Source organism: Schistocerca americana, chromosome 1 (genome assembly GCF_021461395.2).
Source record: "Schistocerca americana isolate TAMUIC-IGC-003095 chromosome 1, iqSchAmer2.1, whole genome shotgun sequence".
Classification (NCBI taxonomy): domain Eukaryota; kingdom Metazoa; phylum Arthropoda; class Insecta; order Orthoptera; family Acrididae; genus Schistocerca; species Schistocerca americana.
The window spans coordinates 349,946,731-350,090,909 of record NC_060119.1 but is presented as its reverse complement, the minus strand read 5'-3'; the positions used below and the strand labels follow the sequence as shown (position 1 = coordinate 350,090,909).

Below are 144,179 nucleotides of genomic sequence, written 5' to 3'. Positions count from 1 at the left end.
TGACCATCATAAACATTGTGCTGTTGCATGGCTGTTTTCTCAAGAGTTACGCCAAACTACTGGGTGTAACGCAGAGGATAACTGAGAAATGAGGGAACCTTATCGCTGCAGAGAGTAATGGCTGGCGATGAAACACCACGTACGTGCCGTTATCAGATGCTTTTGAGAACACGAAAGCGCCACAGGTCATGGATCTAAACAAACGCTGCACGCCCGTGCAGAATCATATGGCTAGCTGCAGGGCGATTTTCATGCTTTATGCGTCCTCACTAACACAGCATGAAACATACAAACAGTCGCGAAAACCTATTCACTCACCGAGTAAACTTTTCCACACACACACACACACACACACACACACACACACACACACACCACACTCATTTAGATTTGTTCTGAGCACATATATAATTAATAAGACATATAGTGGTTGGCTGTCAACTTGGTTAAAATCCTCTTGATTATAATTTCATGCCACAGTATTAGAGTAACGTACTGGTCGGAAACGTGAAGCAGTCAACCGTCTAAATCGGAGCGACCATGCAGCTGTTTTTCTGAAAGCCTGGTTCTGAACTAACAGGGTGGCACAGATTTATCGCACAAGTCCTTCACCTCGCAAACACGCCCACCACGGACGCATCCTTTGGCGGGACTAGCCCCCATTCTACGCCCAATACTTTCCAATCATACCTGCCCATGTTAGGCTAAATTTTTCTGCCTGACTCATGTAGTACTGTCACCGTCAGAGGGTGGTACGGGACTACAAGTCCCACCGCCACACCTCTAAAGTGAATTGCAGTGACACAGTCACTGCCCTGTGGAAATTTACTGCCTCACCAACACAGTTAGACCGTAATAGACCGGTGATGCTATATTGTAACATATCACCAAAAAAAAAAAAAAAAAAAAAAAAAAAAAAAACCCTCGCAAACAGTGCGTCCGAGCGTTTTTCAGAACACTATGCTTCGAGAAAACCTTCACGTATGATGTGTATGACCAATTTCATATTGCCCGGTGTATGCTGTAAAAATTAGGTATGGGAAACTTGAAAATTTCAAACGGAAAGGTTGTACAAAATTAATATGGGTGAACTGACATCTCAAAATTGGTGATACTGAATAGCGCTTTAAATACTGAATATTCTACGTGTGGGAATTTTTCTGCCATGTTGTCGATTCGATTACATTGTTAAAACAGACTGACACCAGAGAGTTGAAATGGAGCTGTCTTGTTTGCCATGACGATTTTCAGGAAGTTTTGGCCGTAAATGTGAAAGAAGTTGCTAATTTGATAAATGTACCCAGCCTCTGTAATATCGATGTAATCACAGTCTTTGTTCGAGACCACAGATGTTGGTCAGAGAGCTTAGCTTTGCTTTGTCAGAGTAAGTCAGAGACTGGCAGTAGCAGAATGTGTTGGACAGTCTTGCATTGTACTTGATTTAATAAGGATGAAAGCTGGCCTGCTATGTAGTGGAGGCAGCGTTATTTAAAAAGGATTTTGTAGTTTTGAAGAAAGTTATTGAACAAATAAGATTATATTAATGGAAGAATGATAAAAGCCAACTTTTAAGGTAATACAGTTTTTTGTTTTTGTATTTGTAACTGTGCAGCTGCTCATTGTTAGAACATTGCGTTTAGTCGAAGTTTGCCGTAGAAATTTTGCAAGGGAGGCAGTTGTACACAGGAGAGTTATTAAGAAACAGGCTGCTAAGTTGTCTAGGCATGCGAACTTTATGAAAAGGTGTATTATTGTTGTCGTGTAGTGAAGCACAGTTAAACTTGGTGACTCTCTTCCCATTTATCAGTCATTAAGATTAGTTCCCCATTTTCGTTTACGTTCATCACTATGTTTGCACACTCGCATTGAACATCATGAGTTGTGTACTGAGAAGCGTTTATGAAAACTGATAATTTACCGTCTTGCGTTGCACATCGCAAGTACAAGAAATGAAATTTGATTTTTGACAGTCAGATCATTAATCCTAACAGGGACAAGATGTAGAGCAGACGAGGAATCCGTGCGCACAGGTAAGCCAATAAATTTAATTGCCATCAAAGTTCATGTCCACTGAAAGGCACAGTGATTGGCAGAATGTATTTGTGAAAATAATATCAGAATCATTTTAGTTGCTTAATACCAGTAAAGGATGTCAGTAGAGTGCTATCTTGTGAATTTTAAGCAGTTTTCTGAGAAAGTCAGATGCATTAATATTTGTATTCATTTGCTGTGGAATTACAGTAACAGTTCTCGTACAGTGACTGTTTGCAAAACTAAAGATTAAGATTAGCAGTATTCAGAAGCAAGATTTTAAACTGAGTCATTTTGTTTTGGAGACATATGGGTCATGTAAATCTCATTGGAAGCGGATTCCTTTCTCGCAGACGAATTGCTTGACGTACCCTCTAGTCTGGATTTGCATCGCTTAGCGTGAGTCCACATACTTTTCTGTTCAAAAATAAACTTTTACATAGTTCTGTTGCCCTGCACAGAGGCTTACATATTTCGATATCAAAAATAAGCTTTCTTGACGCTTACGAAAAAGAGTTGAAAGTCAGAAGAAACTCTAAGAGTTAAACAAGCCTTGAATTTAAAAAAAAAAAAGCTTTTTTTAAGAAATTAAGTGGTTTTTAGCATTGGAGCTAGAAAAATTTACTTTGCTTTTCCTACTCTAAATAAAGAACCTTTTTCGATGTTCATAGTAAAAAATTATAACTGTTAGCTTCTGCCCCCTTATCTGAGTGGTCAGCGTGTGTAAGTGTCATGCAGCGGTCCCAGGTTCGATTCCAGGCCGGGTTAGAGACTTTTTCTGCTCGGGTACTGGATGTTGTGTTTTCCTCTTCATCATTTCATCATCATCGACACGCACGTCGCCCAGTGTAGCGTCAACTGAAAGGACCTGCAACTCGGCGACCGAACTTCCATAAGTGGGAACTCTCGGCCATGAAAGACATACTGTCATTCCATTTCCTCTTTTTTTGTTTAATTGTTTCCTACAAATTTTGTAAGTGTTTAACAAATAAAACACAAACCCCTTTTACTGTGTAAGTTCTCACAATGCTTAAGATACCGAGTTATATTACGGGGGGGGCAGGATTCAAAACTCCGTCTGGATATCTAGAGCAAGATTTCCGGAGCGTCACTCAATCATTTAAGGCGCGTGCGGAGATGATTCATCTGAAAGTGTGCCGTTGGTTCCATACGCCATCCTGGCCCAACCGTACATTGTCTCCCATTACTGGTGTGATTGACCCATTTCCTTAATGACCAAGAATACTTTCAGTGAAAACATTTTGTAATCAACGAACTCGGTGGGGGCTGCGGAGGATGGGAGACAGACTTTTACGAAGCTCCACAGTTTATTTATTTACTGTTTTGTTGACTGAGCAAAAGTAGACGAAATGACGAACTGAATTCAAGTACCGCTTTCAGGTGCACTGAAAGTTCATGGTACAAGAAGCATTAGGAGACACAATGAATAAATCGATGACGATAGGAAAAAGACTTTACATGAACTTATGTGCTTTCCTTTCATGATTCACTCAGTTTCAGTTGCTTTTATTGAAGAGTAGATATGTATGTGTATGCAGCTAGACAAAGTTTTTAGCGTCACTCCTCTTCATTGATGAAGACTCGTTTGATGGGTGTGGCATAAACTATGTACAGAGTTTTCACCTGTGCTCTGGAATACCAACTTTTCGCAGACTTTGTATCGCGGCGTCGGCAGTGATTGAATGTCAGTAATTTGACAGGCCTTATAGAAGACAATGCAGTGGAACGTAGTTTTCTTTCAGGACACCTGAACGTACAAACTAGATTGAACTTCCAGCAGAACACACAGTTTGTCGTGTTTGAGGGCGTGCATTTGGCAGTTCAATGAGTCATCTGGAAGATGCTTGACTGAATGGAAGTTTACTTGAGGTAGCTTCCCTTGAATTAAACTTGTGGGTGCATCTGAAATGTTCGGCGAATAGTGAGGCAGTTTCAGATAAGCATAATATACCGTTATATCGCACCGTTTACTTATAGAAACGAATACTTAATAAGATATGAAATATATCGCTCGAAATGTGTTCGTTTTACCGGCTCTCTTAGAGTATACACCAGAGTTCAATAAAAGCTACCCAAAACAATAATTTGCACAAGCAAATATATAGTGACATTGTAATGACTGATTAACCATTAGGTGCAATTAGTTATAAGTTCCTTGTTAGAAACTCAGTCACCTTAAATTTGCGTTACATATTCACAGAAGATGAAAAAATGAAATTTCGTCTGCCTAGGGTCTCCAGGAGGCCTTCTCGTGGCGTTTAGGCAGGACGTCGTCTCAGATTTTTCTTGTAAGCTGATTGTACATAGCTATTGCTTGGTGGTGAGCACAACAATCCTGGAGGTACATAGTGCTGCCCGACGATCACCTGAGCTCCTGAAGAAAGAGATACTAGGATTTAACATCCAGTTGACCTTGATGTCATTAGAGTCGAATGACAAGTTCGGTTTGGGGCAGAAAATCAGCCACGTTCTTTTCAAAGGCAGTGTCCTAGTATTTTCCTCAGTTGCCGATTTAATGAACCACAGAAAATTGACACCTGGATGGCGAGACAGAGGTTTGAGCGACAGTCCCCCCCGAATGTGAGTCCAGTGTCTTACTATTACGCCTCTTCGCTCGGTTTGCACTTTAAGCTGGATTCCAGGCCTTCTTTAAACCTCGACCTATGATTCTGAGAATTCTTAACGGTACGAAAGCTGGCATGTTGCATTAGATATTCTCATTAAATCAAAGATGACCTAGATACGGTTTTGGAGAACCCACAGCCACACGGTTTCTAAGCGGATCTATGAAGTAACAAAAGTTATCGGGAGGGCAGTAACGAGTCAGTTGTCTGCCACGAGAAACTTGTTACGCGAACTTTTACGCCAGTAAAGCAGACATATCCGTCATTATTCAAAGAAGAACCTCTCCGCCCCATGTGAGGGGCATTGGTTTTCAGAAATATGGTATGTGGAAGTTCCTGAAACAGGGGCAGCACCAGAACTTTAAAGCTTCCTTGATATTATGGTTGCTGTTCATATTGGGCTGAATAAGTAGAAGCCAAGATCATCGTAGTTGCTGCTTGTTCTCAGTGCGACTCAACAGTATGCGTTGGTAAACTGCGATCACCGAAGGAGTGTATGTGGCCCTCACTTTAGGCAGAAAATGGAACTAATGCAAAGACATTGCAATTTGACCGTAACGACATTAACGTGTTCCTTGCAAGTTGAGGCGCTCGTCATTCCTGGTCAACTAACACAGGCACGTGTCACCATGTGTCCCTAGTCCCACTAGCCGCATACATAGTCAATCCAGCGACGCAGACAACTTGTAATGTGATTACGAAGAGGAAAGCAGCAAAGAATTTCTCTGCTTACACAATGACATGCCTCATGCCTCTCCCACCGTAATTGTACTCTTACTTGTGAGAGAGATCGCATACGCGTTGTTTGCTTTGCAGGACGGGGAAATGTACACTGGAGAAGTCACAAAGCTCATTGTTGAGCCTTAAAACGTTATAACACAAAGGAACACCGAGTACACGGAATCTCCAGAGAGATATTCGATAACTAAGCATTACTCTAAAATGTTTTTAGAGGTAACACTTAAACCAAGGGAGTGTATCATCTGGTAAAGTACCTCAGTAAAAGTGCCGATATTCTGTCTCTCAAAATTCATTAATGTTTTATCGCCGTGGAAAGTAGCCATGAGATTATCAGTACCAGAGTACACATGCTGGTTTCAGTATTTATTTGTGATAGACGGGTGCTACTTATTTCGGATTAAACGGTTCACACTGAGATATTAAGTGATTTTGAGTAGAATTTACATCAGTTTGGATAAATTGGATAATTCATGTGGTTATAAAAATAGTAATAGCGTCTGTAAGAATGTCGATGCGTGTTTAATAAATCGTTCACGCTGGAGTATCGCACAAACATGCACAGACCGGAGGACGTAGTAGTAGGCATCCCTGGCGTAGAGAAGCAACTAAAAACTAAACTCCTCCCGCACAGGCCATGAATGCCCAAAGGTACCGACCGACCGCCGCGTCATCAGTCCACAGGCGTCACTGGATGCGGATATGGATGGGCTTGTGGACAGCACGCCGCTCTCCCAGCCGTATTCCAGTTTCCGAGACCGGAGCCGCTACTTCTCAATCAAGTAACTCCGCAGTTTTGCTTCACAAGGGCTGAGTGCATCTCGCTTGCCAACAGCGCTCGGCAGACCGAATGGTCACCCATCCAAGTGCTAGCCCAGCCCAACAGCGCTTAACTTCGGTGATCTGACGGGAAACGGTGTTACCACTGCGGCAAGGCCGTTAGTACAGAGAAGCAACTGAAAGAGTTGAAAACAAATAGATCGTCAGGTATGCATGGAACACCAGTTAGGCTTTACAGAGAGTAAGCTGCAGCACTGGCCACTTACTTAACTTAGATTTATCGCGAATCTCTCGCCCAGCTCAAAGTCTCAAACAAATGAAAAAAACCTAGGTGGCTCTAGTATATCGGAAAGGTAAAAGAACAGACCCTCATAATTACATAATATTTTTAACATCTGTTTGTTCCAGAATACTTCAACACATTCTTAGTTCGAATATTATAAATTTCCTTGAGACATAATATCTTGTGTCCACAGATCGTCAGTATTTAGAAAGCCTCGCTCGTGCGAAACTCAGCTTGTCCTTTTCTCAGATGACATCCTGTGAACCACGTGAGTAGGGCAACAGGTAGTTCCATATTCCTAGATTGCCGGAAAGTATTTGACTTTGTGCCCCGACGCAAACTGTTAACGAGGGTACAAACGTATGGAATAGGCTCCCTGATATGTGAGTGGCTCGAATACTTTTCAAGGGATAGAATCCAGTAAGTAGTTCTCGACGGCAGGTGTTCATCAAAGATAAGGGCATCGTCAGGAGTGCTCAAGGATGTGTGACAGGGCCGTTCTTATTGACGTCGCAGTCGGCGACTGTTTGCTGATGATGCTGTGGTCTACGGGATATGGAACTACCTGTTGCCCTACTTGCGTGGTTCACAGGATGTCATCTGAGAAAAGGAAAAGCTGAGTTTCGCACGAGCGAGGCTTTCTAAATCCTGACGATCTGTGGACACAAGATTTTATGTCTCAAGGAAATTTATAATATTCGAACTAAGAATGTGTTGAAGTATTCTGGAACAAACAGATGTTAAAAATATTATGTAATTGTGAGGGTCTGTTCTTGTCGTTGAGTGACTGTAGAAAGATACCAGATGCCTTAGTTAAAATTTCTAATTGGTGTAATAAATGGTAGCTTGCTCTGAATGTAGAAAAATGTAAATTAATACAGACGAGTAGGAAAAACAATCCTGTAATGTTCGAATACAGCATTAGTAGTGTGTTTCTTGATACAGTCGCGTCAATTAAATATCTAGACGTGACGTTGCAAAGCGGTATGAAATGGATAGAGTACGCATGGACGGTGGTAGGGAAGGCAAGTGATCGACGTCGGTTTGTTGGAAGAATTCTAGGAAAGTATAGCTCATCTATAAATGAGATAGCCTATAGAACACTAGTGTCACCCATTCTTGAGTACTGCTACAGCGTGTGTAATCCCCATCAGATCGGATTAAAGGAAGACATTGAAAGAATTCAAAGGCATGCTGCTAGATTTGTTAACGGTAGGTTCGATCAGCACACGAGTATTATGGAGATGCTTCGTGAACTCAAATGGGAATTGCTGAAGGCATGACGGCTTTCTTTTCGCGAGGATCTATTGCGAAACGGCATTTGAGACTGACTGCAGAACGATTCTACTGTCACCAATGTCAATTTCGCGTAACTACCACGGAGATAAGATAAGAGAAATTAAGGCTCGTACGGAGGTATATAGAAGGTCATTTTTCCCTTACTTCATTTGCGAGTGGAACAGGAAACGAAATGGCTAATACCGGTACGAGGTACCATCCGCCATGCACTTCAAATGGCTCTGAGCACTATGGGACTTAACTTCTGAGGTCATCAGTCCCCTAGAACTTAGAACTACTTAAACCTAAGTAACCTAAGGACATCACACACATCCATGCCCGAGGCAGGATTCGAACCTGCGACCGTAGCGGTCGGGTGGTTCCAGACTTTAGCGCCTAGAACCGCTCGGCCACTCCCGCCATGCACTACACGGTGGCTTGCAGAGTATGTATGTAGAGGTAGATGTATATGACATCTTCTTACACTTTCCAGTCGTTTAACGGCTCTTGACAGACTAAACTTATCATCACACTGAGCTTTCCATTCATGCATCGTAAGATCTCACATGCTTTCAGCATTCAGTCGTGTACAGATATTACATTCGCAAAGTTTCTTTCATAAAATAACAAGTAATAATTCAGCGATTAACCTCAGCCTGAGCTAATGTTAGCCACAGATAAGATAGTGTGCACATCGCTATCTACCTTCTTATTTTCTTCCTTCGATAAGGGAAGAGAAAATTTATGAATAATCAGTCTTGCATTGTCTGTCTTGATTAATAGTCCGTAGAGTGTATGACATGAGTACTGATCCACTGTCAGCAGAAACATGCGCAAATGAACGTGAGATGCTATTATGTAACTTATTTACAGAGCGGTTTCTTTGGCTATTATAATAAGATAAAAGGGTTATCATACCGTATTGTAAAGGTGTATTTAGTAATGTATCATTATTTCTTGCCAAACACTAATACATTTAAAGTAGAGATCCCAAACGATGCATCCTGCCTCGACTCCACAGTCCAAACAAAATATATATGAGGGAAGAATTCAACAGGAAACAGAAGACCACTTCGAAAATAATCCGTAGAGAAAAAAGAGGTTATCAGAACAACAGACTGAAAGAGATAGAAAAGGATTTCAACAAAAACAACTCTAGAAGTTTTTACAGAACATTTAAAGGAAATATCACAGGATATCAATCACCGAGTTTATGCTTCAAAAGATAAGACGGAACACTGGAGACAACCCGAAAAATAACTGTGAAACATTAGCGCAATACTTTGACACACTACTGAACTGCGATAAACCGTTGCAGATCCTACAGTTCGAGAAGCCGGAACCCAGTCTCGATTCCAAACCGCCAACACAAGAGGGAATCGTGAAAATAATAAAATCACTGAAAAATGACAGAGCACCTGGAGAAGACAGACTGATTGCGGAAATCTGGAAATTAGACCACGAACGCATCACATCCAAAATACACAGAACAATCAAAAACATCTGGGAAACAGAAAACGTTCCAGAGGAATGGAAGTCAGCGATAATAAACCCCCTCCACAAGAAAGGAGATAAAACAGACCCTAATAACTACAGAGGAAGTTCACAACTGCCTGTAACGTACAAAAGTCTATCAAAACCCCTGTTAAATCGACTAGAGCCTCAAACAGATCCACAGACAGGAGAATGCCAAGAAGGGTGCAGAAAGGAAGATCATGCAGTGAACTTATCTGATGCCTGAGTACTGTATCGACAACAAGAAAGTCCAGGAACACCACAATAATATTCGTCGACTTCAAAAAAGTCTACGTCTCCACAGACAGAGAAACACTCTTCACCATATTGGAAGAAATTAAGATGGACAGCAAAACCAGAAAGCTAATCCAGGAAACATTAACAAATACAACATCCAAAGTGAATTTGTGGAAGAGATCTCGGAACCATTCGAAATCAAGACAGGAGTGAGGCAGAAAGATGGACTGTCACCCATTCTATTTAACCCGATTCGGGACAAAGGAGTCAATGGGATAAGGATGGAGAGACACAAGGATAGAACCGTAAAAATAAAATGTCCGGCCTTTGTCGGTGATATGACCATTATAACAAATAATAGAAAAGAATCCAAGGAAGCTCTAGAGGCGCTAAAGGAAATCTCAGCCAAAACAGGACTACAAACCTCAGATGAAAAAACGCAATACATGGACACAAAATCCATAGACAGACACCCACCGGTAACAAAGTATGGAAAGGTAACGCAAGTAGATAGTTTCAAATACCTGGGAGAGATTATACAAAAAGCAGAACTAAACGCAACGTCCAACGAAGAAAGGGTCACAAAACTACAAAAAGCATACAAATGTACATGGAACCATTACAAAAAAAGAAGTATTTCCATCAATGCCAAATTAAGACACTGCAGTACAGTAGTTTTACCAGAGACCTTGTAATGTCTCAGAAACAACAGTAATCGATGGAAGAACGAAAATTAACGAGGTGGAAAAACAAAGAGAGGAAAATACTGAGAATGGTCTACGGAGCAGTTCAGAAAGAAGGGATCTGGATAAAGAGACCAACAAAAGAACTATGCGAATAAACAGAGACCATTACAAACAACATCAGGGAAAGAAAGGAAAAGGTCTACAGACACATACAGAGGAGGAACGAAAATAGGTTGACCAAGAAAATTTTTAACTTAGTGATAACTACTACAGTGAAAACCAACTGGGTAAAGGAAATCATGGAAGACCTCAACGAAACGAATATCTCCACAGAAGACATGACAGACAAGGAAAAATACGGAGAAAAAAAATAAAAAAGAAATTTCAGCAAACGCTCAAAGAGAAGAAAACAGGAAAGAAATGGACAGAAGAGAGGAAAAAGACACACAAGTGAATATATGAGAGGTTTTTGGGAAGAAAAAAGAAAGACAAAAAAATGCCATGAAAATTGGTTGTTCAAAAAATGGCTCTGAGCACTATGGGACTTAACATCTGGGATCATCAGTCCCCTAGACTTAGAACTACTTAAGAAAATTGGTTGTGTTTCAGCGCTCTCCTTAACAGATAATTAACGTTAACAATATACGATTTGCCTCTCCCGGGGCGCCCAGGTCGTAACTAAAACAGCTATGGTGGGTCTGCGCGTCTAAGGGTAAGGGATCTCAGGTGTCTCTCTGCAACCTTAACCACTTTCTGTTATTACGGTGTTCTACACATTCCACTTTCGTGTTTTTATTCTGGTCGTTGCTTCCGGGTGTTGCTACTTTCACAAATTTCTCTGCGGAAACTGAGTATATGTTCTCGTATGGTAATAAATGTTGGACAATATAACATCCACAAAGGGTGTGGTTGGAGGGAATGAAAATATGATTGAGAAAAAAAATGCATTGAGCCTCTTCGTCAAATAGGGAAAGGAACGGGGTGTCAGAAGAAATTAGTGAAGACAGATCGTTGCTAGAGCTGATGGAAGAGATGAAATTTACATGTTTTGACACTGACCAGATACGTAATCGCTTTTAAAGGAAATATTTTACTCTTCGTAGAGGACAAAACGTGTTCAACATTTGTGACAAAATTAAAAGTATTTACTGGCCTGGAACTCGGTCAGGATATCTACGTTGGCAACAGTACTCTTCCGACTGAGCCATATGAACGTACGTGACGGACTGATTCAAAGTTTAGCTGTTACTGAGGCTGTGGACAAGAGACACTGTCCGCAGTATCCGTTCTTCAGGATGTGCTGGTCACTTCACATCGCGGAAAAATCTCTGTGTGGTTTAGAAGGAGTGGAAGGCAGGCTGTGGTTGCCAGAAGCTGTCAGTGAGCGTCAGATAATATGGATTCATCTATGATTAAAACACAGAATTGTAATACGTCGCGGATACACAGCAGTTTCACAGAAGACATATTAAAGAGACAGTATGGCGACCCTGTCTCACTCCCTTCCCAACCACTGCTTCCCTTTCATGCCCCTCGACTCTTATAACTGCCATTTGTACAGAAAGCAGAGGGGCATGAGGGGCATGAAAGGGAAGCAGTGGTTGGGAAGGGAGTGAGACAGGGTTGTAGCCTATCCCAGATGTTATTCAATCTGTATATTGAGCAAGCAGTGAAGGAAACAAAAGAAAAATTCGGAGTAGGAATTAAAATCTACGGAGAAGAAATCAAAACATTGTAATTCTATCAGAGACAGCAAAGGACCTGGAAGAGCAGCTGAACGGAATGGACAGTGTCTTGAAAGGATGATATAAGATGAACATCAACAAAAGCAAAACGAGGATAATGGAATGTAGTCGAATTAAGTCGGGTGATGCTGAGGGAATTAGATTAGGAAATGAGACACTTAAAGTAGCAGAGGAGTTTTCTACATCTACATCTACATGATTACTCTGCAATTCACATTTAAGTGCTTGGCAGAGGGTTCATCGAACCACAATTATACTATCTCTCTACCATTCCTCTACCATTACACTCCCGAACAGCGCGCGGGGAAAACGAACACCTAAACCTTTCTGTTCGTGCACTGATTTCTCTTATTTTATTTTGATGATCATTCCTACCTATGTAGGTTGGGCTCAACAAAATATTTTCGCATTCGGAAGAGAAAGTTGGTGACTGAAATTTCGTAAATAGATCTCGCCGCGACGAAAAACGTCTTTGCTTTAATGACTTCCATCCCAACTCGCGTATCATATCTGCCACACTTTCCCCCCTATTACGTAATAACCCAAAACGAGCTGCCCTTTTTTGCACCCTTTCGATGTCCTTCGTCAATCCCACCTGGTAAGGATCCCACACTGCGCAGCAATTTTCTAACAGAGGACGAACGAGTGTAATGTAAGCTGTCTCTTTAGTGGACTTGTTGCATCTTCTAAGTGTCCTGCCAATGAAACGCATCCTTTGGCTCGCCTTCCCCACAATATTATCTATGTGGTCTTTCCAACTGAAGTTGTTCGTAATTTTAACACCCAGGTACTTAGTTGAATTGACAGCCATGAGAATTGTACTATTTATCGAGTAATCGAATTCCAACGGATTTCTCTTGGAACTCATGTGGATCACCTCACACTTTTCGTTATTTAGCGTCAACTGCCACCTGCCACACCATACAGCAATCTTTTCTAAATCGCTTTGCAACTGATATTGGTCTTCGGATGACCTTACTAGACGCTAAATTACAGCATCATCTGCGAAAAACCTAAGAGAACTGCTCTGATTGTCACCCAGGTCATTTATATAGATCAGGAAGAGCAGAGGTCCCAGGACGCTTCCCTGGGGAACACCTGATATCACTTCAGTTTTACTCGATTATTTGCCGCCTATTACTACGAACTGCGACCTTCCTGACAGGAAATCACGAATCCAGTCGCACAACTGAGACGATACCCCATAGGCCCGCAGCTTGATTAAAAGTCGCTTGTGAGGAACGGTGTCAAAAGCTTTCCGGAAATCTAGGAATACGGAATCAACTTGAGATCCCCTGTCGATAGCGGCCATTACTTCGTGCGAATAAAGAACGATGTTTTCTGAAACCATGCTGATTACGTATCAATAGATCGTTCCCTTCGAGGTGATCCTTAATGTTTGAATACAGTATATGCTCCAAAACCCTACCGCAAACCGTCGTCAATGATATAGGTCTGTAGTTCGATGGATTACTCCTAATACCCTTCGTAAACACTGGTGCGACCTGCGCAATTTTCCAATCTGTAGGTACAGATCTATCGGTGAGCGAGCGGTTGTGTATGATTGATAAGTAGGGAGCTATTGTATCAGCGTAAACTGAAAGGAATCTAATCGGTATACAATCTGGACCTGAAGACTTGCCCGTATCAAGCGATTTGAGTTGCTTCGCAACCCCTCAGGTATCTACTTCGAAGAAACTCATGATAGCAGCTGTTCGTGTTTCAAATTCTGGAATATTCCATTCGTCTTCCCTGGTGAAGGAATTTCGGAAAACTGCGTTCAATAACTCCGCTTTAGCGGCACAGTCGTCGGTAACAGTACCATCGGCACTGCGCAGCGAAGGTATTGACTGCGTCTTGCCGCTTGTGTACTTTACATACGACCAGAAGTTCTTCGGATTTTCTACCAAATTTTGAGACAATGTTTCGTTGTGGAACCTATTAAAGGCCTCTCGCATTGAAGTCCGTGCCAAATTTCGCGTGTCTGTAAATTTTAGCCAATCTTCTGTATTTCGCGTTCTTCTGAACTTCGCATGCTTTTTCCGTTGCCTCTGCAACAGCGTTCGGACCTGTTTTGTGTACCATGGGGGATCAGTTCCATTTCTTATCAATTTATGAGGTATGAATTTCTCAATTGCTGTTGCTACTATATCTTTGAATTTGAGCCACATCTCGTCTACATTTGCATGATCAGTTCGGAAGGAATGGAGATTGTCTCTTAGGAAGGCTTCTAGTGACACTTTATCCGCTTTTTTAAATAAAATTATTTTGCTATTTGGGGAGCAAAATAACTGATGGTGGTCGAAGTAGAGAGGATATAAAATGTAGACTGGCAATGGCAAGGAAAGCCTTTCTGAAGAAGAGAAATTTGTTAACATCGAGTATAGATTTAAGTGTTAGGAAGTCGTTTCTGAAAGTATTTGTATGGAGTGTAGCTATGTATGGAAGTGAAACGTGGACGATAAATAGTTTGGACAAGAAGAGAATAGAAGCTTTCGAAATGTGGTGTTACAGCAGAATGCTGAAGGTTAGATGGGTAGATCACATAACTAATGAGGAGGTATTGAATAGAATTGGGGAGAAGAGAAATTTGTGGTACAACTTGACTAGAAGAAGGGATCGCTTGGTAGGACATGTTCTGAGGGATCATCAATTTTGTATTGGAGGACAGCGCGGAGGGTAAAAATCGTACAGGGAGACCAAGAGATGACTACACTAAACAGATTCAGAAGGATGTAGGTTGCAGTAGGTACTGGGAGATGAAGAAGCTTGCGCAGGATAGAGTAGCATGGAGAGCTGCATCAAACCAGTCTCTGGACTGAAGACCACAACAACAACAACAACAACAGCAACACGGCGAAAGAACACTCACGGAAAAGCCTCGTGTCAGAGCGTCATCGACTCTCACTGAACGTGGAGCAGCTTCATATAATTGCGGCGAAGAGGGAAACATGGCTGTGACATAAAGGAATTGTTTTTATACATTCATGATGCGTAATTACGAATGGTGGTTGAACACGAGAGATGAATTTATTTATAAAAATATTGAGTCCCTTCGAAGTTGTCTCCAAATATCGCGTCCTTTTTTATTTTTTGTGGCTATACACGTGTTTTCCCGGGGCGCCGTAAGCCAGCAGATAGGCAGCTCTTGACCTTGGCCTGTATCACGAGTTCCGGTTCACCGTCCCAGCAGCTGCAGGGGCGTAGTGCGCACTTCCGCAGCAGCCGAGCGCTGACAGAGAGTCGAGCCGGCGGTAGCCGCAGCCCGCAGCCCCCAGCCCGCAACCCACATCCCGCCTCTAATCGCCAGACCTTCAGCCGTCCAAGGTCCTCTCTCACACAGAGCCTTTCCTGTTACCACTGACGCATTCGGCGAGAAGTGCAGCGGCTCTGTTTCCTGTGAGATACACGCCTTCAAATCACGTTTCCTTAGAGTAAACATTCAAAGAAAGAAAGAAGACTTTTTTTCTTCAGGAAACATTAGTGATAGTGCAGAAAACTTCTCCCACGATATTTACGAGACTAAGCGATAACTATTAACCGTTGCTTCACGTTCTGCCCTAGGCATATGTAAATGCACGTCCTCAGGTTATTTCTACACCTCCCGGCCGTTAATGTAAGCTTTCTAAACTAAAACCACTAATTTTTCCACAATATGTCTTGATAAGACTAAGTTGATCCAATCCAATACTCTCATAAGGATATATCCTTAAGGGTGCAGCGAATCGAACTTGGGCCGTTCACAAAGAATACTGACCGGCCAGCTAATGGAGTTACGATTATCAAATAATAGATCAACCTATGAGTTCGTGACTTTTCTATGTGATTCGCTAAGAACTTCTCAGACAAATTAAGCAGTCTCTACAACTTTTTACTTCAGTTGCACATGTCTTTCTGACCTCGACCATTTGCCAGTCTTTCACCACTGTATTGTACGACACAAACGTTATAGGTAATCGGGTTTACATGTCCAAACTCTGCCTGCTGATACATTTATTGTCTCTACTATTTTTTTCCTTGCCAAGTTAATTAAATAACCTGCCGGTTTTTTTCGGGATGACTTTTTCATATACTTCCTTCCAAAAAATGTCGTCCATGAGGTTTAGCAGTAGTGTTTCTCTTGTTCGTATTTATTTAATTTAGACATTTTTCTCAGTTTTTATAGCTTATTCGACTTAGAGGTTAGATAACAACGACAATAACCTTTAATCCTACTTACAATTCCTCTCCGTCTTGCATTATTCACGTTTATTACTCCCGTTTCAGTTTTATAAAAATATTTAAAATTATAGAAGGATGAATCTAACTCTAGAAATACTACAAATGAATATGTTTTCTGGGTTACCAAGCACATTTTTAATACTGATACTCCGTCATCTCTACTTTTCCTTAATACAAATCGATCTTCATGCATATTATCATACTTGAACCGGTGTTAACCGTAGCAATACCAAGGCATTTTCCATAACGTATCCAACTATGGAAGGTGTGCTGTTCCTGTGACCACCACAAAAAATTAAAAAACACAAACGTCGTTAAATGTTGTTGACTGTTATTCATAACACACTTTTTAAAGACATAGATGTGTGTAAGAAGGGTCCTGAACCTGAAAATATAATACGACATTTGTTGTGTAAAGTCACTTTCACTATTAAGACTTAAATTTTTGAGTCGAGTTTTACAAAAAAAATTAAATCAGCTACGGAATGAGATCTAAGAAATAACTAAAAATAATGATTTTTTTCAAAATTTTAGAATATAAATCACGTGGCTCGACGGCGGTACTTTCAAAGAGTACTGCGAAGGTTAATGCACAGAAATCTTTTACTGGTTTATCGTACGCTGACCTACCAGTCGCACGTGGTATCGTTAATAATATTGAACTTATTGCATCAATCTTTCTTGGTTTGTCGAAAGTGTGAAAAATTACTTCAAAATCAGCATTTCCCGTGCGGACAGGTTCGGGTGATACAGTAGAGTCAGTAATGGATCTATACGAATCTAGTCTTATGAACTTTACCATGTTCAAATTTACCAGAATCTCCAGGCTCTTCCACTACGCATCAGAAACAGTTATGATACATCCTACCTGGCACTATCGTCATAAAAACGGCTCTAATAATTCTAAACTCGTACAAAAACTGTAATCATCGACCAACACTAAAAACAACGCTGTGCATCGCAATTAATAAAGCACAGCCGTACTGTTGGCATTGATAGTCTGGCATCAGTCAAAGCTGGTGACCTCCTTCCTTCCTTCAAGACCAGTGGTTCCTAACTCACGGGTAATTACCCCCTGAGGGGTAAAATGTAATTTTCTGAGTAGTAAAAACTAAACGATTCGACTATATGAGTCACGAAACTAAATTATTTTCGAAAGATCATTACTATTATCACTATTCTGTTAGATTCTGATACTGATATATAAGTTATCAATAATTACTTTTTCTCAATTAGTAGCATTAATGCGGTGGAGGTTACAGGTTTCTCACAATGTCCACCCACTACACACATTTGTTATGCTTTGTCCCATACCGCTGATGATGAAAGTGAGACACACACGTAACAAATGCTAAATACCTCAAGAAAATGTCTTCTCCAAGTTGCAGATAATACCTGCAGTAGTCCAGAAATTGCTTCATTATTCGCTTCGAAACAGATGAGTGAATTAATTGACAGCATGACACAGCATTAACTACTTGATGGCTACTATAGTGTTGTACACAGTAATATTATTATTATCATTATTACTATTGCTATTAGTGGCTGTGGTCAGATACAAATCATTGACATCCTGAGTCTTGCAATTTCTGCCAGTTCAGAAGTAAGAAGTGCAGCAATAAGGTGATTTATGAACACTAAGTATAGTGCACACATTTAAAGCTGGTTGATTTTAGATGAGGTTGCAGTGTGCAGGTCAAGCAAGTGCCGCAGTGTACAGCGGTTATGCAGGGAAGAATGTTTTGTAACTACTGTCAAAGCTCGCTGTGGATAGTTAGCTTCCTTATCTGAGAATCAGTTGCCCCCCCCCCCCCTCCCACACACACACACACACACACACATACACATACACAGCCATACAAACTAAATACTAAATATCTTTTATCTCTTAGCTAGGTGCTAAAGTTGTTGATAATGTGGGGAACGGGGGATGGGGCAACAGATGACAGGTGGGAGGGAGGGGGGGGGGGGAGGTACTAACTAATGTCTAATTGTACTCAGGGATGCTGGTCTAAGAAAGGTTGGGGGAGCCACTGTTTTAGGCCAGGCGCACATCGGGACGCAGGCTCGCAATGTAGGGCAACGCATCGTTTGTTTGTGTGACTCACAAGTTTGTTTCCAGAATGCAGCAGCGCGAGTTAACGGCGCAGGGCGGGATAGCACGGAACTGCGCCTGCTTCCGCCTGGCCACAGTATCTCCTCCCCAGCCAGCCTCCTCCTCCTCCCCATCCCTAGGGATGTGAGCCAAGGGATGAAACGGATTTTTATTTTTTTTTTTACTATTTATAGGTACAAAACATAAAGAAACTAAAGGCGCACTCAACACATCCAAACGTAAAACGGTTGCCAACGCCGTCTAGATTCAACAAATTCGCTAACAAAATATACGGATCCTGGAACTGCCCAATTGGTGCGTATCCAAGTTAGCTTCTCGCTAACTTAAAAATAACATATTGTCCGCTGATCACATCAGGCATGAACATTAGTACCTGAAGCATGATCAGTCTTCTCCTCACTCCCGGAACACACCAGCTAGCCGAAGGATGCGTGAATAACGAACCCAAATTATTGACAAGACATTTCTGTAGTTCACGTGTCGTCGCTAGATCATATGTTGCTCATGAAGTATGTGCCGGAAGTCTAAGACGTCCTTGTCATCGACGCGATACAGGTAACACGTCGCCATGCCTTTTATCCAGTTTAAGGCGTTTGTGCTCGCGGTGGGAAAGTGTAATTTGTCGAGAAGAGCAGGTCGGCACCTTCAATCGCCCTTTGCGACGTAATAAAAGGGTCAACATTTTCTTCGTCAGAAGCCAGCATTCAGTTGCCGTGCCACAAACCAAACGATGCTCGTTGGAGTCGACGACCGCGCAGGAGGAAGGGGGGGGGGGGGGGGGAGGGGGCATATAGATGTGTCCACGAGGTGAGTAGAGTGCAGTTGTTGACGATTCGGAAATTCGCAGTTCACCAAACGTGCCACAAAGCACGTACGTCCGTTGGAAGAGAACGTAGATGAACTGCTGTTCATATTCTCTGTCACTGTATTGCCAGGTACTTTTGTTGGACCACATTGCGAGGGTGTTGTTGAAGGAAGCCTCGATATACGACTTTCGTTGGTAGCAGACTAGTCTCCGGCCAGCAGACCAGAGTGTAACTGCAATCGACGGCCGGCCGGAATGGCCGAGCGGTTCTAGGCGCTACAGCTGGAACCGCGCGACCGCTACGGTCGCAGGTTCGAATCCTGCCTCGGGCATGGATGGGTGTTATGTCCTTAGGTTAGTTAGGTTTAAGTAGTCGTAAGTTCTAGGGGACTGATGACCTCAGCAGTTAAGTCCCACAGTGCTCAGAGCCATGTCAACCATTTGTAATCGACGAAGAAGTCCCGAAGGTGAGCGAGCGGTGCCATAATGCGACCAACAGTGACTGGTGGAAGGAGCGAACTGGAGGCCACTTCGTCGAATACAGTGCCAGTTAAAGTGACGTGGTTTGTTCTCCAAAAGTTCTGCATAGTACTAAGAAATAACTCACGTGCTGCTCCTCACGTTTACGGCTCCGATGCCGCCTCCTTTCTGTTGCAGCGGATTTTAAAGAGGAGATGAGCATTCACATGTCCGAAGTCCGAAGGCTGACTGTAACCTTGACGAGACAGCGGCGGGCGACGGTAGTACATGCATCGAACGACCACTGTGCACATACTGTGCACACTGGAACATATCTGGTGGACGCAGTGCGTGTTCTACTCATGCGCGCATCCGCCGCAGTAGACGACGATAACTGTCCGTCGCTGTACTTCGTATGTTTCCACGGAACATCAATCTGAAACACTTGACGGGGGCACCATAGTAATGGGCACTGCTGTCCCTGGTGACAGCCCTCTGTCGTCTTCCATACATCGGTCTTTCGTAGATTAGTAACACTACTCACAACCGTTCCATACTGCTGAAGCCATTCCAGCACCACCTGTATCTCGTCTCCTGGTTGACCAAAAGAACGACGTTGTCAGCCTATGCGCCGCATTGAAAGGATACGGTCTGTACTTGGACGCCTTCAATGCGTCGTCAGAGGCCGTGTACTAAAGGTTCAAGAGCAACTGAAAACAAGATGGCCGAAAGGGGGCATCCTTGCAGCACTGAGCGGTGGATCGTCATAGGTTCTGAGCTAGGACCGTTCACCAACACTGTCGAGTGCGCGCCGAGAATCAACCGAAATGTTCAAATGTCCAAATGTGTGTGAATTCCTAAGGGACCAAACTGCTAAGGTCATCGGTCCCTAGACTTACACACTACTTAAAGTAACTTATCCTAATGACAACACACTCACACACACACACACACACACACACACACACACACACACACACCCATGCCCGAGGGAGGACTCGAACCTCCGGTGGTAGTCGCCGGGCAATCAGTGAGATGGCGCCCTAAACAGCGCGGCCACTCCGCGCGGCTAATCTACAGAAAGATCGTGCCCGCAAACATAAGGGGGATTCCCATCCGTTTCATGACCTCACGTAGAAACACATGGTTCACCCGGCGGCCGAAAGCAAGGTCGAAATCCTCTGGTACGGTGCTCCTCGTATCCCACATGACGATCTCAGTGCAGTGACATCCCTGCATGCCCCTAGCGCCGTGTTCATGTTGCTCTTCCCACCTAGACACGTTTATTCTAAATGTATTTTGTCTTTTATTGACACTTGAAGGCGTTCACGAAGGATATGTGCAAAGATTTTGTAGCCTGCGTTCAGTAATGTCAAAGGCCTTTAGTCTTTTGGTCTACGACCGCCACTTGGTTTTGGAATGGGTATCATAATACCCTCTGTAAACTCGGTACGGACATGTAAGGTACGTGTTGAGAGATCGTTGTACATCTGTATCCACGTCGGTCCCATGAGAACAGGAAAGATGAAGTGGAACTCAAGAGGGAATCCGTCCGGTCCAGGAAATTTGTTTACAGCACCACGCTTTAGGGCAGTGTCCAGATCGTCTATGGTAATTTCAGCCGTAAGATCGTCCATTTCAGGGGAATGCTCGGCCGCTGGCTCTACTCGAAGCACGCCTGCGAATCCTGCTCGGTCCAGTCGGTCCTCCGCATACAAACTGCGATGGTGATGAGTGAAAGTACGTGTAATGTCCTTCTGTAACGTGGCCCGCAATCCATTGGCCATTTAGACGTTCCGTATAAGTGTACGTCGCCTCTGGCTCCTTTCTCTCACCATATAGTCTAATGAGGTCGTTCGTTGCTTAATTCATCGAGCATCCTCGCATGTACTTTAACTCCTGCCATCTTCACCGCCTGAAAACGCAGTAGCTGTGCTTTGATATTTTGATCCTCCCGCTGACGATCGTTTGCATTGTCAGATCGCGTAGGGCTGTGAAATAAAATTTGGAAGTCGTCCGTTGCCATCGTGACTTATTTTGGCCATACCATGTGAAAGCTTTGCGTAAAGCCGGTTTGATACAACAGAGTCACCATTTAAACGTTGGAAGGTACGTATGTTGACGCCGTTGACATTGACGCAATGTGTCTTCGACTTCCAGGAAACCGTTCTCATCACGCAGGTGGGTAACGTCGAGTTTCCAGAAACCCCTGCTGCACCATGTCTTTTCTGTTGGCAGAGCCATGGTGCATATGTAAGCCTCGTGATCTGTAAAGGCCGTAGGCCACACCTCAGCGGCAATCGACGCCGTGCGTAGCCCACGTGACACATACATCCTGCCTAGTCGACTAGCTGAACGGTTTGTAAGGTATGTATATCCGTGACTGTCGTCCTGCTTCATTTCCCAAGTGTCATGAAGCGCAAAGTCGCCGACCAGCCGGGCAGGGGGACAGTGTGGGTTGGTCCTCGCGCAGCAGAACGCAGTTAAAGTCACCGCCGACATTGTAATTCGCTTGGCGTCCTCAAAAGAGTGGTGACACTTCCTCTGCGTACAAAGTTGTGCGCTCGGTCTCTTCGCCGAGCCAGAAGGCGCATAAACATTCACTAAGCGGACATCCCCTACAGTCAGGGCTACGCCACGGATCGATCGTAAATATTCCTCTTCTGTCAATATTCCTCCTCGTGACAGTATGGTTGTGCCACAGCTAGCGTCGGCACCTGTTAAACGATAGACGTCGTAACCGTAAAACTCCGTTGTGGTACCGTTTCGATCTCCTACAAAAAAACTACGTCGACGTCAGTTGCCCGAAGCATAAAGGGACTTCAAAAATGGTTCAAAGGGCTCTGAGCACTATGGGACTTAACTTCTGAGGTCATCAGTCCCCTCGAGCTTAGAACTACTTAAACCTAACTAACCTACGGACACCACACACATCCATGCCCGAGGCAGGATTCGAACCTGAGACCGTAACGGTCTCGCGACTCCAAACTGTAGCGCCTAGAGCCGCACGAAAGGGACTTCGAATGGAAGTTCGGATATACGTATCGTTCTATCTCCGAGACCAGCATTGTCAAAAGAAACCACACCCACTTTCCCGTCGGCGTGGCAAAAACGGTAACCGTCGTTGGATCGACGATTGAGTCTGTCGCACGCTGCCTCGTCTATAACTTTGACGTATACAACGCTGGACACTAAGGACAAGTGGAGTCCCGTGGCTTCATCACATTGCATATGAGACTTATTTTTGTGAGCTTGTTGTATATTGTATGTCGAACGTGAACTTGATTCTCACCTTGCGGTAGGAAAGAGCTATAGGTAGCCTTATTTATGCAAACAAAGCCCGCACTACACAAACACGGCTGGAGTGCTAGGAACGTCCGACCCGCTACAACGCCCAAGGTGCACTGTATTCGGCTATCTGAGTACGCTTTCCATCCGACCCCAATTCCCTACGTGTCGCCGGCCGCGGTGGGCGTGCGGTTCTGGCGCTGCAGTCCGGAACCGCGAGGCTGCTACGGTCGCAGGTTCGAATCCTGCCTCGGGCATGGGTGTGTGTGATGTCCTTAGGTTAGTTAGGTTTAAGTAGTTCTAATTTCTAGGGGACTTATGACCTAAGATGTTGAGTCCCATAGTGCTCAGAGCCATTTGAACCATTTTTGAACCCTACTTGTCGCACACTGCTTACGTACCGCCCCCAGTCCACCATACTCATTGCTCGCCGCATGACGCTGGATTCGCGCAAGAGTTCAGGAGAGAGAGTGCATCCGCAATGATCGTAATGGTTGTCAAGCCCTAGGCCTATACAATAAAAGTACAGGTACGAGTGTGCAATTACTTAGAAGGGTAAGCCATAAACTAAAATGGCAAGAGGTATTCTTTCATTCAGAATCTGTGCTCAAAGTTGTTCTATTTTCCTTTGCTTTTTGCAGTGACAGATGACAAGTTTACCATTAACTTTACACTGACACATCTCGGTGACGTATAGGCGAATATCAAAATTTCGTTGTTTCCTAGCAATCTTCAAAAAGGAAAATATTGTGTATTGTTAGCTAGCACACTGAGATGTGAAACAGAAAATCAACTACTGAAACTAACATGTACAACAGATAAATCTCCCCCTTTTTTTTCGAGTAACACGTGCGTCATTAGTTAAAGATGTGCAGAGATTTCTTAAAACACTTTGAAAATTAACGACGACAACATTATATTATGTCCATTATCCGGGCTGTTATGCCGTGGTCGGTTGATGAATTCTGTGTCAATTCCCAACGTTTCGTCCCCGTCTGCGGAGGACATTTTCAAGGGGGTCTGTAGCTCGATGGAAGGTCCAACACACCCACTAGCTCGCTACTGACTGTCAGCGAGCCAGTGGGTGTGTTGGACCTTCCATCGAGCTACAGACCCCCTTGAAAATGTCCTCCGCAGACGGGGACGAAACGTTGGGAATTGACACAGAATTCATCAACCGACCACGGCATAACAGCCCGGATAATTGTAATGGACATGACATTTCCGGCCGTGAAAGTCTACGTTTTAGTAACATTGTATTAGTGAACCTTCTCCCCACGAAGTACATTTTTATTTCCAGAACGACGCGTTGCCATACCAGTGTGAAGATACAATCTCACGACTCATTTCTCTGTTACTTGCAGTGGTACGCTGTTCCCGCAATGACTCGTTCACTTAACACAGTTAATATGGTCCGTTTTTTTATTCTCGTATCTACGGAAATGGTGCGCTCTGATCAATAAAAGTAAGGCACTGTCTACCAGTCTTGCAGACAGACGACCGACGTAATTGTCTTTGCTCACAAAACGACAACGCCTGCAGCGCCTCTCCTGGCTCCATATCGGTTGGACCTCGGACTAATGGAAAACCCTGGCCTGGTCATAGGAATCCCGATTTCAGTTGGTAAAAGCTGTTGGTAGGGTTCGAGTGTGGCGCAGACCCCACCAAGCCAACGACCCAAGTTGTCAATAAGGCACTGTGTAAGCAGGTGGTGGCTCCATAATGGTGTGGGCCGTGTTCACATGGAATGGACTGGGTCATCTGGTCCAACTGAACCGATCATTGACCGAAAATGGTTAATTCGGCTACTTGAAGATCATTTGCAGCCATTCATGGATTTCATGTTCCCAAAAAACGATGTAATTTTTACGGTTGAGAGTGCGCCATTTTACTGGGCCACAATTGTTCGCGATTAATTTGAAAAAAATTTTGGCCAATTCGAGAGAATGATTTGGGCACCCATATCGCTCGACATGAATCCTGTCGAACATTTATGGGACATAACCGAGAGGTCAGTTCGTGCACAAAATTTTGCGCTTCCACCACTTTCGCACTTATGGACGGCTATGAAGGCAGCATGGCTCTATATTTCTGCAGGGGACTACCAATAACCTGTTGCCTCCATGCCACGGCAAGTTACTGCACTAGCCGGGCAAATGAGGCTGACACGATATTCGGAGGTATTCGATGAGTTTTGCCACCTCAGTGTAACCGGATTGCATCTGACTGAATTATATCCTTGCTGTTCTATTCCCAATGTACATGTTATGCTAGGTAAATGTTAAAGCTGCTGTGCAGTTGTAAAACGTGTTCGTGAAGTAGTGAGAGGATCATGATACATTATAAATCAGTATTGTAACCAAGCAACCTGCTATGAGTCGATGTTATCCCCTGCACTTAACCACTTTCTTGTCCCCATGATGAAATCGAATCATGAAAGAGAAAAGTAATTGTCTTGGGCTGCACTGGAACTGATAAATATAACAAATATTGAACCCCAAGCTCGTATCTAGTATTTGCACTTTTTACGGCGTTATCTTCCAGTCGGGCCTGTACGACTATCGCGTTTCCACTCAGTCTTTAAAGTCGTTTTGCGTTCACCACAGAGATTTTTTCGATCATTTTGTTGGCTTGCCTATGCTAAGTATTGCAGCTTTATCTTGTCCGTTAGGCATAGAATGACGAAAGAGCGCGTGCTTGAACCAGGTCTGGCTACAACAGCAACGCTTAGCCATCACCTACATGTAAGGAGTGACATGGCGTTAATTTTCCATCTACATAAAGAACTCACACAAGAGGGGAGTCTTTGAATGTGTTGCACTGAAGAGCGAATATGTAGAGGAACTCTAACCCTATCGTGAAGTTTCATGGTCGCATCTTGAGTTTTTCGAGTTGATAATTAAAGCTTTGTCAGTACCCTTTGGAGAATGGAACTTAGTCTTGTATGTGACAATCGACAGAAAAGCTTCCTACTATGGTGACTGTATTATTTCAAAATTAATACGGCGCTGCCCTTTATCAATAGGTCGTCAAGTTATATTTGAAGGAAATATTTGAATGATAGACCATAACGTCAAAAGAATGGACCACATCGCCTGAAAGGTGAGATAATCAAAGTGAATCTGGTAGTAACAGCTGGCGCTGAGGAGGCGGCACTGAAGAACCCATTAGTGTTCGTGGAAACTTCAACGTCAATAAGGTTATGTATGATCAAACTGAACTGTATGCCTCAGATTAGTTACTTGACAACACAGAAATGATTGCCACTACAGAATGAACAAGTTCTCCAACTTCGAGAATTGTAGATTGCGTGAAGCTCCTCATTTGATACGTTTTAACTTTCTAAGAATTGTAGATGGACTCAACCAAGGCCGGAATATTTTCTGGGGAATCGCCCTTCACACTGTGTGTATACGAGTCAAAAAAGTATGAGTAATAGTTGCTTTAGTCGAAACTACATTGTAGCCATCCCGTCCACTGGTCAGATCGTGTGATTTAGTAGCCACTCGTAGCTGCATACGACTCCCTTACGTCTAAAACTGATACTGAAGCAATCCAATACGCGTGTTGTTTATACTTCTTCACGGGTTCCGCTTAACACCACTTTTAGACCAAGGTGTAGTGCAGTGATAGCTTTGGCAGCAATGAATAAGTAACACTTTCCCTTAGGTGTGATATCCAAGACTTTGGGTACGGATGTGGAGAGGCAATGTGACACCAGGTAGTAATCCTCACGATAACTTCAGACACGTGGTCTAATAGTCGGATCGCTTAGGACGTCAGAAAGGGTGTCTATCATTGCCGCCAAGACTCGCGATCCTTCGAGACGATCACGTGGACCAACTAATGCGCAGCGTACGGACTACATTCTTCGCAACGCTCACTTAACTTGAATAAACCACAAAAATCCATACTTATCACAACACACACAAATTTAGTACAGCGAATGAACGAGAAACTTGTGGCGAACTGAATAACGCGTTTGATTTTCGCTAAGACGAGTGTTTTATTTTTAAACAACGTTGTAAAGATAATTCTGATGGTGAAGGCATGTACAGTCGAGGACCAAACGAGCGAGACCCCTCGCCTTTTCGCTGATCCGCACAGCTTTAAAGTCTGCTACACAGCATAACAGGCAAGGCGACCAAGTGCTACCAACATACTATGCACAGGCGTGAAATTGAAAAACTATCCGATATTTGTCAGACTGTTTTCAATCATGTGTAAGACTTTATTAATGCTGATTAGTGTGTTAACCATAACAGCTAAATATAAGATATAAATGAAAGAAGAAACGCTAATTAGTATGAACTCTACTAATGAAAATGAATTTCAGCTTATCGAGATAACATAACTGTTTTAGTAAGACAAAGTACCCCAGATCGTTACGAATTAGCAAAATATTATGCGCATTCGGCCGCGAAATGGTCTGTGTCACCGTTCAGACCAGTCATACTGGATTACCGTTGCTGACCTACCACGAAAGTGTGCAAATTTAGCATGCGTGAAGATTCATAACGAAATTCAGTTTATCGAAATAAAAAAAAACTGTTATTAACGAGTAAATTTAGTAGGATAATTCTGCACCATCCCAGGAAATAAACGCGACGTAGCTGCCAAACGTATTTTACAATGTTTCGGATTCTCCATTAGACGTGCCACAGCCAGAAAACGTTCGTTAGCCGAAGTGCTCCTTAAGGTAGCTAGCAATGGGAATGCTCGCACATCTAAAACACGGTGGCATTAATAGTGGGATCTGAATTACCACGTGTTTAGGCAAATGGATTTTATTTGCGTTCTTGTAGACGTGATTTGGATCGAAAGCGTAGCTACGATTAATATGCTGATGTATCGACTGCAACTGGAACATTTCGAATAAAGAGTAGGGGAAATTATTATGCGGCCCTCATCTTCAGTAACCGTGGTAGCTATTTTCGTTGTTAGGATTTCGTCACGTAATCGATAAAAATGGAATCCTACTAGTCTCACATTCTTGACAGTCTATCTGTCTACCCAACCCTTAAAACCCGTTTACTTCGAGTACAGGTGGAAATAATAAGCGGAAATGTATCGCACTTCCTGCGATATACGGTTCCTTGGTGGTGTAAAAAAGTGAGCTGTCAACGCAATCTAAAGATGTAGCCGTTTATGTAAAGAAAATTTACGCGAAAGGTCAAAAAATGGCTCTAAGAACTATGCCACCAAACTGCTTAGGTCATCAGTCCCCTAGATCTTGAACTACTTCAACCTACCTAACCTAACACCCATCCACGCCTGGGGAAGGATTCGAACTGACGGCGCGAGGAGCCGCGCGGTCCGCGATATGACGCCGTTGAGCGCACGGCTAAGCCGCGCCGGCAAGCTGTTAGTATCATCTGGTGTTACTAAAAAGTTACTCACTTCTGGTGAATGATTTTCTGCGCAGTTCATTTAAGAAAGAATAACTAAAATATATTTGATGTTACGGAAGAGGAAGGACGCCTAATTCATTTCCCCTTGTCTTTATTCATGATGTTAGATCCGCAATCTGAGCATACGTACTATCCATAACCACACTTTAGATCCAAGTCATAGTCACAGATATGCGAACACAACACATTGGCTTGTACTTGAGGTATTTCGTTTCCCACGAAGTGGTGGCCGACGATGCTGTGGCGTCTTCGAAGTGCGAGTTTCTCCAGTGCTAGCTATCTCAGCACATCAGCTGAGCGAACTTGCATAGTATGTTGGTAGCACTTCGTCGCCTTACCTGTTATGCTGTGTAGCAGACTTTAAAGCTGTGCGGATCAGCATAACGAAAAGGCGAGGGGTCTCGCTCGTTTTGTCCACGACTGTACCTCCGTATGGGTAAAGCTTAGTGTATTTGCTTGTAGTGAGTGGTTGAGCCGCCATTTTAACTATCCAGTTTAACACAAGCACGACCTCGAATACACTACGAATGAAACCATTTTGTTTCAACATTATAATCACAGTCATTTCCCATCCATTTACGGATAAAGACCTCTTCCAGACTTCTGATGCTTTACAGTCCTGTACAATACGCAGCCTTGCCCTTGTGATATGGTGTATTATTTTATATATTTTTCCAATGTCATCAACCAATCTCCCATTATCTCTTCCTGAAACTCTCTTTAACAGTAAGGAGTTCGAGACACTGGTCAGGAGGAGGAGGAGGAAATTAGTGTTTAACGTCCCGTCGACAACGAGGTCATTAGAGACGGAGCACAAGCTCGGATTAGGGAAGGATGGGGAGGGAAATCGGCCGTTCCCTTTCAAAGGAACCATCCCGGCATTTGCCTGAAGTGATGAAGGGAAATCACGGAAAACCTAAATCAGGATGGCCGGACCCTGGTCACAGACCGTATCAAAACCGCCGTGACGTTAGATAAAAGCAGTCATGTGGCGTTTTGAATAATTTATGACTAAGAAGAGTTCTCAGAGTGAGAGTTGTTTTTAAAAATTGCCACAACATGATGATCACCTACCTAACAGCCGGTACGTCCACCTTTGGCACGGATAACAGCGTCGAGGTGTCGTGGCATAGACGTAGTGAGGCCTCGGTAGGTCGCTGGAGGGAGTTGGCACCACAAGTCACCTATTCCTCGTAAATTCTGCGGAGGGAAGGGATGAGCTCTGACTCCACGTTCAATCACATGCCAGATGTGTCGGATCTGGTTCAGATCTGGTGAGTTGAGGGCCAGCACATCAATTTGAACTCGCCACTGTGTTCCTCGAACCACTCCAACACACTCCTGGCCTTGCGATATGGTGCATCATCTTGCTGAAAAATGCCAATGCCATCGGGAAACATGAACGCCTTGAAAGGGTGTACATGGAGTGCAAATAGTGTACGATCTCCTTGGCCGTCATGATGTCTTGCATAAGCTCCAGTGGGGTCCTGGATGCCCAGGTAAATGTTCACCGGAGCGTAATGGCGCCACCAGCAGCTTGTCTCCGTCCTGCAGTAAAGATGCCAAGGAGCTGTTCCCATGGAAGACGACTGATTCATTCACTCCCATCGGCATGGCGAAGAAAATATCGGGATTTATCAGACTAGGCAACACTCTGCCTCTGCGCCAACGTCCAGTGCCAGTGGCCACGTGCCCATTTCAGCCGAAGTTGCCAATTTGTGGTGTTAGCATTGGCGTATGCATGGGTCGTCGACTGCGGAGGCCCATCGCTAGGAGTGTGCGGTGCACTGTGCGTGTTCAGACACATTTGTACTCTGTTCAGATTTAAAGTCTGATGTTAGTTCCACTAGAATTCGCCACCTGTGCTGTTATATCAGTGTGCCCAGCCTACGACGTCCGACGTCTGTAATGAGGAGTGCCCGTCAAACCCAACGACGTCTGGGCGGGGCTTCACCTTGGTTTCGTTACATGTTGAAGATACTCACTAAAGCAATGGTCGAACACGCGACAACTCGTGCAGTTTCCAAAATGCTCGTTTCCAAACTCTGGGCCATCACAATCTGACGTCGGTCAAACTCAGATAGATCGCGCGCCTTCCCCATTCTTACACACGGGCAGCACGCTTATAGACACTACATGTACCGTGGGTGTGTCTGACCGGGAGTCATTATTGGCCAAGTGACGCTGTTATCGTCTGGACAGGTTTATATCGATAGTAGGTCGATGGTCATAGCGTACTGGCTGATCAGCGTAAGAGTTAAATTACGCTTCAATGCTGCTTCATCTACTAAAACGAAACCCGTAACGCACTGCCATGAGAATCATTTATACCACATGTTGTCTCTCGAACCTCAAATTCTCAGTTCGGAATCAATGATTTGATGGTCAATGTACTCGTCATACATAGGCCTCCAAAAAGTTCCAAGACTGATTTTTATTCCTGTGGTACAAGCGACGTCAGCGCAGTAAACACAGTGACAGCTCGAACCAACAGCTGTAAACAACAAATGTGCTTTCGTCAGTGATTTGTGAGCTAGCAGTGTTAAGTACTGGACGTCCGACGGTGGCGTGTGGTTTTGTGACAAATGGCAATGGAACAACTTCTCTACATCAATACGCTGTCCTAAATGTCTCGAAGAAGAGAAAAGTGTGTGCAAAGTTTCTCCCGCACAGCAACTTGACTGAAATGTAAAACGTAAAGAGTTCTTTTCTGGAAAAAAATCATCGTCATCAGTACAAACATATAACAAAACCACAAAGTGCAGTAATTCACATAAAGGGTCACCGCTTGGACGACGTAACCGACATTCAAGTAGATGTGACACGCAAGTTGAACAACATCCCAAAGAAGGACTTTCCCGACAGTTTCTCGTGGTTTTATAAACGTTCTCTGCATTGTACTCAACTGGCGGGAGACTGCGTAGAACACCTGAAGCGTAAAAACCACCACCTTAATGTTGCTCTGTTTTTTATTAATCCATCCTAGAAGGTTTTTGGACTGACGAGGCATGCAGCGACAAAACTAGAACACAGCAGCTGAGGCGCGTGTCCCCTGCGCCGTTTCCTGGGAGCGCAGTTTATTAACAGGTGGGAAAAAAATGAACAAGCGTAAGAGAAAAGGGAGAAGATGTAAGAGAAGTTGGAGAATGGAAGAAGAAGGAAAAAAAGAAAGAAGAGATAACATTGAAGGGCTCTAAAATGAGAAGGAAGCTGAATTGAATGAAAGGAAATAATGAGGAAATTCGTATTGCAGTATGTTGAGCAAGAGTTCCATAAGATCTACCTACCCTGACACCACGACGACTGTGTCTTGTTTTCAGTGGGAGGCGCTCTCTTTATGTAAAATCCGCTTACGTAACCAAAGTGTAGCGGGTGTATTTTATGGTGTTTGTTACGGCTTTTCATTGATCGGCGATGAAACACTGAAGAGGAATCGCCTTATTGTTTAATTTAGTGCCTTTTTGAACTGTTTATTTTCTGTGTTTTGAATTTGCTATTGAAATGCTAACCCTTTATTTCATTTTAAAATAGTGTTGATTTCAACAAACGAATAAACAGAATAACAACCGAAGATAGGGAGGAGGAGGGAGAGGGGAGGGTAAAAGTCGATTTTTGCCTTGGGTGCTTTACGCTCCACGATCGCGGCATAATGATGGTCTGCCGAGGGGCCAGCATATAATCAGTGTTCGTGGCTGCACCTGCTCTGCTACTTCTATTTCGAATTAACTTCTGATTTCTTCTTACGAGGCTGACTGCGCCCTGTTAAAACTGCCTTGTAGTATCGGGGGTCAACGCCACGTCCAACAAGTTCCAATCCAATAATTGTGAAGGTGGTTCGATGGACCCTCTGCCAGGCACTTAAATGTGATTTGCAGAGTATCCATGTAGATGCAGATGTAGAAACTAACTGATCACTCAGCCACAGGGATATGACATTGTAGAATTGTGAAAAATTCTCTGTGTGTCAATGAATCTTGGTAAGGTTGAATGAAAAAAGAGGTACTGTGAAATCGATGTCAGTTTCGTAAATATAGCTTTTACATCAACCTTAAAATTAATATAGGTTGTAGAAAACGTTTCGTACATTGTATTCATTGTCACCTTCACGAGGCATAATCTGTATGACTCTGAAGAAATTTAGACTGAAGCAGGATGGAGACAGACTTGATAGCAGGGGCAGAGAATGGGACAAGTTGCACATATTTACGATGGACGCGAATGCAAAGTCAGTCTGGACGTTGTCAGTTGTTTTGCCAACTTTTACGCGCGTTATAGTCGGCAGCAGTATTCTGCTGTAATATCTGTGTAATCGCTGTTGTGCTACACACGTTTATCTTAACTAAGGTCTCTGAGACAATCGGAATTCATCCAATTACACTGCAAAGCGGCTGTAGAGACAGTGTGGCCAGCAATTTTGAAGTCACGCAGTACATTTCACGTTCGTTCTGGCTGCTTCTGTTCTGTGGTATGATAAAAATGAGGCTGCCTTCAAATATATTGAAAACGAAATAGAGTGGTGTATAACTGCAGCCAGGGTTTGTGTCATTGATAATAATAAGAAAATGGAGAACCACTTTTTCTCTGCAGACGAGCTACATAAACCAGGTGACGTTGCAGCAGTTTGTGAGATTGGCGAGCTATGTTTTCAAACGTATTGTTCTTGTTCGAATCGAGCCTTAACGACTGATAGCGTGGAACTAGAAGCTCTCAATTCAAGCGGGTCAGTGTCGTGTTTCCTATAGGGTACCAGAAATGAGTAGAGAAATTCTCATTCATCTAGCATTTTCTTGTTTTATAATGGTTTCAAGAATAATTTGCAAACGAAGACTTCGTCTGATAGTGACATAAGCACCATGTGTTTCATATGATACTAATTCTGATGTTACATGTAAGCCAACTGTATTCTTTGGACTTCAATAATCAGAAATTAACATTAAATTTTCACTCTTTCTTTATACTCCATTCCCTCATCAAATTAAATCAAATTATATATATACATTAATGCTCCGTACAGTAGTGGCAAAGGATACTGCTATGTCCGCGGACCTAACCGAATCACGCGCGCCCTGCCGTCGCTCAGCCCGGCCGCACATGCGCGGTGGTCGGCCTTAGCTTCACGTCGCGGCCGCCGGGGGTTCCTGGCGTTATCTCCGGCTGAAGACGCATTGAGTAAATATCTCTGGAGTGAGCATTCACATGCGCAGAACATATTTTGTTGTCAACATACATTGCCTGGTCACGTGTTCTCGGGACGTCATGTGTTTGTCCGTATAGTACCCTGTATATTTAGAATGTCACTATACCCCTAGTACAGACGGATTCTTTTCGTACGTGTCGTGGATTATTTATATATGTTGTGCAGACATTTTAACAGTATCCATTTGATACCGGGAATAAACGAGCTACGTAACTTTTAAGGGAAAGTGATATTGCATTCTGCTTCTTTGCGGTAGGTGTCACAGTTTAGAAGCACTCGAGTTTTGGTAGTTTTCGGTATGATACCGCACTTTATAGTATTACAGAGCCTGACGTACATTTTTGCAGTGATAGTCTTGAAAACGACTTGACAGTACGCTATTACTTTTGCAAGTGTCCGAAAAACACCGAATTTGCCACACATTATCGATTATGTCCCTGCTAACTCGTTCTTTTTTTCTGCTATTTCTGCGTATTTATTTTCTCGTTTTTGCGACCTGAAGCACAATTTTTCTCACTGGTGACACTTTGAAGTATTTATTTAATGCATTTTACGTACTTGCTCCCAGTTTATTAAATAAATAGTAGACTGAGTAATCTATATACATAATCGACAAGTCACTGATAAATGCATGGAGAATAGTATTTGCTGAAACAACTAACCATTCCCTTTCCTCTTCCACTAGCAAATTTACGAGAGGAAGCGATTGTTTGTAAGCTTTTTTACGAGCCGTAATATCTATTATATAGTCATAAAATCGTAGAAAAATAGGTCTACAGAATCAAGCCTTAATAATAATGCGTCTCGAAATTTTTAAACATGTACAGTGTCTCTTACTAATATGATAACTACAATTAGAGCTACATGGTATGTACCTCATGAAAAGTTACGATCCCTCTTTTCACATATTTTTCTTTGCATCCGTAGCAACAACAGTAATTCACCACCGCTATTACACTATCAACAAACGGTGAAACACTACAAAAACTCTTGATATAATAAACTTCAAACGCTGCGGAAAGCACACACGCACAGCGAAGTCCCGAAAACACGTGACAATCCTGGTTTAATGTTGACAACATGCGCAGAACGCAATGCTCACTCCAGAGATATTTACTCTATGTGAAGACGTCGCGCCATTCAATAGTTCTTGCCTGCAGCTCCCTCTATGGCCACAAGATATAACGGGAGCACAGACCTGACGCTACGGCCACTCGCTCTTGCTCGCTAGCTGTGTTAATATCGAAGTGTTATTGTAATGATCTTATATGACAACCTTGGGCTTAGAAGTTAGTTACGATTTGGATTGCACTGTGGATTTGTGAATTGTATTGTGAACTTCATTACGTAGCTACTTGCTATGAGAGCAATAGACGGTGCCTGTTTCAGAGTGGAGAATAAAGATAAGTATCCTGATCGCTGGCGCCTTGCTTTGAGACTGATCTTTTCTCGGCCATTAGATCTTGCGTCACACCCCGGTCACGTCCTGCTACCAATTCCAACTTATGTTTATCACTCCAGGCAGACATAAAAGATACATTTGTCATGTTAACAAATAGTTATGAAAGAACCAAATCATTTGCATTATTCAAATATATTGTTTTCAGGTTCCGGAAGGTAAGTTTGCCTCGAGAACTTCGGACCAGCAGTTGTTAGGCTATGTATCCATACAACGTTCTGAGGAAATGTTGTATGATCAGTTCTCTACATTAAGGCGTTCAGAATTATGGTCGACAGCACAGTCGTATCGCAGGTTTCGTCTATCAGGCGTAACCTAGAAAATGTTCGTGGAATCGAATGTCAGATTCAGTGATGGGGAGTTCCTTATTAAACAATAGTAAATTATTTCATATGTCAAAATACATTGACGAAACAAAATGTCAAGGCCAAAAGGTAACTAGTGTAGGGCAATCTTCGGGAAAACATTTGTCTAGGTAATATATCTAAGTGATTAACGTTGAAAGCTCACAGTTTAATGTGAGAGCGAGATAAGCCATTGCAAATGTGAAATCCTGGACATTAATAAGAAGTGTAACTGCCAGAATGTTCAATGAAAATGCGCAGACATGCGTACATTGGGTTTTACAGGTGCCGAATGTCAGTTTGTGGGACGGCCTTCCATGTCTGTTGCACTTGGTCTGTCAATGCAGGGACGATTACGCTGTTTGTAGATGACGCTGGAATTGTCCTCCTATGATGTTCCGTATGTGCTCGGTTGGAGACTGGTTTGGTGATCGAGCAGGCCAACACGACATGTAGAGCATGTTGGGTTACATGTAGAGCATGTTGGGTTACGATAACAGTATGTGGCCGAGCGTTATCCTGTTGGAAAACACTGTCTGGAATGCTGTTAATGAATGGCAGCATAAAGGTCGAATAACCAGACTTAAGTAAAAATTTGCAGTCTTGTTGCATGGCACATCCACAAGAGTGCTCCTCCTGTCATACGAAACCGCATCCCCAATCATAACTCCAGGTGCAGGTCCAGTGTGTGTAGCACGCAGGCTGGTTGGGTACAGGCCCTCAAGTAGCCTCCTCCTGACCAACACAAGGCCATCACTGGCACTGCGGCAGATCCCGCTTCCACCAGAAAACACAACAGATCTGAACCCTGCCCTCCAGTGAGCTCTCGCTTGACACCACTGAAGTCGCAAATGGTGGTGGACTGGGGTCAGTGGAATGCACGCTACAGAACGACAGGCTCGGAGCTCTCCTTGAAGTAACCGATTTCTAAAAGTTGGTTGTGTCACTGCGGTGCCAACTGCTGCTCAAACTGCTGCTGCAGATGCAGTACGATGCACCAGAGCCATGCGCCGAACACGGAGGACTTCCCTCTCGCTAGTGCCATGAGGTCCTCTGGACCCCAGTGTTCTTGAGACCCTACATTCTTGTGGCAACCGCTGCCAAGATTCGTATACAGTGGCTACATTCTTTTCACCTCTTTCTGCAACATCTCAGAAGCAACATTCATCAAAATGGTTCAAATGGCTCTGAGCACTATGGGACTTAACTTCTGAGGTCATCAGTCCCCTAGAACTCAGAACTACTTAAACCTAACTAACCTAAGGTCATCACACACATCCATGCCCGAGGCAGGATTCGAACCTGCGACCGTAGCGGTCGCGCGGTTCCAGACTGTAGCGCCTAGAACCGCTCGGCCACCACGGCCGGCCCAATATTCATCTTTTCATAGTCCATTACTCTACCTCATGCAGTCTCACGGAGGTGTTGATAATGGCATCTTTGGCATCTTAAAACCATTCTTGGCTAGCATCAAATCACCACGTCCAATCTCAAAGATAATTAACGCTCACACCGTTACAGCGTGTTCTTAAAACAAACCTGATTTGCATCCTCATAGAGGCCCTACTAACGCCACTCTAACTGGCGCGAAATTTTAGTAGACATCATCTTTCAGATGTTCAAATACACCTGCCAAATTTTGTTGAAACCTTCCCGTCGAATAAATAAAAGAAATACTGATTGAACTTAATGCTCTTAGACGATAACCTTCTCGTCTAGAATAAAATAATTTAGCTTACTTTCCGTCTAATGAAAAAAGAAAGAGAATTGAACTTTTTGTGCCTTGCAGCTTTCCTGTCTGGACTTACTTTTGACAACGTGTCTGATCTGAAGGTCTTTAGCGCACACAATGTCGTACACCTTGTGCCTTTATTGGTAACAATATTAATGTGAATGATCAAAAGAAGATTATTTCGACGTGATCACTTAAGCTTATGCCGTGGCCTTTACTACTGGCTGTATATGCAGTCAACCTGAAAACATACATACATATTTTCCTTACCTTTTGTTTTACTGGGTCGCCTCTGGATAATGTCATCTGACTGCATGTCTGAATATACTCACTCTGATCTATTGTTGATAACTATTTGGGTTGGCATTCATTTACTAGGATTGAAAATATGTTAACTAAAACTGTACTTATTATTCATTTGCTTTTTTGGATTGAAGTTACTGGCGCAAAATTCAATGTCATTATTAAACTTAAAAAAATTGAGAAAACTCAGCTAAAGTTAAATCTTGTGGTTACTAGGTTCAATGAAAAATACTGCGATATTGACTAAGATAAACTGATCTATCCTGAAAATGACTGAATATAAATATTTAACTCTTTATAATGATTCAATTTATAAAACTTTAGTTTGGGGATCGTTTACATAAAACAGATTAAAAATGTAACAACGAACTTACAATATGCGGTTAACGCTCAAATACCTTTGTTGTCTTCATGACGTCGATTTTTAGTAATTCATAAATAATTACGAATTATATAATTGTAGTATTCTTCAAGTAATATATAGCTGGTGGCGAAGAGGCACACCGCTTTGTCTCTACACACAACTTCACTGCACAAAGGTTGACTCAAGAGTATTCTATCGACAATGATGCGCACTTCTCGCCGCGCTCCCTATATATCAATGCGCGGGCTCTCCCGCCAACAAATATCTTGGTGCGGATACTTCACTGTCACCATCGATATGCAAAGAATTTAAATAAATTTTACAAAACATTTTTCTTAATATTTTTCGTACATACTATAATTGTTATGTACATATTTCTTAGCTTATAAATATTTTTCATCCATTTATTACTTTGATTTAGCACCAGCATTGTGAAGCCTAATGCAGGATTGGCGCAGGTGACTTTTAACATAGGGGGGTTATGTAGGGATTTTACAAAAGAGGATCAGGTAGTGATCGTGGGTGGGGCTGGTAATAGTATTGATAGGGATGGGGAGTATGACATAGATGGTGACCTGGAAAAGATAGCCACTCAGACTGGCAACACGAATGTGCATTTCGTGGAACTGTTTCAGCGTCACGATCGGCCTCATCTTAATACAGCCGTCAGGCGTAATAACATGAGACTTGGGGGTGCGCTAATGACAGAAGGCATGAGTCACATTTCAGTGGTGTCGGTGGAGTTCATCTGCAGGACGGGTTTCACTAGACATGGTCTGCACCTCAACAGGTATGGAAAGAGGAGGTTGGCAAAGCTTATAGGTGACAGCATAGGTGGGGGTGGTGGGATCACTCATGGGAAAATTCCGGTAGTTATGGGTGTTAGAGCTGCACCTTTTTTAGATTGAAGCCAGCTGACAGGTATTCCTGCTTAAGGGAAGTCTCTCTAACAAAGAAACCACTTTCGACAAAGCTTAGGTATCCGATTAATTAGGGAATTAGTATATTTCATCAAAACATACAAGGCATTAGAGTTAGTGAACTACTTATACATGTTGACTCTGAAATTATTGGTATATCTGAACACTTCTTAAATAAGGAGATAATTCAGAGGCTTCCTTTACCAGGATACAGATTGGCGGGCAGCTTTTCTAGGAGCTCTTTGCGGTGTGGGGGAGTAGCCATGTATGTGAAAAACGGTATCCCATTTGAGTCAATTGATGTTTCAAAGTACTGCACTGAAAAGGTGTATGAATGTTGTGCAGGTGTGGTTAAATTTAGTGGAGCTAAACTTCTTACTGTTGTTATTTATAGATCCCCAGACTCCGATTTCACAACATTTTTGCTAAAGCTAGAGGAGGTTCTTGGTTCACTTTATAGGAAATACAAAAAGTTAGTTATATGTGGTGACTTCAATATAAATTGTATAAGTGATTGTGCAAGGAAAAGGATGCTGGTAGACCTCCTTAATTCATATAATCTTATGCAAACCGTATTCTTTCCAACGAGAGTGCAAGGGAACAGTAGAACAACCATAGACAATATTTTTGTTCATTCGTCATTACTAGAAGGGCATTCTGTTAGCAAAATGGTGAATGGCCTTTCAGATCATGATGCACAAATTTTAAGTCTAAAAGATTTTTGTGCTGCAACACATGTTAAATATAGTTACCAACTTTTTAGGAAAGCTGATCCAGTTGCTGTAGAGACTTTTGTAAGCCTTATCAAGGAACAAGAGTGGCAAGATGTTTATAGTGCTGATACAGTAGACGATAAATATAATGCTTTCCTCAAGACTTTTCTCGTGCTCTTTGAAAGTTGCTTTCCGTTAGAACGTTCAAAACGGGGTACTAGCACAAACAGGCAGCCTGGGTGGCTGACTAAAGGTATAAGAATATCTTTTAGAACAAAGCGGCAATTATATCAAAACGTTAGAAACACTCACAATCTAAATGCAGTAGCCCATTACAAACAGTATTGTAAGGTGCTTAAAAAAGTTATTAGGAAGGCAAAAAGTATGTGGTATGCAGATAGAATAGCTAAGTCTCAGGATAAAATTAAAACCATATGGTCAGTCGTAAAGGAAGTGGCTGGTCTGCAGAGACAGGTCGAGGATATACAATCAGTGCGTAGTGGGAATGTCCGTGTTACTGATAAGTCGCATATATATATAGTATTTAATAATCACTTTCTGAATATAGCAGGTGAACTAAATAGAAACCTAGTCCCAACAGGGAATCATATAGCGCTCGTAGAAAAAAGTGTTCCGAGACTGTTACCTGAAATGCTCCTCCATGATACTGACAAGAGGGAGATTGAGTTAATAATTAAATCACTAAATACCAAGAACTCTCATGGATATGACGGGGTATCTAGCAGAATACTGAAGTATTGTTCCATGTATGTTAGCCCAGTACTTAGCCATATCTGTAACTTTTCCTTTAGGAGTGGTCGGTTTCCTGACCGATTAAAGTACTCGGTAGTGAAGCCACGTTATAAAAAGGGAGACAGGGATAATGTTGATAATTATAGACCTATTTCTATGCCATCGGTGTTTGCTAAAGTTATCGAGAGGGTTGTATATACAAGGTTACTGCAGCATTTAAATTCACATAATTTGCTGTCAAATGTACAGTTTGGTTTTAGAAATGGCTTAACAACTGAAAATGCTATAGTCTCTTTTCTCTGTGAGGTTTTGGACGGATTAAATAAAAGGTTGCGAACGTTAGGTGTTTTCTTCGATTTAACGAAGGCTTTTGACTGTGTTGACCACAAAATATTACTGCAGAAGTTGGAACATTATGGAGTAAGGGGAGTAGCTTACAATTGGTTCGCCTCTTACTTTAAGAACAGAAAGCAGAAGGTAATTCTCCGCAATATTGAGAGTGGTAATGATGTTCAGTCCCAATGGGACACTGTTAAATGGGGCGTTCCCCAAGGATCGATGCTGGGGCCACTGCTGTTTCTTATTTATATAAATGATATGCCTTCTAGTATTACAGGTGATTCAAAAATATTTCTGTTTGCTGATGACACCAGCTTGGTAGTGAAGGATCTTGTGTGTAATATTGAAACATTATCAAATAATGTAGTTCATGAAATAAGTTCGTGGCTTGTGGAAAATAATTTGATCCTAAATCACAGTAAGACTCAGTTTTTACAGTTTCTAACTCACAATTCAACAAGAACTGATATTTTAATCAGACAGAATGGGCATGTTATAAGCGAGACGGAGCAGTTCAAGTTCCTAGGCGTACGAATAGATAGTAAGCTGTTGTGGAAAGCCCATGTTCAGGATCTTGTTCAGAAACTAAATGCCGCTTTATTTACCATTAGAACAGTATCTGAAATAAGTGACATTTCAACACGAAAAGTAGTCTACTTCGCATATTTTCATACGCTTATGTCATATGGTATTATTTTTGGGGTAATTCTTCTGATTCAAAAAGGGTATTTTTGGCTCAGAAACGGGCTGTTCGAGCTATGTGTGGTGTAAGTTCGAGAACCTCTTGTCGACCCTTATTCAATAGTCTGCGAATTCTGACATGGCCCTCACAGTATATATTTTCTTTAATGTCGTTTGCTGTTAGCAATATTAGCTTATTCCCAAGAGTTAGCAGCTTTCACTCAGTTAATACTAGGCAGAAATCAAATCTGCATGTGGAATGCACTTCCTTGACTCTTGTGCAGAAAGGAGTGCAGTATTCTCCTGCATCCATTTTCAATAAGCTACCACAAGAACTCAAAAATCTTAGCAGTAGCCCAAACGCTCTTAAGTCTAAACTGAAGAGTTTCCTCATGGCTCACTCCTTCTATTCTGTCGAGGAGCTCCTGGAAGAGCTAAAAAATTAAGCAAATTCCAGTGTTACATTCTTGATTTTCTTTATTTAAACTAACGACGTGTCGCCTGAATATGTTTCTTATATTTCATTTTATCTGTTTCTACAATCGTGTTATAATTTCATGTATTGACTCGTTCCATGACCATGGAGACTTCCCCTTAATGTGGTCCCACGGAACAATACATAAATAAATAAATAAAAAATGTTTTGGCCTGGTTGATTTTCTATTGACATATTTCATTGTTTATATCGCACATCTCGTGCTTTACGCTGCGATTTTCTTTCCGTCAGTGAATATCCGTTCCGCTTAGTAGCCAAATGGTGTGGCCGAGCGGTTCCAGGCGCTTTAGTCTGGATCTGCGCGACCGCTACGGTCACAGATTCGAATCCTGCCTCGGGCATGGATGTGTGTGATGTCCTTAGGTTAGTTAGGTTTAAGTAGTTCTAAGTTCTAGGGGACTGATGATCTTAGATGTCACGTCCCATAGTGCTCAGAGTCATTTGAACCATTTTGCGCTTAGTACGTCTGTCTGCAATCAAGTTATTCCTGAGGAGCAGTCAGATTGCGTCACGAGTTTATTTTTTTGGGCACTGTTCATATATTCAAGTGGGCATCTTTCACCAGGGCGATCTTATGTGGAACTTTTACGTCCACTAGTTTAAATTTTTTACATACAAAGACCACAGAAGAATCTCTCTGGCATGGGAACTGAAATGATGAATTAAATGGAGAGCTTGATTGCGGAAGTAGGCGAACAAGATTCTCGACATACCTGATCAGTGTGGAACGTGTCAGAGTACAGCAGGAGAAGCCACAGTTCTGATTCGTTTTATCTTTCGATCATGAGTCGCGACACACAAAATGACGACGGAGGAGAAAATAAGCCTCAAAACTCTACCAATCGTTAAGAAAACAACTGAAACCAAACGAATCTTAACTCCGCAGTCAGCCAGTCAGAAGTCGACCGACCGCTCCGTCATCCTCGGCTACGTGGCGTCGTGCGGGTATGATATGGAGAGGCTCGGTATTCTGCTCTCCCGGCCGTTGTCGACTTGCCTGGCCTTGGAGCCTGCCTGTCATCCAAGTAGGTCCTCAGTATTATCACGAGGCTGACATGGGAATGGTCCAATCCGACAAGTCGAAACTCGACCTCAAATTTTTCATGCCGAAAGGGTACACCGAAAGAAATCCACTGTCAAAATTTTACTTCCTAAGGCGCACTGCAAGTAAAAAGATGGTAAAGTTACTCATTTTTTTCCGCACGTAGAACCGCTTATAATAGCGGTTTGTACAGCCCTTCCTGGCTGGCCCGCGGATCGGCGAATGACAAGAGAACGGAACGACGTGGGAGTTTAGATTTCTCCAGCCACCTGGCGAGCTATGTATTTGGCAATTTTCATTTTTTTTGAATAGTTGCAGTGAGTCTTAGCAGCTAAAATTTCGACATTGTGTTCCTATCGGTGCATGCTTCCTGTATAAAAAAGAAATTCAGGACAGGTTTCAACATGTCGGATTAGACACTTCCCTTGTGAGTGCTCCCCATTCTAGTTTTCACATGAAGGATAAATCCCGGCAGTAACGATAATTAAACCCGGATCCTCTGCGTGAGAGTCAGGCATGCTGACCACCCGGCTATGGACGCGGGCTTAAGAAAATAAACGATGATAAACGCAGATTTGAAAAACAACAAAAATGGTTCAAATGGCTCTGAGCACTGTGGGACTCAACTGCTGAGGTCATTAGTCCCCTAGAACTTAGAACTAGTTAAACCTAACTAACCTAAGGACATTACAAATATCCATGCCCGAGGCAGGATTCGAACCTGCGACCGTAGCGGTCTTTCGGTTCCAGACTGCAGCGCCTTTAACCGCACGGCCACTTCGGCCGGCGAAAAACAACAGAACACACTTGTACGGGGTTGGGTAATGTGGGTTCTGATGGTGAAGACATTGTCAAGCAGCTAAATTGCAAAGGAAATCTGTACCTAAAAATCAAGTCACATTCACATCAAAATGCCGCTTAGCCTATGTCAACTACAAATGCTACACTCCCAATCAGAAGACTACGATTGCAGGCATTTAGAGAGCAGAAGACGCTGTGGGTGAAGATCGTCAACTAGCTGTTGTTGAAACAGGGTACAGAATAAACTGTTCTTGCAGCGAAATGTAGATAACATCGTGACAGCAGGTCGCTGGGAATCGGCAACATATCTACTGGAATTGTTGACTAGCTAGACACTGAAACCCAATCACAAAATAATCAAAAATTTTTTACAGTATGACCTAAATAAACACGCTAGTGAAGTCGTTTGTAAAGAATAACTAAAGATGAATTTCAAAAAGAGAAAAATCACATCAGATGGTACAGAATGTTTTTAGACCTGCTTCGAGAAGCAGACCCCTGTGTTCAAAAACTGCCTAACACTAGGTCAAATTTCCTTCTGAACGAAGATGGAAGTAAAGTTAGAAACGTAACCTAAGCCATTCAGAGAGATTTTTCTGCAAAACAAGTAGAAGCGATCTTTATCTAGTAGGTTTACAGCCTATCGAGCACTGAAAGTGATACACTAAAATCATTCAGTGCACGTCACTAATATAGCGAAAGGTAGCGAATATAAAATGCATAAGTGGAGTGGTGACTGACGTCTCCGGCGTCTCCGGTAATATGTTGTGGAACTACTTTTCTCGAAACTTTGGGAACTGAAAGCGCCTAACCTCGTCGCTGACTGAACGTTAACTCGTACAGTTTCTTTGAAAGTGCCAAGATTCTTTTTTAACAGTCTGATATATATAGAGTGTTAAAATAAAAGTATTACGTATTTTGAGAGGTGCTAGTATGAACCAAAACAAGACAAAAATGTTTAGTAAACATAGGATGTAAAATGTGTACTTTAAGAGCTATGGGGACTTGTACATTTTCGCCTATTTTCAATTAATGTACAGACAGGAATTATTGGCGATGTACTAATAGGACTGTACATACTACCAAATAGGTTGACAGGTATAATAAATCGTCAGTTTTGTGGCGGCGTTCGTAGCGACAAGCAATTCGCTGTAGAAACGGCTTACGAAGTCACCGCCACACTTTTAATAGCGGGCCGACCGGTCCGCTGGAACTGTGAACAGAAAGATGAAAACCCAAACACTCTGATTAAATAAAAGTCGGTACTTATCTTTATTAACGAAGATACAGAAACACAGAGTGAACTCCGTGTCTACAGAAATCTGTCTAGTTCGAGTCGGAGCGGCTAGGTCAGCGTCGGCTGACGACAAACAACAACTCTGCTGCGATGAACACACAACTGACTAGCAAGTACACAGTTCGGTGGCGAGTATACAACTGAGCGGCGAATACAGAACTGTCCTAGCGCTCGTGACTCCAGCGCTTAAGAACCCAGAAGCCAGCGGTGGCGCGCGCAGACTTGCGGCGATTTCCTGTCTCGCTGGCGCTGCTTACGCGGACGGCGTCCGGACTCTGATGCTGCCAACCTTTTGGCAGCGGGCTCGGGTGGCATTACTGGCTAGGATATAACAGTCAGTATCTTTCAAACGACTTGCCTGTCCTGCTGAAGGAGGTGCCATCCCAACAGCGGCTGGAGATGTGGTCAGTGCATGATGGAGCGCCAGCATATTTTCTCCGAAATATCCCAGAACACCTCACACAGAGAGTTAACGGGCAATATATTGGTGCGGGAGGTCCAGTGCGTCGGCCAGCTACTTTGCTCGAAAGAATTCCTTGGATTTTTGGTTGCGGAGACACTTGAAATCTTTTACAGAAACGCGTCTTCAATGCCTGCTAGCGCCTGTGTGACTAACCTGGAGTTTTCCAAAGAGGAGGATTCCCTAGGACGTTGGAGAGAAGCATGCCTTTATGAATGGACAGCATATTGAACACTTCCTTTAGCTATGGCTCATAAGCCTATGTTCTATGAAATAGCTCGCCTTGTGTCAATAATGGAGTACACAATGGTCAACTTACTGTCAGATTTCTGGGTATAATGATTAAACCACTTCTAGATTCCCTAACAAGGGTACACTCTAGTCCGAGTACTCGCATCCTCTAGCAACGTACTGATGATAACATCTGGCAGGTGAGGACATAGTTTGACCAGAACACAAATAAAGTTCTGGCACATATACAGAGAATAAGCGATGCAAATGAACTTCAGATGTTAGTTAGGAAGACAACGTACTTTTTGCTGGGAGCACTCTTTCTAGAAGCAGAAACCTTTTAAAACTACTTGACATCTCTATTATATACAACGAACTGCATCGATGCTCTGTGGTCTTCTTCGATGAAGGACCATTGTGTAATAGCACATAACCAAAGTACGCGAAAAAGCTTCAAATTCAAGCACAAGGTGGCTAAAATAGTGACTGCTGACTTCTGCTTGTCAATAAATAACATCAAAATAATCGTAGCCATAAGTAATGCGCGAGTGTACCAACTGTGATCAGTTAAGTACGTAAAAACGTACAACAATTTGCAGTGGAGAATCTAAACGTGTATCACTGGATCCTGATAAAAGCATTGCTGATGCTTCCTTATGGCTAAAAACGGAAGAAGCAGCGTAATATTCGTGACGGGAGGGGAACCACAACAAACTCAGGAAATCATCTGGACATTGGAAACAACCAGAAGAGAAATGAATAACAGGATATGAAGTAAATGGTGAAAATATAGCAGAATTGTAAATGAACTGCTGCCAGCATGACAGAAAGGAAGAAGCATCTCGTGGTAACAAATAGATAAGTATCTCTTCCGAGTGATGTATTCAGGATAGTCGGACAAGACGAGAGAAAACGTTAATCTGGAAATGCAGAACTGACAAATGTATGGTTCTGAAATGCAGCTCTCAGCAGCGTCTCATGTAGTGAGAGCACACGGTGTTGGTGATGTGGATCCACCCATCACGTGGGAATTTCATCATTTCGCCTTCCTAACATAACATCAACATCACAAACACGACTTTACATTCCACATGCATTCCACAACAGTAGCGCCAACTAAGAAAAAAATAAATAAATAAATTTTAAAAAATGAAACGTGCTCCCTGAACTAAAATAAATAAAAAAAATGAAACGTGCCCCTGAACAAACGAAAAAGGTTACATACTTGACGTGTGATTAACTGTAAAAAAGCTTGCTCTTGAAACGCTTTGCCTCATCCAGTATTCGCAGTATGTGGAGGTGGTGCAAGCATTCGGTCATACTAACGTAAATCACAGAAAAAGATGCTCAACCCGAGGTCTGATTGTAACATTGGCCGGCCGGTGTGGCCGAACGGTTCTAGGCTACGGTCGCAGGTTCGAATCCTGCCTTGGGTATAGATGTGTGTGATGTCCTTAGGTTAGTTAGGTTTAAGTAGTTCTAAGTTCTATGGAACTGATAACCTCAGATGTTAAGTCCCATAGTGCACAGAGCCATTTGAATCATTTTTTTATTGTAACATTACAGTCTTTTTCCAAGTGTGGTCGTACTCGACATCTCCTTGCCTTTCTCCAATAAGAGGAGCAGCTGTTGACTCGGACTGTTTCAGAACGACTTACAGTTTTACATAAAATCAAAATCACGCCGCAACTTCATCTTTTCGCATAGGAAAAGCATTAGCAGAGAAAAAATATACTATAGCCATCCTATATCAAATTACATAGCCTTGAATTTGTACTCTGGCGTACCCACATACTCATGAATGGATCGTACCAAACATTTCACCACATAATGACCATACAGATCTGTGTCTTAGAACGTCTAGTAGGTAGCCTGTCGTCTTTAGAACGGACACGCATTGACGAAAGGATAGAGATGTGTCACCTCCGCCCCAGTATATTCAACACATTTTTAAAACAGCGATTTCGTAACATGTTTAGTCCTCTGCTAGAGTATTGCTGTGCAGTATGGGGTCCTTACTAGACAAGATTGACGGATGACATAGGGGAGACTGTGTCACGGATATGATAAGCGGAATGGGGTGGCAATCATTAAAACAAAGGTGTTTTCAGTCGCGGCGAGATCTTTTTACGAAATTCCAATCATCAACTTTCTCCTCTGAATGTGAAAATATTTTATTGTCACCAACTTCCCTAGCGAAAAATGATCATAACTATAAAAAATAGAAATCAGAGCCCGTACAGAGATATTTAAGTCGTCATTTTCCCAACGCGCTTTTAGAGAGTGGAATAGTAGAGAAATGGTGTGAAGGTGGTTCGAAGAATCCTCTGCCAGGCACTTAAGTGTGAATTGCAGAGTAGTAACGTAGAGGTAGATTTAGCTGTTAGAGGACACTTATATCTCCTTGTTGTGGTCCCAGAAAAATTTTCCTGGCTGTTGAAACCATGTCCAGCAATTGAAGTTTTAAATTTGGTTATATGCATGTGCAGATATAGATATTATTTCCATGAGCTTGCTTCAAAAAAGAGTGCATTTCATAGTTGTTCATAACCTGTAAGTAAGCCTTTGCAGGATCGAAAAACAATAGCCGCTACTGTCAATGCATATTGGAATTTAAGCAATTTCATCTCGAGCCTCTATCAGAAAAATCGCTTAGATCGTAGCTGTGAAGTGAAATAACTGCTGTCTAAATCCTAACGTTTCTGTGAACGGAGTCTATCATCTGATGTACATATGGTCGAACAACGCCGGTTTTCTGTTTATTTGTTACTATATAGCGTTTCCAGTAATAACCAGTTTTCCGTTAAAATCGATTGCGAAAAACATAATGCTGCAATTCTAGACATCTCGTCTTCTCTACATGGTACGATTTCTGTGAGTTCTCACATGTTGGTAATAGTCCTGTGTAACAATTTGTTCAGTAATTTTCATACGTAAGCAAAATAATTAGTTCATCCGATTCAGTAGAAGGCTATCAAAATGCATATTCCTTTGCTGCAGCTGGGCGTATTTACACGGTCCATACAAATAATGCCGAATGGTACTATTGGAGATTGTTGCTGATTAATGTGAAATGTCCAACTACATTTGCGAATCTGAAAACGATCGATGGCGTAGAATGCCAGACATACAGATAAACTTTCCGAAAACGTAATTTACTCGAAATTGATGAAAATTGGGAAACTAGGTACATTGATGGGCGCATTTTGCACAAGACGGAAAGGCCAAAAATATTACACATCGTAAAGCACTTTTTGCTTCTATTATCGTATATTTCCACTCAAGCCAGGTTCTGCAACGAATTATTAAACCACATGAATGATCTTGTACTCATTTAACTAGTACTGCAACTTTCTTTTATTGGTTGCTTCTGTGCAAACTGATTGGACTTTTCTGGTCCAGGCAGTGACTTCAGTGGTCTCTCTAATCCCATTCAAATGGTTAGAAAAGGATTAATCTTATTCAAGTGTAACGCAATGATGAAGAAATTATTCTTTTATTTATCTTCTACGTGAGTAAGTGTCTGCTTCGTTTGCGTGTATTTACTACCAGTTAATTAAAAAGCAACGGAAAGAGGCATCGCAACGCTTGTCAGGCATTAGCTAGCAATTTGATAAAATTTCTCTCTTATACCGCACTGTGCCTATATTTACACACATTAAAGTGACTGTGATTCACAAATTCACCCAGGGGTACTTCATCGCTTGGTAAACCATATTGTTGATTAGTATCCAGTCAACGAGACCTAACTTGTAATAAGAAACTGAGAAACGATTACTTTGATGAGTTACGTCTACGCGTATATTACTTTTTGCAGCGTGGAGTGACCGCATGCTTTGAGGCACTATGTCACAGTTTGCGCAGCCCCTCCCGCCGGAAGTTTGAGTCCTCCCTCGGGCATGGGTGTGTGTGTTGTGCTTAGCATAAGTTAGTTTAAATAGTTTGGTCGCTTAGAACTTCACACACAAATATGTATATTACTTTTGTTAAGTTTACTTTTAACGCATTTACTCATCTATTAAATTTGTTGCACTATGTCTGAACTTTCCCCCTGCGTACTTCACTACCAGTGCCTCATTACGATCAAAGAATTTCTAGAATTTGTAGGTTGAGTTGCTACCTGAAGAGTATTTTACATTATGGTCGATATAAAACAGAGACCTGAATCATGTACAGGGTGTACCATAATTAATTTCGGAAGTTGAGACGGCGAAAGTGTGTGACAGCAGAAGCTGAACTGTTCGAGTGAACATGGGTCCGCAAATGAACCGTTTGTCGTATAATTAGACGGGACCTTAATTGAGAAGCTTATCATTCCAATACGCTTGTTCTAACTACGATAATATTTCTTTCTGTAGTCAGTGGCGGCTAGCAACCGCAAATTCGTAACTGTCTCGCAAATGCCCCTATGTTAAGTGAAAGGTTTTTGCTTCTATTATCGTACACTTCCACAGTAGCCAGGTTCTGCAACGAATTATTAAACCACATGAATGATCTTGTACTCGTTTAACTAGTACTGGAACTTCCTTTTATTGGTTGCTTCTGTGCAAACTGATTGGACTTTTCTCGTCCAGGCAGCGACTTCAGTGGTCTCTCTCTAATCCCATTCTAATGTTTAGAAAAGGATGCATCTTAGCTACAGACAGGCAATTAAGTATATCGGCAAACTCAAGAAATATCACGAAAAATTCTGGAAGTTTCAGTAAGTCGACTGTACATTTCTTTCGATGTGCAGTAGTATACGTAGGACAAAACAAGAAAACATGAAGTAACGAATATTCCACTAACTTGCTACGGTGTGCTACACGTGGCGTTCAACTGGCCAACGGGCACGGAAAATTTTCTGACACGTTGGTGTAAATCGCTGACACCTGTTCGAAATCAAAATTGTATATTGAAACCAAGGACTAAAATCCTTAGCAAACGTACATACATCGAGCATTCGCGTTATTTAACTAATGAAGTTAAGCAGATGTACATCCTCGTTTCGGGAAAGTTATTCCTGAAAAGAAGTGCCGAACATCTGCTATTAGTTATGACAAACCTGAGCTGCTATGATAAATAAATTATGGTATCACTGATGAAACATTCTCTGGATGTCAACCGAGTGGCAGCGTCGGCCTGTAGTAAGGTCTCAACGAGTTTCCTACTCATCATCCTCAGGTGAAGATGACAGTGGCCTGATATCTTTAGAGTATTTCTTTAATGAAATTCATCGAGAATGTCTTCCCCTCGTAAAGTGGTTTTATGTTTAAGTGTCTATCACAATGCTGTTGGGTGTGAAACTTACGCACACAATTCGCCAGACATCTTCAATGGATTTTGTTCAAATCATTGTGTACCAAAGTAACTGGTTCTATCACAAGAATGGGAGAGAATTTCTGTAAAGAATTCTCAGCTTGAAAGCACACTACAGATAAATCAGGAACCTGGGTGGTTCATGGAACGGCTTAAATTTCAATCGAAAGTTTCTCAACCCACTGTTGGCCAGAAGATTTCTCATTTTTTTTATGTGGGAATACGGCGCTGATGGTACAAAATATCACAGAAAAAATATGATATTCAAGTTAGATATATAAAAGCGCCTATGATGGTTTATTAATCAATTCGTGCACCTATATTTGTAAATTACTAGCCTGTTTCTACCTGTTTCATGTTTAGTTAGTAAGACTCAAGTAGAACTTTTTCTATTATTAATATTTCGTTCTATATGTAAAATTCGTTTGTAATCGTTTATATAGAAAGGACCTAACCCACAAACACAAAACACAAGAACACACTAGTAATGCAGCGGGCAGTAGAGCACAAAAATTGTAGGGAAAGAGATTGGAAAATACAGGGTGTAACAAGAATGAACCGACAATTTTCGAGGGTTGGAAGGGTGTGTCTCGAGAAGGATACTGGCAATAGGAACCCATGTCCGCAAACGTCATCCAGCAGAGCAACGAAGTTACATCGTTACATCTGCCACGTTTGTTGGTTAAATGACTACCAAGCATCGAATGATATACGTTTGCAAGGAATTACAGATCCGAATCATGGCTGTATTTCTATGACAGTCATTTATTTTACACGATCAACTGATTGGCGATGTGGAACGTGATTTGTGTTCGAGTCTACTACGACAGCAGTTGTGTATTTAAATATCATGCGTACAAGGTGACTGCAGAATTAGGTTATGAGCAAGCATCTGAAAATGACACATCGCCGAAATTAGCCAATCTCGTCAAAAGAGTTTTATCCTTATACAGTCAAAATGGAAAGTGGAATTGTGTTTTAATAAATTTGCGGCTGTGGCACTCGATATGAAGAAAACTAATGTAGATTTTGATTTCGACGATGTAAAATATGCAGAAAACTTGAGCTGCAATGGTGACGGACCGCAGAGCGAGCTTCTCGCAGTGACCTGGCAGCATTCAAGACGGTAGATGATGTTTAATGTGTCGTCGACAGCCACAACAATATTGTGGAGACTGCTAAGGGTAGTGACGGCAGGGCGTCAGTGTTACAAATAACGTTTGCACCTCTCATTTTCTTCTTTAATTTCGATGTTCCATAGAGTTGTTGGAGTGCTTTTCTAGATATGGGTTTCTGCCATCTCTTTCTTCCTCGAGATAACCTCAACAACCCTTCGAAGTCTGTCGTTGTACTTTTCTTGCAAAATATATCCGATTTAAATACACTGAGGTGACAAACGTCGGCCGGCCGCTGTGGCCGAGCGGCTCTAGGCGCCTTAGTCTGGAACCGCGCACCTGCTACGGTCGCAGGTTCGAATCCTCTCTCGGGCATCGATGTGTGTGATGTCCTTAGGTTAGTTAGGTTTAAGTAGTTCTAGGTTCTAGGGGACTGATGACCTCAGATATTAAGTCCCATAGTGCTTAGAGCCATTTGAACCATTTTTTGACAAAGTTCACGGGATAGCGATATGCACATATACAGATGGCTGTAGCATCGCGTACACAAGATAATAAAGGGCAGTACATTGTCGAAGATGTCATTTGTACTGACGTGATTCGTGTGATAACGTTTCCTACGTGACGACAGGATTTAACAGTCTTTGATCACTGAACGGTAGTTGTAGCTAGACGTGTGGGACATTCTATTTCGGAAATCGTGAGGAACTTCAATATTCCGAGATCCACAATCTCAAAAGTGTGCCGAGAATACAAATTTTAGGTATTACCTCTCACAATGAACAAAGCAGTGGTTGGCGGCCTTCGCTTAACGACCGAGAGCAGCGGAGTTTGCGTAGAGTTGTCAGTGCTAACAGACAAGCAACACTGCGTGAAGGAATCCCAAAAATCAATGTTGGACGTGCAATGAATGTATCCGTTAGGAAAGTGTGGCATGATTTGGTGTTAGTGGGCTATGGCAGCAGACGACCGATGCGAGTGCCTTAGCTAACAGCGCGACGTCTCCTGCAACGCGTCTCCTGGGCTCGTGACCATATCGGTTGGATCCTAGACGACTGGAAAACCGTCGCCTGGTCACACGAGTCCTGATTTCAGTTGATAAGACCTGATGGTAGCGTTCGAGTGTGGCGCAGACCCAACGAAACCATGGACCCAAGTTGTCAACAAGTTAAGGAGACCACACCTTGCCTATCTAACCCATGTTAATTTAGGTAAGTATCTGATCCATTTCTGAAAAAAAACTATTTGATGTAGGACCTTAATATTATTACTGTATGTTACATGATGCTAATAGAGCTGACTGTACTAAAATCTACCTTATCTATTTTATAGTTTTTAAGAAATACTTTTTAAATTTATTAACAAAAGATATTAAGTTTCTTCTGCAGAAAATATTTTTTGTAAACTTCCTAATGGGGGTGTATTAAGGAACGTAGTACTACAGGTGGCTCTTTGTGTTATTCAGAGTCTCTGAAAATTTCATTCATTTATCTATGATAGTTTCTGAAATAATGGGGCATATACACTGAAAATTTTAGTTTGCGGGAAATTGACTTTAAAGAGAAAACCTTCGCAATTTGTTACTTACAGTTAATTAAAACTGTCCGGCTTCATATGATGGCCTTCTTTGGCCTCTACCAGGTCTTCCAGCTTCTTTTTCACTTTCCTGGATGTTTGACTTGCTTTCTTGGACACATTAGATGCAGACCTGTCTGCATCGGCTATCCTCATTTCATCGCAATGTTGCAGCCCAGTGATCATATTTTCACCAGTTTTTTCAGTACCCAAAACATTCCAATATTACGACAACCGAATGTAATAACAGCATCATGAACACATAGTTTCATTGTATGCATGCCTACAAATACAGTTATAGGAAGGCTGTTCCAAATTATGCTGTCGAAACATTCATTTGGATTCCGTGTCTGCCCATGCAGACATCTCCTTAGAAGGTCAGGATGAGCCAAGTTTCTAAAAATAGGTTCAATTGCTGTAATAACAGCAGCAGGAAGAGAATGCTGGTGAGAATAAGATTCTCGAGTTGCCTGAGCCCTATTGTCTTTGCACCACGAATTTTCTCCTGATGGACACAATCCATGACATGGCTTATCACGAGTAGAGGACTTATGGAAGAATATGGCCCCAACATCTCTCTTCATTGCCCCCAGATTTTCTTAATTTCTACTAATTTTCTGCCCATAGTATACTTTCAAGTTTTCTATAACAACTACTCGCAATCACACTTCAACAAAACTAACCGCGTGTTTGAAAGCGTGTTGTTTACAAACAGCAGAAACAAAAGAATGCCGACCGTTGCATTTCAAGGATAGCCAAGGATAGGGAGTAAAAAAAATCCCTAACGTGCAATGAAGGGGATATAAAGAACTAAAATATATGCAGAAAAGTGGGTGACAGAAAAGTGAGCAAGGCACATAAACACACGTGGCGGGAAAATGTTCTTTAATTTTTTCAGCAAAATCGTTTTCAGAGTACTTACCAGTTTTCTCCTCCGATTGAGAATACATTTTGTTGGCACCCACCTACATAGGGAGAAATGATCATCACGATAAAATAAGAGAAATCAGGGTTCGCACGGAAAAAATTAAATGCTCGTTTTTCCCGCGTGCAGTTCGAGTGTGGAACGGTAGAGAGACAGCAGGAAGGTGGTTCATTGAACTCTCTGCCAGGCACTTTATTGTGAATCGCAGAGTAATCACGTAGATGTAGATGTAGATGTAGGTGGGAAAAAGGGAGTCCGACGTGATGTTAAGCCATATCCCACGATTTTTGTCACCTGAGTGTAATTCGTATGCAACAAATAAAAATACTCCGATACAAAGAGCACGTCACAGGAAAGGAAAATTGTGGCGAGCGGCAGCAAACCGATCAGAAGACTGTGGGCAGAAAAAAAGTGAGGGGCGAGAGACAAAAATGCAAGCCACGTTGACGGAAGGGGGAGACGGGTTAATACTCACTGGAGTCAGGGGGCTTCTTCTTGCGTATGTGCTGGCGGTAGTGTCTGTGCATGGGCCGGTCTATCCAGGAGCGCGGCATTGCGTAGATGCGCCACGGCAGGACGCCGGCGTACGGTACTTGCGCAGCCGCCACCAGGGCCGCCGCCACCAACACGGCCACCAGCAGCAGGGTCCGAGGCGCCGCCATCACTGCCGCCGCGACGCAAGCTGCGGCCGCGGCTGCACTCGTCCCACATACCGCTCTTACGCAATGCACCTCACCCCACACCAGAAGCCGCCAGACATCAGTACAACGACACGTAGCGCGAGAATTTGCTAACGATGCAGCCGATAAACGTACTGCCGTAACACTGTGTATCGGTATGCATGCGACAGCGCACCCTACCTAATTAGTTCCAAAACCACGCTCATAAGGACGGGATTTTCCGGTGCTCCTGCCTCGGGTCCTGTTCGTGATAGACAGGTAGGGTGAAGTGTTGCGGTTCCGCAGCTCGTGGTCTCCCGGTCGCGTTCTCGCTTCCCGAGGACGGGGTCCCGGGTTCGATTCCCGGAGGGGTCAGGGATTTTCACCTGCCTCGAGATGACTGGGTGTTTGTGTTGTCCTCATCATTTCATCATCATTCATGAAAGTGGCGAGATTGGACTGAGCAAAGGTTGGGAATTTGTACGGGCGCTGATAACCGTGCAGTTGAGCGCCCCACAAACCAAACATCATCATCATCATCATCATCAAGTGTTTCGGATATCCCTAGGGCTAGGGACCATTTGTACGCCCAACAGGAGGATGTCTTAGTGTCACTATCTTACAGTACAGTGTCAAAGTATGAATATTATTACTTCCTCCTGCTTCGGCAAACGGAGCAAACCGGTTGGTTCTTTTTGTATTTCATGTAGTCTACGGTGAGCATGGTGGGACTTATGGAGGCACCATTAGTTCATGGGCGGTTCTTCGGAAAGATTCGCAAAAAGAGTTTTTTATCTGTTTTTTAAAAGGTTTTTCAGTATATTTTCGCCGTCGCCAGCGGACAAAAACCCAGCCGAGGACTCCAAGACGGCTATGTACAGCAAATGACTGAAATTTTTACAATGTATTCCTAAGATCTCGATCTCGAATAACCTTGAAAATTTTCATATCTTCATCCGTTTCCAAGATACAGAGGCTCAAAGTTAGCCATTTTCTACACGTAAAAGCCAGTATGAAGCAAAATCTACATAACAAATAACAATTATTTTTGTACCAAGACGTAGCTGTGGATCGCGAAACGGCTATTCACAGAAGATGGCGGTTATTTTTACAATGTGTTCCTAAGATCCCGACCTCGAACAACCTTCAAAATTTTCTTCACATCTTTATCCGTTTCCGAAGTTTAGAGATTTAAAATTACCCTAATTGTACACGTAAAATACGCACGTAAAATCAGGTGTGAGGCGAAGGCGTAACTTATAAAGTGTCGTAACACGCAGAAATATACTGAAGTTGTCCCCACTTGGCGGACACAAAATCCGGTACGAGGTCTAAAATTGGTTTTGCGTTATTTCAATTTCACATAAGTAAATTAACAAAATTTTCATTGACCCATCAAGTTCTTTTCACATCAATGACATGCCATGCTGTGACAGGGAAAAGAAGGGAACCAGCATAAAAATGGGGCCGGCCACTGGTGGCCGAGCCGTTCTAGGCGCTTCAGTCTGGAACAGCGCGACCCCTACGGTCGGAGGTTCGAATCCTGCCTCGGGCATGGATGTGTGTGATGTCCTTAGGTTAGTTAGTTTTAAGTAGTTCTACATTCTAGGGGACTGATGACCTGAGATGTTAAGTCCCACAGTGCTCAGAGCCATTTGAACCAGCGTAAAAATGCTGGTATTGAATTACAAAAAATGGTTCAAATGGCTCTGAGCACTATGGGACTTAACATCTATGGTCATCAGTCCCCTAGAACTTAGAACTACTTAAACCTAACTAATCTAAGGACATCACACAACACCTAGTCATCACGAGGCAGAGAAAATCCCTGACCCCGCCGGGAATCGAACCCGGGAACCCGGGCGCGGGAAGCGAGAACGCTACCGCGCGACCACGAGCTGTGGACAATTACAAAAGATGTGAATGTGTTCCCGTTTATTTAAAAGACTGTGACTGAAAAGTAGGGTGCTGGCTGCCTCATCCTACCATCCTCAGCGACTTTAAAAATTTTCCCAAGAAATTTGCAGTGCTAACATATTCGCGTTTTTTATGTTGAAGGAGAAGATGACAGTGGCAGTGGCAAAAGAGACGGAAAATTAATGAATGCTGGCTCATACACTGTTGTGTTATGGAAAAAGCGAAGAAGGCAATGTCAGTGTGAAAGAAAGAGATGGACGCAGTATTGTGGAACATATTTAACAATGACACAACACTGCTACGAAAAGAGTGAAGGTGACAGTGCGAAGAAAGAGGGGGGGGGGGGGGGGCGGGCGGTTAAAGAGAAAGGGAAAGTAGAAGTGAGGTGAGAACTAGTGATAATAAGAGACAGAATGTATGACAATGACAACTACGAAGAGAGAGAGACAGTGACAATAAGAAGAGCAGCAATAGGAAGAAAGGAATGAGATATTAGCATTAAGAGGGAGCAAGAGGGAGACAGTGAGAGTGAGAGGAGACTAGTAGTAGGACAGAACGAAGGGGTCTCTAGCTATGGAACAGGAGACAATGACAGAGAGAAACAGAGATAATGACAAGAGTTGAGCGGAATGAGTTACTGAGAAAGAGTAACTGGGAGTGGATGGATATGCGCGACTTACACCCATGGGCTACTGCGCGTGGGTAAATTACAGTCAGGGGAGCTTGCGGGAGTCTGGGTTGAGTTGCATGTTTAAAAAACCGCGATGTGGAAGTCGTAGGATACTCTTAGCAGTGCCAGTTGTGTTGACGGTTCGAGCGGCGCGGTCTATTGCCCGACGAATTTGTAGCAGTTCTGAAGCGAATGCCGTGAAGTGTTTCCTTCAGTTTAGAAATCGAGTTGAACTTACGAGGGCTTAAGTCAGGGAATGCAGTAGGTGGTATAGCACTTAGTAGCGCCATCAGTCAAAGAAATCAGTAACAGCTTACACTGTATGTGCTTGAGTGTGGTCCTGCAAAATGATAGTCAGGTCCTACAGAAAGTGTCATCATTTCTCTCTCTATGCTGTTCGTTTTTAGAACGCGACCTACGACCTACTTTGGTGAAGGAATTTCGAAAGGCTGTGTTTAGTAACTCAGCTTTCGCAGCACTGTCGACGATGGTAACTCCAATGCTATCGCGCAGAGAAGGCACTGACTGTGTTTTGCCACTAGCATACTTTCCATACGACCAGAATCTCTGTGGATTTACTGCCAGATTTCGAGATAGTTCCGTTGTGGAAACTGTTATAAGCCCCTCGCATTGACGTCTGCGCTAAATTTCGAGCTTCTGTGCGAGATCAGAGTTTTTGTGTCGGTTTAAATTTGGCATGCTTTTTTCGTTGTTTCTACAACAGTGTTACAACCCGTTTTTTGTACCAAGGGGTTGTTTTTTAATTTGGTGGATATAAATCTCTCAGTTGCTGACGATACTATTTCTTCGAATTCAAGCCACTTCTGATCTGCTCTACATTGTTAATTTGGAAGGAGCGAAGATCGTCTCTCAGAAAGGCTTCAAGTAACTTTTTATCTGTTTTTTTCTTAAATAGGTATATTTTTCGTTTATTTTTGAAGGATTTGGAGGATACAATATTCAGTGTCGCTACGCCAACTAATCTCTGCATCCGTTTTGATGCTCGTTATTAGCTCAGGATTATTTGTTGCTAACAAGGGAACCTCCCCATCGCATCCCCCTCAGATTCAGTTATAAGTTGGCACAGTGGATAGGCCTTGATAGACTGAACACAGATCAATTGAGAAAACAGGAAGAAGTTGTGTGGAACTGTGAAAAAATAAGCAAAATATACAAACTGAGTAGTCCACGTGTTGCATAGGCAACATCATGGACAAAGGAAGCTCAGGAGCGTAGTGGTCCCGTTGGAGCGTGAGCAGCTGCTGAACTAGAGGTCCTTGGTTCAAAGCTTCCCTCGAGTGAAAATTTTATTTTCTTTATTTTTGCATAGTTATTATCTGTCCGTTCGTTCATTGACGTCTTTGTTCACTGTAATAAGTTTAGTGTCTGTGTTTTGCGACCGCATCGCAAAACCGTGCGATTAGTAGACGAAAGGACGTGCCTCTCCAATTGGAACCGAAAACATTTGATCGCAAGGTTATAGGTCAACCGATTCCTCCACAGGAAAACACATCTGATATATTCTATACGACACTGGTGACGGCATGTGCGTCACATGACAGGAATATGTTGTCGACCCACCTAACTTGTACACTTGGCGAAGGGGTAAAAAGATTCTTCTACCTTGCCCGATTTAGGTTTTCTTGTGGATGTGATAATCACTCCCAAAAAAGTGATGAAAACATAAGAGTTTGACACATAAACTGAAAATAAAAAATTAAACTTTTCACTCGATGGAAGATTTGAACCAAGGACCTTTCGTTCCGCAGCCGCTCACGTTGCCACGAGACCACGGCGCTCCTGCGTTCCTAGTCTCCTTGACGTTGCTTATCTTCCCATGAACTACTCGATTTGTATATTTTGCTTATTTTTTCATAGTTCCACACAACTTCTTCCTGTTTTCTCAATTGATCTGTTTTCAGTTTTTCAAGGCCTATCCACTGTGCAAACTTATAACTAAATCTGAGGGGACTGCGATGGGGAGGTTCCCTTGTAAGAGTGCAAGTGTGTTTTCACAACCGTTTACTATTCACTTGGGCTCATTAACCAACAAAATGCTTCAAATGGCTCTGAGCACTATGGGACTTAACTTCTGAGGTCATCAGTCCCCTAGAAGTTAGAACTACTTAAACCTAACTAACCTAAAGAGATCACACACATCCATGCCCGAGGCAGGATTCGAACCTGCGGCCGTATCGGTCGCGCGTTTCCAGACTGTAGCTCCTAGAACCGCTCGGGCACCTCCGCCGGCCATGAACTAACAGTTCCAGACAATTTTCAGAGAATGCGCTAAGCACAATTTCGGATGATGTTTTATGCTTACCTCCGGATTTTGACATGTATTTTCGCTAACATATCGAGGATAAATTGAAGTCACCACCAACTATATTTGCGTGAGTCGGGTACTCATACTACAAGAAGTGAAGTCTTTCAACAACAATCAGCTGGTCCTCGAGAAATAGCTCAGCCGCATTGGCACTGCAGATTCACCAGGAGGTGAACTGGGTATACTCTGAAAAAGTGCCCGTCTGCGTCCTGCACCACGGCGACAGCTCAGACGAGTCGTGGATCTGCATACATAATCACGACGGATGCACCCGCGTGTGTAGGCTCCGAGGATAACGAACGTTCACATATTGTATTCGTCTTTGTCATATGGGACCAGTAACTGGCGTGATTGTATGGGATCCTACTGGATATACAACATGATTACCTCTGTTTAGAATAACTGGTAATTTGGACTACAGTCGCTACATTTCTGACACGTTGAGGCCGGTGGCAGTGCCCTGTCTGCGAGGTCCTTGACGTTATCTTTCAACAAGCTCACCGCGCGTTGCACATACTGTCTTCACCTACCGAAGTACAGAGGCTGTGTGACTGTTGCCTTGGCCTCTAGATCTCACACCCATTGAGAACATCTTATCATGACTTTCCGAGAGACTGGTTCGCCACCGCTTACCAGCCACGGCAATTGTTGAAATATGACACAAAGTTGAAACAGCGTACACGCTACCATCCCAGTTAGAGCCACTGCTGCTGCCTGAGATGGAAAGTCTGTACTAAATTTCGCATTCAGTACACCCCTCTATCACCTGAAAATTTAATAATTTATTCTTCCTAATCTACTGCACGCGCACAATAACTAAAATGTTGTTATTTGCTATCGTTCTTGCTGTTGCAGTTTTGACGGCCAGTAGTGTACTTTGACCAGGTCCATCAGAGACTTAATACCGACTCACACTGGGGCGGGATTCATAGTCTGCCCTACTCAAAGAAATCATGACAGAACTCACTAAAACTAATACAGGAAAAAGATGAGAAACCTAAATAATGAGGCCAGGATTCAGATCTGAACTGCACTCCTCCAGAATACGAGTCCAGTGTCCCAACTACTGCGGCATCTCGTAGCTGACAGCACATGGTGTCAAATGATTTCCAAACAATTAAATGCATTACTGCACATCTACATCCATACATTTCAAACCATTGTAAAGTGAATGGCAGAGGGTACTTCCCATTGTAAAAGTTATTAGAGCATCTTCCCCTACCGCATACGTATGGAGCGCGAGAACAATGATTGTCTGAATGCCTCTGTGAGTGCTGTAAATAGTCTGATCCTGTTCTCACGATCCATATGTGAGCGATACGTTGGGAGCTGTAATATAATCCTAGATTCATCATTCGTAGCGGGTCTCTGAAACCTTGTTAAGTAGGCTTTCTCGAGATTCTTTACGTCTATCTCAATCTTGAAGAGTCTGTCCGTTCATTTGTTTCAACATCTTCATTAGACATTCCTGAAGGTCAAACAAACATGTGGCCATGACAAATCATTCAAAATTTTTGTACCAAGATAAAAGTTCTAGGCACCTGGTGGCGCTAATGTGGGGGTACTTTGCCTTCAAATTTTATTTTATTATTTACATTTTTCGTTCTCTTCATATTTATAAAAAGATGAATAGCTTTTTATAAAAAGACATTGAAAGTCAAATATTAAACATAATTTCAATGATAAATGGTACGCCACAGTTTTTCATTTATCAGACACATGTAACAGCTAGCTCTATTCTCATATTAGTCAGTGCAAAATGTATATAATAATAATAAAGTTATGAAGCTGTTCTATAGAACAGTGTGCATCAAACTCAGAGAATAATTGTTAATTTAACTGAGTCTACATACTTTAATAGGCACCATCTGAAAAGTTAATCTGATGAGTATGCAACTATATTCACTGGAATTGTGTTCAACATTTGAATTTGAATGTTTATGTTTCAAAAACTATCCATATTTTACAGCTATGAAGAGAGAGATAAATGTAAGTAATAAAATAAAATTTGAAGGCAATAGCCCCTCCACACTAGCGCCACCAGGCACCTGGAACTTATATCTCGGTACAAAATTTTTGAACCATCTGTTAGTTGATGCCCCGATTAGACATAGGTTTGAATACTGACATTGAACCTTGTCCTGCAAGTTCTAAGCTTCTTTTTGAGTGTATTTTTATAAGAAGTATTTTGAAACATTTTTAACCTCGTAATTTTTCATCTTTTGTACCTTGTTGCTGTATAGCAAGTGGTGTCGCTCTCTGTGTTCCTCTTATCTCAAGAGCGGATATCTGATGATGGCAGTAGCCGAAGTGGGGTAATAAATAAAGAAAAGTTTTAATAGAGATGTAGTCTGTATTACTGACAAAATAAGAGAGCAACAGTGATTCTGGAAAGGGTGTCATCTGCAAACATCTAACTAATCCGGTACCAGCCTCATTGACAAAGTCCACACGTCTATCAGTAGCCATCTGTTTCTGTTCTACTGTTTCAGAGCCGTCAGCATTGGGCGTTGATAGCACAGCAATTATTTATTAGGAAACGTACTAAATATCAGTCACAATAAATTACTATCGTTCTTCTCCCAAGCAGAAAAGCTTCTCCCAAGCTGAAAAGCTAATCATTTGCATATCACAGCATCTTCTTCCTGTCCTTTAAATTTCGCGTCTGTAGCACGTCATCTTCGGGGTGTAGCAATTTTAATGGCCAGTAGTGTACTTTCCGAGAGAACAAGGTTCATCACAATCAGTTCAGTCCATGAAAAACACGTACGATAAAAACTTCTCGCCAGTAGCCGTCGCAAGACAGATGCGTTGCCGGCCGCGGTGGTCTAGCGGTTCTAGGCGCGCAGTCCGGAACCGCGCGACTGCTGCGGTCGCAGGTTCGAATCCTGCCTCGGGCATGGATGTGTGTGATGTCCTTAGGTTAGTTAGGTTTAAGTAGTTGTAAGTTCTAGGGGACTGATGACCACAGATGTTAAGTCCCATAGTGCTCAGAGCCATTTTTGAACAGATGTGTTATACTCGAATATGATAACATGCTTTGAGAAGGAGCTTAGAAGAGAAGTCTGGTTACAGCCGATATGTAACTATTCCGATATCTGCAGGGTCTCGCATTTCTCAGTCCTGGAGCAACCGGTGACAATATCAGCTAACCTTACTGAATTCGCTTTTTTATGTCAACTTATCCTGAACAATGATGTCGCTGATGGAACATGGTTTTAACAATATGGTCTCTCCACAAAACAGTCTGTGGATAAAATCAAATTCTTCCAGACGATACACGCCACTTGCGTCGACTTCAGAACCCTCGCATCCATGCACCATCAGACTTCTTTTCGTTTCAGAAGTCTGTGACCTCGAAGGGACATAATAGATAGACATGTATAACTACTCAACACTGTCATCTTCGTGATACGAAGTTTGAGTGTAGGTTCAGAAGCTTCGAGCTCACTGTATCACCACTACATTGTATGAGTGCCCGAGCATGAATTTGCATGAAAGACTGATCCTAAAACTTCTCTTACTTTGAGAAATGGCAGTCTTGCAAGGCTGAAATGTCTTGTGACTAGGGCCTTTCGTGGGGTAGACCGGTCGCCTGGTCCAATTTTTTTAGTTGACGCCACATCGGCGACTTGCGTGTCTATGGAGATGAGATGATGATGAAAACACAACATCCAGTCCCTGAGCGGAGAAAATCTCCTTCCCAGCCGGGAATTGAACCCGGGCCCCTTCGCATGGCATTCTGTCGCACTGACCAGTCGGCTGTCGAGGCGGATCTTATGAGGCTTGTGAACTGGTAGTGGTAGTGTTGATTCCAAGGACATTTTGTTTTTGTTAAGTTGGGAGATGGTAGTAAATATCGAAAGTTAAGTGCCACTTTGATTTGCGAAACAGTTCTGTTAATGCAGTTTCGTAAAACTGCCGTTTATGCGTTTTCATTCAAATGGACAAACTAGAATACTACGTTTTCATATAGTTCCTCGTTTTGGCCGATTTCTCGATAGCAAAAACCATCAAAACTTGGTGTTGCTCCTTCACTTTAAACGATTAAGGGAAAGATAGTTTAACTGAAAGCTGGCATTACTTCTCGTACTGATTATCCAGCTAAAGGACACCCGAAGACTGCAATCACTGATGAAAAATTAGCACAGTTATTATTTATTTGGAAACGTACTAAATACCAGAGTTACAATAAATTGCTACCGTTCTTCTCCCTAGCAGAGACGGGAGGGAAAGGATGTACATATTGCCTTGCGTGTTTGTTCTCGTAGCACGAAAGAGATACGTCTTCCATACATGTTTCAGTTCATCCACTACTCGGTGTCCTCCAGACATCTTAGAAGTATGCAAGGAAAAGCTATTAAAGTTCAAAAAAATGGAAATAATTGTGTCGACACAAACAATCCTAGTTTCATGTTTGTGGTTGTAGCCACATTGTGGAAACTGTTGAGATGCTTCCAGCTAGGAGGTTCATTGTCACACTAAGTAATGAATGATACTTTAAAAATCTTTCCGAGCAAATATTGCGGAGGAGACTGCACACAGCCTACATTTGGAGTCGGATGCGTCGCTAAATGCCATTGCTCACAGCAGCAGATAGAGCTACAAACGCAAACATTGCAAAGTAATCGAATGGAAACGTATGGAGTGAGCAGAAGAATCCTGATTTTGACTTTCATCAAATGATGCAAGGCGCGGAAAGCACGGACGACACAGCGTTAAGCCCGCAGTGTGTGGAGGGTGTACTTAGGATGGGTGGGGAGGGGGGGGGGGGGGGAGGGTCGCCGTGTGACTTTTGGATGTGTTCTTACCATGACTTGCACCTCCTCATTCAAGTGATCAGGATGTTTCTTCAGCTTTCGGCATTGTCCCCCTTATAGCAATAATTTATGGTAGATATCTTCAGCACAAAAAGGTAAGTAGTGACTGGAATAAATCGCATATCATTCTCGTTTTTGAGAAGGGCCGAAGAACAGATGTACACAATTATAGAACCATATCGTTGGCGTCAATATATTGTAGAATTGTGGATCATGTTTTATGCTCGTGACTTATTACGTTCTTGGAAAACAAAAATCTCCTCTATAAAAATCAACATGGATTCCGCAAACAGAGATGTTGCGAAACAGGTCGCTCTGTTCCTCCACGAGATCACTAGCGCCATAGGCAACGGCGCTCAGGTTGTTGCTGTGTTCCTTGACTTCTGGCCTGCATTGCCGTATAGTGAAAAAAATACGGGCTTATCGAGTATCGTAGCAAATTTGCGACTGGATTCAAGGTTTCCTTGCAAATGGAATTCAACACGTCGTCTTAATGGCACAAAATCGATAGATGTAAAGGTAATTTCGGGAGTACCCCAAAGAATCGTCACTGTTTATAATATGTACGTGATCTACCAGAAAGCGTTGGATGCTCTTTAAGGTTGTTCGTAGGTGATGCGGTTGTCTATAACAAAGTACCAACGCCAGAGAGAATAACGATTTGCGAAATGACCTCCAGAGAATTGATGAATGGTGCAGGGTTTGGCAGTTGACCCTGAACATAAATAAATGTAACATATTGCGCATACAAAGGAAAAGTAATTCACTACTGTACAGCTACACTTTTGATAACAAATCGCTGGAAACAGGAGTAACTATCCGGAGCGCCCTGAAGTGGAATGACCGCATAAAACAAATAGTAGGAAAAGCAAATGTCAGTCTCTGATACATAAGAAGAATCTTAAGGAAATGTAACTCAAATTTTTTGAAATATGTGGTAAGGACTATGGGATCAAACTGCTGAGGTCATCGGTCCCTGGGCTTAAACACTAATTAAACTAACTTACACTAAGGACAACACACACACCCATCCCCGAGGGAGGACTCGAACCTCCGACGGGGAAAGCCACACGAACCGTGACAAAACGCCTAAGACCGCACAGCTGCCCCACGCGGCAATGTAACTCACACACTAAGAAAGTGGCTTATAAGGCTCTTGTTCGACTAATTCTTGAGCTTTGTTCATCTGTCCGGCATCCCTACCCGGTAGGGCTGATAGAAAAGGTAGAGAAGATCCAATGAAGAGCAGCACGTTTCGTCACGGGCTCGTTTAGTCGGCACGAGAGCGTTACGGAGTTGTTGTTGTTGTAGTCTTCAGTCCTGAGACTGGTTTGATGCAGCTCTCCATGCTACTCTATCCTGTGCAAGCTTCTTCATCTCCCAATACCTACTGCAACCTACATCCTTCTGAATCTGTTTAGTGTATTCATCTCTTGGTCTCCCTCTACGATTTTTACCCTCCACTCTGCCCTCCAATACTAAACTGGTGATCCCTTGATGCCTCAGAACATGTCCTACCAACCGATCCCTTCTTCTAGTCAAGTTGTGCCACAAACTTCTCTTCTCCCCAATCCAATACCTCCTCATTAGTTATATGATCTACCCATCTAATCTTCAGCATTCTTCTGTAGCACCACATTTCGAAAGCTTCTATTCTCTTCTTGTCCGAACTAGTTATCGTCCATGTTTCACTTCCATACATGGCTACGCTCCATACAAATACTTTCACAAACGACCTCCTGACACTTAAATCAATACTCGATGTTAACAAGTTTCTCTTCTTCAGAAACGCTTTCCTTGCCATTGCCAGTCTACATTTTATATCCTCTCTACTTCGACCATCACCAGTTATTTTGCTCCCCAAATAGCAAAACTCTTTTACTACTTTAAGTGTCTCATTTCCTAATCTAATTTCCTCAGCATCACCCGACTTAATTCGACAACATTCCATTATCCTCGTTTTGCTTTTGTTGATGTTCCTCTTATATCCTCCTTTCATGACACTGTCCATTGCGTTCAACTGCTCTTCCAAGTCCTTTGCTGTTTCTGACAGAATTACAATGTCATCGGCGAACCTCAAAGTTTTTATTTCTTCTCCATGGATTTTAATACCTACTCCGAATCTTGCTTTTGTTTCCTTCACTGCTTGCTCAATATACAGATTGAATAACAGCGGGGAGAGGTTACAACCCTGTCTCACTCCCTTCCCAACCACTGCTTCCCTTTCATGTCCCACGTTACGGAGATGCTCAACAAACTCCATTGGCAGACTTTACAAGAGAGACAGCTAATGGCACAAATAGTGTCCTCCGAAACTCACCATTAGGTGGGTGCAGAGTATGATGTAGATATAGACTCTCGGTGACCAAGTGTTGCCCTTTCTTCAACATTTCTATGATGAATATGCTGCTAACACTCACGTCTCCCAAGATGACGACAGCCGTGTTCATAAGGCAGCACTCGTGCGTTTCTGGTTTCACTAACACTCATGCACCATACTGCTCTCCGAGTGCTTGTTTAATTACTTGATCTTAATCCTATAGAAAATACTTTGTTTGGAACAGTGGGTGAAACGCAGCAATCAACATCCCCGCAATCTGATAGCTCTACGGTATCGAATCATCAGTATTAGTAGCTTCAGCTGTATGTGGCGTACCCAAAGACAGGCAGTGTCACAGGCTATTGGCGCGATGACTCCTGGCGGTGAGCAATTTTTGTCCTGTGTGCATAGTTGCCCTATGTGAATCACACAATTACTTGCTGTTATGGATCGCTCGGTAAAATGGTTTGCTAGTTTGTGATCCTAGCATTGTAATTCCATAAAACTGGATCATAAATTCACGTTCATGTACAGCTGGTTGAATATCTGATATGCTGTGTAGCTGAAAGAGAGAATTTTGCTCTTCAATTCACACATCACAGTATCTCCTTAGTGTCTAGAATATTTCATATTAAATCATTAAGGACGAAATGTTTCAAACATTAACATTCCGAAATCAGGATGTAGAAGACGTTCTTCGATTAATATGCGTATATATTATCAATGTCAGAATGATTTCAATTGGGAGAGAAAAAAAAGAGCCTTAAATTTAATAGAATGCAGGCGCAACTAAAATTCTCCAGAAATATTGCTGTGTAAGGAATAATAGGATTGGAGGTGCTGTACATTACGCGATAATACATATCATAAATAAACAGCCACATGCCTTAACTATGGTTTTTGAGGGAGATGAATGTTTTATTGTGAAAACTGTACATATGTTGATCTAAATGAAAGTATTTACAGCGCTCACGCCTCCACTGCTCCATAGGGTAGATGTTGCACGAATATCCATGGGTACCTGAAACATAAATTGGATTATCTTAACTACAAATCTGTCGGAAAGTTTCAAAAGTGTTATTGTTTAAAGAAAATTATCAACTGACTGCCGAAAACATTGTGCTTATCAACTGTAGCAAAGAAGTAACAGAGTCGTAACATTTTTTCTCGTTGAGTGACATAGAAAATGGTTCAAATGGCTCTGAGCACTATGGGACTTAACTGCTGTGGTCATCAGTCCCCTAGAACTTAGAACTAGTTAAACCTAACTAACCTAAGGACGTCACACACATCCATGCCCGAGGCAGGATTCGAACCTGCGACCGTAGCGGTTGGGCGGTTCCAGACTGTAGCGCCTAGAACCCCTCGGCCACTCCGGCCGGCCGAGCGACATAAACATAATCACCCGACGAACTGCTTACTTCTTCATTTACTATTACTCTCAGAATTAAAAGTGCTGGGGCATAGAATTTAACTATAAGAAGACATATGTCACATAGCTCTATATATAGAATGTTAGGGGTGTACGTACAGACATTGTGTTAATTGCTCCCTTAATACCACGTCGGTGGGTTAGTTGTTTTCTTCTCTGCGTGTAACGCTCTTCCCACAGACAAATCATATAACGTACTACCTGATGTTTTCTCTGCGTATTTAGCTGCGCCGTGAAGTGCATTACATCTGTCAATATAGACTTTCTATTTTGCGTCCTCGTGTCCACACGTGCTGCCAAGAGGAAAATAAGCGCTGACGTCTCGCCTATGTCACGTGCACTTGGAGGTACTAACCAACCTAAACGCTTACTACTCGCAATAGCTATAATTATTAGTCTTCAGAAGAAGTAAATACTGATGTAATGTTGTTCAGTATACTATCCTCAGTTACTAAAAAAATATATACACATATATCTCTAACACCCTGTATATTGTACTATAAAAAATCATTTGTCAATTTGTCAAGGGGCAATCTTTCACCATAAGCGACACCAAGCGAAATGGTGATGTAGTTTAAGCAAACGACTCGTGTTTTGAAAGAACAATGTTTGGACTACATGAGATAAAGAAATTACAATGAAAACCAGACCATTAGCTGCTTACAGGCGTTGATAAATATCAACGGGAACAGTTGAAAATGTGTGCCCTGACTGGGACTCGAACCCGTGATCTGCTTACATGGCAGACACTCTATCCGACTCAGCCATCATGGACAGGGAGGATAGTGCGAATGCAGGGACTTATCTCTAACACGCTCCCCGTGAGACCCACATTTCCAACTTTCTGCCCACACACTACATTTGTAGTGCCCCTGCCCACTATTCTCATTACTCGAGGCAGTCAATCTACCGATTCCCATAAGAGTTCGGGCAATGTGAGTGCATCCCCACTGAAGAAAATCATGGGCCGGTAAGCGTTATCTGTATGAAGGGACAGAAGAACAGACACCATCTTCATGTACATGAGATAAGTTTCTCGTCGTTTTTCTAAATTACTAAAAAGGAAAGTTACGGTGATTTTAAGAACAATGAACAACCAGTTACTTCCTTATTCTTTGCCCACTTCCGCTAGTGCTCCGTTGCGAGTGGAACACTGAGGAGGGGATCAGTTAGTTCTGCCAGAAGTACCCTCCACCACCCACCGTCAGGTGACTCGCGGAGAACCGATTTAGATGTAAATGTAGACATCCAGTAACGCCAACGACTATTATTTGCCCTTTACGTGAGCCGCTAGCGAGTCTTCAATGAAATCCAAAGATACCAATAAAGAAGCCGTAATATATGCAAACAATAGGTAAGGAATATTGCAGTTGTACTGTGAAAGATGGTCAATAATCGACGTTGCACTATAAAATTACAAAATTCAACCCGTATCAGAGACACAGTTCATGAAAAGCGAAAGTGAACCATTATGAACATTTTGTTGCAGTCGCTCTGGGTTATGTTCACTTCACCCAGTTTCTGGAAAACGAATTTCCTTGAAACATTTATATTGTTCCATGAAACGTTTCCATCAGATACGGTCGACATCCATTAGCCATCTGACGATATGTTCGTGTAGTTAGAACACGTAATCGGCATTCTTTATCTGTATGCTCCAGTTTATGGGCGGCGGAAATGCGTTTCATTAGTCGGATAGTCTGCTCTGGATTTAGAGATAGTGGAAAAAGAGGGAAACGACTTAAAATAAATGCTGCTTCCTCATACTATGCTCTAGTTTGCAATGTTACACGCAGTTTGTTGCCACAGAAGGGCACCACTACACTAGATATTCCACGGTGCTGAGTTTATATCTCGTCCAACACTTCTCTACTGCTCTTTCTTCATATCACTTTGTGTATTACAGCAATTATTCCTTGGCAAATGTGGTCAAAAATATCTAGATCGCATTAAAGTGGGTGACAAAGAGATTCGTTCTTATAAATTTGTAAGTAATGTTTCTGTTCTTGTTATATTGAAACACTTTGTGTCGGTCGTGAGTAAATACACAACGAATGGGTTGGCCTTAGTATCTAGTTCGGCAAAAAATAGTCTTTACACCACTGGACGCATTTGATCAGTATTGTGGATGAAAACTGACTCGTGCTCAAAAATGTGCGATCTTAGCATCATATTGATATAACCAGCTGGTTGTTCGAAGACACTTTGGTGTTCGTTATCTTGACGTAAACGTCGTAATACAAGCTTCTGACGCACCAATACACGTGAACGGGAAGTACAGTTTTTCTCAATATACACGGTGAACCAAAATAATCATTAACCTGTGTAACAGTGACCATTGTTCGAGGACCGCCATGCTTCAGACAGCTTCAAGAGAACGAATACATCATACGGGAATGATCACAGTTCAACACATCTGCCAGTTCTAGAGTACACTGACGGTGGATCATTGTGGGTAATGCGTTTAAACAATCTCCATCAAACCCCGAAGGTCTTCCTGAACGTGGACAGTCACTAACGTCAAAATGATTCTCCTTAAAATGAGAAAACCATTTTCTTGTCGTGCTCTGTCCAATGGCATTATCCTCATAAACGGCCCAAATATTTCTGGCTGCCTCCGCTACTGTCACCCCTCTATTGAACTCAAACACGAGAATATGTCGGAAATGTTCCGACATCTCTACTTTTCTCTCCATTTTCTAGAGCCCGGAAGTTCTCGTCATATGTATACGAGCAGTGTAGTTAGTTTTCACTAGATACAACACAACATGTGAGGTAGGGACACGATTTCATAATTCATGAATAATGCATACATTTTTGGAACACTTCAATTGTGAATGTCGTTGTTGGTTGGTTGATTTTGAGGAGGAGAGCAAACAGCGAGATCATCGGTCCCGTCGGATTAGAAAAGGATGGGGAAAGAAGTCAGCCATACCCTTTCAAAGGAACCATCCCAGCATTTGACTGAAGCGATTTAGGGAAATCACGGAAAACCTAAATTAGGATGGTCGGAAGCCGGTTTGAACAGTCATCCTCCCGAAAGCGAGTCCAGTGGGCTAACTACTGCGCCACCTCGCTCGGTCCATTGTGGTCATTCACATTTTTCTAGGTGTGCTAGAGGCAGAATCTATATGCAACACGTTTGTGATTGCTACCTCTACAAGTGCGCGTTGTTTCAGAACGTTTCTCTTCTTATGGATTTCTTTTCACTCCTTAATTATCGCAGCAGGGATTGACAGGGGTGTTGGTGTTTAGCTGCGAAAAGAAAGGCGTCACAACATAAAATTTTACTTTCCGAGAGAAAAAGGTTCATCACAGCCAGTTCAGTCCATGGAAAACACGTACGATAAAAAACTTCTTGCCAGTAGCCGTTGGAAGACAGGTGTGTTATACTCGAAGACGATAACTGCGCATTACATGCTTTGAGAAGGAGCTGTCTGGTTACAGCCGATATGTAACTATTCTGATATCTGCAGAATCTTGTATTTCTCAGTCCTGGAGCAACGGGTGACAACATCGGCGAACCTTATTGAATTCGCTTTTTTATGTCAACATATCCTGAAGAATGATGTCGCTAATGGAACATGGTTTTGACAATGTGATCTCTCCACAAAACAGTCTATGGATAAAATCAAATTCTTCCAGACTATACACGCCACTTGCGTCGACTTCAGAACCCTCGTATCCATGCACCATCCGACTTCTTTACGTTTCAGAAGTCTATGACCTCGAAGGGACAAGATAGATAGACATAATTAATCAAGATTGTCATCTTCGTGATATGAAATCTGAGTGTAGGTTCAGAAGTTTCGAGCTCACTGTATGACCACCCCATTGTATGAGTGTGAATTTACATGAAAGACTGATCCTAAAACTTCTCATACTTTGAGAAATGGAAGTCTTACGAGGTTGAAATGTCGTGTGGCTAGAGCCTATCGTCGGGTAGACCGGTCGCCTGATGCAAGTCTTTTTAGTTGACGCCACATCAACGACTTGCGTGACGATGGAGATGAGGTAACGATGAAGACAACACAACATCCAGTCCATGAGCGGAGAAAATCTCCTACCCAGGCGGGAATTGAACCCGGACCCTTTGCATGGCATTCTGTCGCACTGACCATTTTTTTTTTTTTAATCTCATTTTGTTCGTTTTTTCGTTCGTTGTACCAGCTCGGGGCGGACGTCGGAAGACACCCGTTTCAGTTCGTTGTTGATCCATTAACCCAGATTTTTTTTTTTTTTTTTTTTTTTTTTTTACTACAGAGGGCAGCTAACCCTCTGACCGAACACGCTGAGTTGCCGTGCCGGCAAAAATAATGTGCCGGAGGAGGAATCGGACTAGAAACCTCTGGCGTAGGAGCCCGAGCCCTAACCATCTTTTTTTTCTCATTTTGTTCGATATAGTTCGTTGCGTTTGGTCTGGGTGGACGTCAAAGGACATCCGTTCAAGTTGATCGTTGATTCCTTGACTCAGTTTTTTATTACAGAGAGCACGCAGCCCTCTGACCGATCACGCTGAGCTACCGCGCCGGCGATGGTAGTAAATATCGGAAGTCAAGTGCCACCTTGATTTGCGAAACAGTTTTGTTAATTCAGTTTCGTAAAACTGCCGTCTCTGCGTTTTCGTGGATAAACTAGAATACTACGTTTTCATAAAGTTCCTGTTTTTGGCCGGTTTCTCGCCAGCAAAAATCATCAAAAGTTGATGGTGTTGCTCCTTCACTTTAAACGATTAAGGGAAAGGTAGTTTAACTGAAAGTTGGCATTACTTCTCGTGAAAATTATCCAGATAAAGGACACGCGAAGATTGCAATCACTGATGAAAAATTCTAAAATGTGTTCAATATGATGTTGAACCATCTGGCAGTAAACGTTTATGAAACAGTTAATGCCATAAGTATATGAGCTACCAGGAGTATACTTTACTTGAAACTATATCTGTGAAAAATCTTTGTGCAAGATGTGTGCCACATTTGGTAAAATTTGCTCAAAATCAAAAGTGGAAATGGTTCTCAGAAGTGTTAGGACCGTTTTAAAAATAAACCAACTGGTTTTCTGCGCCAGCTTGCTGCTGTGGGTGAGACGTAGAAGCATGAGTGCACATCAGAATCGGAATAGTTACAAAAACTGGTTAGGAGAAAGCAACTCTTCTTTAAAAAAGTGTTAAACACATATTGAAGATTAAGTCCAGCGGTTGGTGGGATGTAAAAGAGATTCTTGCAAGTGATTAGTTTGCCTACAATATCCAAGTGAGTGGCGGTGCTTTGTTTAATACACTCGCCTCATATTCCGGAGAAGAAAGAGTCATTTTCCTGTCCGGTCATCAAGATATGGGTTTTCTACGGTTTCTCTAAACCAGTAATGGGTGAGCGGTGCATCCGTTAGAATCGGTACCAGCCGCTCATTAGACCTCCCTGTCCTTTGTAACTGAGCTGATTTAAATGCAGCCGCCCACTCTCCTGTGTCAATGTTTAGGTTTGCTCACTGAGACTGAGGCGCGGTTCATCGTGTTATAAATGGGGAGGTGACCCTTAACTGTGGAGAGGTGCTTTTCAAATCTGGAAAATTACTGCCTCTCTCTGATTTAATTGCCGCAGGTTTGTAATTTCAGAGTTAGCATGTTTCTTATTTCTGTTGCTTTGGGTATCGGATGATGAGCTGCCAGTATTTACTATATATCATAGGACTGGAGCAGGAAGAAAAACAGTGCTTAGTCGATAGGCGCAGCGCTGGCGCCTTCTATCGACAAAGATGCTCCTTGCTATCGGAGCATCGCTGGCCACAACAGTGAGATGGAAGTAGCAAGACACGCCCATAGTTCTCCGCGCCACCATCGTCGCCTGTCTTGAAATAGGCGGAAACAAGGACACGAGGTCAGTTCTATGGCAAGCTACGTCCCAGTCAACGTCTAGTACATCGCAAGTAGCGAGAAGGGTGCTGTGTCTGGCGGCAACAGAGTTAGATACTACCATTTAGACTCTGCAAGTCCTTGAACTTGGTCTTTGAACAGTAGTTGAGTAATGAGTAGTGTAAATCCGAGAACACATGTCGAAACCTATTCAAGGAATTGGGCATATTAACCACAGCTTCTCAGTATATTTATTCCTTAATGAAGTTTGTTGTAAATAATAAATCTGTTTTTCCAACTAACTGCTTAGTACACAGTATCAATACTAGGAATAAGAACAATATACATAAAGATTTAAAATCACTTACTCTTGTCCAGAAAGGAGTCCAGTATTCAGCAACGCATATTTTCAATAAGTTAGCAGCAACCATTAAGAGATTAGTTTCAGACAAGACACAGTTTAAATATAATTTAAAAGAATTTTTGGTGGCCAACTCCTTCTATTCCATCCAAGAGTTTATCAACAAGTGGAGTAGTCCATTTTAATGAAAATTTATTATACTTTAATTTTTGACAATACTTGGTTGTAACAGCGAAGTAACTACCCACTGTGTGAATGATGGATGTATGGAAAGCAGATGTAAGTCTTATGTCTGTAAATAGTGGAAGTTTAATTTTAAGTCTTGTACATAATCTGACTGATCTTAACTGAGGATCACTGAATTGAATAATTTACTATAATTTTTGACAATACTTGGTTGTAATAGCCAAGAAATTAGCAAATGTATGAATGATGGATTTAATGAAAGCAGATATAGGTATTAAACCTGTAAATATTAGAAGTTTAAATTTAATTCATGTACATAATTTTACTGTTTATTGACTGAGGATCATTAAAATTAATGAAACTCAAGTTTTTCTAATTACATTTTTGTAATGTGTTTATGTGACATTTTGCACACCCAGGAGGATCCCCGCTTTTGTGGGTCTATGGAATGGATAATTCATGTAATCTAATCTAATCTCAGTGCTGCAAGAAAGAGTTTATATTGAACAGTGCCTCGAGTTCTAATATTTAAATTCTTACATTTTAAGGGCGCAGTAGTCATGTCATTTATCATCTGTTTATAACCGAATTAATTTGTGACAACCCGTCACAATATAAGCAGTGAGCACCTTCTGGTTACGTATGATTTAAGTGCTGATTCTGATTCACGAAAACCCTTGTTCTTTGATCGAGGCTTTGTTACAGGGGTTTAATTTGTCTTCTCGCGTGTAGTGGTCTCCAGCTTGATTAGCGATCCTCATATTGGCTTTAGTCCCCAATGTACAACAGCGTTCCGAGTTACCAGTTCATTCATGAATTATTTAAGACTACTTGAAAAAAGCAAACAGAATTTAGATTTTGTGTTGGTTGTTTTGATAGAAGTCTTAATTCTGTCTTATTAGGTCGGTGCATAACTTCGTAGCGTTTTTGTTGTGCATGGTGGTATTCCAGTTTCTATGGGTTTATCTTTCGAGTGTCATTTTTCAAATGTAATTCACTGTTGCTATTTGAGTTTAACTATGGTCATTTGTCATTTGGAGATTGTGAGTGAGGCTACGGACGCTAGAAAATGGAGAGCCAAGTAGAGAAATCGGAACATTTCCGACAAATTCTTGTGTTTGAGTTCAATAGTGGGATGACAGCAGCGGAGGCAGCCAGAAACATTTTCGGCGTTTATGCGGATAATGCCATTGGAAAGCGCACGGCAAAAAAATGACTTTCTCGTTTTAAGGAGGATCATTTTGACATTAGTGACCGTCTACGTTCTGGAAGACTTCGGGGTTTGATGGAGATCGTTTAAAAGCTTTAATCCACAAGGATCCCCGTCAGTGAACTCTAGAACTAGCAGATGTGATGAACTGTGATCATTCCCATCGTGCGACATTTGCATGCAATGGGGAAGGTACAAAAATCGGGTGTACGGGTACAGCATGTTAAAAGAAAAACACAAAGATCAGCGGGTGGCCATATGTGCCTTTCTGCTTGTTCGCCATCAGTTGGCTCGTGAACATCACCGACCATTCCCATCCTGTGTCGCTACTGGTACAGAGAAATGGTGTCTTTACGCTAATATAAGAAAAACAAAGGAATGGTCGAGCCCAAACGAAGTAGCAACTGCCTGTACAAAGACGTGGGCGCATCCACAAGAGATAACATTATGCATCTGGTGGAAAAGCGACGGCCTGGTATACTATAGATTGCTTCCCCGAGGTGTCCTCATCACTGCTGACATTACCTGTCAACAACTGAGACGTCTTGCAGACGCAGTCGAAGAACAACGACCAAGAAGACTGCCTGAAGTGACGGTACTCCACGATAACGCCCACTCGCATCCTGCTAGACTGACAAAAAACACTATACAAGAGTTGCATTGGGTTGTCATTCCGCATGCGCCTTATTCACTTTATCTAGTGCACTCAGATTTTCACCTTTCCCGCTCTCTGTCAAACAACCTTCAACGGACTTCCTTTCCGGACGAAAATGTGATCCGAACATGGCTCGACGAGTGATTTCTACAGTCGCGGAATCGGTAAGTTACCCCAGAAATGGCAGACTGTTGTAAAGTAGCGAAGGAGAATATCTTATCGATGACTAATGTCTCTGTTACGCTTATCTCTTGTGTTTATTAAACTTAATGAAAGAAGGGATACGAACTCATGCACCAAACCAATGTTTACCACAAAATGAATTTTTGTTACATTGTGTGCTTCATTTTAAAGACCAATATGATAAAATTATTACGACAGGTTTATCTTTTAAAGTGCCTGTTTTCTTCTAAATACACATGTGTTAAATTACCAAGATTATTCTTAAGATTACTATGTCACATTTAAAGGTGGAAAAAGCATTATGATATATTTTTCCTGTGATTCATGCTGGTTGTTGGCACCTTGGATCTTTATTGTTTTAAATTGTGCCCCATGTGTGTTTTACAGAACCTAACCTAAACTGAATGAAGGGACCGAGCGACATCTGGGCAAAGGTCATGTTGGTGCACTGTCAACATCTGATTAATGAAAGACTGTGTTTGTTTCAACTCCTTGAATTATGACTGAATATTATTGATGTTTTCACTGTTTAAATGTTGTTAATACTGATGATCTCATTGAAAAGTAATTTGTACAAGCATTAAAATTTTCTTTAAATGTTGTATAATTCTCACTGTGGTACTCATTAACGATTTCATGGTGGCTTCGACAACACCTGTCTTGAATTGTTCATTTTGCCAACGTCAAAAAGCCGCTTAAGGGAAGATATGGGATGACGCCTACATTATCTGAGAAATTGAATCACCCTTAGTCAGTATAATATTTCTGCCACGAAGGCGCTTTGACTATGCGAAAGCTGAAGGGTTTCAAGCGGAAATTGTTGGAACGCCAAGTTATTCACGAGGCTGGCTCTCTCTAATTCCCACTTGGTCCCACAGGTAAAGCAGTTTGTGACTAGAAAACGTTCTGAGTCCAATGGAGAGATTACTGCAGCTGTTTACCGATATTTATCAGGCGTTTCACAGTACCAACTAAAGTTTGGAATCTTCTAGGTGCGAAAATGCTGGTCCGGGCGCTGTGGCCGAGCGGTTGTAAGCGCTTCAGTCCGGAGCCACGCTGCTGTACGGTCGCAGGTTAGAATCCTGCCTCGGGCATGAATGTGTGTGATGTCCTTAGATTATTTAGGTTTAAATAGTTCCAAGTCTAGGGGACAGATGACCTCAGATATTAAGTCCCATAGTGCTTAGAGCCATTTGAACCATTTGAAAATGCTGGACAAGTATACCTTGATTACGTAAGGGTACCATATCGACTCTGATGCAGAGTTCTTTGGGAGACTGACATTCATTAGATACTGTCGTGTCGACAATGCGAATTGTTGAGCTGAGTGAGCGTGCGTTTTCAAGGAGTCGCAGTGTAGGAACCGAGAGTTGGCTTTGGTACCGTGGCGCGAAGAGCGATGAAACGAAGTTGTGTGGAGTATTGTGCTTATTAAGAGCGAGATTAATGTCAACGAAACTTGAGAAGTGAAAGTGCGTTGAAAAGAAGGATAGTAAAGAATTCAAAGGAAGGTAACGCAATGTGAAATTATGCAGGAAGTTATGTCGTATTCCTGTGTCACAATTGTTAAATATAAGCATTCGCGCACACATGATAAGAAACGTTAATTATCCTAAACGGTGATCGATTTAAGCTTCAATTATTTTGATGCGGTATATTTCAGAGAAGAATGGTGTTGTAAAGGCGACAATGACAAAGAGTGCAAAGTGAAATATATTGATAGGTCGATGTTTTCATCTAGGAAATAGTTACTATAATTTAAAGTACTTCCTATTAATTATTAAGTGCAAATCAGTACATTTTATTATTTATTAAATTATAATGAATAGTGCTGCAAGCATATCAAACGATCGAAGAAAGGACGTGGGGATTGGTGATCTCACAGGCTTCTTTTCTTCGCCTGTTCGTACCTTTTCACCTCCAACTAAGGAATTTCCTTTCTTTAATTATACAGATTGTCCCGGAAGGGGTCACCAGTATTTAGGGATATGACGGGAACGATGATTCGAAGCAAAAAAAGTGTAGTAGATATGGGCTCTAAAATGTACATCTTAAGAGCTCTGAGCACTTGTTCAGTAGAACAGATTTATTTCACACTAGCGAAGATGAACAAGTTCTCAAAGCATTTAAGGTCTGCATTTTAGAGCCGAAGATTGCTGGAATTGTTTTCTTTTTTTGATCCATACTACCATTTCCCGAAGTATAGAAACAAAGAGCTTGCAGTGGAAGAGATTTATTTCATGAAGAAGTGCTCATAGCTCTTAAGGTTCAAATGGCCCTGAGCACTATGGGACTTGACTTCTGACGTCATCAGTCCCCTATAACTTAGAACTGCTTAAACCTACCTAACCTAAGGACATCACACACATCCATGCCCGAGGCAGGATTCGAACCTGCGATCGTAGCTGTCGCGCGGTTCCAGCTGTAGCGCCTAGAAACACTCGGCCACCCCGTCCGGCCAGCTCTTAAGGAATGCGTTTTAGAGCCCATGTTTACTAGACATTTTTGCTTCGAATGGTCGTTCCTGTTATGTCCATGACTATTGGCCATTCGTCCTGAGACACATTGTATATTTCAGCCATAGGTCCCAAAGGTGGTATCATTAACATTTTCCTCTTATTACCACGTCACTGTTAGATGAATTCAATACATTACGTAGTAAATTGTTACTATTAACGCAATCGAATAATCTGGTGATGACTTGGTAATGATATGGAGCAGATAATGGTACCGCTTGTGGCCTGAGGCTTAAATATATGGTTTAAAAAATTTACAAGAAAGTCATGTGTTTCCCTCAGGCAGTCTGTCTAGGTTGTGCAAATAATTTTTGATTCCTATGACTAAATTTACGACCACTAGATAAACATTCAAAATATAGCGAGAGGAGTTTTCTTACACCTGTAAGAAAATTAGGTCGACATGTAAGCGAATTTTTACATAAAATGTAACATTACTTCATTCTGTGGCTGAGAATTTTTGAAAACATTCTTGGATTACGTCAGTCCTCAAGATTTTTAAAATTGGTACGTAGAATAGAGGAACAAGAGATGCTATTAGATTGTAGATTGTCTTAGGATGATTGGAGAAAGAATGGTGGAAATGAACAAAGAGGTGTATATTTATTTTATCGATTGGGAGGAGGCTTTCGATAGAGTTAACGGAATATATCGCTGAGCATTTTAAAAGGTATAGATATAGACTGGAAAGATAGAGGGTTAATAAAGGAGATGTGTACAAAGAAAAAAGTGACAGTTAAAATAGGGAATGAGGATACGGAAGATATGATCATTGGAAAAGGTGTAAGGCAAGGGTGCTCACTGTCAGAGAATCTGTTCAGCATATACGGAGAAGAGCTGATACGTAAGCCCATAACCATTCAAGAAGCACTGTAATTGGAGGAGAAAGGATAAAGACTGTAAAATACGCGAATGATCAAGCTGTGCTGCAGTAGTCAGAAGAGGAGCTACAGAAGATGTTGAAGAGCATTGCAAAGAGTATGAAATGAAGATAAATAAAAGAAAGACAAAACTGATGAGAATAAGCAAGAAGGAAACTGCAGTTAACATATTCCTAGACGCAAAGTAGGTAATCATTTCTGTACCAGGGAAGTTTATTGATGCGGAGTAGAAGCTTTACAGAAGAAATAAGGGGAATATCTATGGGAAAGAGAACATTTGAAAAATTGAAGCAGTTACTATCATGTAGAAGAATTCCGATAGAGGAAAGGAAAAGATTTACTAAACGTTACATCTGGAGTGTTGTGCTATACAGCAGTGAAACATGAACAGTTAAAAAGAAAGAAGAAAGATATTTATAAAGTTCTGAAATTTGGTAATGGGAAAAAATGCTTAAGGTGTAGTGGACTGATGGACCTAAGAATGAAGAAGTAACGAAGAAAATAGAGAAAGAAGGCAGATTCTTGGTACATCCATATTTAAACTGGATCAAGGTAGGCCACAGTTGGTATTATTTTTTATTAAAATGAAATTCCTCCAGCTGTACTTAAGATTTTTTATTTACGAATGAAGGTAATAGAGAAAGAAGGCAGATTCTTCGTACATCCATATTTAAACTGGATCAAGGTGGGCCACAGCTGGTACAATTTTTATTAAAATGAAATTCCTCCAGCTGTACTTAAGATTTTTTAATTACTTCGCTACTAGTTTCGGCGTTGCGTCAACGCCATCTTCAGGCCTGTACACTTTGTGTATGGCTCAATCTAGAGTGAGCCACACACAACTGATTTCATCAAAGTGTACGGGCCTGAAGATGGCGTTGACGCAACTCCCAAACTAGTAGCGAAGTAAATAAAAAATATTAAGTACAGCTGGAGGAATTTCATTTTAATAAGGAAGAAGATTGTTGGCAGTGACCAGACAGAGGAAGAAATTTTGGCTGGCACATAACTGCGTCGGAACTGTCTAAAGCAAAGAGTCATAGAGGGAAAAGTGGAAGGAGTGTAAGTATGAAATAGGAAGAGACCTGAAATAATGACTGACATTGCAAGAGACGAACATACCGGGTGATCGAAAAGTTAGTATAAATTTGAAAACTGAATAAATCACGCAATAATGTAGATAGAGAGGTACAAATTAGCACACGTGCTTGGAATGACATGGAGTTTATTAGAACCAAAAAAATACAAAAGTTAAAAAAATGTCCGACATATGGCGCTTCATCTGATCAGAATAGCAATAATTAGCATAACAAAGTAAGACAAAGCAAAGATGATGTTCTTTACAGGAAATGCTCAATATGTCCACCATCATTCCTCAACAATAGCTGTAGTCGAGGAATAATGTTGTGAACAGCACTGTAAAGCATGTGCAGATTTACGGCGAGGCATTGGCATCGGATGATGTCTTTCCGAATCCCTAGAGATGTCGGTCGATCACGATACACTTGCGACTTCAGGTAACCACAAAGCCAATAATCGCATGGACTGAGGTCTGGGGACCTGGGAGGCCAAGCATGACGAAAGTGGCGGCTGAGCACGCCATCATCACCAAACGATGCGCGCAAGAGATCTTTCATGCATCTAGCAATATGGGTGGTTCTAATAAAACCCCATGTCATTCCAAGCCTGTGTGTCAATTTTTACCTCTCTATCTACATTATTCCGTGGTTTAATAAGTTTTCAAATTTATACTGACTTTTTGATCACCTGCTACAAACTGATGAATGGAGATGCTCAGAACAGGACACAATGGAGAGCCTCCATTTGAAACCTCTCATAAGAGAGATACACTAAAGAAGACGAAAAAGACTCTGCAGTAGCTAGCAGGGGAGAACTAGATCAAAATTAGCTGAAAAAAGACTTAGTACCTGGGTAGTATGGATAGCTAAGCGTGGGCTTACCATGGCCAGAATTGCCACCAGCCTCGGTGCGGCAGTGGCAGTGGCTGCGGTAGTGGCAGCGGCTGCGGCTGAGGCTGTGGCGGCGGCGGCGACGCAGGGAGGACGTAGGTGGTGGGCGGCGGCAGCACGAGCGTGGTGAGAGGGCGGTGCCAGTGGCGCGCAGTCTTGAAGAGATTCGCCGGCTCCAGGAGGTGCGACGACCTGGAGTGCTCCGCGTGGTCAGGGCCTACAGAGCGCGCTCCCGGCGCCGGCTGAGGAGCCTGTTGTTGGAGCTGCGGCGCCGACAGCTGTTGCGGGGGCAGGGACATGGGCAGGACGGGGCCCGACCCGAGAGGCACGAACCCAGTCGGGACCGGCGACAGTATCGGCACCGCCGACAGAGGGTTCCCAGACCCCGTCGCAGGCCAGCCGGGAGGCAACTGCGGCATCACTGGTGGGAACTGGGCTCCCGGTGGGAACGGTAGGCTGGGTGGGAACTGGCCTCCAGGTGGGAACGGTAGGCTGGGTGGGAACTGGCCTCCCGGTGGGAACGGTAGGCTGGGTGGGAACTGGCCTCCCGGCGGGAACTGCCCTCCCGGTGGCCACTGAGGAAATGGTGGAAACTGAGCTCCGGGTGGGAACTGAGGCTGGGGCTGCGGTAGTGGTGGCAGTGGCGGAGGACCGTCTGGCTGTGGAGGCGGCGGTGGCGGTGACTGCGGAGGGGGCGGTGCTTGAGGCTGCGCTGGCGCTGATGGTGGTGGTGGCGGCCCTGGAGGCGGAAGTGGTTGCCCAGGCGGCAGCCCGAAGGGGTCTGTCTGCCGCTGCGGCTGGAACAAGCCTGGGCCAAACGCCGAAGGCAGGAAGAAGTTCGGCGGGAACCCCACAGGGCTCTGCGCCGCTCTGTATCCGTCCTCGCCTCCGATGCCCATATCGTCCGCATGGTAGGCGGGCAGTGGTTGCGGATACGCCTGCCCCTGAAACCAGACAGGGATGTCATTGTACACGTTTCCGCAACGTCACTGCTGAAATTTAATGTTTATTCACAACTGATTTGATCGCGTTCGGTGGACTTCAATAGTTTGTCTGTTTCGCCTCATTTGATTCATCATCAGAATCAGCATCGTGTTATGAAAGTACACTACTGGCCATTAAAATTGCTACACCAAGAAGAAATGCAGACGATAAACGGGTATTCATTGTTCAAATATATTGTACAGGGTGGCGCAGGGGAACGGGAAATTTTGAACGTTACAGTTGGCGGCACTGTAGCGCCGGCAGATGTTCCAAACTTTTCACAGTTGATGTGAACGCATTGTCATTTAGTAATCATGGAGAAATGGACTGGTGCGGAATGTGCAGTAGCTGTGAGAGCGTTTTACAAAAATGGTGATAGTGCGATTGCAGCGCAGAGAACATTTCGACAGCATTACCAGCTTGGACGTCATGGACGTGTCCCATCTGCGCATGCGATTACAACGTGGGTGCGTAAATTTAAAGAAACACGGTCTGCCTTGAAAAAGAAACCTCCAGGTGGCATTTCAACGGTACGTATCCCAGAGAACATTGCAGCTGCTAGAGCTGCAATCGAGAGAAGTCCTCGCCGCTCCGTTCGACAGCATGCATCTTCGCTAGGGATTAAGCTTACAAAGAATACTGCACGAATTAGACTTCCATCCCTATAAGTTGCAGATTGTGCAACACTTACATGAACGAGACCCAGCGTCACGTATGGAGTTTAGTAGCCACATATTGGCTAAAATCAACGAGGACGCGAATTTCCTTGGTAACTTATGGATATCAGACGAAGCCCATTTCCACCTGAACGGATTCGTGAACAAACAGAATTTTCGTTATTGGGCACAGGACAATCCTTGTGAGTTTCACCAGCGACCACTACATAGTGCCAAAGTCACGATATGGTGTGCTGCATCATGTCATGGTGTTATCGGCCCTTATTTTTTTGAACGTGAGGATGGTAGTGCAGTGACAGTAACATCCGCTCGATATGTTGAAATGCTTCAAACATTCTTTACACCGAGACTGTACGAGCTTAATCTTAACGTCGAAAACATGTGGTTTCAGCAGGACGGAGCCACGTCACACAATGCTCGACAATCGATGGCAGCAGTTCGTCAATTGTTTGGAAGACGCATTATTTCACGTAACGGTGACATTGCATGGCCTGCGAGATCCCCTGATCTTAGTGTGTGCGACTTCTTCCTGTGGGGATATCTTAAAGGCAAGGTGTACCGTACACATCCTGCAACAATCCATGATCTGAAGGAGAACATTGAAAACGAAATCACTGCCATTCCCGAAGACTGGCTACACCGCGCATTCCAGAGTTTTCATAAAAGGCTGTTAGAGTGTGAACGCCGGATGGGAGTACATCTTTCCGATGTCATCATTAAAAAGTAAAGAGACACTTTTGGACATTTTGATTGTAAAGACATACTGAATAATGGCATACTGAATACATTCACTTTCGTTAATAAATTACTAGTTTTATGAATTTATTCACGGAAATAACGTTATTTCGAAATTTCCCGTTTCCCTGCGCCACTCTGTACTATGACATGTGATTACATTTTCACGAGATCTGGGTGCATAGATCTTGAGAAATCAGTCCCCAGAACAACCACCTCTGGCTGTATAAATATACATATATTATTTTTACAGTGAAATTGTAATGTTTTATTTAAACTATATAAATTTTAGAAATGTTAACGGAGTTTAACCGCTAATATAAAAAGTTAGCAGCTTTCAGTCTTTATACGCCTGGGCATTGAGTCAAACAGAGCTTGGATGGCGTGTACAGGTACAGCTGCCCATGCACCTTCAACACGATACCACAGTTCATCAAGAGTAGTGACTGGCGTATGGTGACGAACCAGTTGCTTGGCCACCATTGACAGGACGTTTTCAATTGGTGAGAGATCTGGAGGATGTGCTGGCTAGGGCAGCAGTAGAACATTTTCTTTATCCTGAAAGGTCCGTACAGGAACTCCAACATGCGGTCGTGCATTATCCTGCTGAAATGTAGTGTGTCGCAGGTATCGAATGACGGATAGAGCCACGGGTCGTAACACATATGAAACGTAACGTCCACTGTTCAAACTGCCGTCAATGCGAACAAGAGGTGACCGAGACGTGTAACCAATGGCACCTCATACCATCACGCCGTGTGATACGCCAGTATGGCGATGACGAATACACGCTTCCAATGTGCGTTCACCGCGATGTCGCCAAACAGAACGTGGATTCATCCGAAAAAACGCTTTTTGCCATTCGTGCACCCAGGTTTGTCGTTGAGTACACCATCGCAGGCGCTCCTGTCTGTGATGCAGCGTCAAGGGTAACCGCAGCCATGGTCTCCGAGCTGATAGTCCATGCTGCTGCAAACGTCGTCGAACTGTTCGTGCAGATGGTTGTTGTCTTTCAAACGTCCCCATCTGTTGACTCAGGGATCGAGACGTGGCTGCACGATCCGTTACAGCCATGCGGGTAAGATGCCTGTCATCTCTACTGCTAGTGATACGAGGCCGTTGGGATCCGGCACGGCGTTCCGTATTACCGTCCTGAACCCACCGATTCCATATTCTGCTAACAGTCATTGGATCTCGACCAACGGGAGCAGCATTGTCGCGATACGATAAACCACAATCGCGATAGGCCACAATCCGTCCTTTATCAAAGTCGGAAACGTGATGGTACGCTTTTCTCCTCCTCACACGAGGCATCACAATAACATTTCACTAGGCAACGCCGGTCAACTGCTGTTTGTGTATGAGAAATCGGTTGGAAATTTTCCTCATGTCAGCACGTTGTAGGTGTCGCCACAGGTTCCAACCTTGTGTGAATCCTCTGTAAAGTTAATCATTTGCATATCACAGCATCTTCTCCCTGTCGGTTAAATTTCGCGTCTGCAGCACGTCTTCTTCGTGGTCTAGCAATATTAGTGGCCAGTCGTGTAGGATGCTGGCTTACACTGAGAATTTTTGCCAAAAAAATCATGAAACAGCCATATGTTTTCAATTACACGACTAATTTCGGCATCTCATTAAGGCAAACTTCATGCCCCTGCAAGTTACCAACGACGGGTATACGCGTAGTATATTTCAAGCTATAACACTAGTTGACATTATAGAAAATGAAGCGTAATAATAAAACTCCTTCAAACCTACAAAATGCAACAACTAGCGTTAATAAGACTACCTGCACACGAGACGTAACAAAGCAGAATATGTACACATACTGGTTAGCATCGGAATTATTTTGAAATAGAAGAGTTACAATAGAGTATTTCAAACATCACCAAAAACCAAAAACAGACATTATAAAAAATCCGGCGCACAAACGAAAATGCTTGTCTAGTCTTCATTTTACATAAAAATTTGTATAACTCATACTGATGAAAATCACCGTAGTTCTTAGGGAAAAACTATCCACATTCGAATTAAAAGTCACGATTTGACCTATGAAGTTGACAAGAGTGTGCATATCTATCGCCCAAGTAATATCACTGCTAGTGATATATCAGAATTAGTTGTTACAGTATCAAAAAACGCAACCAGAGGCAAATTCCTACGGCTGACGAATTACTAAGTGAAGGTGCTAAGCATAGAACTTGCGAGGAATATTCATTGAATAGCTAGAGAACATAATGTTATAAATAAAATAAAAAGATATGACTTTGAGATACTTAAATATGAGTTAATCGGCGGGCATACACTAGGGTGAACAAGCAAGGAGCCAGCCGATTAACTGGAACTGTTAGTTTGGAATTTTGAAATAATGTGTTTCCCGTCTGTCATGTTTTTTCACGTTAAATTTTTATTCGTATTTGTTTGTTTTTTTATATATTGTTGTAATTACAGAACTGAAAGTGACGAATAAAAATGGTTATGACTTATTGACTACTCCACCAGATAGAAGGAAGGAATTGCCAGGCAGAAAACACGAAGTACGAATCACGTTTAATATTATCATGAGCTTGCGAAGAAGTGTGTGATTTGTCTCAGGACATTGTTATTGTCTCGTGATCACGAATTTCACAGAATACCTTTCCATCATTTTCCACCCAAAGTCCGATGAATTTCTTCTCTCTTTACGATTCAAACCAGATATCTGTGGACCCAGCGCGTCTGTTGTCGAATGACCTAACGATCTCAGCACCTCAGCCGCATTATTTGCGGTCAGTAGCACTTAATTACTATTCAGCTTCTTACGGAAAATAAAATGGATATAAAGTAATTGTCACTATCTACAAATGTGCAATTATGTGCCGGCCGGTGTGGCCGAGCGGTTCTAGGCGCTTCAGTCTGGAACCGCGCGACTGCTACGGTCGCAGGTTCGAATCCTGCCTCGGGCATGGATGTGTGTGATGTCCTTAGGTTAGTTTGGTTTAAGTAGTTCCAAGTTCTAGGGGACTGATGACTACAGCAGTTAAGTTCCATAGTGCTCAGAGCCATTTGAATCTTTCTTCTTTTTTTTTTTTTTTTTTGTTTTTTTATTTTTTTTTCCAATTATGTCCTAAAACAATTATGTCCTAAACAGTACTAGTTGCCGTAATTTTATTTTACAATCAATGTATATGCGTCGCCTATCGAGACATATTTTCCCGTTTTAAAAGTGCTGAATAGTATGTAGATGTGGATCTGGTTTATTTTTCTGTTCCTTTTTGAGACGATGACAGACCACTTTCCGATTTGGTTTTCGTGTTATTGCAGTAAGAACGCGTCGTTGCAGAATGGGCACATCGCATTAGACGTAGGCAAAAAAATGTGTGTGAAATCTTATGGGACTTAACTGCTAAGGTCATCAGTCCCTAAACTTACACACTACTTAAATTATCCTAAGGGATCAGACGCACAGTCCATGACCGCAGCGGCTTAGACGTAGACACTGGAATAAAGTAAATGTAATATATTACTTTTCTGTGTCCATTTATTTCACCTCATTTTATCATTCGCATCCAAAGAACCCGACCCCAGAAAATATTATTCCGCAAATGAGGTATTTAAATATTATGACATTAAAAAGTAGACTTTTTAAGTCGCGAAATACAATGCTGTGCTATGAAACGTAATTTGGTTCGTTAGATGATCTTACGGCGTAGTGACAGTACGCTGTATAGTGTTCAGTTAATTTACTGTTTACTAAGTGAGACCAGTGCTAGCTAGTTCGAGAACATTTTTCCACACAAGCGACATACAGGTTGAAGAAACATTCGCGCACTTGGACTTCGCAACGCGATTCCTCACATACAAAAACGTCTGTCACAAAATTTCGTCCTGTGCATATTTCGGGCAGTAAAAGGCCGTTAAAGATCGGCAGTCTGGCAACACTGTAATCACAAGTACAGTAACTACATCTGTCAGCAAAAACAGTTGTGCTGTGCACTTGGTGCAGAGAATAGCGTTCTGTGTTAGCATGCAAGAGGTCGAGGGTCGATGGTTCGATTCTGGATCGAGGCTTATTTGCTTTTATTTGCTAAAAGTAGTCTGCTTGTACAGTATTTGGCATCTTAATCATAAAATAGTGACTGCAGTCGATCTTATACAAAACGTTTGCAATTGCATACTATGAACACAGAAATGAAAATACAATCTTTTTATTGGTCAGATTTAAAGAAGCCTTTTGCAGGTCATGGACACGATTGTTCCGCCACTGCATCTACTAGATTCCAAATCTGTTTTCTATGTACCCTCCGCCAATTGTCCAATCGAAATTATTTGCAAAGAATGTTGCTAGCCCTACTGGTGATGTAGAGCCCTAACAAAATGTAACGGACCTGAACTTGGCAAGAATAATAAATCGATGGGACCATCGATGGAGGATACACCCAAAAACGTTTGGAATCTAGTAGATGCAGTGGTGTGAAACAATTCGCGTGCAAGACTGCAAAAAGTTTCTATGAAAACATTTCCATTTCTGTGTTCGTAGTACGTAACTGCAAATGTTTTGCAGAAGACCGACTGTAAACGTTGTATGACGATTAAGAGGACTACGCACACTACTTTTAGTAAATAAAAACAAATAAGCCTCTACCCAGAATCGAACTGTCGGCCTCCAGCATCCTTACCCAAAACACTATCTACTGCACCAACTGCAGAGCACTGCTGTTATATCCTGACACAGGTAGTTGCCGTACACGTGAGTACAGTGTTGCCAGATTGCCCATCTTTAACGTCCATTTACTGCCCGAAATATGCGCAGGGCGAAATTTTGTGAGTGACATTTTTGTGTTGCAAGTATGCGAAAAATGTCGCTGCGAAATCCGAGTGCGCGAATTTTGCTTCATCGTATATGGTAGTGTGGAATGATAATGAGAGGAGGTTTCTGAGTCACGTGTCTGGACGAAGTAGTGTTTCGCTACTATGCAGCTGTCTGTGCAACTGCCTTACACCTCTGCTGAGCATACACCGGACGGTCAGTACCGTGACGTGGGGACACAGCCCTGCCGTTGCATCCTGTCGGTACGCGGAAATCACGCCAGCCTTACGGTGAAATAATCCTTAAGCTTCTTTGATAAGGCTTAGCAGTAGGTGACAAACCGTCTCTGTAGAAAAGGAACTGCGAAAGCACAGAATCCCTAGCTCTTCCTGTAGCTGTAACACAGAAGTGGCACTGAGTGACACTCACACGTGTGATCGTGTTCATACAGCCACTTCCTCAGTGTGTGTAATAGCTGTATGTAAATATCAGCGTTATTTTGTTCTGCCATAATCTGCTTTGAGCCGCCAACTATAATTATCGTCTGGTTTTTCTTCCGGTAATATTTTAGTATGTAGATCATATCGTAACTGAAGTGTTTTGCGAAAAATTGATTGTTCCATGATTCTAGAATAATTGGGTTAATTTGTATGGTAAACTCTCGGAGAATCGTAGCATATTATACTTACATAATGAATAAAATTATATAGCCGAACACGGTATAGCAGAATTTAGATGGAGGGAACAGTTAGCATAGCTCAAAAACTTAAGGAAGATGCGCTCATATACGATGTGTACATTAAAAGTAAGTGCTGGTAGGCGATAAATGTGAATGCCTGAATTGATATGACTGCTCTCATTGTTGAACGCCCATGAATATCCCACTATTTGTGGTGACTACACTCCGTCCATTCGTATAGAAAAATGAGTATGTTGCAATAATATACACAGTGTGAAATTACTCGTACTTTTTCTTGCAAACCTTTTAAATTGGTGTTACACTGAGATAAAGTATCAGTAGTTTGAGAATTTGTGACTACTCGTGGAAGAAGTATTAGAGTACGTTACGCCGGAACTGATTGCTGATCACTGCAGTCAGACAGGTTTTATAGCCTGTCGGCACTTGTTTTTAATATGGAAACCGTATCTACGATGCTCTCCTTCAGTTCGCTCTGCTAGGCTGGCTGTTTTCTATTCTAAAGCATATTCAGCAAAATATTTTTATGCTGTTAATATTTGCAGGTACAACTTCACCTTGCTTGCACCGCTCTATCACCCTCAAAGTGAAGTCTTCGAAGATGTTCTTTGAGCTTTGCAAACACATAAAAATAGAGCATGGTCGATGACAGTGAACCCAAGGCGTTGGACTGTTGCAGAAGTCTTAGTTCTCATACTGTCATTGTCATGCTAAAGATGAAGGTGATCCATGTGTGGACGAACTCTTCGATTAGAAACTCGATTACAGCATGCTGTTTCTCACGCATCGGTATAGTTACGTTACACACTGTCGTGATACACTCGGCAATTCGGAGCCCTCTAGCGGCAGAAAGTTGCAACTTGCGTCGGCGAAGCGGGCAGAAAGTTGCAACTTGCGTCGGCGAAGCGGGACAGTCAAGTAATATGCATGACACGTAATCACAATCAACATGTGCCTATATACGTCAGAATGAAACGTTGAGTTTTATTCTAACTTGCGAAGTAGGCTTTGTTGACTGCGACTGTCATCTGCGAAGATTTCATAAAGCATTTATCACCACTCTGATTTTCGTTATTAATATAAGGCACTTTCAGTGCAGCCTCAGTAGGCTAGGCTTGAGAATGAACAAGTTGGTTCGAAACTAGTCGCCAGACATACATACTACAACTATGACAGATTTCTTAATAAAAGGCTTCATTAAATATTAACAAGTTTGCTGCTCCTTTACCAACAAAGTGTTAAAACTGAAAAATGGCTGTTTTCATTGAAAAAACTAATTGTGAAATGCGGTTAACAAAAAACTAATATTGTGCCCATCTAGTGCCTACACAATTGCTAAATCATAACCCAATAATGTAAATAGTGAGATAACATAAATGTGCTGACAGGAAACGTAACAAAATATTTAAAATATTGTGCCTTTTTTTTATACACACCACTGGTGACTACTAATACGAATAGGTGAAACGTGTTAGGTTGAAAACAGTTATGAACATTCAGTTACAAAAGGCAAATAATATTTATTCTTATCTGCATGATGAACATTACATAATTTTCTTCTTTATAGGATTTGCTGCAGAGCTCAGTATCAAACAAATCAACGTATTTATCTTATGGGAATGGAGGCAGTCACTTATTATCGAGTAAGAGACCTCAATTAAGACAAGGTTCTTTTATGGACTTACGGAAACAATAAAAATGTTCACCATGAGAAGGAGAGTGGAAAGTCCCAGCGTTCAGGGAGAAGATCTCGCCAAGTATGTGGCTGAAAAGAGCAGGATTTTCTCACTTCACAAGCAGTCAACTTGTAGTTAGATGTCCACAGGGATCTGGGTCCGGGTGAACAGCGCCGAATCGTTTCCTAGGACGCAACCTGTGGGCTCAACCACACACTGCCGCCCGCCGAATGCACGCGCCCCGATCGCGAATCCCCTGTCACCTCTTTATACATCCTAATAAATGGCTAGCGTGTAGAATTTTGGCACAATGTTTAAGGTTTACGACGTTCTACTCGCATCCTGGGTGAACGAGTTTCAAATTCCTATCTGGTCAGACAAACATAGGATCACCGTTAAGTCTATTAAAGCGAATGGTGCAGTAGTTTCTTTGAGGAGAACACAGACGATTTCGTTTCTCAGCTTTGTCCCATGGATGTCCGATGGTAAATTAAAGCTTAAACGCCCTTTCTATAGTAAATATTGAGCTGCATACTTACGGATTTTTTCAAGCCATTCGGGGGTTTGGCAAGCGCCTCTTATGTGTAAATCCGTCCCACACTGTAAAGATGATATGGCCGCTTGACAAAGCGCTTATTATTCTCTCCAAAACTGGGAAAAACTTCATTTGCATTGCAGGAAATATATTAAAATTTTTATGTCCCTTAAACTGGAAAATACAGGGTGTTTATAAATGAATTCGGAGTTTTAACGCTTTATAATATTTATTACATTAAACTTACAGTTATAAATGATATGTCAAATAAAAGATCAACTCAGTTGGTTTTGGCACCAGTGCGGATACGCAGCGCGCAATGTTTCTGCCGCAATCCGCTAGACAGCGGTAGTAGCGAAGATGGCGACTAGTGAACAGAAAGCGTTTTGTGTTTTGCAGTTTGCAAAGACCGAATCTGTAGTTACTGTGCAACATGCGTTGCGGCTGAAGTTCGGTTGTGATCCTCCAAGTGATAATAATATTCGTAGAGGGTGTCATCAATTTGAAGATACCGGCTGCCTTTGTAATGGGAAGAGCACAGGACGACCAAAAGTTAGTGAAGAGATTGTTCAGCGAGTGAGAGAGTCGTTCACTCGTAGCCCAAAGGAATCAGTCCGGAAGGCTAGTCGTGAATTATAAGTTCCTGTGTCGACTGTTTGGAAAGTTTTAAGTAAACGTGTGCATCTACGTCCTTGCCGTTTACAGTTATTACATGCTCTAAAGCCGGCAGACCATGGATTATGTGCCAACTTCGCAAATGGCTGCCTGTTTCATGATGAAGATTTTCTGGATCATGTTGTCTTCAGTGATGAATCGACCTTTCACCTTAGTGGACATGTGAACACTCACAATGTGCGCATCTGGGGCTCAGAAAATCCTCATGAGGTGGTACAAATGCAACGAGATTCCCCTAAAGTGACTGTTTTTTGTGCCGTATCCTGGCGGAAAGTTTATGGGCCTTTCTTTTTTGGTGAACCTACTGTAACTGGCACTCCTTACCTTAATACACTACAGCAATGGCTCTTCCCTCAGTTGGAAGAAGATGAGCCAGAGAACGTCATTTCCCAGCAAGACGGTGCGCCACCTCATTGTCGTAGCGAAGTACGCAATTGGTTGAACTTCACTGTACCCAAGCGCTGGATAGGCCGCAAGGGCCCCAGTGACAGGGCTTGCTTTGTATGGCCTCCACGTTCACCCGACCTAACGCCATGCGATTTTTTCCTTTGGGGCTTCATCAAGGATCGTGTGTAAGTGCCTCCGCTACCAGCAGACCTCCATCAATTAAGAAACCGGATTGAAGCAGATATTGCTACTATCACTGAAGACACACTTATCAACGTTTGGGAAGAACTCGGCTATAGACTTGATGTGTGCCGTGTGACAAATGGTGCTCACATTGAACATTTATAAGGATCTTGGTAAAACTGTTTGACTTGCTCTTTCATTTCACATATCATTTATTACTGTAAGTTTAATGTAATAAATATTATAAAGCGTTAAAACCCGGACATTCATTTATAAACACCCTGTATTAATGTTGTTTTATTTGCTTCACAGCAAGCTCAAGTTACACATTGAATGCACAGCTCGAAACTACACAATTCATACCATGCAACTCTTCCTTGTCCACTAGAGTCACTAGATTTCTCGTCAACTCAATGATAACTTTTTTAGGCACAGAAAAAATTCTTTGATGAGTGAATACTTCTGAAAGAAATGAGATTCCAAAAACACTTTTGAGTAATTTCTTCATTGTAACTCTCATTAGTGTGTCGTTGGGCTACATACAAAGCCAGGTAATGTAAGTAACAATAAATCATTTCCACCATATTGCCGTTACCGAAAGTTCGTCTTACAGTTCCTGCAGTTCAGGTCCTGCTCAGTTATGTAATACAGGTTATCAGCTGACAAACATGGAACTGTCCGGGTATTCATTTTGTCAATGTTCTATTAGAATCGAAAACAAAAATGAACTGTAGAATGAGATTTTCACTCTGCAGCGGAGTGTGCGCTGATATGAAACTTCCTGGCAGATTAAAACTGTGTACCCGACCGAGACTCGAACTCGCGACCTTTGGCTTTCGCGGGCAAGTGCTCCACCAACTGAGCTACCGAAGCACGACTCACGCCCGGTACTCAGAGCTTTACTTCTGCCAGTATCTCGTCTCCTACGTTCCAAACTTTACAGAAGCTCTCCTGCGAACTTTGCAGAACTAGCACTCCTGAAACAAAGGATACTGCGGAGACATGGCTTAGCCACAGCCTGGGGGATGTTTCCAGAATGAGATTTTCACTCTGCAGCGGAGTGTGCGCTGATATGAAACTTACTGGCAGATTAAAACTGTGTACCCGACCGAGACTCGAACTCGGGACCTTTGCCTTTCGCGGGCAAGTGCTCCACCAACTGAGCTACCGAAGCACGACTCACGCCCGGTACTCACAGCTTTACTTCTGCCAGTATCTCGTCTCCTACGTTCCAAACTTTACAGAAGCTCTCCTGCGAACCTTGCAGAACTAGCACTCCTGAAACAAAGGATACTGCGGAGACATGGCTTAGCCACAGCCTGGGGGATGTTTCCAGAATGAGATTTTCACTCTGCAGAGGAGTGTGTGCTGATATGAAACTTCCCGGCAGATTAAAACTGTGTGCCCGACTGAGACTCGAACTCCTCTTTCAGGAGTGCTAGTTCTGCAAGGTTCGCAGGAGAGCTTCTGTAAAGTTTGGAACGTAGGAGACGAGATACTGGCAGAAGTAAAGCTGTGAGTACCGGGCGTGAGTCGTGCTTCGGTAGCTCAGTTGGTGGAGCACTTGCCCGCGAATGGCAAAGGTCCTGAGTTCGAGTCTCTGTCGGGCACACAGTTTTAATCTGCCAGGAAGTTTCAAAAATGAACTGTGTTTGTAGTGTAATACTGAAAAAAATTCATTTACATGTGCTTGTGAAAACAGCTTCGAAATTATGCAGTAAATTCGGTGTGAGATGATACCGGACAGTTTCCGTACCATGGGCGCAGCTGCTTCCCGTGTCTACAACGCCATTTCGTAAACGTCTCTAAGGCAACGCCTTTTCATAGCTCTACAGACAGCTATTCTTTTCCCCTAGAGTCCCTTGCGCGTCGCAGTTGAAAGATGTCAAAAGCACTGCTAGGTGTCATGAATTTCCGTAACCTGACTCGGCTGTAGGAGTGTCTTAGTAATAAAGAATAAACGTATTACAACTCCATGCATGGTGCGCAATTTTCACGCATCGCAGAGCTCGTGACGTCCTATTCTTGAATTATATGTCTTGTGATGATATAATCGTGTCGGTACATTCAGCAGCATATATGTATATTATCTGCGAAATGTGTTGCGAATAGAGTTAGTAGCAAAGAAGTAATAGATTTAAAGATCGTGCGTTATGCGGCAGTTTTTCACGCATGTGAAATGAAATGAAATGAGCGTTTGGCGTCATTGGCCGGGAGGCCCCTCGCGGGGCAGGTCCGGCCGCCATATCGCAGGTCTTATTACATTCGGCGCCACATTGGGCGACCTGCACGCCGGATGGGGATGAAATGATGATGAACACAACACAACACCCAGTCCCTGAGCGGAGAAAATCTCCGACCCAGCCGGGAATCGAACCCGGGCCCAGAGGACGGCAACCCGTCACGCTGACCACTCAGCTACTGGGGCGGACTTCACGCATGTCATTGGTTATGACGTCAGATCTCTGAACTATGAGAGTGGGTCTTATCCCCACAGTGACTTTTGCGTCACAGTAAGGGATATGTGTAGAACGTTTGGTTGAAATCGGTCAAGTGGTTTAGGAAGAGATGCGCAAAATACACACATACATACATCCATTTTTTGTTATATGTATGGATTGTCTAATTACAGTTGAAAACGATACTCTCATATCGCTTTGACTTCTGTGTTTTGTTTTCCATGTCGTTTTTCCCGCACCACGCTCCTACATAAATTCATTTTTACTCGCTTGATAGGATAATGCCCTCATAAGACCAGCAGGTCGTTATAGTAGCCCACGTAAAAAAAGGTGGCCTAAGGAGTAACTCTATTTTACTTTAGAACTCATGGTCCTTGCTTTATGTAACATTTCCACTATAAAATAAATCATTATTATTGATAATTGTTTTCCAGTAAAGTTAATTATCTCAACCTGAGGAATCTATAAAATCGACTTCTGCAGCCAGCTAAATTTCGAGAAATAGTCTTTACACATTGTGATCATACTGGTAAGAAACAAAGTAAGAATTAAATACTTTTGTATGCCATAGTAGAGACGTCTCTTACCTATAAAATGTATGAATATATGACTCGTGTTTTCTTCAGACTCATACTGCATGATAAACTACTCATCTTCATTTTTCTAGCTTCTCTGTTCTACACTGAAGAGTACGCTTTTGTGTCCTATCCTACCGACTGCTGGTGAAGGTTTATCTAAAGTAGTATACGGAAAGTTAGTTCAAAGTTTTGCAGTGTAGGCTATCTTACAATAAACTCAGAAATCAAGTATTGGAAAATGGAGAACAACGCTACAAAACTTTAGATATAATCAGCGTACACAGACGAAATGCACCCGAAACTTTAAGTCGCAGGTTTGGTATAAAAGATAAAATTAGAATCTGAAACCTTAGCTTTAGAATTATGCCAACAGAGTTTCAGACACAGTTCCGTTGAACATATTTCGACACTCGTTGATGCAACTTCAGGTAGAAATTAGATAGAATGATGACTCTTTCGTTTGTAACATTTTATAATTGATAGATGAGCTCAAAAAATTTATCTATTGTGTGACAGTAATTTTCACAGCCTTTTCATTATGGAACTGAAAACTGTTAGAGATATTCTGAGACTATTTTTAAATTGCGTAATGGTTAATCGTTTGTTGTTTTCGAAATGCCATGGGAACTGCACTTTACTGCACGTAAATGAAAAGTAGCATTCGTCTACTAGTGAGTTTTTATCTTGTCAAAATTGCTCATATTTTTACAGATAATAGTTATAGCTCTAAAACGCTCGAAGCAGTTCTTCTGAACTGTGTTCTTGTTTCCCGTAAATCTGGCATTATGCCACTAAGACATACACATTTAATGCAAAAATCATTGAAAAATTTAGAGTTGCGAAGTGAGTAACTGAGACATTCGTCTTTGAAATTACTGGAAGAGACAGGAGAACTAACAAGTAGAACAGGGAACAGACTGATATGGAAGACGTAATTACGATGGTACAGAAGGTAAAAAGGGTGTGGGTGAGACATGCAACCAGGTGAATGAACTTTGCAGATGGACCAAGGATTCCAAGAGAAAAGAAAAGACAAAGATGCGTGTAGCTGAAACACGTATTCTATGACAAACTACTGAGGAAGCCTTTATCCAATAATTGATGTTAAATACATCATGGGACCAAAGTAATAGGACATCTGTTAGTGTACATTAACATTAGTTCTGTCCATCCTTCGCCTGTTGGAAACACTCTCAGCGAGTTGTCTGCAGAGGGATGGCAGCACATTATTGTCCAAGAGATGAAATCAGAGGAGATAGTGATGTTGTTCGCCGGGGTCTGTACAGAAGTTGACGCTCTAAATCCCAAAAGTGTACCATTGTCTTGAGGTTCGGATCAGTTCTTTTCAGGAATGTTATTGTCCACAAACCATTGCCCACAGAGGCTGCCTTATGACACGATGCATTGTCACGCTGATACAAACACCCGCGTCTCCGAACTGGTCCTCTACTCTACGCAGTACACAATGCTACAAAATTCGTCCGTATCCTTCCGCATTTAGTCTCTCCTTAAGCACAATAAAGCGACCACATCGTTAACACGACAAACACTCACATAGCGTAACACGACCACCTCCATACTTCACTCTTCGCATTCTGCGTGGTGGCAGGTGCGGTTCTCCAGACTTTCGCCAAAACCAAACACTCTCAGCGGATTGCTACAGGGTATAGCGTGTTGTCAACATGTCCAAATCACTCGCTTCCAGTCATCCGCTGTCCAGTTGGCGTCCCTCTTTACACCACCTCAAGCGTCGCTTATTATTGACTGCATAAATGTGTGGCTTATGAGTAGCTGCTCGACCGTTGTACCCCATTATTTTTAACTCCCAACACAGAGTAATTGTACTAGGTGAACTGCTGATAGCACTTTGTAGCTCGCGAGTGATTCCTACCGAAGATTTAATGGGATTTTTTCAACCACTTCCCGCAATGTTCGACGGTGCCCGTCTGTCAGTACACCACGTTCTGCCTGGACTTGGTTTAGCTGTTCCTTCGGATCTCTGTTTCACGATTACATCCAGCAACAGACGTGGGCAGCCTTAGGAAGGTTGTACTGTCTTTGATGGATTTGTTAGCCATGTGACATCCAATGACTAATCCATGTTCGAAGTCACTGAGCTCTCGTCACCGTTTGCTTCTCTATTGACAACACAATACTTCGCGTCCCCTTTTATGCTGCGCATCCGCCTCATACGCCCACTGTGCTCAATTCCAGGTGAGGGAAGGGTGTCCGGATTCGTTTATTCGGACATTGTTGCTGGTGGTAATGATAATAGGTCAAGATCAAACAAATTTAAGATGAAATTGATGAAGAACAATAGCAAAAGAATAATGATTTACTAAACATCAAAGCTGAGAAGAACACTCTAGAAGAGTTGAAAGCTTTAGATGAAGTGAATAGGAGTAGATAATATGGCTGAAGCAAGGAATACGCCGCCAGAAGATTGGTAAAAGTGAAAAACAATTCAGCAAAAGAGGTCCAATGATATCAATACTTACAATTAGAATAAACAAAAACACCTAAAATTCCATTAAAGCACATTACGGAAATAAAATTTCGGCCGTAGAAAAGTAGTAAGTATTTCAAATGTGACGCCAAGGAAAGGTATTAAAAGATTTAGAGTCATAAGGATTAGTGGTAAATGGTAGAGGGACAACTGAGGTCTCACCTGAACTCCAAGATAACCTTGACCTACTGGATGATGGACAGGTGACAGAAAACGCAACAGCGTTATGGATCCGTATCGGTGGCAAACAAAATGCATGGATAATCTAAATAACGGCTTTGTCCAGCAGTGTGAGACATCTGACTGATGATGTTGACGATTAGAATGCTGTTGGTGACTGGGATCACGGCGCTCAGCATTGAATTCAGCAGTGCTTACTGAAACGTAGCAAGGTGGACTAGATTGACTCACTATCATTCCACTCAAATTATTTTGTCCTGGTTTCTAATCCATACATAAAACAGGATATTGAGTAACTGAAATATCCTAATTCTGTAACAAGCTGTATTTCGCTAAACTTCATTACACACAGCATAGTTTTCACGCTATTGATGATAATGGTACAATTAGTTTATACTACAAAATTATATTTAAAGAGATATTCACAATATTAATCAAGCAAACTAAGTACACTTCAGAATCCGTACCGCTAGTTAATGTTTGTTTAAGGATTAGCAAAAATGTATAACTTTTCTAAAATAAAATATTAATTTGGGAAATACATCGAATCAGTAAATTTAACTTTCAGTAAATTTTTGACGGGCATTTGTAGACCCAGGTGTATGCCAAAACCTGTGCCTCATAAAAGAGAACCGCTATATTTACTAATTTAAGAGGATACAGTTTATTGTTATGCAAATTTACTTCGTTGATAGTGCATTTATGCATCTCCTTTTTTACTTTTTCTATCTTTTATGTGAAAATATAAACAGTAATAGCTTCGTACCCCAATATTTTGTAAGCTCTGTATCACGAGCATCTATAAATAGGTGGCACGTAATATATCGTGGTTGGGTAGTCAAGGTGTACAGTTATTATGTTAGTTAGCCCCCATTCGGAAGTCGACATGTAAAGTGAAATGACTTCATTCAAAAACATACAAAGTTCTGTGCCGATCAGTAGCCACGCGTCATTCGATACACCAACTTTTATATTTGTAACAGTCGTCATGTAACATTTCAATTGCGAAATTACTATGTTAGTTTTCTCTGCTACCACTTGTGAATTTTAGTTACACCACTCTTAGCATATGTGAGCTGCTGACATGTGTTGTACTATCTCTCAAAATTACTAACTACAAACTGATTATCGTGTATTTAAAACAATAAACTTAAATGAACTAGAAAATAAACTCTACAGAGCTGTGCTAAACAGTTATTAACTGTTAAACGAAATTAACAATCATCAGTAGAAGACATGTGAAGATTCAAGTCGACGAGATTTATAAAGCACAAAAAATTTGCGGAAGCTAATATTATGACGATTTGACAGAATGAGCAAGGAAAGAATTAAATCGGAAAATCTTAAAAGAAGAAGATTCAGTTCGGGCTTGTGCTTAAGTCATTGTGAGTAGCTGATGACGAGGGCTGAGGTAGAGGAATTAGCTAAGTACTAGCTGACTCTCCTAAAAGTCATCAGGCGCATTTTCTCAAGTGTTTCAGTAGATATTTGCAATTTAGTTTTGCAACGTGTTAAAAGAGTCAGCCTGATCAAGTACTGCTCTTCACGTATTTTGTGAATAGCCCACGGTCCACTGAAAAAAAAAATCAGGCCATACATAGTCAACCACAAGCAAGAAAAGCAGCAGAAGACATCACTGCCTTCGATTTCTGGCCATCCAGTGCCCCCCCCTCCCCCCCCCCCCCCCCCAAATACCACACCAGCCGCTACAGTAACAAACAATGGACAAAGAGATCTATATTAATCTAGTTTAAGACGACTTATTTTTAAGTAACATTTCTCTGTATGTATGTATGTATAAACGCCTGAAGGTGACCATAACATGTTCGAAACGCGTTGTATTATATTGGATTAAGCATAAAACAAAAAATAAAAAAGTGACTGGTAGCAGAAATTACACATAAATAATCATCCCACACAGTCACGGTTCACAAACATAGCCATTATGGCCGAGAATAAAAATCGGTTTTATCCTCGTTGCAAATATATCATATTCTAAACTAGAATTTCATGTGTCCATCCGATAGGAGGCTCCCAAAGCAGTATAGTGCGATATTCGATTTAGCGGAGTGTATTAATGGGAACAGCAAAGCACGAAGAAGAGCAGGTGCTACAGCAGAGACTGACAAGTGAGCAGCGATCCTGCATGACTGTAGCAAGCAGTCAGTGCGGCGCTGTAGCCCTGGTTCTTCTTCGTGTCTTGTTGTCCCTGTTAACATACACACTGCTAAAACAAAAAGCGCACTAAATTGACTGGCGACTCCATAGAGTGCTGTGTGCACAACGACCATATACGTGAAATTAGAAGGAAGGTCAGCGTTGGCCGTAATTTTGATGGTTTATTGACAGCAAAATGGATTTTCAATCACATAATGATCATCTTCACAATTGTGATCGTTTCATAGCTTTGGTTACTGATAATAACTTGGCACCAGTGCCTATGAGTTTCAATTTGTACACTATAGCACTGAAGACGATCATTATGTGAATGAAAATCGATTTTCCTGTCAATAAACTTTCAAAATTACGGCCAACGCTAACCTTCCTTCTAAAAACTGCACTAAATGTAATAGGCTCTGCTTGTTCCCACTCTCACAACGCCCTTTGAAGCTTCTGTTTGCTACGCTTCGTCGTCGCCTGATTAGATTTTCATTAATGTCTTTGCGCGTGTCCACACTGACACAGCTTCTTTTAAAGGTTCCCGAGTGAGTTCTTTCCTTTCCCTTTCTGTTTAATCCTCACACATAAACACGAATTTTCTTGATCAGGCAGTGCCCCCCCTCACGTCTCTTGAGTACACGTGCAACTCACACAACCACAAGCGGTGCTTCAGTCACCACATGGTGATCACAAAGCATGAAAAGCTGCTACGTTTGAGGATTGCTCTCTTTATGAAAGTCGTTGTTTGTTATGCAGCAGTCGGGAGAGGATCGTAGTCAGCCAGCGCTTAGGTTACGCTGCGCTTATCGTCTCCCGAGCCGTTACAAAGAGTGTGTCGTCGGCAGCAGAAAGTATCATGTCAGCATCGATCGTCTGCGATATCCTGGTTGCTCGATTGCAGCTTTTGCACTGTCTTCCTGTCCACCGTATACTGTTCATCACTCATGGTAAGCAAAATCGGCAAAGTGAACGGGACTGCTTACAAGTCACTCTTGTGACACGTTCTCCAGCTCTCAGCCCTTGTAATCAGACGGAACATGTGTTTTCCTGGAATAGTTGTTTGATTCGATGCAGCAATATATGGCACACATGGTACACCGTACAGTGTGACTGCTTGATGATGTTACAGATTTTCAGGGATGGTGGAGAAAGGTAAATGTATCCGAAGTAAGGGACCCTGGCCCGGAAACCACCGAGTCGAAAGCTACAAGCGAAAATCGTTCTGATACCGATGACGGTGGAATACATGTAACGGTACTGTTGCTGCTAAGGCTGTTGGGTAGCAAATGTTTAGAGGTGTTAGTATGGACAAAAATGAGACGTAATTATATAGGCTCTAATATACGTACCTCAGGAGCTATGCCCACTTATTCGTTTTCCTACTGTGAAACACATCTCTTCTACCGAACAAGTGCCCATAGTTCTTCTTTTGTTGTTGATGTGGTATTGACTCCAGAGACTGGTTTGATGCACATCTCCATGCTACTCTATCCTGTACAAGCTTCTTCATCTCCCAGTACCTACTGCAACCTACATCCTTCTGAATCTGTTTAGTGTATTCATTTCTTGGTCTCCCTCTGTGATTTTTACCCTCCATGCTGCCCTCCAGTACTAAATTGGCGATCCCTTGATACCTCAGAATATGCCGTACCAACTGATCCCTTCTTCTAGTCAAGTTGTGCAACAAATTTCTCTTCTCTCCAATTCTATTCAATACCTCCTCATTAGTTAAGTGATCTACCATCTAATCTTCAGCATTCTTCTGTAGCACCACATTTCGAAAGCTTCTATTCTCTTTTTGTCTAAACTATAGTTCTTAAGATACGTATTTTAGAGCCTATATTTACTGGAAAATTTCTTCTTGTTTTGGTCCATACTACCTCCTCCTAAAATATGATAAGAAACGGTTTTCAGCTCAAGGTATGTATTTTACAGTATAGAAGATGAACAAGTGCTCACAGCTCTTAAAGTATGCATTTTAGAGCGCATATTCACTACATGTTTTTCTTGCTTTGGTCCACACTGCCATCTCAGAGTTTCCCACGCTATAATCTTAGCAACGCTATAATCTTAGCAACGTTAGTACTGGCAATGTACTCCACTACGAGAGGTATCACAACATTTTTAGCTTAGAACTTTCGACTCGGTCGTTTCTGTACCAGTGTCCCTTACCTCGCATTGATAGATTTACCATTCCTCATCATCCCTGAAAGTTTGTAACATCATCAAATGGTTCAAATGGCTCTGAGCACTATGGGACTTAACTTCTAGGGTCATCAGTCCCCTAGAACTTAGAACTAATTAAACCTAACCTAACCTAAGGACATCTCAGACATCCAAGCCCGAGGCAGGATTCGAACCTGCGACCGTAGCGGTCATGCGGTTCCAGACTGAAGCGCCTAGAACCGCTCGACCACTCTGGCCGGCGTAACATCATCGTGGAATCATCATATATAGCAACAATGTTCCTCATTTGCACGGTGCTGATGAAAAAGGGCGACACCGCATACCAGATTCATCAATTTAAAAAATCTCTTGAGAAACAAAGTTATTATTTCCGGAACAAATGTAGGCGCAAGTGAGAAGTGTTATTGATTTCAGCAACGGATTTCTTATGTTAAGCTAGTTTCAATAACCCAAGTACTGAGAGAATGCTAAACTTCTCCAAGAAACTGAAAAACAGTTTGTTGTCGCTTTTCACTTTAAATTACGTACATAGCGCCACATATAATTCCAGGCCTGACGTCGAAAAACCGTAAAAGTGTAATGGCTCTCAGCTAGAATGCACCTGGTATGATTATTGAGGGTAAAAAATACTTCCCTGCAGACATATAAATGACTTTCCATACTACTGTGAAAACATAAAACAGTGTCGCTAATGATCCAGTCCATCAAACGCGGACGTCAAGATCGTAGTCCCATTCGTTGCAATTCGAGAGACGTAGTACATGTACCGGCACCAAGTTTCATTCTCGCCTCCCTTCGGTTCTTATTACTCATCCAAAACAAAACTTTAACCGAGAAACAATAGTTTATCAAGCCCGATGTCCACCAAACTACGCTGCCTACTTCAGATCTCTTTTGAGATTTTTCTAACACACTCGCTTAGTGTGTAATGACGGCTCTCAAATTTGGCAATTTATATAACACGAGGAACTTTACTCCTAAACGTAAATGATAGGAAAGGTTCACCATACTTAACGCGGCCTTCTTAATCCCTTTTAATAGACTGATAGCGATTAAAACTGTGTATCCGTTACATGAAGTGTGGAGTGCTAATAATTACAAGTAACAGAAAGATGGCACGGAAAGTTCAGTAACAAAATAGAAACTAGAAAAATGACGGTTGTTTCCACTCTTGATGAACGGAATGGTAATACGATTACAAACAAAGATGAAGTATGATAGCTTCCAGCTCACAACCCAGGTTCTAACTTTCCTTTCCAGCATTTTAGTCCGTTAGAAAGAAGTAACTCCTTATTATGTGTTTTGAGGACTACATCTTTTCATACTACACATGAGTATCAGGAAAGTGTGCCGAAACATGTAAACTGTAGGTGAATCTTTCTTGAGAAATGTGCTAACTTAGTCAGCATATAATAGCGTCCACAGTAGCTTTCTACTGTCGTATTTTGTAATTTGAAGCAACAAGACGTCTGTTTCGATTACATAAAATCATTTCAATGATTATTACCTTCAGGCCTTGCCTGTGCTTTCGTAGAAACACTGATGTACATTAATCTTGTATGATGCCTGCCATGAGAAAGTACTGTTCGCCAGAGGCGAGAATCGATCCCAGCCGCGCGGGGTAGCCGTGCGGTCTTGAACGCCTTGCCACGGTTCGCGCGGCTACCCCTGTCGGAGGTTCGAATCCCCTTCGGGCATTAGTGTGTAAGCCTAGGGACCGATGACCTTAGCAGTTTTGCCCATAGAAACTTACCACGAAATCGATTCCAGCAAATCCTGAGCAAAGCGCGAAGTCACATTGTGCGTATAGTGATGGAGATGTACAGTCTAACACTATTATTGCTTAGCTTCTACGCCGAAGACACAAGTAAGAAAGTCGAAGAACGTTTCAAATCAGGAAAAAGGAATTACAAGGCAGGCAGAAACGAATCTTTAAGACCACAATTGACATAGCTCTAATGTCTGAAAATAAGGTTGGCTTATTAGAGTTACATGATCTGGGCTACCTGTTTAGTACAGCTTAGGGATGAGTAAATAGAGAAGAGAAAGAAAAGAGAGTGATGAATAGCAGTAGAAAGGACACTAGGTACTTGTTAAATACAAATAACTGGGAAAGGAACAGTGGAAGCATTTTTCTATCTAGAATGGAAGATTACGCGAGATAACCTATAAAAGGGAGGCATCACGAGAAGATTGGCGTATTCGAAGGAAACTATCTGCAAGAAAGCAGCTCCACAAGCACAAGATATCGATATGCCTTTGAGCAAGAAGAGTCTAAATCCATATCTCTGGAGCACAGAGCTGAGTGAACATGAAACTTTGATTGCTAAAAGCTGCAGAAAACAAACTGAAAACATTTGAAAAGTGGTGCAAGAGAGCCGTTTTGAAAGTGTAGGTCAACAGGTAAGATACTAAACGAAGAAGTACTAAAAATATGAATCAATGAAAGAAGCTTATGGAAATTCATTTCCGATAATCATTTATAATATTCTCTATTCTTCCAGGGAAGGACATCGTGGGTACGTAACTGATAACATAACACGCAGATACGGGGATTACTTTATTTATTTATTCTATCTTTAGTTGCTCATCGTTATCATAAATGCCTAACAACTTTGCAGCAGCCTCAAAAATCGAAACGAAGGCCAAATTTACATTTCGCAACAAACTAAAGAAAACACAGGCTGTGCCCGTACCCAAGCCTAACATCAAGCTGAAGACGTAACAGTGCTCACAGTTAATGTTCCCATGTATAATAATCGTATGAAATACTAACCGAAAATTAGGTAATATAATACTTATTTTATTATTGGATGTATGGCTCAGTCTTGGTTTTTCAGCTTGGTATCATATGTAATTCTAATCTTCATTTCCATACTTTTTGGGCTGTTTGCAATTGTTAAGGTTGTATGATGATGATTACAGGGTTCGGTAATGGGGTTTTAGCCTCGAAACTGGCTATGATATAATAAATAAACAATAAATTCCACTGTAGCTGACGAGGATTTATGCCCCGAAATAGGAAGCAATTATTGTGAGGGTAGAGAACGCTTGAAAATGTACAAAAAATTGTCGATGACGTTAGGCAAAAAATGTATATGAATATGACAAGGTTAGAACACAAAGTGAGAAAACAAGGTGTTCAGACTGACGAATATCGAAAACGAAACACTTTCGATATGCTCTGCAAATATTATTTATTTTACGGTTTTGGACAAGGCTGTTATTCTGTAACCGTATACTGGTTTCAACATAGGAGTAAACAGCCAACCCTTTGCACATAGACGGTATGTATACTGACCTAGGGTTCGGCACCTACGAGGGGTGTCTTCATCAGAATAAATTATTCTGAATAAATTATTCTGAATAAATTATTCTGATTAAGACACCCCTAGTAGATGTCGAAACCTAGGTCAATGTACCTACCGTTTATGTGAAACCGGTTGGCGTTTAATTATTTACTTGATGACGAACTGGCTTTCGGCTTCTTAGGCGATCGTAAGGTGACAACTGAATGTCGCAACTATAAATGCAAAGGCACGCGATTAATGCATGAATTACTGATACAGCCACAGAAGATTCATAACATGATGAAATACACAGCTTTCAGGAGGAAAATATTGCTTTTCTATATCCTGTGGAAGTAGTCATATTTAACAAAAAAAGACAAGGAAAGTTGAAATTACTATTTAAATCATACGTTGACGTAACTTACTCTTAAACTGATAGACGGAGAAAAAGGAGATTGTTTTGGATCATTTAAAACTAAGATTGCGTCCTGTGTCGCTTGTATATTGTTTACAAGAATAGCATAGACTGCTAGTTTTGTTTCAAATGGCCAAATACAATATCGCTCCCATCTGTTAAATCATATGTGAGTTACGAAAATGTTAGAGGTCAACAGTAAACTCCTTTTTTTTCATTTTCCTGTTAAACGTAGTGATGACCATACAACATTTAAATATTGTTCTTTCGTTTGTAAGCATCTGAATCTCATCATGTATGTTTTGTAGCTGTATCAGTAATATCTCAGTAAGCCGCGCGCCATGTTATCTGTGGTTTTCAATATTGAGTTGTTGCCTAAGAAGCTGGAAGCCAATTCGCCATCAAATAAATAATATTTGCGGAACATCTGGTCAGAGTTTCCTTTTTACCATTATTGCTATGTCCTGTCAAGCAGCGTGGGAGAATTCATTAAACGTGGTAAGGACTGGCGATTATAAAATTCTACAGCAAAAAATGAGTACTTAACAATATTATGGCAGATTTCTATAAGGAGAGTATATATCTTGAGCTAATGATATTATTACACCTATTTGCAGCGCTTAATTTCTAAAATTTTAGGTATCTCTTCAATCATATTACCTTCGCCCTCCACCCCGGTCCCCCCCTCCCCTGCAGCCATTAAAATGCAAGATTCGATTTTTAAAAACCTTTGGTAAAGCATACAATGAGAAATAATTTTCTGCAAAATACAGTTCAGAAATTCAGGTTTATAAAACGTTGTTTCTTAGAATCTAAACAATAAACTCACAATATTTAAAATAAACAACAGGTGTCTGTCCCCATAGCAGATTCACTTTGCTCCATAGCTCCGCTCGACACGTATCGGCACAAGTTGGCAGTCTCCGTGGCTATGACGTCATTTTCCAACTGCTGCCAGCAGCAAACTTCGAACAGTTGTGTTCTAGTTGTTCTAGTTGTTAATTAATGAAGTATTTAGCGGCGAATGAAGACAAAAAATTCCTGGCCTCTCGGGGTCACGTGCAATTCTGACTTCCCGAAAAGTTAGCAAAACCAAAACACGATGTGACATGAGAGATACCAAGTTAGATGTTAGTAAATGCTATAAATATCGTTAGTATTTTACAAATTGGGAGATGTTACTAGGTACCGATCTAAGTTCATATTCATCACAGCAAATAAACCACCCTTTAACACGAACGTCCTATAATATGAACTAAGCTCAACTTATCTTGATTATTTTGTAGATCTCTGAGGTTGCTGGCAGTCGTAAACAAAATACAGCTACAGCCCTGCACGAAGATTGCCGATATGTGCCGATCACAACTAAGGAGCGAATAGTTACTTCTCAGTTTAATGCCGGCGTACTATGTTAAATCTCCGGTGCTGATTTGTTCCAAAAAAATATCTGGGAGGTAACGGAACTCCATTCACGCCGAAATTAAGCCCTGCATATTTATAATAAACTTCCAAGCATACGAAGTATTTATAAGATAGAAAGTGGTAGTGGCCTGTGTGAGGAGGCAGAGACAATACCTGGAGGGCGGAGGCGAGAAGCAGCAGCAGCGGCAGCAGCATGGGTGGCCGCGGGCGTTGACGGGTCGCCATCTCCTGGCGGCTGGCCACGGCCGGCGTCGTATATAGGCGGCGGCGGCGGCGGCCAGTCCTGCAGACGTCACCATCAGCGGTCAGGCTCCTCGCCCCCTCTGTACTCGCATCTCCGCCATCCCCTCGGTTCAAACATTATCCGCGGAATGCGTTCCGTACGGATCCGCGTAGACGCCTAATGAACAGAATACGAGCGTACGGATTACCAGACTAACTTTGTGATGGAATGAAGAGTTACTACAAAATGGAAAACAGCACGTCATTCTTAACGGAGAGGAATCTTCTGACACTAAAGAGAGTCCAGACGTGTCCAAATGGAATGTTATACACCAGTTCACAGCATTAATGATGCTGCTGTTGTGTACAGAGAAGTCGGAACGCTAGAAAATTACAACGAACTGGAGAAAGACGTGGAGAGGGTGGGCACTTGTTGCAGGGATTGGCAGTTGACCATCGTCATAAACATGTACACTGTGTCCCATGAGAAATGGTCGACATTTAAGGTTATCACAGGATCGATCATTCGAAAAAAAGAAGTCCAGTAAACATGAGCTTTGAGTACTTCTTCAGTAGAAGAGATATGTTTCACAGAAGTGAAAATGAACAAGACCTCATACCTCTTCAGGCCTACTCTTTAGAGCTTTTTCTTCTTGTTCTTCTTTGTTACATACTATCACCTGTCAAAGTATGGAAATCGAAGAGCCTGCAGTAAAAGAGATTTTCTTTCACAGTATCGAAGATGGAAGCGTTCATAGCTCTTAAGATATGCATTTCAGAGCCCATTTTTACAACACTCTTTTGCTTCGAATGACTATTCCCGTCATATCCCTGAACAATGACCATGCCTCCTAGGACACACTGTTCATGAATAGGTGGAAAGACCCATTATTGTATGATTCCACGATGGCAGAACAAACACTCGAGCAGTCAAAAAAAGGTTCAAATGGCTCTGAACACTGCGGGACTTAATTGCTGTGGTCATCAGTCTCTTAGAACTTAGAATTACGTAAACCTAACTAATCTAAGGACATCACACACATCCATGCCCGAGGCAGGAATCTAACCTGCGACCGTAGCGGTCGCGCGTTCCGGACTGTAGCTCTAGCAGTCATATCCATTACGTATACAGACACAGTGGAACGGTCACTTAAAACTAACTACATGTGGGACAGATTCCTGAGACTCATTGGAGGAATCTTAAGGATCCACCCACAAAGAAAGTACCTTACAAAACCGTCACCCGACCATTACTTGACAGTTGTTCTCCAGCCTGTGGCACTAGATATGACGTATATAGGAAGGACAGAAGATCCAAAGAAGAGCCGCACGTTTAACGACAGGTTCGTTTAGCAAGCGTCGTGCACCACGGTGTGGCTTAGTGTTGAAAATCAGTGGTTCACCTACATCTACATCTACATCTACATGACTACTCTGCAATTCACATTTAAGTGCTTGGCAGAGGATTCATCGAACCACAATCATACTATCTCTCTACCATTCCACTCCCGAACAGCGCACGGGAAAAACGAACACCTAAACCTTTCAGTTCGAGCTCTGATCTCTCTTATTTTATTTTGATGATCATTGCTACCTATGTAGGTTAGGCTCAACAAGATATTTTCGCATTCGGAAGAGAAAGTTGGTGACTGAAATTTCGTAAATAGATCTCGCCGCGACGAAAAACGTCTTTGCTTTAATGACTTCCATCCCAACTCGCGTATCATATCTGCCACACTTTCTCCCCTATTACGTAATAACCCAAAACGAGCTGCCCTTTTTTGCACCCTTTCGATGTCCTTCGTCAATCCCACCTGGTAAGGATCCCACACTGCGCAGCAATTTTCTAACAGAGGACGAACGAGTCTAGTGTAAGCTGTCTCTTTAGTGAACTTGTTGCATCTTCTAAGTGACCTGCCAATGAAACGCATCCTTTAGCTCGCCTTCCCCACAATATTATCTATGTGGTCTTTCCAACTGAAGTTGTTCGTAATTTTAACACCCAGGTGCTTAGTTGAACTGACAGCCTTGAGAATTGTACTATTTATCGAGTAATCGAATTCCAACGCATTTCTTTTGGAACTCATGTGGATCACCTCACACTTTTCGTTATTTAGCGTCAACTGCCACCTTCCACACCATACAGCAATCTTTTCTAAATCGCTTTGCAACTGATACTGGTCTTCGGATGACCTTAGCAGACGCTAAATTACAGCATCATCTGCGAACAACCTAAGAGAACTGCTCGGATTGTCACCCAGGTCATTTACATAGATCAGGAACAGCAGAGGTCCCAGGACGCTTCCCTGGGGAACACCTGATATAACTTGTGTTTTACTCGATGATTTGCCATCTATTACTACGAACTGCGACCTTCCTGACGGGAAATCACGAATCCAGTCGCACAACTGAGACGATACCCCATAGGCCCGCAGCTTGATTAGAAGTCGCTTGTGAGGAACGGTGTCAAAAGCTTTCCGGAAATCTAGAAATACGGAATCAACTTGAGATCCCCTGACGATAGCGGCCATTACTTCGTGCGAATAAAGAGCTAGCTGCGTTGCACAAGAACGATGTTTTCTGAAACCATGCTGATTACTTATCAATAGATCGTTCCCTTCGAGGTGATTCATAATGTTTGAATACAATATATGCTCCAAAACCCTACTGCAAACCGACGTCAATGATATAGGTCTGTAGTTCGATGGATTACTCCTAATACCCTTCTTAAACACTGGTGCGACCTGCGCAATTTTCCAATCTGGAGGTACAGATCTATCGGTGAGCGAGCGGTTGCATATGATTGCTAAGTAGGGAGCTATTGTATCAGCGTAATCTGAAAGGAACCTAATCAGTATACAATCTGGACCTGAAGACTTGCCCGTATCGAGGGATTTGAGTTGTTTCGCAACCCCTAAGGTATCTACTACTAAGAAACTCATGCTAGCAGCTGTTCGTGTTTCAAATTCTGGAATATTCCATTCGTCTTCCCTGGTGAAGGAATTTCGGAAAACTGCGTTCAATAACTCCGCTTTAGCGGCACAGTCGTCGGTAACAGTACCATCAGCACTGCGCAGCGAAGGTATTGACTGCGTCTTGTCGCTTGTGTACTTTACATACGACCAGAATTTCTTCGGATTTTCTACCAAATTTCGAGACAATGTTTCGTTGTGGAACCTATTAAAAGCATCTCGAATTGAAGTCCGTGCCAAATTTCGCGCGTCTGTAAATTTTAGCCAATCTTCGGGATTTCACGTTCTTCTGAACTTCGCATGCTTTTTCTGTTGCCTCTGCAACAGCGTTCAGACCTGTTTTGTGCACCACGGGGGATCAGTTCCATCTCTTACCGATTTATGAGGTATGAATCTTTCAATTGCTGTTGCTACTATATCTTTGAATTTGAGCCACATCTCGTCTACAGTTGCATAGCCAGTTCGGAAGGAATGGAGATTGCCTCTTATGAAGGCTTCTAGTGACACTTTATCCGCTTTTTTAAATAAAATTATTTTGCGTTTGTTTCTGGTGGATTTGGAAGAAACGGTATTGAGCCTAGCTACAACGACCTTGTGATCACTAATCCCTGTATCAGTCATGATGCTCTCTATTAGCTCTGGATTGTTTGTGGCTAAGAGGTCAAGTGTGTTATCGCAACCGTTTACAATTCGCGTGGGTTCGTGGACTAACTGCTCGAAATAATTTTCGGAGAAAGCATTTAGGACAATCTCGGAAGATGTTTTCTGCCTACCACCTGTTTTGAACTAGTATTTTTGCCAACATATCGAGGGAAGGTTGAAGTCCCCACCAACTATAACCGTATGAGTGGGGTATTTATTTGTTACGAGACTCAAATTTTCTCTGAACTGTTCAGCAACTATATCATCAGAGTATGGGGGTCGATAGAAGGAGCCAATTATTAACTTAGTTCGGCTGTTAAGTATAACCTCCACCCATATCAATTCGCACGGAGTATCTACTTCGACTTCACTACAAGATAAACCACTACTGACAGACACAAACACTCTACCACCAATTCTGGCTAATCTATCTTTCCTGAACACCGTCTGAGACATCGTAAAAATTTCTGCAGAACTTATTTCGGGCTTTAGCCAGCTTTCTGTACCTATAACGATTTCAGCTTCTGTGCTTTCTATTAGCGCTTGAAGCTCAGGGACTTTCCCAGCACAACTACAACAATTTACAACTACAATTCCGACTGTTCTTTGTTCGAAGCACGTCCTGTATTTGCCATGCACCCTTTGAGATTGCAGCCCACCCCGTACTTTCCCGAGGCCTTCTAACCTAAAAAACCGCCCAGTCCACGCCACACAGCCTCCGCTACCCGTGTAGCCGCCAGCTGAGTGTAGTGAACTCCTGACCTATTCAGCGGAATCCGAAACCCCACCACCCTATGGCGCAAGTCAAGGAATCTGCAGCCAACACGGTCGCAAAACCGTCTGAGCCTCTGATTCAGACCATCCACCCGGCTCTGCACCAAAGGTCCGCAGTCGGTTCTGTCGTCGATGCTGCAGGTGGTGAGCTCTGCCTTCATCTCGTAAGCAAGACCGGCAGCCTTCACCAAATCAGATAGCCGCTGGAATCCAGAGAGAATTTCCTCAGATGCAAAGCGACACACGTCATTAGTGCCGACATGTGCCACCACCTGCAGCTGGCTGCACCCTGTGCTCTTCATGGCATCCGGAAGGACCCTTTCCACATCAGGAATGACTCCACCCGGAATGCACACGGAGTGCACACTGGATTTCTTCCCCTCCTTAGCCGTCATACCCCTAAGGGACCCCATTACGCGCCTAACATTGGAGCTCCCAACTACCAATAAGCCCACCCGCTGTGATTGCCCGGACCTTGAAGGCTGATAATCATCCTCTGAAACAGGGCAGGCAGCTGCATCTCGCTCAGCCAGACACAGTGCCTGAAACCTGTTTGTCAGACGCACCGGGGAGGCTTTCTGATCAGCCTCCGGGGACGTCTTTCACTGCCTGCCACGCCTTGGAACGACCTCCCAATCAACCACAGGCGAGGGCTCAGCCCCACTGCGGGCAGCAGCCGGGGCAACCACAGCGGCAGACCGATCAGGGGACAGACGGGACGAGGTTGACATCCCCGTGATACCCAAGTCCGGCTCCCCACAGTGGTGCCCATTGGCAACAGCCTCAAGCTGTGCGACCGAAGTCAGCGCCGCTTGCAGCTGTGAGCGAAGGGATGCCAATTCAGCCCTCATCCGAGCACAGCAATCACAGTCCCTGTCCATTCTAATCGATGTTGAACAACAATTACTGAAACACGAGTCCGTGCCTAGATAGCGCAAGGGAAACACGCAAAGAATGTATTAACTAACCTGTACAAATGCCTAACGATTGCGCTACAATCTGCCTGAATTTACGATTACAGTAACTAAAACTCGAAATTACACCTCCTATACGAAACTCACACGCAGTTTAAGTAAGAATCTACGAAGTAAACACTAAAGCGCGATGCTACAACTCTCAAACACTACAATACGCCCTAAATTTATGAATTAAACAATGCAAGTACCCAAAAACACGCAAAGAAATTAAGAATTAAACTATGTAACAAATAAGTAAGATAGGGGTATACGACTTGCTGCTACAGCTGCTTATCCAACGGCGGCAGGGATCTTTCGATTAGCGTCGCCACCTGTAGATCGCAATGTCTCGCCTTCGTGTACCGGCCGTGTCGAAGATCGTCTGCGCTCAGAAAGACTTGCACCAGACGGCCGAACAACTTCAGACGTGCTCTGCTAGCCAATAATGCCATGCCATCCTTTTACTGTTGAGAATTCGAGAACGTACTTATCTAGAAGAGTCATACAGTGTATTGATTCTTCCTACGTATATCTCGCAAATACATCATGAAGAAAAATTAGAGAGATTCGAGCTGACACCGAGGATTACCAACAGTCTTTCTTACCGCACACTAATAGGTATTGGAGTAGGGAATATGAGAGAAGGTGACAGTACTACGCAATGTACCATACGATACACGCCGTAAAATTGTTTACAGATTATAGATGTAGATATAGCCCTATATAGTCTAGTCCAGAGAAGAGTGATCTTTGAGCTTTAATAAATTCATGAATTGTACATGATGTTCCAAAAAATTCTCTCAACTTCACCGGACTATAAAATACCTCCCACATGAATAAAGATAGAAATTTGGGTAAATAGCACTACAGATATTTTTACATGGATATACGTTACACATGCATGCACATATATCTTTGGCGTACTTTTTACAATTAAGTTTGGTATCAAAGTCCAATGGATGTAAGTCAAGCATTAAGACACCATCCCGTATTATTATGAGCTTGTACGGAGGAACAGCATTCACTGCTGCTGCTGCTACGCAGCGTTGCAGTTCAAAATCGTTGGAAGGGGAGGCGCATACATGGAGCCTTTCACGAATTCCCGTAAATAAATCACATATTTCATACTTCATTATGTATGTCGAGGAGTTTATCTACAAATAGTTATAACGATTACATTACCTCAAGATACATACGCTCCACATATACCTGCCACAGTATTAAGCAAACCTGATCTATCTTTTGTTATAGCTTATTTGATTCCATCCTTCTCACTTTCTCACCCTGTACTAATTTCCCATGTATATGCACATTATATGCCTAACTTTCTCGAAAAAATTTTTCACATATTAAAATTTTTTGCTGTCCCCACAATTACAGCTTTCTGTTTTAGAGAATAGATCTTCCTCAGCCATGGTTGACTTCTGTATTTATTTTGCTGTACCATAACGAGTTTTGAGGCTAAAGCTGCATTATATCAATTGTTCGTCGTCATCATACAATATTAACAATGGTAAATACGAGGGTTGTCCAGAAAGTAAGTTCCGATCGGTCGCTAGATGGAAACCACTAGGAAAATCCGGTAAAGCTTTGCACAGATGTGTTGGGCAGTGTCCCTAGTATGCCCGTCGATCGTGTCGCGATCGCTCTTTTCAGTTTTGAGTGAACAGCGAGCACGTAAAGACGCGTAGAGAATACGTCTCCCCCCAAGTATGAGGTCCTGGTTAGAGATTTCGCCTGTGTCATGCAGCCCACATAACACAACTGTCGAGCAGTTCCTTCTTCACGCCAATTCTTGGCCGCACACTGCAGGGGCAATGAAGACGCTCCTGCAGCGTTTCCGATGAGAAGCGTTCGATCGCCAACAATACAGTCCGTAATTGGCTCCCCCTGAGTCTCATCTCTGCTCACAAGAACCGATGGCTATGGAGACAAAAATTTTCCACAGACAACGAGCTGCAGACCAGTGCAGATAACTGGCCGAAAGCACAGGCGGTAGTTTTCTCTGACTAGGATATTGGAAAGTTGATACAACACTGCGACAGAACTCGAAGTTGGAGCGGCGACTATGTAGAGAAGTAGATAGAAGGTGTAGCTAACTGTTGCAAATAAAACGTTTCTGATTTTCACTGTAGTTTCCATTTCGCGACCGATCGAAACTTACTTTCTGGACATCCCTCGTAGCTCAAAAACTGTGGAAATGAAGGCCGAAGTTATAGAATTAAAAAGTAACAAACTGAGTCTTATAGAAAATAATAATCACGTTTTAATTTGCTTCTGATCAAAATTTCATACAGTTTTTAAAAACGAAAACACAGGCTGTCAGCACTGGCGTGACTTCAATTTTAAGTTAGACTTAAGTTTATGACGATCTTGCAGTCCAATCTTAGAATTCGATTACCATAGGCTCCTTGCGACCAATCCATTGTTGGGTCAGATCATTGTTCAAACGCGCCGCAAAGTTGTAATCTGTTAAAACAGAGATGGCAACACGTATTTTGTTGCTTTATTATCGCCATCTCGACTGGACGAACATTAAGTAATGAACGAGTGATAATGCTGAAACTACTCTTATACGGAGAGGGGTGGAAACACGTTATGCACCCAGGAACGCTGTAGCACATGATCGTTTTGGTGGTCCAAGTGTTATGGTTTTGAGAGGCACAATATTGCATGGGCGTACTATCCTTTCAATCTTTAAAAGCAGTGCACTCACATGTCAAAGTTATTATGAGGTTGTACTCCTTCCTCATGAGTGTCTTTTCAGGAGTGCATTCGGCCCTGACGTCATTTTTATGGCTGACAATGCGCGACCGCTTCGATCTTGGAACGAAAGGATATTTGGCGAATGGACTGGCCTGCCCTTTCTCTCGACTTAAATAACACCGAGCACGTGTGGGATGCGTTGGGTACGCCCCTCCGCATGCACCAGCGACCATCCAGTAGTTGGCGAGGATAGTGGTGGAGAAATGGAACCCCCTGCCACAAGAACACCTTACCAACTTAGTGGCCAGCATAGTAACCCGTTGCAGACCATGCACTGCTGGCCGAGGTGATCACACACTCTGTTAAGAACCATGTTACAACGTTTGCAATGTCCAGGAGACCACCATGAACTACGGCGATTTCAGTGTAGTTATTGTCTATTACTGAAAGTGTCATTTTTTTCGTCTCATTGTGTATTTCTTTCAGTTATCTTCTATACTGTACTGTAGCAATTCTTTCTGTGTATGATCCGAGTTTCAGCGAGCTATGTCACTTGGCAGTGACTCATCATGCCAAAGCTACTTTCGTCCTTGAGTTTTACACACCGTCGTATACTGTGCGGTACTTAACGATGTATAACATGTAAAATTTAAAAAAAAGAAACAAGAGAAGAGTATAAAATGCCGGAAACTGCTTATGTTGGTCTTCAGTGTGCCTTCCTTCATGTAATTCTAACATTCGTCACTAGACTGAAATATCGCCTAAGAATGTCACGTGTTCTTAGGTACACTGTCCTCCAGGTACAACAGTCTCCCCTGCTGTACACAGCCGCCTACGCAGCGTGTCTTTCGGAGATCCACTTTCGTCAGAAATTAAAGTGCTTGTAAGTAAAACCATTTTATAAAAAGAGAAAAAAGGATATACTAAAGACGACTACAAATCCATTACCTCACTTCCAGTGATCCAAACGATTTCAAAGAAGGCCTTATAAAAAGGGTAGTAATACGTAGTGTGCAACGTTTACTATCAGAGATGCACTTGCTTTCAGAACAGAAAACACAAAAAGATGGAAACCATCATTTTCTGTTTGAGGCCCAGCAGAAGTAAGTGAGAAACTGAAAGCATTCTTTCATTCAACAAGTGTGTTCCAGTGTGTGTAGTGTTAACTTTCACAAGTTGAAATTTCATAGAACAGGGAAAAGTTTGTCAGTAATTCCAGTTTAACACATTACCTCATTTGCAAAGTAATCAGACTCTGAAACTGTTTTATACATGGGAGCTCTATTCTTCAAATAATTTGGGAATTCCTGGTTGTTTATTAACATCCGTCTTCGTGGAGGCTCCTAACACCTGTACATTGACTCATTTTTGTGTGTGGGGCCTGTAAATTTAAATACAGTTTCCGAAACTCTTGAAAAATTTGAAAATTTGAAGTGATGAATTGCGGTAACAAATGTTACCGTAACAAACGACGATCGTTTGCCATATTTCTCAAACATCGGGGCGACGTCCTTGAGCTATCTAAACAGAGCGACAAAACTTGAGCAGTAGGGGACACCAGCTCATGGATTTAGGAAAATACAAAACAACAAGTAAAGTTCTTTCCATCTACTACACAAGACAGACAGAGAGAAGTTTTCCGAATTTCATACTTTAAACACTTTAATATTTAAATCCACAATCATTTCACAAAATTAGTCTCATCAACAAACGTTACAGATACTGGACAGGCATTCAGAATCCTACCTCATTCTAATAAGAGTCATTCAAGGTGTCATCTAGAAGAAATAGAAATTTATGGTTTCCGCAGCAAATCGGGATCAAAATAATAAATCGAAACTTTCACTGTGTGTCTACTAATTTTTTCTATTTCTTTGTTTTCAGTTTCATACAACAAGTGAAGCTCTAAGGACGGGGCTTTATGCGGTAGCAATATTATATGAAACAAAAACACGACAGTCGTGCGAACTGCTCACAGATCTGACGTTTATAAGCGAATCATGGATGGCAGAGATCGATCGCTAGTCGCTTATAAATCCCTTGCAAACCGCTGAATCGCATGCGACGTTTGACAATATGACTGCCCCGCACGATCATTTCTGGGTATGAAGTGTTGTTAGTAGATTTATTTCATTTAGCTATGCCCACGTAGAGTAAGAACTTCACGATGGAATTTGTATCTATTCTGGGAGCACAAACCGCTTTGAAAAGTGAAATTGAAGCCGGAGTTGTCACATTAAGGAGCGATACAAACACAAAAACATTGACATCCTCCGATTTTGCAGTGATTGGCATTTTGAAGCGCGCGCTGTAACAGTAGAAATTCATGAGAAGTACATAGCAGTAGTCACCATACTCATGGCTCCATCTGGTGATTTTGAGTTGTTTGTGGAATATCTAGACGTATTGTTAGAGGTTTTAACTTCCAAACAGAATGACGTTATATTAAGTGTACATTGTAATTTAACTGTTTAGGGTATCCACTTCTACAGCTATACTGAAGTTCCTTGCAGTTCATTTAATCTAGCTCTACTTCATACAATTTACAACAAGAGCAGTGCTGCAGTTAATAACACTTCTAAACAGACAACGTGATTACAAAACTCTTATGTAAATAATTGCAGTTAAACTAAAAGACTATTAAACAAAAAGAAAATCACGATTTTGAGAAGCATTTGTGAAATACAGACATCAAATTCATATACAAAGTACTTAGTGTCAATAAGAAATGTAATGTACTGTGAAACATAGCCTAACGTGCCCAAGAGAAACGTTTCAAAAAAAGTTCAATAAACTACAAATTACAGTTTTCTTTCATCTGTATTTTTTCAAGCATAGTGGACCAACGAATATCAATTGCTGCTGGTGGTAAACTTAACACACAATTCTCTACAACAGACCTTCACAAGAGGGGCGTTCGAGATACTGGATGAAATAGCTTCGTACATCGCTCGTGTCTGGTTGGGTTGAAGCAAGCGACCGCCTGCAGGAGATCTGCAGCGACCCTTTGCTCGTGCTTGGGACCCTCGAGGCTGTTAGACTGCAACCGTATAACGACAGTACACATTCACTACGTTTACATGCGACACTTCTCCCTCAAGACGAAAATCGAATTTCGGAAACCGTTTTTCGCTGCCGTGTTTACATGTGAAGGCCCGAGGCGGATTTGCTAGCGCAGTTAAATATGGCGTCTGGAAAACAGATGATCCAGTTTGTGATTTAGTCAGCACAATCGCTATTTATCTTCAATTATACGAGGTGTAAACAACTTCAGTCTAATAATTCTATTTATCCGTCCCTGTAAAAAAAAGCCACACCGTAGCCGAAAATTTGTAAAGACAAGACGAAATCTGACAGCCCTAGCACGTTTCGAAACCGGTTGCATTTACATAGGAGCGAAAATCGATTGTGGAGTTGGAAAAGCAGCAGCCAGAAGCGGATTTCCAGAATCGATTTTGAAGTGTTTACATGACTACCCAGAAGCGGTACTGCGAAATCTGTTTGCAAAATCAGAACACGTAAACGGGGTGACTGTCACATAACTTTGATTTGCAGATGATATCTTTGAACCCTACTGAATATCGAATCCCAAAGAAATTTGTGACTGACGTATTCATGGCTCCATGGATGTATAGTATGTGTGACAAGTTTCTGTGCAGATTAGAAATCACAAAACCCGTAAGAAGATCCAAATACGACTGATTTTTAGTTTAGTACTATGTTTTGCACAGTTTAAGTTTTGAGAGGACTTCAAACTACGGTGCGGTCATGATATAACACAAAAATATAAACAGAAGACATTTTAAGAAAGGCGCGGACCCCATCGATCTCTAAGAAAGGCGTTGTGCATACATAAGTCCTGTTGTTATTTGCGGCATTTGTATCTTGTAGCGCCAGAGTACTTTATAGGTAATAAACTCATTTTGCATTTTTACCTAAAGTAATATGCAGGCACTATAATATTTCGCTACAGCGACGCTGCGCGAAGCTTGCAACTTAAAAATTTTGCCATCTTTGGAGAAGCCAAAATAGCTACTAGCACAGTGTGCAGCAATTTATTTAATGTAAAGTGAATACGTTTGTTTTTGTAAATGTTCAGTACTTCTATTAGCACTATCATCGTGAATATTGAAAGTAGAATATATAGAAATCATATCAAATAAGAAATTACGTAAAAAAACAAACCCGGACAAGTGAGAGCAGGACTCGCTCTTTCAGGTATCTGTATAAACTGAATTATGGAAATAGATAGTTCATCTACAGTTTTGAGGAGTGAATTAGCGAGTATCAAAATATAAGACATAAGCGGCCGCATCTTTTGATTGCAATGACTTCGGAGCTTACAAGTAAATATTTCACGTCGCAAAACCTTGCTATTTGACACAAATGTTCCTAAGGGAAAGGGGTCTTCACAGACGGCCGTATCTTTTGGTTTCATTGACTTAGAAGCTTAAATTTCTTACACTGTCAACCGACCGTAGATATTTGTACTTGGCATAAATTGCAACTTTTTACCTCCACCCATTCCTGAGAAAAAAGGGACGTTAACAGACGGACCGACAGACGGACAACAAAGTGATCGTAGCCGCGCGGGATTAGCCGAGTAGCCTACGGCGCTGCAGTCATGGACTGTGCGGCCGGTCCCGGCGGAGGTTTGAGTCCTCCCTTGGGCATGGGTGTGCGTGTTTGTCCTTAGGATAATTTAGGTTTAGTAGTGTGTAAGCTTAGGGACTGATGACCTTAGCAGTTAAGTCCAATAAGATTTCACACACATTTGAACATTTTGAAAGTGATCGTATAAGTGTTCTGGTTTTTCCTACTGAGATATGGAAACCTAAAAACTATACATATTGACAACAGGAGTTCTGTCTGGGTTATGCTGACAATCTGTAGATTGAGACCCTGGAAAAGGCAAACAATTTTTCATTGTAAGCAAACTTTTATCATTATTATTAAAGGACATTCTGCTGTTGTTCACGTTTGAGAACGGAAGGACTACTTCTTATGGGATATGGAATGGATTGCACTGAAGATGTTAACTAAAGGTGCAAGTAGCCAGTGATTCAAGGACTAACCATTTAAAAAATTAAAAAAAATAATGTTCAAATGTGTGTGCGAATTCCTAAAGGACCAAACTACTGCGGTCATCGGTCCCTAGACTTAGACTCTACTTAAAGTAACTTATGCTCAGAACAACACACACCCATGCCCGAGGGAGGATTAGGACCTCCGACGGGAGGGGCCGCGCAATCCGAGACATGGCGCCTCAAATCGCGCGACCACTCCGCGCGGCTGACTGATCAATCCACCGCAGACTGCCTGTACCGGTATGTGGTAACACTAAAGATGCGAAGTTTAATTTATGTCAGGCTGCGAACAGTTATTTGGTAATTACAGTTCGGCAGCTTGGACATTCACTTTTAGAAGTAACACTAACTCTCTTTGTTTCTTTGGGATTTCTGCTACCAATAAATACCACTGTGTGTCACGTTAATATCGTCGGATTTCAATAGGTAATAACTGCGACACTCATGAGGCGTAAACAATGGTTGACCGCAAACAGAAAAGATCACCTGCACTTGTTTGTCGCCCAGTATTTGTTTTGCTTGTGACGTCGTACCAGAGTAGGCGCATGCGCGTGATTGTTAGGAATTAGCTTTGTGTTAAGTTACGAACTGATTGAGCGGGGAAACGCGTTTAACTAGGACATTGATTCTGGTGTCGCTGCGAAGAGCTTGCGGAACACTAGTAGCACCAAAAATGAGACAATAAAAGTATTCGACGAAATATAAGCGATATCATTGTTAAACTGAAAATTACAAATTAATGAAAGAAGTCGTCTCAAATGATTATGACTCGTAAATATGCACAGAATTATAGAAAACGCTGTTTAGAGGAAAGCTCGTGTCGAAAGGAATCCAAAAATCATAAAATGTCCCGTGCTGGCCGAATTCGAGAGCTACGACAGCGTCGAAAAGGAAATGAAAAAAAAAAAAATGTGCAAAGCGATTACGTAGCTGGCTCCCGGCCGCTGTGGCTGAGCGGTTCTAGGCGCTTCAGTCCGGAACAGCGCTGCTGCCACGGTCGCAGGTTAGAATCGTGCCTCGGACATGTATGTGTGTGATGTCCTTAGGTTAGTTAGGTTTAAGTAGTTCTAAGTCTAGGGGACTGGTGACCTCAGGTGTGAAGTCCCATAGTGTTCAGAGCCATTTGAACCATTTTTAACGTACCTGGCTCATCGTACACACGGGGACCAGCGACGGTCCAGACTTGGGGTTCATGTATTTAGTAACAATTACACGACTAGCATTCAACAAGTAATGCTACGCTTTTTTTTTCAACTCCAGTTTCGGTTGGAGAAATCCGGACATCGTGGAATATTCCCGCTTCAACCCCTATAATTTCATGTCATTCCGGTAGGTGGCGACGCTGTGCGTAGACTTCAAAATGGAAACTGTAACGCAGGTGCGTTCCGAGCTGAGAGGTCTCATTGAGTTTCCTTTGGCAGAAAAAGAGAGAATCGCACATATTCATAGGCGCATGCAGAATGTCTACGGAGATCTGGCAGTGAACAAAGGCAGGGTGAAGTTTGGGAGAGGCGTCTGCCACCATCGCAAGAAGTTTTTGCAAATCTGTTTGATCTCCCGCGTGCCGACCGGCTGCACAAAACTGTGACTCCTGCAATGTTGGAACGTCTGTACAGTCTCATTCGAGGTGATCGATGGATCGCAATCAACCGGACGTCTTTGCTCATTATGCTGACACACTCGTTCCCAGTTGAGGTACTCAAAGGTGTGTGCCCGCTGTCACAGAGTATGTATCTTTCTTTGTGCCGCTGCGTTTCTCACCGCCTAATGGAGAACATAAAGAGCAATGAAGAAGCACCTGTGCGGATTTACTTGCTCTTTACGAAGCTGATCGTAACAATTTTTTGTCCAACCTCGTCATAGGCGAGTAAATATGGATTCATCACTTCGAACCAAAAAGAAAACAGCAATCCATGGGGTGACGCCACACCACCTCTTCTCCGAAGAAAAAGTTCAAAACCGCACACTCAGCCGGTAAGGTCATGGCGACGGCCTTCTGGGACTCTCAAGGGGTTATTCTGGCGTGATGTTCTACCTCACGGTGCAACGATCAACTCGGAACTGTTCTGTGTTACTCTTAGGAAACTGGAGGATCGACTTCAGCGTGTTCGTCCCTACAAGAATGCAAACGAACTTCTCCTTCTCCATGACAACACAGGACCTCACAAAAGTCTGGGCAGCCAAGAGGAGCTCACAAAACTATATTTAACTGTTCTTCCTCGCCCACCCTTCAGCCTCGATCTCACACCTTCTGACTTCCATCTATTTGGCCCAATGAAGGATGCACTCCACGAGAAGCAGTACGTGGATGGTGGGGAGGTTATTAATGCAGCAAGACGTTGACTTGGACGTCGACCAATAGAATAGTACAATGCGGGCATACAGACTACCCCATTTATGTGGCGTAAGGTCGTGGCACTGAATAGAGATCATGTTGAAAAATAGGGTTTCGTAACCTAAAAGAGTGAGGAATAATATGGTTTGCTGGAATCCTGAATAAAACAAAAAATGTGTTGCATTACTTACTGAACGCCCCTCGTACTACTCTGTGTAACCAACGTATTAAAGATAATTAAATTACATATTAATACCAAACACTTGAGATTATTTTTTCCGACGTTTTCACAAAAAGTCTATGTGGCGGACCAGAATTGTGCATCTGACTTAACCTATAATATTTCCACCAGCAACAATTACATTACCAAATTAATACTCTTGTTCTCTGAAATATTTCGACGTTCTATAGGGGCAAATAATAACAAGACTTACAAATACACAAATATTCTGAATTCAAAATTTGTTAGTAATGTGTAAATGGAGAAATAGCATGTAACACCTTATTATTCCTAAATGATACTTTTCAACCCGCTATCCTGAAAAGACGTTGAAGGAGTCTTTCGTTTCCCACTGGTTATTTAACAGCAGTCTACTTTAATGTAATGGTCCACATCCTAGTTGCAGTAGCTCTCTGATTACCCACAAGTATAAACATTTTCACGTAACTTTTCTAGTAAGTGTTTTTGCCTGTATTAATAGTCAAGCCACTGGCGACTTGAACTATTTACAAGGGACGAACATTTTGGCCGATTATTGAGTATTAGTTATTCATGACAACTACCAGTCACGCTACACAAGTAGGCCTTATCGCTTGTAGCTTACGAATGAACACCCTGCGTTATTACCGTCCGCTACACGTATTATTTATTTAGTAGATTGCAGTTTTAAAATTAAATTCATTCGTGGTTTTTTGATTATGAATAACAGTCCAGACAGTCGTACAGTCATAGTTAACCACCACGCAACCGATAAGCATTAGTACTACTACCGCCGGCAGGAGTGGCCGAGCGGTTCTAGGCGCTACAGTCTGGAACCGCGCGACCGCTACGGTCGCAGGTTCGAATACTGCCTCGGGCATGTATGTGTGTGATGTCCTTAGGTTAGTTAGGTTTAAGTAGTTCTAAGTTGTAGGGGACTGATGACCTCAGAAGTTAAGTCCCATAGTGCTCAGAGCCATTTGAACCATTTTGGGTACTACTACCGTGGTAAGTCGAAATCCAACATCTGTAATTAAATTCGTTCGTAGGAGAAACCGCGATAGTGCTAAATCTGTATTCATAAAAGACAGGAGCACTATGAAATGAATTTGCACAAGAACTGTAAGATTATCAACTTTATCATCTGATGGAAGTAACATAAATACAGTGTAGCGGTAGGTTTCTTCATAAATCTCTGTTCAAGTACATACGTGCGCACTTTCTAATTGTTTTCCACCTATGGTTTGTATTTTGAGGAAGTCTTGATTGCTACACAAAAATTTATTTTAACCACGGTTCTTACTGATTTTAAAGATTTAGTTGTTCATAAAATTCAAGTGGAACCAGAAGTAAATGATATGCCTTTTGAACAGATTACACAATTTGTTGCTTCTGCTTATGACAAGAAATTGTGGATGGTTTACGTGCTGTCAAGAGATGAAAAAGAAGGGTAAGTGGGCCTTTTATTTATGCATTCTTGTGGGCCATCTGCTTCTTTTTCATACCCAAGAAGGTCAGAATTAATTGTTCCAAAAAGACTTCATTCTTCGTAAATTAAACACCACAAACTGCCACTGGGAGAACATGTAGATTGTCAGATGACGAGATGCGAAAAGCCTCACAGATTACATCGAAAAGAACGTTGTGCTACGTAAGTAATCTGTCATTATGGCTTGAGAGGACTAGGTTATATCACTTAAAAGAAGACTGCAATTTATAATATTAGACTCTGATAAGATTGTAACTGGATCATCAGGATGTTTTTCTTTTTGAAGATGAGTAGGAAGAATCTTAAGGAAATGTAACTCATCCACGAAAGAAGTGGCTTATAAGGCGCTTGTTCGCCCGATTCTTGAGTATTGTTCGTCTTATCTGGGATACCTATCAGGTAGCACTGATAGAGGGGATAGAGGAGATCCAACGAAGAGCGGCGCGTTTCGTCAAGGGATCGTTTAGCTGGCGATAGAGCGTTACGGAGGTGCTAAACAAACTCCACTGGCAGACGTTACAAGAGAGACGTTGTGCATCACCAGATAGTGGCACCGAAAGTACCCTCCGCCACACACCATTAGTTGGCTCGCGAAGTATGATGTATACGTAGATGAAAGTTTCTGATTGCAGGGCATTCAAATAACACATTGTGAAATAGTGACAGCTACACCACTGGTTTAATAATATTACTTGATATTAATGTTTTGCAAAACAAAGGCACAAATTAGTAAATTATTCATAGATTTTGTAGAGCATGTATTGTTATGGCATTTCACAATTCACATGGTAAAACCAATTTTGAATTTCAATTTATATGTATAATAATAATAATGTAGTATACTGATTGTCAGCAAAAAGTAGTAATAATAATTTGACAGCCTTTTTTGGATTTTGGCAGTTAAGCAATCTATTATAACGTATCACTAGGGACCTGAAAAATTCACATTTTGCTATAAATACGAAATGGATGGGAATTCTGTCTCAAAATGCGAAAACGCGAAACTATTTAACAGACGCGGCCATCTGCGACTATAGCCTATAGCGAATTGTATCTAGATGGGCTATTTATTAGAGACAGTTTGAAATAGTTTTATTTTCTACGTACAATACGGTAAATGTAAACAATTACTGGCAAAGCCCACTTTGGAAAGATAATAAGCACAAGAATCTACTTGTAAAACGAACGTAACGATGTATCAATGCGCCATGCCAATTGTGGATGGTTGAATGGTGTAAGATACAAGTAGCGTAATGCAATGCAATACTCAGCCATGGGACCTAGCTTTTTATGAGAAAAACGGGTACGTTTGTTTGTTGGCTAAAGCTCAAAAGATAGAGTAATGGAGATAGTTTCAACGTGGCAAATCAGGCGGCGGATGTTTTCAACTGTTGCTGAATGGAATACCGATAGAATTGAAATAAATTATCCTGGTCCGTCACGGATTTAGATTACGACCCTTACAACACCAGAAGAGATCAGCGATCCCTGTGACAATGTGTCACTTCTGCTTTAGGCTGCTGGCAAGCGAAATGGAGGCGGGGTTTGTTTCCCCGCACAGCTCCTTCCCCTGTGGCGATCACAATTCTAACCTGATTACGCTCGTGGCCATCTGCGACTACAGCCTAAATCGCCCGCCCTCTGCGCTATAGCGATTGGAAAACAAAATCTATAACGTTTTCACAAGCGTTAAAATCGAGTTGCCGTACCTTCGGTTCTACTTCTACAAGAAATGGTTCAAATGGCTCTGAGCACTATGTGACTTAACATCTGAGGTCATCAGTCCCCTAGAACTTAGAACTACTTAAACCTAACTAACCTAAGGACATCACACACATCCATGCTACGGTCGCAGGTGGAATCCTGCCTCGGGCATGGATGTGTGTGTTGTCCTTAGGTTAGTTAGGTTTAAGTAGTTCCAAGTTCTAGGGGACTGATGACCTCAGATGTTAAGTCTCATAGTGCTCAAAGCCATTTGAACCATTTAAAATAATGAAATATCGAAATTTGCAAGGTCAAACGGGGATTAGAACTCTATTCGTCCCGATTGAATAAGGTGCTAAAAAGAGTAAGCAAGGAAAAGGCGTCACAAAATGAAGCGACAGGTTTCTGTGACCTGTGCGTAGGCACCAATATGGGCACTGGAAATGGCTTAGAAAAAGAAAACGTACTGGGACAATCAAAAATTAGAGAGTGTAAAAAATATTATATAAGACGCTGTGTGTCACGAATATGAAAAGATCAGGAGAGTAGCACATTACAGAATAAAACAGAGGACGGGCCAAACTACACACATCAAAAAAGTTTTGCATCACCTCGGTTCCGAGAGTTCCGGAACCTGTACGGAAAATTGGAATAGAGATCAACATAAACATCATTTCCGCCCTTTTTATTGCTCATGAAAGCCACACATTGCATGTTGTACCACCATACAGCGAGACCTTCAGAGGTGGTGGTCAAGATTGCTCTACACACCGGTACCTCTAACACCCAGTAGCACGTCCTCTTGTATTGTTGCATGCCTGTATTCGTCTTGGCATACTATCCACAAGTTCAACAAGGCACTGTTGGTCCCGATTGTCCCACTCCTCAACGGCGATCGGCGTAGATCCCTCAGAGTGGTTGGTGGGTCACGTCGTCCATACAGCCCTTTTCAATCTATCCCAGGCATGTTCGATAGTATTCATGTCTGGGGTACATGCTGGCCAATCTAGTCGAGCGGTGTCGTTATCCTGAAGGAAGTCATTCACAAGACGTGCACGACGGGGGTGCGAATTGTCGTCCATGAAGACGAATGCCTCGTCTATATGCCGATATGGTTACACAATCGGTCGAAGGATGGGTTTCACGTATCGTACAGCCGTTACGGCGCATTCCATAACCACTAGCGGCGTACCTCGGTGCCACGTCATGCTACCCCAAAACATCAAGGAACCTCCACCTTGAGCACTCACAGGACACTGTGTCTAAGGCGTTCAACCGAATGGGTTGCCTCCAAACACATCTCTGACGATCGTCTGATTGAAGGCATATGCGATACTCATTGGTGAAGAGGACGTGATGCCAGTCCTGAGCGGCCCATTCGGCATGTTGTTGGGCCCATCTGTACCGTGCTGCATGGTGTCGTAGTTGCAAAGATGGACCTCGCCATGGACGTCGGGAGTGAAGTTGCGCATCGTGCAGCCTATTGCGCACAGTTTGAGTCGTAACACGACGTCCTGTGGCTGCTCGAAAAGTATTATTCAAGATGGTGGCGTTGTTGTCAGTGTTCCTCCGAGCCATAATCCATAGGTAGCGGTCGTCTACTGCAGTAGTAGCCCTTGGGCGGCCTGAGTGAGGCATCTCATCAACAGTTCGTGTTTCTCTGTATCTCCTGCATCTCCTAACAACGTCGCTTTGATCAAGGCGCCTGGACACTTACCTTGTTGAGAGCCCTTCCTGGCACAAAGTAACAATGCGGAGGCGATCGAAGTGCGGTATTGACCGTCCAGGCATTGTTGAACTACAGACAACGCAATCCCGGCTGAAGTGGCCGAGCGGTTGTAGGCGCTACAGTCTGGAACCGCGCGACCGCTACAGTCGCAGGTTCGAATCCTGCTTCGGGCATGGATTGTGTGTGATGTCCTTAGGTTAGTTAGGTTTAAGTAGTTCTAAGTTCTAGGGGACTGATGACCTCAGCAGTTAAGTCCAATAGTGCTCAGAGCCATTTGAACCATTTTGAGCCAACGCAAGCCGTGTGCCTCCTTCTTGGTTGGTTGGTTGGTTTGGGGAAGGAGACCAGACAGCGCGGTCAACGGTCTCATCGGATTAGGGAAGGATGGGGAAGGAAGTCGGCCGTGCCCTTTCAGAGGAACCATCCCGGCATTTGCCTGGAGCGATTTAGGGAAATCACGGAAAACCTAAATCAGGATGGCCGGACGCGGGATTGAACCGTCGTCCTCCCGAATGCGAGTCCAGTGTCTAACCACTGTGCCACCCCGCTCGGTCCTTCTTGGTGAAATGACTGGGACTGATCGGGTGTCGGACCCCCTCCATGTAATAGACCTGCTCATGCGTGATTGTTTACATTTTTGGGCGGGTTTAGTGACATCTCTGAACAGTCAAACGGACTGTGTCTGTGATACAATATCCACAGTCATCGTCTATCTGGGAACTTGGGTGATGCAAAACTTTTTTGATGTGTGTAGTTAACTGACTCCCAACATGTACAGTAACTGTGTTAATAAAAGTTTAAATAAGAGGAAAATTTGGGGAAGAAACAGAAGAAGAAGAAAGAATTTTTCGTGAGCATCATCGCGTTCTGTTTGAAATATGATAAATAAGATTTTCGGAAACATTTGAAAATTCACGAAATAATATTTCTCGTCCAAGAAGAAATAATTGCAGTAAATAAATTGAGCAGAGTGATGAAGCGCTGCCGAAGTTTTAGAATAGATCGTGTCCAGGTCGTGACCTTCAGAGGGGGATTGGCGCTTCCGTACCTGGGAGGGGTCTGAGCGACAGCGCGGAGCCGTTGACCGCGCGGCACGCGCCGCTCAGCTGCTGAGCTGATGCAGCTCTGCCCGGCCGGGCCGACACCTGACAACGGCGTCCTTCAGCCACGGTCGTCCTTAGCCGCTTTCAGTGTCGCGCGTCATCACGTTCCGCCAGTCCGAGATCATCGACACGTGAAAATGGGCCCACGGCTGTCAATGTGTGTTCGATGACGCCAAAGCTGTTCTGTTGTTTGACTAATATCATTCAGTTTATGATTATATCCCTATTTTCTTCGCCATCGTGTTTTGAAAAACGCGAAGTAGCTAATTTAGCGAGGAGTTCCAATTATTGGATATATGATCATTTGAACCGATTTCTCCACAGCAACCAGACAGTAATATTTCTAATTTTTAACCGGTGTTGTCATGGTCAGCCGCAGAAATTTATCCAGATGAGAGGAAGTGGGGGGGGGGGGGGGGCGGGGCGAGGGTAGCCAAGAGTATGAAATTGCCTTTTTTTATATCGTTGAACACTGTGACAATCGAACTAACGCAAGTTACCATGTTGTTGTACACAGAGCAAAGTTCAGAATACGATCTGAAGGGTGTCACTGTAGCGTGGATCCTCTCGTAAAATGACGGAATATGGCTACTTTTAACATGCTGAAGATTAGATGGGTAGATCACATAACTAATGAGGAGATATTGAATATAATTGGGGAGAAGAGGAGCTTGTGGCACAACTTGACTAGAAGAAGGGATCGGTTGGTAGGACATGTTCTGAGACATTGAGGGATCAGCAATTTAGTATTGGAGGGCAGCGTGGAGGGTAAAAATCGTAGAGGGAGACCAAGAGATTAATACACTAAGCAGATTCAGAAGGATGTAGGTTGCAGTAGGTACTGGGAGATGAAGAAGCTTCCACAGGATAGAGTAGCATGGAGAGCTGCATCAAACCAGTCTCAGGACTGAAGACCACAACAACAACAACATGGCTACTTTTTACTTAATTTGAAAATGACACGAAATACAGATATTACAAACGTCCTTGACCGTGACTCTTAATAGCAATGGGCTAATGGCTCGATTAAATGAAAATCGCATTACACTATACTACAGATCATGTTTATTTTTATTAAGCATGTGGATGCTGTGGATCCCCACAAACATAAAATTTTAAAAACCTAAGTCAAAAAGCAGTTGCCAAATGCATAGTACAGGGTTTCTAGCGAAGGGTCCCTGATTTCAAAATTAAATACCTCGAAAACCAACAACTACTGTTCACGAGGTGGATTCAGTGACGCCACTCTCAACGTAAATATATCCCATCGACACAGAAGACACCTGATCAGTTGTGTATCGCCCGTCGGAGGATTTGAATAAAGCGACGTGGAGCCACAGACTGTATATAGATAAGGTTTCTAATGAGGCACGCTGAAATTAGATGAAGTGCTATCTTTACAAAACATTTGCATCCGGAAGTTGATGTCTTAGACTATGTCTATCAACAATTGATTTATAAAAATCATTGTAATCCTAAATACTTTATAAAATAATAACGATTCTACAATGTTCATGTTTTGTCAAGAATGTGCTTTACGACAGGCCTGATGTAACGTGTCACAGTATTTCATTCAAATATTCTGTTGGGTAATACAACTCTGACAGAGCACCTCTTGTCTCAGAGACAGCATATTGCCGTTCAGAGTAAAGTACGTTTCCGCATGGTGCAGAAACAGTCTGTCGCAGGAACAACAGAAATATTCTAATTGCAAATGCGCTTTTACTTCGTGATTTCTTTTGTCAAACGTACTAAACATGTCAGAATCTGTCACCGGAAACTGTTATTTTGTTGGCAGAATAGGAAGACAGTTCTATTTGTCTTTATCTATACCGTTAAGGGGGATAGGGAAAGTCACTGCCCACTGATTGATGAGCGCTTGCCACAGGAAATTACAGACAAAATAATTACGTGAGATGGCTGTTTACACTTGATAAGCCACTGCACAGTGAATGACGGAAAGTACTTCATTGCTCCACCGATGAATGACGCAAAAGAATAAAAAGAGTGACTTAATTGCTCTTGTTTATCTCACGGGAGATACTCGTGTGCTGGAATCGCATTTCTTTTCGTCCCGAATAATGGTATTCTAAATTCATCTAAGAAAATTTCACGGATGAGATGTTTCTTACAGTTGTCGTAACCTAAAGTGGGTTGCAACATACTTACGTGTGTGAATTCCTAAGGGACCAAACTGCTGAGGTCATCGGTCCCTAGACCTACACACTGATTAAACTAACATACGCTAAGAACAACACACATACACACACACACACACACACACACACACACACAGACACACACACACACACACATTCCCGAGGGAGGACTCGAACCTCCGGCGGAAGGGGCTGCGCAATCCGTGACATGGCGCCTCAAACCGCGCGGCCACTCCGCGCGGCGCAACATACTTACTTTGAAGCTCAGAATCAGAGTGAGATTTTAGGTCATTCGTCTCCGGCACTTGAGACGATGACTGGGGTGAAGCTGAGGTGTTTTCAGGTCTCTGCGGCAGGAGACAGAACAAAAGACTCGGCCGTCAGGCTAAGGAGGTATATATAGTGGTACAGTAGTAAGGAAATGAGACTCTGTATTGGTGTTTGATCTGCTTTGAATGCTTTTTCACGTGTTTACATGAACATTCCGAAGAGAACATGCAGTAGTTTATCACCTGAATCCTGACACCCACTTAATGTAACTTCACGCTATTAGTTACTAGAACAAATAGCCGATTCGGCCTACCACTTCATTAGGAATAGGGTGCACAAAGTAACGTCTCTAGATGTTATTTAAACCATGAATCATGAGAGTATCCAGTCATTATTGCTCTAACCAAACCCTTAGATCCAATTACACGTGACAATGGAAGTGAAAATCAGGCAAATGTACAAGGAAAACCACTTACCGCTATCTAGAGGTACATAAAGGCAAGTTTTACAAGTCCGTTTTAGTGTACAAGCTTAAATAAGTTTAAGTCCTCTCACTCACATAGTTTCTGCTGTCGACTAGTAATCGTCAGAGAAGCTGGTTTCGAAGTAGGTCGGGTTTGAACTTTTGCTGTTGGCTGCAGCTCTCTGTTCTGCTTGTCGATTGATGGACTCTGTATAATACGTTTGAGCCTGTTTTCTTACAATCTGTGCGTGGCAGAGTCGCCTTTTGCGTCCAATTCGGAATCAGCGAGCGTGACCTCAGCGGTGTCCCAATCTAAGGTACTCGGCTTACTGCAAATACTTACACATAACTGTACTTTCAACATTGCAGCCCAGTCAGCAATCGTGATAATCCAGTATATAAGAAACCATCTGCCTCGATAGCAGTAATGAAACCAACCTTTACCTAGGTTTCAGCACAAATAATTGAGCCTTCTCCAGAAGATATACCTGAATCTACAATTTGTCTAAGAGGGCATGGTCTAGAAATAAAACTAAAACAGCCTGAACAGGCGTAGTCACATTTTAAAAATGCGGTACGTAAGTACTAAGTAAACACCAAGACTTGACTTAAGCTCTGGAGTGCGTCTCGTCTCTATGGACGCCGTGCGGTGGGCCTCAGGAGCTCACGTGAATCTAAGTAGGACTAGATAACGCGCTGCAAAACAACATGTCGGGGAACTGAGACCATGACTGTCAAAGATAAAAGACCATCGCAGTTATATCTTAAGGGGCTCTGGAAAGGCTCAAAATCATGAAAAGTTCAATTTTTACTTTTTTGCGTTTTCTGAATCTGCAGACTATTACCTTTTGATAGATATATAATTTATTCAATTCCGAAGACTACAACTATTTTTAAACTTTTTTTGAAATGTGTTCTACATGGGCGTGACCCACTGTGGCGCTGTTAAACTGCTGTCAAATGGTGTTATTATTAACGTCCGTATTCATCAGGTACATTTTAGTGATGTGAGATAAAGTATGTGTTGTGGCTAACCTGTGATGGTTCAATATATATCGCTGGTGTGATTGTCGATTGTTTCATGTTTATTTACTCTGTTATTATCTCGAAATTATTCGTAATTAATTCTGTTTCTTGAGTGTCTGTTTTGTTGAAGTATAATAATGAGTAAAAGTAAAGTTATTAGAAATCCTCTGAAGGGTTTTAAGAAAAGGAGAAATGTTGGAAAGCCAAAGGTATGTGTTATTACTGTAAACAATAAAGACGATAACCAAGTGAGTGAACCTAACCTCTCAAGTACACCTGCCCATAGCAGTCAAAGTGGGAAAGAAAATACTTCACAGAAGAAGCTTGGTTCAATGAGTGAAAACTATGAATGTTTTATGGGCGAATCGGATGTGAATGAAATATTTGATATGTCGGTTCTCAAAGGAATTTTTTCAAACTGTGTAAGATGTATTCATTGTAGTGAAGTTGGTCTGGAACTCTCCATAATAAAGCACGTAGGACTTGCTAGTGAAATACAACTGAAATGTGATAAGTGTTCATACATGACCACCTTTTGGAACAGTGTTGCAGTAACTGCAACTGAAGAAAATGGTAGTAAAATCTACGAACACAACATTAGATTTGTTTATTCCTTGCGTTCAGTTGGTAAGGGTGCTACTGAAGGTGCAATTTTCTGTGGCATCATGAATCTTCCAAATCCCCCAACCAAGTTTACGACCTATAATAAATTAATAGGGTCTAAAGTAGAAGATGTCTGTATAGAATATATGAAGAACGCTGTGGAAGAAGCAGTAATGGAAAATAATGGTAACAGAGATTTGACTGCAGCGTTCGATGGTACCTGGCATAAACGGGGACACACATCTCTTCATGGTGTAGTATCTGCCACCAGTATGTATACAGGGAAAGTTTTAGATGTAGCAGTAATATCAAAGTATTGCAGATGTCCACAAAAATATAAAGGTACACATGAAAATAATTGCAATGCTAACTATAGTGGCAGTAGTGGAGGAATGGAAGTGGCTGGTGTTGCCAGTATATTCCAGCGCTCTGAGGCGTGTGACAAAGTGCGATATGTTAATTACCTTGGTGACGGTGATTTTAAAAGTTTCAAACATGTTCAAGGGCTGAAGCCCTATGGTGATGATGTTGTAGTGCAGAAATTTGAGTGTATTGGACACGTACAGAAGCGAATGGGAACAAGACTTCGGCGACTGAAAGCTTCGCACAAAAAACAAAAACTCAGTGATGGTAAAGGGTTGGATGGGAAGGGAAGGTTAACTGACAGTGTAATTGACAAAATACAGAACTATTATGGAATGGCTATTAGGCAAAATACACAAAGTGTCGACGAAATGAAGAAGGCTGTTTGGGCTCTTTTTTTTTTTTCATACTTCTTCAACCGATGAAAATCCCCAACATAGCTTGTGTCCCAAAGAAGAAGACAGTTGGTGTAAATATAACAAAGGATTGCTAACTGGTGAAGTGTACACTCATAAGCATAGTCTGCCTCATGCAATAATGGAGGTGATAAAACCTATTTTCAGAGACTTAGCAGCACCTGAACTGTTGAAAAAGTGTGTTCACGGAAAAACTCAAAACCCCAATGAAAGTGTAAATAGTGTTATATGGTCGAGAATCCCCAAGACTGTATTTGTTGGAATAGAAACACTTCACTTTGGTGTGTATGATGCTGTTGCGACTTTCAATGATAGCAACATTGTAAGGTGCAAGGTATTTAGAAATATGGGAATGAAAATAGGTTATAACATGGTACGAGCGATGCTTGCTTTAGACAAGGAACGCCTTCGGGCTGCAGACAGGGCTGTAAAGAGTCTAGAAAAACAAGCAAGAGTAAACAGGAGGAGGAACAAGAGGAAGCTGGAGGAGGAGTTTGCAGAGGATGAAGATAATCCATCCTATGGACCTGGAATGCACTAAAAAGTTAATCCAATCTTTGTCGCGCGATTCCCAAAACTTTTATTTTCTCATACTAATTACATGTTTTCTAAGGATCTTCCAAACATATTTGTTTCAAACTTTCAGTAAATGTTACACAGTACCTTCTGCATAATTTAACACAGCCTTTTTCCAAAAAACTGTATATTTTTGAATATATAAATAAAAAATTGCAAAAAAATGTTGTGAATTTTCATTACAATTGAAAAAAATCATCTTTAATAACTGAACTAAAATTTTGTAAAATCCCTGTGTTACGTTGTAGCCCATATTCCAATAAATAATCTGTAAAAAGTTCAACTTCCTACCTCAAATACTTTGTGAGGAAAGATGTAATTTATAAGCGTTTTTTTAACATTGCAAGTATAGGGCGTTCCGGAGCCCCTTAAAACAAATAACTTATAGAAAGGTTGAAAATCTTAAACAAAAAGCCTCTGCACCAGGTTATGACTAAAATGTAACAAACTATACATGGATTTATTTAAGTTCGAACACACTACCCCGACTTTCACGATTAGAATAAATTGGCCCTTTCATAACGAATGCTGCCTAACGCACTCATCGTTATTAATGAAAGATGACATAGGACATAAAGCAGCGCAACTGTGGTATGTAAACACCATAATGCAATAATCTCGGTTAATCTTTACACAGATGATCGAGTAGGTGTCTGTATCAGTTGACACACACTGGATGAAGAATATTATCACGATTGATTTTTATCTTATTACTATAAATAACGCGTGAGTGAACGAACAACGCCACTTCATCGACTTGTAATAGCAAATGACGAGCATAGGTCAAATTATGTTTTACGTGTAAAAAATATGGTAATTGCTTGAACTGACGTGCAACGCCCTTTCATCGCCCGGAGGTCAATTTCACTACGCGCGACAAAAGAGAATTATCGCCTCTTGTATTAAAGGCTATTGTTAAATAGATATGATATGATAAAACGTGCTTGACCCGAAAAGACACATAGGAAAATTTTATGGACACTTGACATGGGAAAACGGCATGTTCTTCATAGGGAAGGATTAAAACGAAATAAAAGATAGCTACTAATATGCCCATGTGCATGCCATAAATGGACAAGGACGAAGTTGTCTATGGATTGCAACTACAGATAAATGTAAAGGGAATTAAATCCCAAAAGGTCGAGACGGACCAGCCAAACTTCATCTTCTCACCTGAGGCTCCATTTCACAGCTCGTGGGCTAGTAACCACTTACATGAATATGACTATTGTCTATGGGATAGATGCGGGCATCTTAATTATTTAAAAACTATGTGTGCCACATTTTATTTTTCTGACAACCTTTCATGATTCGGTGATTGCAGGTGATCCTCCTTGTAAGTTCACAGAGGTACTCCGCAATACTCTCATGCTAACGGAAGTAGTGAGTTAGAAAGCGTGCCTCTTAATTCTTTCTATTTTCTCCTTCTAACTTATCTTGTGCAGATTTCAGATAGTCTTGCAGCACTAGGGCACACAAGAGTCCTTTGCAGTTACACTGCACTTTCTCACAAGTCTTCCAGTAAATCGAAATTACTCGTTTGCTTCCCGAAAACTGATTTTATTTATTCGTCTCTCATCAAACTGCCCTACAATGTTGTGAGTGGCGCGAACACTGCACCAGTAATGCTGTATTTGAAAAGTAGCCAACAGGTTCTTTTGCCTTGCTTGTACCTGTTATCTGTCCTTTTTAAAAAAAAAAAATTAAACATACAGTGCGCCAGGTAGACATATCGAGTATTTCCCACGCAGTTTCCAACCTGTTTGTTGTTGTTATTGTGGTCTTCAGTACTGAGACTGGTTTGAGGCAGCTCTCCATCCTCCAACCTGTTTATCAGTAGAATTGTTATTAAAACTTGAGTTTGATGCTCACACGTTTATGGGTTCTGAGAACAAGTGTGATTCTTTCACCCTTCCTATTTCAGTCTTGATTCTACTTCTAACAATGGAAAGTCCAGGTTGGAATATCAACGCTGTAAGAGATAGATAGATTTCTGCTTACCGTAAAGACGACACGTTAAGTTGCAGACAAGAACAATGAAAAGACACTTACACATTAGGTTTCGGCTAAAGCCTTCATCAGAAAAGGAAGCACACACACATCCAGTCACACAAGCAAACACACCTCACGCACATGTATGCCTGGTGTGCTTGCTAGTGTGACTGAATGTGTGTGTGCTTCCTTTTCTGACAAAGGCTTTAGCCGAAACCTAATGTGTAAGTGTCTTTTCATTTTTCCTGTCTGCAACTTAATGTGTCGTCTTTACGGTAAGCAGAAATCTATCTATCTCTTACAGCGTTGATATTCCAACCTGGGCTTTCCATTGTTAGAAGTAGAATCAAGACTGAAATAGGAAGGGTGAAAGAATCACAAAGGACAAAATCAGTGAGATTAGAGCCTACACAGAGGCATACCGACAATCTTTCTTTCCACGAACAATACGAGACTGGAATAGAAGGGAGAACCGACAGAGGTACTCAAGCTATCCTCCGCCACACACCGTCGGGTGGTTTGCGGAGTATGGATGTAAATGTAGATGAAGATGTAGATATTTTTCTTATATTGTTAATTTTACTCTTTTTTTCTGATGAGGTGGATTGTGTAATAAATTTTATCGTCAAAAGCTAATCGATCCAACTCATATTCTGGCGGGTTCTGTAATCTCATTGTGACTCTGTTGTGGACTTGAATTCCGTTCCGAAATACGTCAGTACAGTTCCTATTTGTTCGGCAGAGTTCACGATTTGTCGTATATCGTTCGTGAAAAGCGTAATGTGAACTTCACATGAATGATACTGTCTCAAATGCATCTTTCCCTCACTCAAAAACTTTATTTAAACTCTAACTCACGATATGTTATCATGCAACAGACAGACGATATTGAATTCGTAGTTTTATAGACCTTCCCTTTTCGCTCTTCTCATAGCAGGAGGAATATGCGATTTATAATCAAGGAACTATTAGATTTTTGATAAATTTTAGCTGAGGAGAGAGCCATACAACTGCTGGCAAATTTTGTCTAAGGAAGTGAATAATTTCGCATTATACACGATCTGAAAGCTAACGAACACTGCTACAGGCCCTAGCACCTTAATCGTTTACAACTTTTGCCCTTGCAGCACTTACGTGCATATAACTCACTTGCGATTATGACATCATACAGATTGACGAATGTAGTTGACCCTTATTGCATCTGGATAAACTCTGTGGCAAAACCGTTCATAGCCAGTTACGCCCACAGCGCATAAGAATCGCGGTTCGTTAATGTTCGATTGGAAGTACTCAGCGCAATATCTCGAGATGTATTATTTTGATTGTATTTAGCTTTTCCATTTGAATAACAGAATTTTGTCTAGAATGTTATACTTTGAAATGAGTAGGTAATTTGACGAAATTAATTTGGTAAGAAAAAAGGTCTTAGAATCGAGGTAACGGGTTATGAAGTGATAGCTACAAGCAAATAACTGAAATGTACCGATTCATTTCTCCTACATCATTATATATTACAAAATGGCTATTTTTCTACTCGATATTAATAGTGACAGATCGAAAAACAAATGTGTAGGTCAGTCCTATGGGAAACACGCTCACCCTTCGAAGACTAATTACATCGCCTCTGGATGTGGTTTATAATCGCTTTTTCTGAGCTTATTCAGTAAATGCTGGACTGATGTCATCCTCTGCGCCGCAAAGGGCACAATACATAACATCCAAATCACGCACAACTCACAAAGATTTTCGTGCAGAATTTTTCTCTCTTAAATTAAAGCAATATGTTGCCAAATGCGCTTTAAGACTAAAGACGACATGGAGACTTTTGCAACATGAGAGGGACGACACCAGTAACAACGGGAATAGGAAGAAGGACGCGTCTTCGGACTTAAACATAACTTCGAATGCCTAATTTTGGAATTTATACCTCTTGTGATCAAAAAATAAAAATGCTACATATTCTCAATTCTTTACATGTTCGTGCCTTACAACGACATCCTTTGGCCAATGACCATGCGACGGGAAATAATGGCGAGCAGAAGAAAACAAGACGAAATACAATATTTTATCTGTATTTCTTTGCTTTTCTAAAGTATACGGATACCAACGTACGGCTATGAGTAAATAGACTCAAGACACCGGCGTACTACAAGCAGAGGACTAGTTCATTAACATAATTAGGGTAACTGGCACCCAGGTCTCGGGGCAAACTTCAACCACAGTCTGATGTACACAGTCGCTACTCTCACTGCTGTGAAAATTGTTACGATGTGACAGTTGGAACGAAACTAGCGCCCATAGCGGCGAGAAAGCAGTCGTAAGATTAACGGCTGTTTTTAATTGTTTGTCTCCTTAATTAAGAAAGTAGTTATTATACCATTGCGTTCCAAACGTTATTGAATTATTGAGACACATGAATGATAGTGCAATTAAAAATAAAAACAGCTGAATCTCACTGATTCAGTGCCACAAGCTACAATTTATTCATGAAGTAATTCTTTCGAATACGTGTAGAATTGCAGATTGTGCCACTGAAATCCAAAAAATATAAACGCATATTTCATCCATTCGATTGTTTACTATTCATTTTGTTTGTTCTTAAAATTTTCAACAAATATCCGTGGGTTATAAGAGAATTGTAAATAAACTATTCTATAATGTACCGTTTGGGACCGATGATTTAGCCGTTTGGTCCCCTTCCCCAAATCAACCAACCAACCAAAGTACCGTTACATACTTCCCAGGGTTCTTAGGAAACTAAGGACAGGCAAGTGATGTCATTTTTTAGTTATTGTCCATTTTTATGGAACTACATACGCTTCCTATTGTAAAAGCTGTGTTACTAGTAAGTATAAACGATACTATGTGCACTCGTCCGATATATCCGGAAGTGTGTTCCGATATTCAGAAGCGCAGTTTGCTGGCTGCTTCAAAATGATTCAAATGGCTCTAAGCACTATGGAACTTAACATCTGAGGTCATCAGTCCCCTAGACTTAGAACTACTTAAACCCGACTAACCTAAGGACATCACACGCATCCATGCCCGAGGCAAGATTAGAACCTGCGACCGTAGCAGCAGCGCGGTTCGGAACTAAAGCGCCTAGAACCGCTTGGCCACAACGGCCGGCTTGCTAGCTGGTTGGGGCGCTGCCGCCGTAGAGTGTAACGTAAATTTGCTGGAGTGTTGTAAGTGTCGGTGTTAGACTGTACTCCAACTCCGTGCTCCCCTCCTTTCTTCATATCCCCGTTTTATTATTACTCTTCATTGACGTCAACATGACTGTACTATGAAGGTATATAGGTCAATGGTATTTTTTTTACTTGATGTTTGATATGGTCTCAAAAATACGCAACAACATGCTGTCCAAATTCGCATTGTTTGCAAAAATAACGTTATTCCTTTTCCATTGTTTCATTGGCGATCAATGGAAAGCCGTAACAAAGAAAACAACGAATCCAAAACATATTCTTTGCGCTTTTGTTGCGTAGGCTCAAGAGACAAAACGAGAATGGTCTCATTCAGTAGTCGAAAACAAGAAACAGGCGTCTCTGTACCTAAGAGAGGAAGGTCCTATGGAACTGTTGCTCAACAAAGGGTAATCCGATCCCCTCATGATTCACTTCCATACATGTCCCACCCCGTCCCATTTTAGAGCTAGCCCTTTTTCTTCTTGTTGCCCCTCCTACGTCACTCTCCGCCTTCCACTTTTCTTCTGTCCTTCGTCAGCTGGTTAACCTTGAAACTGTCACAAAATGTGCCCCCGCGGAAGGGCAAACTGTGCTACTGCTATATATTTAATTTTGAGTGTTACTTCATCCTCTCATATGCCTGTTTTATTTACGAGCACATACACGTACACTTATTAATTTAAAATAATCAATAATTATTTTATAACATAAAAGCAATTACGATTTTCAATGTTTATTTTTCTTGGTATTTCTCTTAGTTCTGTAATTACTGTTTTATTTTATTTTATCTTTATTTTCATTACGGCATAACCAACATTCCGAACCCATATTATTTCAAATTTTTTGTTGTTTTGCACCTTCAAATATATGTTTTAATTGTATAATCTTACTTATGGGATTCCAGTCGTATAATTACGAGAAAGTTTCGAAGTTCTACTTTAATTTTTCAAAAAATTTTGCTTAGTCCCTACCCACATTTTTGCCACGTTTCTTCCGATCAAGGCACTTTTGAAAATAGTTGCACATTAATGAACGGGGGCGTAGTATTACAGTGTGTGAACAGAATAAAATCCCTTACAAACACTAAACAAAACATGAGATTTTAACTTCATCTGCACTAACAAAATACCGCACTCCACATAGTAAATTGACAACACTTACTCAGTTTTCAAGTAGCGTATTCGAACTAAGGGAAGAATCTAATAACACTAATTCCAAACTACTTACGTCTTTATCCATGCCATTCGTTGTTAGTAAAATCTCAGCTGTAAGTTTACACCTTTATTGCTTTATTGCTATTGTAAAAGATACCTTCTTGCTAACGTTTCTAGTGTTTCAGTACATATGACACCATCTCGTATGGCTTAATTTCAGTGTCTACCTTGTTTGTATTCCAGATACATCAATGAAATTTTGTTTATGTTTAAAAAACATTCCACTAACGACAAACAAATTTTGCGTTAAGGGTGCGTCACGTATTATTATAAGCGTTGGAAACTCCAAGCTAACTTCGTTACGTAGAGATATGTTCATTTGTTTGTGGTTAAAATATAGTTCAGTAGCGCGCAAGCTACTTTTGACGCTTCTGATTGATAAAAAGGGAATATTACTTTGATACACTTTCCAGTATTAGAAATTGTCTGAAATTGTATATGAGGACTTACAGACAACACGAACTGTCACCAGGGCGCGTCCCGTTTCAGAATAGTGTAATACCGACCACCTACAGTGGCAACCTGAGATACTTAAGAGTAAGAACGGCAAATAATAAAATGTCTACTGTGCACAAAATTCATTAAGTTGAGAACCAATAAACACTTACGTCAAATCTACCCATCTCAAATTTTTCTGATGGTTATTGTAGGAAATCCATGTTGATTTCACTTCTCCATAGAGATCTGAGTGGCGACTTTCTTGCCGCTACAGCAAACGATATGCTTCTTTAAACTGTTATATGTCTACAAAGCCTTTCCTGGCGGTGACAGTGACCACCATCACTCCTGACGTTTACTCACATTAATCCTGTTAGAGTAATCCTTGAAACGACTGAGTGGAAATTCGCTGCTGACGCACGTGAAACATATAAAATCTTTTACTTGTCTCTTCAAATTGAAGTATCGACGGAAGAAAGTGCTAATCCTCAGTTTAGAAGGAGTTGATCTGATCATGTTGTCGGCTGTGTCTGCGAGTGCAACATATGCTGACGACAAGTAGTGCCTTATGTGTCACCGCAAAACACTGCCTGCTATATAATTTGTTGTTACTTTTTTTTGTTCTTTGTCTTCAATTTTAGCCAAACATATAATATGCAACAATACACTCCTATAGTTTATGATTTTTTTCCGGGGTCTACTTCAACTCTCTTGTGGTTAACTTTCTATCTTTTCCTGCGAATCCACGTTCCTTATAGCGCTATTAGCAATCACGAAG

General features: G+C 42.1%; 1 protein-coding gene and 1 pseudogene across 1 annotated transcript; both read right to left on the bottom strand.

Annotated features, from left to right (window-relative positions):
• Positions 1-6,240: 6,240 nt before the first annotated feature.
• On the bottom strand, positions 6,241-6,358 carry LOC124554462 (annotated as a pseudogene).
• Positions 6,359-67,428: 61,070 nt separating this feature from the next.
• LOC124550284 (basic proline-rich protein-like) lies at positions 67,429-108,997 on the bottom strand. The gene is made up of 3 exons (XM_047125304.1): positions 108,926-108,997; positions 82,333-83,181; positions 67,429-67,557 (listed from the first exon to the last, which is right to left on the bottom strand). The coding sequence occupies exons 1-3, from the start codon at positions 108,995-108,997 to the stop codon at positions 67,429-67,431; spliced, it is 1,050 nt and encodes a 349-aa protein (XP_046981260.1).
• Between the last annotated feature and the right edge of the window lie 35,182 nt (positions 108,998-144,179).

Coding starts and splice junctions, on each gene's coding strand:
- LOC124550284 (XM_047125304.1), bottom strand. CDS start 108,997: ATGGCGACCCGTCAACGCCCGCGGCCACCCATGCTGCTGCCGCTGCTG. Junction 83,182..108,925: donor TTCTCGCCTCCGCCCTCCAG/GTATTGTCTCTG, acceptor GTCTGGTTTCAG/GGGCAGGCGTATCCGCAACC. Junction 67,558..82,332: donor TGCCGCCGCCCACCACCTAC/GTCCTCCCTGCG, acceptor TCTCTCTTTCAG/CTACACAGCATATCAGATAT.